At 40.4% G+C, this 134,370-nt stretch overlaps 1 protein-coding gene across 2 annotated transcripts; it reads left to right on the top strand.

Moving 5' to 3' along the window:
• Positions 1–27,583: 27,583 nt before the first annotated feature.
• CCDC50 (coiled-coil domain containing 50) lies at positions 27,584–101,378 on the top strand. 2 transcript variants are annotated; one of them, XM_049880322.1, is made up of 12 exons: positions 27,584–28,052; positions 66,290–66,352; positions 67,496–67,622; positions 70,824–70,914; positions 79,138–79,255; positions 83,749–84,267; positions 89,926–90,041; positions 91,138–91,182; positions 91,290–91,394; positions 93,319–93,398; positions 98,124–98,230; positions 99,827–101,378. In XM_049880322.1, the coding sequence occupies exons 1-12, from the start codon at positions 28,004–28,006 to the stop codon at positions 99,841–99,843; spliced, it is 1,437 nt and encodes a 478-aa protein (XP_049736279.1). In that variant the 5' UTR covers positions 27,584–28,003; the 3' UTR covers positions 99,844–101,378. The 2 variants fall into 2 exon arrangements, with proteins under 2 accessions (XP_049736279.1, XP_049736287.1); XM_049880330.1 differs by lacking the exon at positions 83,749–84,267.
• The last annotated feature ends 32,992 nt before the right edge of the window (positions 101,379–134,370 follow it).

Here is a 134,370-nt window from a genome sequence, read left to right as displayed (position 1 = left end):
TCCCACCCCAACCTCCAGTGCCATCGAGTTGATTCTGACTCATAGCATATGGAGCCCCTTAATGTGTGTGCAGATCAGGTAATAAATTCTGATGATGCTTGTTGTGCTTGGGTAAGAATGTCATTGTCTCCAAGGTAGAATAAGTTAAAGCCAAGAGATGTCAAAAAGAAAACTGGTGGTCCTTCCGCAGATTCGGTTAAAGGCTCCTTCAGGAGTGTGAAAAGCCTTTTTCTATGAGAATCTCTTCAGATGAAGAGCCTTCATATATAACTTCTGTGTCTTTTCTCCGTGTATGTGCCATTTGTACTTGGAGTGTAGACTAATCTAAAGGCTTTGTCCTTTAGAGCTGTCCAACTCTTGAATAATATATCTGTCCTTGACCACTTTCCTAACTTTACTTTTTTAGGACTAAAGTTCTGTTTGCTCTTCCCTGACACAGAATTCAGTTTTCCCCTTTCTCTTAGCCTACCTTGCCTCACTGTGCAGTGGTGATAGGAGAATAGTTTCAAGAGACCACTCCTTTGTTCACACAATTCTAGAGAATTGTCTAGAAAGTTCTTGCTGGTTCAACAGTTAAGCGCTTTGCTGCTAACCAAAGGGTTGGTGGTCTGAACCCACCCAGCAGCTGCATGGAAGAGAGTTCTGGCAATCTGCTGTCATAAAGATTACAACCAAGGAAACCCTATGGGGCAGTTCTACTCTGTCACATGGGGTCGCTATGAGTCGAAAATTGACTCGACAGCGCTAACAAAACAGAAGATTCTTACCCTTAATTCAGTCTATCTGGAAAACTCATTAAAAAGAAAAAAAAAAACAGAGGCCCAAGGTTATATGTCCAATAAGGAATTCTTTCTCCTTTTGGAAGAATTAATTGCTTTTTCCATCATCTTGCAGCAGGGTATAACTTGGGTTGTAGCATTTGTTGCAGTAGATCAGTTACTAATTAAGTCAGTGCTTTGGTCTTCTCCTAAATTCTGACTTGCTTGAGGACAAGAATAGTAATACCTCATTTTTCATTGTGATAATTACCTTTTAGGGTGTTGTAGAGATTAAAGGAGAAAACTGGTAGAAAATATGTAGCATAGTACCTGGTATCGTAGGTAATGTCTAATATTGCTAAACTGAATAATTTTCCATTATTGATTATCCTAATTTAAATACTCTCTATTTAAAATAAAACTAATTTTAAGAAAACATTTTTCATCATGACAATGCACTTAGAAAAATATTTACATTGTCATCTAGCCAGGTTAAATGTTCTCTGGTCATCTATACTGCTTTTTTTTTTAATTAACTCTTTCTGCCTCTACCATAAATCTTGGAATTTCCAAGCTCTGGGTTTCAGTCTCCCACATGTAAGACAATTATAATTATCAGATAATTATAATCTCAGATAATTTTATCTGAGGTTCTTTGCCCTTCTGTACTGCATTCTATGGCAATACTCTTCTGAGCACTTTTTTAGAACATTATGTTGCCTAGTTGTTTCTTGTCTAGTCATTTTTTTTCTTAAAATAAATGGAAATTCAAGATTCTTGTCATACATTTTCACACTTAACACAGTGACTAGCAAAATAGATGCACAGTAGCCTCAAGAAAAACTCATTGATTTAATTACCAAAAAAAAAAAATCTCTGTGTGTATGTGTACACTCTAGTTTATTTTATTACTTCTTCCTCTTTCATTTATAGGAATGACTTACTCTACTACCCACAATAGGTTACCTTGACTCTTCTTCATTAACTAAACTGTTCTCTTCTTCTTTAGACAGATTTGAGCAGTCTTTCTTCACGGCGTGGACAAATAGATTCAAGGTCTTACATAAGCCTTCCTCAGACCAGAAGGTGAATTTGGTTCATTCTAGCTGGTGGGCTAGAAATTTGAATGGAAGAGGCTAAAGTAGATCAAACTTCCTTGGGAATAATTTTCCATTTTACTCAGTCCTAGTTGATTCACAATGCTACCTCACCTTCCACAAATCTCCTTTTTTTTTTCTTCTCATCGCAATGTTTTAAAGCTTTCACTGTGAGAAACTTCCAATGTCTTCAATATATGAGTAAAGATGTAGATCAATACTGAAAAATTTAGGTTAGTTTTATTAACTAAATTTCTTGGTGACATTAATGTATCTATAGAACCCCAATGATTTGGAATGAAGATGCCTTTATCATAATGAGATTTCCTTCTCCGAACAAAACCATTAGGTGGAGTCAACATTTATGAAGATTTTATCTTGTCTTGTGTGATTTGCCTGGGTGTTTTTTTTTAACACTTTAGCTCCTCGTAAACCCATTAACTACTATAACAGGATTAACTCAGATTTACTGGTACTATTGGGATCTTTGCTAAGTAGTTGAGGCTGTGAAGGAAGGATTCTCTGTTGAGGGTCAGCTTAACTCATAACCTTGGTATGAGACATCTCAATAAGGCTTCTCTTAGATCCCTTGAGCAGACACTCCCTCTGGGAACGAAAATTTAAGGTAAGAATTTGGGTAGTAATACATGGGAGCGCATTCCCTTTTAAAAATTGCATAGTCAATTCGCAAATACTTGTGCAGGGTTGCTATGAGTTGGAATCGACTCAGTGGCAATGGGTTTAGTTTTGGTTGCTTTGTTTTGACTCAACTATGTGACCACTGAAGGAGCCCTGGTAGTGCAATGGATAAGCATCCTGCTGCTAACAGAAAGGTCGGGAATTAGAACCCATCAGCTGCTCCACAGGAGAAAAGACTTGGTGATCTGCTCCCGTAAAAATTCCAACCCAGGGAACCTTCTACTCTGTCACATTGAGTCACTATGAGTTGGTATCAATTTGATGGCACACAAGAACATGTGACTATCTGGTGCTATATGATAAGCGCTATGAGGGTAAAAACATTCAAGGAACTGTGAGCTATATTGAAAAAAAAATTCAGTATTAAATTCAATCTGTGCTACACTACTCAAGGATGTTATAATATTTGGTGAGTCCTGATTTCTTTATTTTCTTCCACCTTGTCCAGTATTCTTCCTAGTATTGTAGGCTCACAGTAAGGTAATTAGTTGTCTATGGAATACCATATACATGCTCTCGACTCAGGCCCATACCGTTCAGGGTTATGGTTTTCTATGTGGCCAGACATAGAATGGGATGTGATACATTTTTTATATCCAGCTTAGAACCAGACCCTTCACTGGAGTAGATTATATGAGAGACTAGGCTGATGGCTTTGAAATGAAATCTAGTAGAGCTTCCTGAAGCAGCCTTCAACCAATGACAGACAGGTATTTGGGTAATAAATATGACAGATTCTTTGACCATCATTTGATAACTCTGAAGTGTGTTATTCCTGTCATCCAGAGTTCCCTAGTAGGATTATGCTACAGTTCCCCACGGTGGTAAATTGCTTGGTAACGTACATTATTGGCTTTCTTTCTTTCCTATGCGCACTTGTCCGCTTCTCTTTATTCTCTCCTAGTATTATCTCCCAAATAAACTATTTGCACTTCAATTCTTGTCTGAAGGTGTGCTTCTGCATAACGCAAATTAAGACACCTCTAATACAATGTGAAAAAAATTAACATTGTCAACAATTTCATTCTACCTGAATCAACAATCAACATTCATGGAAGCAGCATGGATGAAAAAATCCAGTGATATATTGCATTGGGCAAATCTGCTGCAAAAGACCACTTTAAAGTTTTAAAAAGCAAAGATGTCACTTTGATGACTAAGGTGTACCTGACCCAAGCCATGATCTTTTCAATTGCCTCATATGTGTGGGAAAACTGGATAATAAAAAAGGAAGACAGGAGAATTGATGAGTTTGAATTATGGTGTTGACAAAGAATATTGAATATGCCGTGGGTTGCCAGAAGAATGAACAAGTTGGTCTTAGAAAAAACAGAACCAGAATGTTCCTTAGAAGCAAGAATGGTAAGATTTTGGCTTGCTTACTTTGGAAATGTCATAGGAAGGACCAATAGCTAAAAAAAGGACATCATGTTTGGTAAAGAAAAGGATCGGCAAAAACAAGGGAAATCCTCAAAGAGATGGATTGACACAATAGCCCCATGATGGACTCAAACATACCAACCATCATCAAGATGGCAAAGGATTGGGCAATGTTTTGGTCTGCTATACATAGGACCATCTTGAATCAGAGCTGATGAGATGGCAACTAACAACAATAAATACAATGTGACTATAATAGTCACATCTCTTTTTTAACCTCAACACTCCAGTGTGCAGAAATTTACTAAACACAGATAACTTTATATTGTTATTCTTTTCCCCAACCCTATATGTAAATAAAAAACTTCTTTACTGAAAGACATAAACAGTGCTAATTAACTTCAGAAATACATTTAGTTACTCCCTGATTTTATCATCTATAAATTAGGCATAAAGATGATGTAACCCTAGCATATTTTACAATTTGCCAATAATCTACCTATCAAGTATTTTATTGATTTGTGTCTATCTTTGTTTTATTCCCCCAAATTTAACCGGGTTGCAACCAGATTACACGCTAGTTTCAGAAATTACCTAAAGCACCTGTCTTAGTTATCCAGTCCTGCTATAACAGAAATACCACAAGTGGATGTCTTTAACAAAGAAAAGTTTATTTTCTCATAGTAAAGTAGGCTAAAGGTCCAAATTTAGGGCATCAACTCCAGGGGAAGACTTTTCTCGCTGTCGGCCTTCTTATTAAAGTTCCCCCAGTCTAGAAGCTTCTTTGAGCAGGGACCCCGGGTCCAAACCATGTGCTCTGCTCCCAGTATTGCTTTCTTAGTGGTATGAGGTCCCCCTATCTCTCTGCTCACTTCTTTCTTTTATATCTCAAGAGATTGCCTTAAGACACAATCCAATCTTGTAGACTGAGTCCTGCCTCACTAACACAACTGCCACCCATCCTCCCTCATTACCATAATAGAGGCAGGATTTACAACATACAGGAAAATCACAGGATACCGGGAATCATGGCCCAGCCAAACTGATACACACATTTTTGGGAGGACATAATACAATCCATGACAGCACCACAGAGACATTGGTAATGGGACAGAAGACTTGCTTTGGAGCTCTTAAGCTGTGTGAGTACTAAACAGTCTCCTCTCGTAAGGAGGGGCAATTTTCATTCTCAAGACACTGTAGCTTTCTCATTAACTAATGCTCTGCAGAAACTTTGGTTCACCTCTGGCAGACCTTTCCTCCCCAGCACATGAAAGATGGGTTACAGGCGGCAAGGAGAGTGCAACCCACATAATTATACAAAAGAAAGATTCATAAGAATTAAGTGAAGAGAAAGAATCCACAATCTTTGCTCCCTGCTTTAATTAGCTAATGAATGCCAGGACAGGCACTGAGTCAGTTTATCCATGCAAGGCCCTATTCCTAGCGCTCCATGTGAATACAGAATCATAGACTCTTGGGATCTGAGCTGATTTGAAACTTTAGCTTGACATTGAAGATCCTCCACAATCTAGGCCCTACCGATCTATATAATCTCCTTGCCTGCCATATTTGCCAGCACACTGTGTCTCAGCCTAAGTCTTTTAGGAAAGAAAGTCTAAGGCAAAATCACATGCTTTATCAGAGAATACAAAGAAGCACAAGTAAGAGAAAAGCGGATAGTAAGGCAAGAAGCAGGGAAAGCAAATACAATGCAATAAGGGTCCCTGCTGACCACGCCTTTCATGAAAACACAGTCAGTTGCTCAGTCCTGCAGGATAAATCTAGACTGTCAACAGGGAACAATGAACCTCAGAACAGTCCATGGTGGATAGGAAAGGGATGAGATACTCTGCTGCGTCCATCTCATCACTTGTATCTTATCAGTCTGCCCCATGAGTGTTAATTCCCTTCCACTTCCCTCCACTTCCAGTCTGTATTATTCCCATCCATGCCCCTAGGCATCCAACTGGGAAGCTAGAACTTAATCAACTTCATTATTCCACCAGTAAGACATTGCATTGATCTCTACTTGTCCTTGAGTACCTTGTGCAGGGACCCTTTCATTTGTGTTAATGGGACACACAGAGACAGTTGGACCTTTATCACCATGGAAATGGCAAAAGCTATTGCTAGAACCACTTGGCTTGGAAGCAAGGTTCGTGCCAGGGGCAGGGATAAAGTTACAGCTGAGACACATGGATATGTCCCAAGTGGCAGGACAGCTTGCATAGCAACAGGGGTCTGCTAGAGAAACCTCTCCTGCACAAGCACATATTCAAAACCTGCAGGCCCTAAGTTGCTCAACAAATGGGCCAAGTTGGCATTACAAGTTATTGTAAATATTACCTCAAAAATTCGAAGAGACCCACAATCACTATACCTCTTCTTGTGGCATAGTGCTTGCAAGAGGCAACATCTTTATTATTTTAGTGTAGAGTTTTTCAGTCTTGGCACTACTGACACTCTGGATTGGATAATTATTTTGGAGGGAGGGAGGGATGTCCTGTGCATTAGAGAAATGTTTAGCAGCTTCCATAGCCTTTGCTCTCTTAATGCCACTGGTGCCCACTCCCTGAGAGGTGAGAACCAAAAATATTTCCAGACGTTTCCAAATGTCCTTTGAGGGCAAAATCATCCCTGATGGAGAATCACTGCTTTAGAAAGAATGACTCAGTATGCCATAGATCACTAGACCCCTAAAACCACTATTGATGGATCTTTACAGGGTTTATTTCCACTTTCTGATATATTTGTATCTTACCAGGGTATCAAGAATACTTGACACTTCCTGCTCACCAGGCAAAATTAGAATGATTTCATCTACAGAATGGACTAGCACAATAGTCTGCAGAATGTGAAAATTATCAACATAGTCAAGATACCTCAGGGCTACATTACAAAAGTGAGTAGGATGGTTATCATGGCAATGTAAAGGCAAACTGCATTTGATTCTTTATACTAAAGGGATCACTCATTCAATAATAGCATACCAAATTCCAGAGGCTAAGTTCAAGTACAGCTAATATATCTGTTATTGGGGTCAATTTTTAATGGGTATACCACATTTCTGCATATCTTGTAAGCAGGGACACTGACTTACTTCATTCTTGACTATCTTTTCAAGGATGTTTTTATAGCAAACATCCTTGGAAGATAGAGATATTGCTTCCTTTTGGAGCAAATGATAGGTTTATTTGCTGTCCAGTACAGGCCTCTAGGAAACCCTCGTGGTGTAGTGGTTAAGAGTTCGGCCACTAACCGAAAGGTTGGCAGTTCAAATCCACCAGGCGCTCCTTGGAAACCATATGGGGCTGCTATACTCTGTCCTCTAGGGTCACTATGAGTCAGATTGACTCAAAGCCAATGGGTTTTTTACAGGCCTCTAAGGAGCCTTGGTTGTGCAGTGGTTAAGTGCTCATCTGTTAACCAAAACATTGGCAGTTTGAGCCTACCAGCTGCTCCATGGGAGGAAGATGGCAGTCTGCTTCGATAAAGATGACAGCCATGGAAACCACATGGGGCAGTTCTACTCTGTATTATAAGGTCACTATGAGTTGGAATCCACTCGACGGTAATGGGGGTTTGGACGGAGTCTCCATGAGTTGGAATAGACTCAAGGGCACACAGCAACACAGTAAAGATAAGGAGTCCCTGGGTGTTTCAAAAAGTTAAGCACTTGACTTTAGCCAAAAGGTTGGTAGTTATAACCCACTGATAGGTGCCTTAAAGGACAGTTCTGGTGACCTGCTTTTGAAGAGTCACAGCCTTGAAAACTCACATATGGGGTCACCATAAGTCAGAATTGACTGGACAGCAACTAAAAACAACACCAACTTAGTAAAGTTAATATCTCCTATCAAACGAAAAGTCAAGCAGGCTTACTACACATTCTAGACGTTTCAGGGTCTCTAAGCTTGTGGTTTCTCTCCAATAACACACTCCATTGTATGTGCAGGAATTTCCTGGCTGTCTTTGTGTCACCATATGAATTGGGGCTTCAGGAACTGGTACAAGTGTTGATATTCCAGCTACTACTATTGCTGTGAATAATACACTGTTCTTTCTTTCTGACCCATGGATCTTGTGTTTTCTGCCAGCATCCATGAAACTGCAGTGAGCTAACTTATTAGCTTGCAAGTAGCAGAAAATCTCAGACCCTTCACAGTTTGTGACAGCTGGCATATCAGCAATTATTAACACTACGATTTGGTTAAGTTACAGCAATCTACCATTACTCCCCATGGTTCAACTGGCTTTTGCAGAGGTCAGACAGATGGTTTGATCAGGTTAATGCTGGTAACTAATTTACCTGCATCTCTTTAAGTCTTTGCTCATGGTTCATATCTCTTCAATTCCTTTGGAATGTGATATTACTCCTTATTTACTATCTTTGGGAGTGAGAGGTACAGTTTCAAGAGCTTCTGGTTGGCACCTTCTTAAGATAATGGATTTTATCCCTAGGTTCAGAGAACGAGTGTGAGCATTCTGTTCGGCTGCCAAGTATATCCATCCTGATTATACAACTATTGACTATGGAAATAGCCATAGGGTAAACCTATAGGCAAGTGGGCCCACTGTGAGACAAACTTGGATCAAAACTCCTTTTAATATCTGGCCTCTATAAGCTCCCACTCTCGATAGAGGTCTCAAATGGTATTTAAGGTCTCTTGATATCAGTCAATTCCTGTTGAGTCGATTCTCGTTCATAATCAGTCAGTTAAGACCTCACATATAATAGTCTTTTAAAAAACACCCAGAGCAAGTTACCTTGTCAAATGCCTAAAGATCTTTGGGGGAGAAAATTTATTGTTTATACTTGCATGGATCCAATCTCCCCTTCAATAGGTCCTAGATCTGTGAACTGACTTAGATATGGAACCTGAAAGAGGGACTGCAATTTTCCTGTGTGGTGTTTGATGTCAGACTTCTGCTTTCCAGCTCTCAGTATATATTTTTTATTACACAGCAATCCGTTTTTTCGCCCCTAGGAAAATCCTGAACTATTAGCAATCGCCATTGTCCCCTGAAGGTCAGTGTTCCTTGATTGTCACTCTAGTTTTTCTACTCATTAACTTGCACTTAACCTGTGCCATTCCAGATTCCATTTTCTTCATACTTACTAGGCAACTTAGTTCTACAGTAGCATCTCAAATTGATGAAGGCAGCTACCACTGAGCTTCTCAGTTACCAGTACCTTCCACACCTGAACATTTGTTATTGCCTTAATAAAGGTAGCATCCTTTGGGCTTTAGGTGATGTTGTTGTATGTCATCGAGTCCTTTCTGATTCACAGCGACCCTGTATGACAAAGTAGAACTGCCACATAGGGTTTCCTAGGCCGGAATCTTTATGGGAGCAATAGTGTTCAGGTATTGCATAATAAATCCATTCTAACATTTCCACTTCTCTAAGCCTCTGGCAAATTCCTCAGTAATATACATGGAAGTCCTGGCATCTCCACGTCCTTTACTGTGGGCCATTTCTATTGCCAGGCTTCAAGAAATCACACCACAAATTCTTAAGTTTGTACTTCCTTACTCATGTTGTACTCAAAACTTATTCTGGGTATCAGCCTTTGGAAGCAATGAGAGAAGGTAGGTATGGATCCTGAGGAGAATCAGGGTCATATAGCAAGTCATCTACTTTGGTAAGTTTATTACGTGATCTTTAGGTTTGAACAGGTTGTTTTCCTCTGGCAAGTGGAAAGGCCTGATGCTGCTGGATATGAGAGCTCACAGAATGTAGGAGGTTTGAGATTCTCAAACTCCCAAATATCTTCATCCCAGGTGTCAGTGGCCCATTCTCTTCCTTTGATACAGAAGACTCATTAAGTTTGAACTTATTTACCCTTTGCAGCTCTTCCAACTTTGTAATTAAAAATGTCTCCATAGTGGTGAAGTGTAACAGCCACGCGATCACCTAATGCCCTTCCTTCTACGTGCACCTCACTCCAGCTAACCAAAGGTGAAAGCTTTGATAATTGTGATTCCCTTATGATGAGGAATTTTTGCCAGTCACTTACCGATAGTAATGAAATGAGTCTCCATGGCTTCCAGGTCGTGGATAATCTAACTCCAAAATCCTGTCCTGCCCCTGACACCAAAAGCATAAGCAACAAAAGAAAAAACAGACATATAGGATTTCATCAAAATTAAAACTTTTGTGCATCAAAGGACTTTATCAAGAAACTGAAGAGAATTCACTAATTAGTAGGTAAGAACTACTTTAGGTGAAGGGAAAGACAGCACACAACACAGGGGAGGTCAGCACAGTTGGACTAAACCAAATGCAAAGAAGTTTCCTGAATAAACTGAATGCTTCAAAGGCCAGTGTAGCAGGGGCAGGGGTGTGGGGACTGTGGTTTCAGGGGACATCTAAGTCAATTGGCATAATAAAAGCTATTAAGAACACATTCTGCATCCCACTTTGAAGATTGGCATCTGGAGTCTTAAACACTAGCAAGCAGCCATCTAAGATGCATCAATTGGCCTCAACCCACCTGGATCAAAGGAGAATGAAGAACACCAAGGACACAAGGCGATTACGAGCCCAAGAGACAGAAAGGGCCACATGAACCAGAGACTACATCAACCTGAGACCAGAAGAACTAGATGGCTACAACTGATGACTGCCATGACAGGGAACACAACAGAGAACCCCTGAGGGAGCAGGAGAGCAGTGGGATGCAGACCCCAAATTCTCATAAAACCAGACTTAATCGTCTGAGACTAGAAGGACCCCGGTGGTCATGGTCCCCAGGCCTTCTGTTAGCCCAAGACAGGAACCATTCCCAAAGCCAACTCTTCAGGCATGGATTGGACTGGACAATGAGTTGGAGAAGGATGTTGGTGAGGAGTGAGCTTCTTGGATCAGGTGGACACTTGAGACTATGTTGGCATCTCCTGCCTGGAGGGGAGATGAGAGGGTGGAGGGGGTTAGAAGCTGGCAAAATGGACATGAAAAGAGAGAGTGGAGGGAGAGAGCGGGCTGTCTCATTAGGGGGAGAGTAATTGGTAGTGTGTAGCAAGGTGTATAGGGGTTTTTGTGTTAGAGACTGACTTGACATGTAAACTTTCACTTAAAGCACAATAAAAATTATTTTAAAAAAAAGAAACTGAAGAGATAATCCACAGAATATGATAAAATATTTGGGAACTGTATATCTGATAACAGTTTCATATCCCAAATATGTACAGCTCAACACCAAAAATACAAGCAGCCCAATAAAAAAGAATGGTCAAAAGGCTTGAATAGACATTTCTCCAAATAAATTATGCAAATGGCCAATAAGCCACAAAAAGATGCTCAACATTACTAGTCATTGTTGAGTCAATGTCAACTAGTCACTGTCAAGTTGGTTCTGACTCCTGGAGACCCTATGTACAACAGAACAGAACATTTTCCAGCCCTGCACCATCCTCAGAGTTGTCGCTATGTTTGAGTCCATGTTTGGGAAATGCAAATCAAACCACAATGAGATACCACCTCACACCAACTAAGATGGCTATCATCAGAAAACCAGAAAAGATCAAGTGTTGGGGAGGAGCGAGGCAATTCAAACCCTCGTTCATTGCTAGTGGGAGTTTATAATGGTACAGCTGCTGTGGAAAACAGTTTGGAAAACTTATCAAGTACAAGAAATTTAACATATAATTACTATATGACCCAGCAGTTCCACTCCTAGGTACATACTCAAAAGACTTAAAAACAGGGACTCAAACAGATATTTGTACACCAATAGCCAAAAAGTGGAAACAACCCATGTGTCCATCAACAGATGAATGGATAAACAGAATGTGATATATCCATAAAATGGAATATTATCCAGTCATGAAGTGAAACGAAGTTCTGATAAATGCTATGACATGGATGAACCTTGAAAACATTATTCTGTATAAAATAAGTCAGGCACGAAAGGAAAAATATTGTATTATTCCACATATAAGAGATATCTAGAATGGGCAAATGCATAGAGACATGTCTACTAGTGGTTAGCAGATGCTGGGAGAAGGATGCTCATGAGGAGTTGCTGCTTAAGGGATGCTCTGTTTCTATTTGGGGTGATGAAAAACATTTGGAGATAGACAGTAGTAATAGTTGTATAACATAGTGAATGTAATTAATTTACTAAATTGTATACTTTAAAATAGTTAAAATGGAAAACTTTTTGTCACATGTATCTTACCACAATAAAAGGAAAAAAAAAAAAAACAGCAATAGAGAAGGGAGGTTGATGTTCCAATTGATAAATGATCTTAAATTATTCTGCAAAGATGCAAGATTAATACTTAAATTATGGAGTTCTGGGGTGATGCAGAGGATTAACTTGCTAACCAAAAGATTGGAGGTTCAACTCCACCCAGTGGCACTGTGGGGAAAAAAAAAAAAAAGTCCATTGTGGATGAGTCGATTCTGACTCATGGCAACCCTATGTGTTACAGAGTGCATCCGCTCCATGGGGTTTTCTTGATTATAATCTTTATGGAAGTAGGTCACCAGGCCTTTCTTCCACGGTGCCACAAGGTGGATTCAAACCACCAACCTTTAGGTTAGTAGCTGAGAGCAAACCGTTCATACTCTCTAGGGACCTAAAACCTGGTGATTTACTTCTGAAAGTCAACCATTGAAAACTCTATGGAGTATAGCTCTACTCTGACACACGTGAGATTACCTGAGTTGGCGTCAATGGCAGCTGTTTTTTGTTTGTTTGTTTGTTTTCTGCTAGTAATTATAAGGAACCCTGGTGGCGAAATGGTTGAGCACTTGGCTGCTAACGGAAGGGTTGGGAGTTGGAACCCACCCAGAGGCTTAGCAGAAGAAAGACCTGGCAATCTGCTTCTGTAAAGATTACTGCCTAGGAAACCCTGTGAAACAGTTCTAGTCTGTCGCATAGCATCACTATGAAATAGAATTGACTTGATGGTGACACCTAACAAGAACAATAGTAAATTATATTGCTCATTTTGTGATTTGAATGAAGCAGTCACGGGGAAATGAAATATGTGAAATTCAAAAACAAAATAAACAAAAAACCAAACCTTTGGCAAAACTTACTACATGCCAGCTCTTTCTTGAGAGGCACAGGGACAGCAGGAGTAAAGAGGAAAGCGATACAAGACAGAAAAGAGTGGACACAAGTACATAGTGGGGTGTTCTTTGCTGACCACGTTTTCACAGGAAGTGCAGGATCCCAGGGTAAGTATACATTTAATGTTACAAGCTATCAGTTTTCTAAAATGAAACGGTTTTAACATTTCACACTCCCAGTAGTAATGTGTGAGAGTTTCAGTTGCCTCCAGTTTTTTGTTTTATTATGGTGAAAAAATACATATAACAAAACATATGCCATTCCAACTATGTGTTGCCTTTGTTTTTTGAAAAGACTATCTTTTCCCCCATTGAGTTACTTTGGCATCTTATTGGAAACATCAATTAATTGTGTGTAAGTTTCTTTCTGTATTCCCTATTCTATTTCACTGAACTATTTCCTATGCCAATACTTGTTGTTAGTTGTCTTCAAGTGGATTCCGACTCATGGTGACCCCATGTGTACAGAGTAGAGCTGCTCCATAGAGTTTTCAGAAGTTGATTGCCAAGCCTGTCTTCCAAGGTGCCTCTGGGTAGGTTCGAACCACCAACCTTTCAGCTAGTAGTCAAATGCTTAACCGTTTTCCCCACCCAGAGATCCCATGCCAATAATGCACTGTCCTTATTACTGTTGGGAAACTTGGTGGAGTAGTGGGTAAGTGCTGCAGCTGATAACCCAAAAGTCGGCAGTTTGAATCCACCAGGCACTTCTTGGAAACTTTATGGGGCAGCTCTACTTTGTCCTACAGGGTGGTTGTGAGTCAGAATTGACTCAGTGGCCACAGGTTTGGTTTTGGTTTTTCATTACTGTCACTTTACAGTAGGACTTGACAATATGTAGTTTAAGCCACCAACTTTTGTTTTAACTATTCTAGTCATTTGCATTTCTACGTAAGATTTAAAATCAATCTGTCAATTTCTACAAAAAAACCTGCTGTAATTTTAAGTGGAATTGCATTGGATATTCAGATCAATTTTAAGAAAATTGGCCTCTTTATTCATTCATTATTTTAATCTGTGGACACAGAATAATTCTCCATTTATTCATATTTTCTTCAATTTTTATGAGCAATACTTTGCAGTGTGCAGAGTAGAACTGTTGCGTGTATTGGTTAAATTTATCCCTAAGAATCTTATATACTTTGATGCTATGGTAAGTAGATTTTAAATTTTTTTATCTCCTAATTGTTGCTAAAGCCCAGTACCTAGTATACAGAAATATAATTAATTTTTATATTGAGCTAGGGAACTCTGTGCTCTAGCTAAATTTATTATTTCTAGGAGTGCTTTGCAGATTCGTTGGGGTTTTTCTACTTAGACAATGATGTCATACAGAAATTAAAGTTTGCTTCTTTGCAATCTATGTGCACGTGGTTTTTGCTTCTTACCACACTGTTGAATGTTGCATAGTAATATACTGAATGAAAGTGGTGAGAGTTGACATCCTTTCCTAGTTTCCAACCTTAGGAGGAAACTCTTGTGGCACAGCGGTTGAGTGCAATGGCTGCTAACTGAAAGTTGGCAGGTCGAATCTACCAGGCGCTCCTGGGAAACTCTATGGGGCAGTTCTACTTTGTCCTATAGGTTCACTATGAGTCAGAATTGACTCAATGGCAGTGGGTTTGGTTTTTGATTTATCCAATATGGCTAGGAGGAAATCATCCAGTATTTCACCATTAAGTATGATGATAGCTGGAAGTTTTTTTTTTTTTTTTTTTTTTTTTAATCATACTGAGGGTTATTTCCTTGAATTCTTGGTCTGCTGAAAGTTTTTCTTTTCTTGTTTTGTTTTCATCCATGAATTGATGTTGCATTTTGTATATAATTCAACATAAAGTGTTTTTGACAGTATCTACTGAGGTGATTAATAAGTTGAATTACACTGATTTTTAAATGCTAAACTAATTTTGCATTCCTCAGACTAACCCCACTTGGTATTTTATGAATTATTCCATTTATATATTACTGAATTCGATTTGCTAATATACTTTTTATATTGTTTTCTTTTTTCTACATTTTTTATCGTGCTTTAAGTGAAAGTTTACAAATCAAGTCAGTCTCTCAAACAAAAATTTATATACACCTTGCTATATACTCGTAGTTGCTCTCTCCCTAATGACACAGCACACTGTATATATATCGCTTTAAATAATAAATTGTCATTTAGGAAATAAAGAGAAGGGGAAACAGAAATTAGTTTAAAAATTATCCTCACCAGTATTTTACCAGACTTCCAGATGTGTGAAAGAGGTCTCTCTACTCTGAAACTTATTGCCATCAAGTCAATTCTGACTTATAACGATCCTATAGGACAAAGTAGAACTGCCCCATAGGGTTTCCAAAACTGTAACCTTTGCTGAAACAGATTGTCACATCTTCCTCCCCTGGAGCAGTTTGTGGGTTCAATTCACCGACCCTTCAGTGAGCAGCCAAGCACTTAACCACTGCACCACTGGACATCCACATGCAGAAAAATGAAGCAAGATCCATACACCACTCCATACATAAAAACTAATTCAAAATGGATCAAGGACCTAACTGTGAATATAAAACCAAAAAGTTCTTGGAAGAAAATATAGGAGCAAAGCTATGGTATCAAACTTTTTTCAGTGATAGATTATCAAACACAACAACGAATACATGAGCAGCCGAAAACAAAATAGATAACTGGGGCCTCATAAAAGTTAAATACTTATCTTTATCAAAATGCTTTATCAAAAGAGTAAAAAGACAACATACAGGCTGGGAAAAAAATTCAGGAACAATATAACTAATAAGGGTCTAACATCTAAAATATGTATAAAATACCTATAACTTAACAATAAGACAAATAATACAATCAAAAATTAGGCAAAGAACATGAACAGACACCTCATCAAAGAGGATAGTCAAATGGCTAACAATACATGAAAAGATGTTCGATGTCATCAGCCATCAGAGAGATGCAAATCAAAACCACAATGAGATACCATTACACTCCCACTAGGATGGCTAAGACAAAAAACAAACAGAAAACAACGAATGTTGGCGAGGATGTGGAGAAATTGGAACCCTAACTCATTGCTTGTGGGAATGCAAAATGATGCAATTGTTGTGGAAAACAGTATGGTTGTTTATCAAAAATCTAAAAATAGAACTACTATATGGCTCAGCAATTCCACTCCTAGGTATATACCGTAAGGATGTAATAGGAGTCACTCGAACAGACATGCACACCTATGTTCATTGGAGCACTATTCATAATGGCAAAAAGATGGAAACAACCTAAGTGCCCATCAACAGATGCATAGACAAGCAAAATATACATACATATGATGAAATACTACTCAGCCGTAAAGAAAAATGAGTTGCCACAACATTGTACAATGTGGATGAACCGGAAGGACATCATGCTGAGCGAAATAAGTCAATTACAAAAAGACAAATATTGTATGATCTCACTTTTGTGAAATGACATGAATAAGTAAATATACATAGACTAACATTCCTTAGTGCTTACAGGGGTGGGGTGGCAGGGAGAAGGGGAAGCATTCCCTAACTAGTATTCGCTTTATATTTAAGGAGATGGGAAAGGTGGCATCTAACGTGGGTGAAGTTTGCACAGCTTGACGAACGTAATTGATGTCAACAATCTGTACACAAGAAAAATGATGAGTTGACAAATGCTATAGGGACGCTATGAGTAGGAATCGACTTGACGGCAATGGGATTTTTATTTTTTGATTTGGTTATTTTATACATAATTTCGCAACAGTAACAACCAAAAAAGAGAGGGGGAAGGGGACTACAGATGCTGATGCTAATTAGACATAGCCAATCACCTCATGGGATTAGTTCTCTTGGTTTGAGGGCTTACAGCCGTAGTCTTGTGAGACAATCTGTAGATTGGCATAATATAGTTCATAAAGTTTATGTTCTACCTCCCAATATGCCTGAGGTCTTAAAAGCTTATGAGCAGCCATTTAAGATACATCTATTGGTCTCTATTTGTCTGAAACAAAATAGAAAGAAGGAAAGCCAAGAATCAGAGAAGGAAGGACTGATTGACTCCATGAACTGCTGTCTCCTCTACCTTGAAACCAGAAGAACTGGATGGGACCCGGCTACCACCACCAAACATTCTGATCAGGGACACAATAGATGGATCCTGATAAAAAGGGGAAAAACATGGAAAAGAATTTCAAATTCTTAAAGAATCTAGATTTACCTAACCTATTGAGCCTGGAAGAGTCCCAGAGGCTATTACCCCCAAGTTATTCTTTAATCCTTGAATCGAAACTATCCCCTGCAGTCCACCTTTAAACTATGTAATAGTTTAACTCAAAAAGTAAAAACGGTTGCCCTTGAGTATTGTGCTCTTTAAAAAAAATTATCTATATAAGACCAAATGGTCAACAGTGATTCTAAAGCATAGGCAAGAAGGTTGAAGGGCAGAGAGTTTAAGCCAATGGGAGTGAAACAACTAGAACAGAAATAACAAGAATGTTGATACAATGTGAAGAATGTAACCAACGTCACTAATCATCATGTCTAGAAACTGTTGAATGGGAATGGATTTTGCTATGTGTATTTTCACCAAAAATAAAATATTATTAAGGAAAAAATTTTTTAAAAACTCCTTCCATCCATAATTTCTTTAGTAACCTTTGTTTTAAAAATATACACACTAATAAAAATTACACTAATCTTAATAATACTTGTAACTCATGTATGTTTATCAACACTGCACTTGTGTTCAGTTAAAAATGATAAATGTGCCTTGTGAGAGATAATTCTTGATATACATATGAATCTGTGGAACTTAACCATAATTACTCCAGCATGAAAGGTGTTTGCAGCCCAGAGGTGGGGAAGTTTTTACCATAGCCCACACTCTGCTGAATCTCATTCTAATCTCTGTTAGCTCATGGTCCTTTTCGTGTTACCTCTTTGGTCTATCAGTCTCTGTGCCAGTATGTTTAACACGCCTGGATGTGAAAACTGTTGACATCCTGCCCTAGTCGCTGTCAAGTCTCTTGGCTGAGACTCCTTTACCCTGGCTCCATGCTTTCGTACCTTCATCATTGTCTTGCCTGCACTCTCATGGATGCATCTCTGATGGCACAGTGGTTGAAGCAATTGAACCATACGAATCGCCAGTGTTTTCAGTCAAAATGGTTCCATATTAACAATTCCATTTCATTAAAACAAACAGATTAAATGAATTCCCTTAAGGAGTAAGAATTGTTATGAAGAAGGAATTGGAGAAATGAAGTGCTGCCTGAGACACCTCAACATTTAAGGTCAGGAAAATGGGGCGGAACCCCTAAAGAAGACTGGGAAAGAGGGTGTGATGTGCTCTGTACTTCCTTCTAATATACTTCAGAATAAACAGTTGCTGTAGAGTTGATTACAACTCAAGGAGACCCCATGTGTATCAGAGTAAAACTGTGTTCCATAGGGTTTTCAATGGCTGATTTTGTGGAAATAAATAACCAGGCCTTTCTTTCAAAGCACCCCAGGGTAGACTCGAACCTCTAACCTTTCAGTTAGCACTTGAGTGAAATAGGGGCGTGTGTGTGTGTGTGCACTTAGGACACATTCTATGAGTGTTTAGTTGCCTAATTAGGAATATAAACTGCAAGGGTTGTAACCTAGAATTTAATGAATACTAGAAATGGGTTTTGCTAGCCAAAATTGGGGGTATTTAAAATATGTGGATTGGTTGAAATATTTTAAAGCAACTTCTCGCTTTTGTTTGAACATGCTGTAAGAACCAAGAATGCCTTTCAGTTTTTACTTTTGGTAATGGTGCCCAAAGTATGATTTCAAAATAATGTCTGTGTTTGCACAAACATTTTATATAGCATGTAGTCAGAGTCCATAAAGGAATGAGGCATTGAAACTATCAGATTTTTAGAGCAGGTTTCATGACTGCATTGTACCTATTTGCTAATAAATGTTATATACATATATACTTGCGTGTATATACATATATATTTGTTTTCAGACTTCCTTTCTTTGTAATGTAGTAGATTTTGGAGATATAGTTGCTTGTTTATAACTATCTCTAATATTTTTTTAATAATTAGCAGATATCAACACTTACTGGAGCCCTGGTAACACAGTGATTAAGAACTCGGCTGCCAACCAAAATGTCAGCGGTCCAAACCCGCTAGCAGCTCCCATAGGAGAAAGATGTGGCAGTCTGCTTGCATAAAGATTATCACCTTGGAAGCCCTATGGGGCAGTTCTATTCTGTTCTAGGGGTGCTATGGGCGAGAATCCACTCAGTGGCAATGGGTTTGGTTTTGGCTTAATACGTATTAAAAAAATAAAAAATAAAAGCCCAAAAGTTGAGCGTTCTTCAGTCATTTTTCAACAATGTGGCCAGTGATGGAGAATTATCCCAAGAAATAAAGCAGATAAGAACAAACAACAACAACAAAAACCCAAAACAAAATAAAAACTAAACAATGCTTCAAAGACAAGGGTAGGATCATTTCTGTCAAAAGTTCCCAGTTAGGAAAATAAGAGAAGGATGGAGAATTCTCTTTCGGATTTGGCAATACGAAGGCCATCATTGACATTAATAAAAGCAGTCTTCTTGGAGTGTTGGGGATAAAAGTATAACCGGAATGGGTTCAAGAAAGAATAGGAGGCTAGGAAGTGGCAATTATAGGAAGAGACACATCTTTTAGGAAGGTTTGCTGTAGACAGGAGCAGAAAAATGTGGTAATCACTGAAAGAGGATTTTAGGTAAAGGAAGTTTCTCCGAAGATGGAGGAATTACAGCATGCTTGTACGCTGTTGTAAAGCCTCTAGTAGAAAGGGAAAAAGTATTGGTGCAGCAGAGAGAGAACGGAAACCCTGGTGGCGTAGTGGTTAAGTGCTACAGCTACTAACCAAAAGGCTGGCAGTTTGAATCTACCAGGTGCTCCTTGGAAACTCTATGGGGCAGTTCTACTCTGTCCTAGAGGGTCGCTATGAGCCAGAATCGACTCAATAGCCACAGGTTTTTAGAGAGAGAGCATTTTGGGAGCAACATACTTCAAAATGTGTAAAGATGGGATCTAATTGGTGCTGATATTCATCAGGTAAGCACTATAACAACCACTGGGATTGTTAAAGTATTAATATACTTGAAGGTTGGTTTGTAAATAGCTGCTGTCCTGAACCCCTGAATGCCTCCACCCCCACCTAGACTATTCCTTCTTTTTCTTGCGACTCCCTGGACTTCCTCACCATCCATAAATGAAAGGGTAACACCTGGAACTCAGGAAACTCTGCAATGTACTCTGGTGCCACGTTTGTGCCCCTTCCATTATGGTTATTAAGTGTTTTGAATGTTACCGAAGGATCCAGTGTACAAGTGAAGGTGTTAGTCTTAGAAGAAATAGACAAGTGGGCTGATCGATCTGGGAAAGGGGAGGTTTTCTCAGTAATCTAACAAGCTAAGACTAAAGGGGGGCAAGGGACTTTAATGGTATGAGAGAAGAAGGTGTGTGATCTGTGTCTCTTGGAATAAGAAAATTAATTAATCAGATTAAGATAGTAGAATTTATGGTAGATTTAACCATGGTTGGATTTTGACAAGCAAGTAGGAAAGAGAAAGACAGAGTCAAGGGAATTGAGAGTATAGAGAAGTGTCTCTGGGTGGTGCAAACAATTTGCCCTTGGCTACTAACCAAAAGGTTGAGGGTTTGAATCTTCCTATTGAAGATCCCATGGAGAGTGACACACATGCATTCGCCAGGAGTCAGAATTGACTCATTGGCAATGGACTTGGTTGTTTATGGTTTAGAAAAGAGAGATTGTAAAAATGAGCCATGGACATTAAACCAAGTAAGAGGAAAGTATAAGGTCAAGTGAGAATCGGAGCCAAAGTGGAAGGGCAAGCAGCTTATAGGTTCCGGTGGGGTTGAAGAATTGTTGGAGTAGAAGTACTAGTAGGAGTGAACTGGAGAGATGGAAGTGGTGGTTAGAGAATGGAGTATTTGAGAATGATGAAGAATCACAGTTTTTAATAATGACAAATTGCAGTAAACGACCCTGGAAGTGTTTGGCTGAAATGGGGTGGAATATAAGATCACTAGAAGTAAGGAGGTCAACGAAAGAGAGGTGAGGATACTAGGAGGATTGCCTATATGGACAATAAAATGACCAAGAGTTGTTAGTAGTAGTTATACAAGGGACACAGTGAGAAAGAAGCTATCATTTCTAAGAAATGAGGACTTACCCAGAGATGGGTAGGTAATTGCCATAAGTAGAAGTAATGGTTAGTAGGTTCAAAGAAGCTAGAAATGTAAGAACAAGGGAATAATATACTCTAAAAGAGACAATAAGATAAAAAGATTTCTAGCACCTCCGAGCCCAGGGGTGTTAAGATATGCAAGAAGATACAGCTATTAATTTAAAGGGCTGCTGGAAAAAGGGCAAAGAAAGGTTCACAAAAGAGAGGGATGACCATGGATTCCACAGTGCAGAGTGAAAGGGCCTGTGCAGCTGAGGAAGATTGAGAACTTAGGTAAGATGGGAACACACATGGGCTATGAGGGGCCAGGTGATAATGCTTTGAGGCCTGGAGTAAAGAGAGATAAACAGTCTTCAGTTCTAATTACAGCCTCCTGTTAGGTAGATTGTGGTGGTGAAGAAGGGAGCACTGGGTACCAAGAGGGAGGAATTTTTCTAGGAGCCTGGGTTACTGGATGTGTCCCCTTTCTTCTTTTGTCAAGATCTAGTGTTGTTTATTAATTTGACCATTTTACTTTTGTTTAGGTTTCCTTTATTATTCTTAAAATAAAAAAAGATTAAAAAATTTTTTTTTTATTATTCTTACTGATCATAAAATTGGATAACAATATCATTTATTTATTCATTTATTCAACAAATATTTATTGAATGCCTATTATGTGCCAAGATCTATTCTAGGTATTAGGGATAAAAGGAAAAACCAAACCCACTGCCACCAAGTCAATTCCAACTCATAGCGATCCTATAGGACAGAGCAGAACTGCCCCCATAAGGTCCCCAAGGCTGTAAATCTTTCCAGAAGCAGACTGCCACATCTTTCTCCCTTGGAGCAGCTGGTGGGTTCAAAGCATTGACCTTTTGGCTAGCAGCTGTGCACTCTAACGGGTGTAATACCAGGGCTCCTTGTATTCAGGATAGTAGTAAATAAAACAGATCAAAATTCCTCCCCTCATGGAACTTGCTTTCTAGTAATACTTGAGGTTATCTCTGTGGAATTTTATAGTTTTCCAACTAAAGTTATTTTGACCAGACTCTCCCCTTCCAACCCAGTTTTTCTTTTCTTTTTTTATCCCCAAATTAACCTTCTTAAAGTAGAAAATGTATTATGTAATTCTGTTTTAAAAGTCCATCTCTGGTTCCGTATTGTCTTCTGCGTAAAATCTTCATTACATTCTGTGGCATTCAAGTTGTGATTTAACACTAAATTACTTGTGGGGGATCTGCCCCAAATTTGGGATTCATACCCTCTCTGAGGTGCCTGCATGGTGCAAATGGTTTGCACACAACTCCTAATGTAAACGTTGGAGGTTCGAACCCATTCAGGGGCATCATGAAAGAAAAGCCTGGCGATCTGGTTCCATAAAGATTTCAAGATTATACCCTAGAAAACCTTGTGGAGCAGTTCTACTCTGTAACACCTGGAGTTGCCATGAATCAGAACTGATTTGATGGCAACCAGTTTGGTTTTTTTTTTTTTGGTTTTGTCCCCTCTTGGAGAATTCTGTCCTTTTTTTTAAATATAAATTGACATTTCAGGACACTGAAAGAAAAAGGGTAGTTGCAGTAATTCACCATGTATTCATTCCCTACTAAATAAATGAAAGTTCCTTAAAAAAAAAAAAAAAAAAACACCAAAACCCAGTGCCGTCGAGTCAATTCCGACTCATAGTGACCCCATAGGGCAGAGTAGAACTGCCCCATAGAGTTTCCAAGGAGGGCCTGGTGGATTCAAACTGCCAACCCCTTGGTTAGCAGCCATAGCTCTTAACCACCGCACCACCAGCGTTCCCATGAAAGTCCCTAAGTGGTATAAATGGTTTACTAGCCTAAAAAAGGATGATGATTCAAACTCACCCAGGGTACCATGGAAGAAAAAGGCCTAGTGACCTGCTTCTGTGACGATTACAGCCAAAATGCCCAACGCAGTTAATGTAATTAATATCACAAAGCTATACACCTGAAACAGGTTGAATTGGAAAATGTCATGTTATATATTTAAAAAAAAAAAGCTTGTATGCTGATACTGCCTATATACGACCTCATAGGATTTTTTTTTTTTTTTCCCTTTTGGTTTGGAGGTTTAGGGTCCTGGTTTCATGGAACATTCCAATTAATTGGCCTAATATTGATTTCAATGCTTCTCTTCTACCTCCTAGTTCATTGTGCAGTGCCTGAGGTCTTAAAAGCTTGCGAGCAGTCATTTGCAGTACAACAATTGATCTCTCTTCACCTGGAGCAGCAAGGGAAAAAGGGTCAGGAATTGGTGTAAGAACTGGAATGTGTGTTTAATCATCTCCATGAAAAACAGCCTTCTTTGCCATGAGACCAGAAGAAGTGGGTGGTGCTGGGTTACCATCACTGAACATTTTGATCCAAGATTTGACAGAAAAATCTTGATCAAAAGAGGTGTAAATATAGAACAAAACCAACTAAACTCAGTGCCGTTGAGTCGGTCCCGACTCATAGCGTCCCTATAGGGCAGAGTAGAACTGCCCCATCGAGTTTCCAAGGAGTGTCTCGCGGATTTGAACTGCCAACCCTTTGGTTGGCAGCTGTAGCACTTAGCTACTACAGTTTCCCAAATATAGAACACAAGCCTTCCCAAATATAGAACACAAGGCTTCCCAAATATAGAACATAATTTCAAAATCTTATGAAATCCAGACTTTCAGGAGCCATTGAGGCCAGATGACCTCCTGGAACGGCTGTCCTTAAACAAGAAGTATCCCCTGAGTCATCTTTAAACCAAACAGTTTAGCTTGATTAGCAAAGAAAGTTTGCCTTGAACATTTTGCTCTTTTAGAGAATTATCTATATGTGATCAGATTGACAACAGGAACTCAGAAGTGTAGGTTAGAAGGTTAGCAGAGCAATGAGTTTGTGTTAATGATGGTGAAATAATATGGGAAAAAATATTGAGAAATGTGGCACGACTTGAAGAATGCAACCGAAGTCAGTGAATTGTAGAGAATATGGAATTGGTATATGTTTTATTGTGAATATTTTCACCAAAAAAAAAAAAAAATTACAGCTAAGAAAGCCCTGTGGAGCAGTGCTAGTCTATAACACATGCGGTCACCATGAGTTGGAATCAACTTGACTGCAACTAATAACAACACAACAACATTAAATAGTCTAGGATATTTAGCTATTACCTATTATCTTAGTTATCTAGTGCTGCTATAACAGAAATACCACAAGATGATGACTTTAACAAACAGAAATTTATTCTCTCACAGCTTAGGAGGCTAGAAGTCCAAATTCAGGGCACCAGCTAGGCGGAAGTCTTACTCTCTCTGTTGTCTCTGGGGGAAGGTCCTTGTCACCAATCTTCCTCTGGCCCTACAAGTTTCTCAGCATAGGGAACCTGGGTGCAAAGGACGTGCTCTGCTCCTGGCTCTTCATTCTTGGTAGTAGAAGGTCTCTTTCCTCTGCTTGATTTTCTCTTTTATATCCTGTAGATTGCCTCCTGCCTCATTAACATAACTGCCTCTAAACCTGCCTCATTAACATCATAGAGGTTAGGATTTACAACACATACGAAAATTACATCAGATCACAAAATGGAAGGCACCCACACATTACTGGGAATCACAGCCCAGCCAAGTTGACACACATTTTGAGGGGATACAATTCAATCCATAATACCTATATTGCTTTCAGTCCTCTACTGGAAGGTGCCTGATTCTGTCACCATGAGCTCCAATTGTTTGCTCAGATTGGAGGCAGGTACAAAGGGGCGGTAGAGTTGGAGAAGGCAAGCGTTACTACGCAGGGGATTTCTAGATCATCTGTTCCAGCAACTGAAAGGTGTCTCCTGGTTCCTCCTTATTATCATTTCTGTTGGTGGCATGGATTTGTATATGTCTTTACTCTTCCCCAAGGTAGGAATGTGAATATCTTTAAGGAACACAATGCAGTGATCTTTTGGCATATCTTACTCTATCTGCCAGAGTCTAGGCAGGAAACAGAAGTCAGACTCAAAATGGTTTAACTGAAAATAATGTATTGAAGGGATTATTTACAGAGGTGTGGGCAGGGTGAAAGGAAGTAGCAGCTGCGGGTAGTCATTATCACTCTAGGCCTGAAGGAGCATTGGACGGAAATGGTATTTGGAGACCCGTAAGAGCTGGAGTCATGGGAAAAATCTGCCAGAAAGGGCTTTTAGTCATAGAGGGACAGGACTATGGCTAGAATTCTGGCCTAGCATAGGGGGAACTGTAATGTATTCCTCTGATCCTCTGCCAGTTCTTCCCATTGGTTATACCCAACGGGAAGCCAGAGGGCAGAAGGCCCTGGTGATTTGTCCATAGATATCAGCCTTCTAGGGCAGAGTATGGCAGAGAAGTGGAGACAATAGATTTGAGGAGGGAAACAGAAAACACTGCTATTTTTAATATTGTCTAGGACCACAGGAAGTTAAAAAAAATCACTAGGTGTCAGGACAGTTAAAAATCCCCGTAAAACTACTTTTCTAATATTACCTTTTTCTATTCACACATTTAACTCACTGAGTGTTCTTTCTGCCTAAGTATAGGTTAGCAATTTTTTTTTTTTTTCTGTAATGAGGGAGTAAATATTTTAGGCTAAAAAAAAAAAATATTTTAGGCTAGAGAGGCAAAATTAAAAATACTATTTTTGTTGTACTTATATAGCCATTTAAAATATAACAATTTAAAAAACGTAAAAAGCAATCATTCAGACTCAATGGGCTGGATTTGGCTAGTGGGCTTTAGTGGGTCAGCTCCTGGTCTAGAATGTCTTCTAAATATTTGCTAGCCTGATGTCTACCTATTTTTCAATGTCAAGTGAAAACCTCGTTGATGTGGTTTTAGGGCTCTGAGCTGTGAGGGACAGAAACTTAACTTTTACTAGCTGAAGCAAAATAGAGGGTACATTGAAAGTGCATTAGGAGAGGATCCCAGAATCCAGCAGGAACCACAGCTGCTCCCAGTGTTCTCCTTTGCTATTGTAGCAACATCAGAAGACAAGCTCTTCAGCCCTCTTTCTCCTCGCTTCTCTCTTCAGGTTGCCTTCCTTGTCTACTAATGAGGGCAGGCTTTTCCCACAGGAACTAGAATACTTACTTTCCCTTCTTTGTGTAATAGTCCCAGGAAACTTTTCTGCTTGACCTAACTTGGTCACACACTCACCCCTTAGAGGAATGTGTGTGGGTGGGAGTGGGGAAAGAAAGTAATTGGGATGAGAGAATCTTCTGTGATTGCTCAAGGTTGGGATAGAAGCCCGCCTCTGAGGAGGGGGAAGGGGCAGAATTCCAAAGGGAGGAGAGATACTGTGGCTAGGAGATGAGGACAGGTGAGGGCTGTCTACTGGGAGACAGAAATGTCACAACCACAGTTCAATGTTTGAGAGGAATGATTTGTCTGACATACGTTTTTATCACCCCGTTAGCGTGGAGGAAACCCTGGTGGCATAGTGGGTAAGAGCTACCGCTGCTAACCAAAAGGCCTGCTAGTTCAAATCCACCAAGCCCTACTTGGGAACCCTATGGGGCAGTTCTGTCCTATAGGGTCGCTATGAGTTGGAATCAACTCGAAGGCAACGGGTTTGGGGTTTTTTTTGGTTTGTTATTACCACGGAGCCCTTGTGGTACAGTGGTTAGAGCTTGGCTGCTAACCAAAAGGTCAGCAGTACCAATCCACCAGTGTTCCTTGGAAACCCTGTGGGGCAGTTCTACTCTGTCCTATAGGGTGCTATGAGTTGGAATGGACTCCGCCGCAACGGGTTTGATTTTTCGTAGCCACGGGAGAAAGACCTGAGGATCTGCTTGTATAAAGATTACAGCAAAGAAAACCCTATGATCCAGTTTTCCTCTGTCACATGTGGTCGCTATAAGTTAGAATCTACTTAAAGGCACCTAAAAACAACAGTACCTAACACTACACTGGGTAGACGTCCGTCATTTTTGATGAATGAATAGCTCAGTTTCCTCAGCAATACGTGATCGTTCTCTCTTCTCTAAGCTGGCCAGGAATTTCATCAGTTACTGTACTAGTCTATATGTTATATTAGAGATTTTTCATGCCCCTATGTTCTCTCTCCTGTAACCCTGGGTGCAAAAAGAGGGTCTGAGACAGGGCTAGACACTGTAAGCATCCTGTGGCCATCTCAGTCCCAGAACTGAAGCACAGGATGCTGACAGTAACGAGTATGTTCTGGGTGACCCGTATGGCCTTTTCGTTGAGGCCTTCAGGACACAAAGCCCCCACCTAAAAGCGCGACCCCACGGTGGGGAGGGAGGCAGGGCCCGGGGGCGGGGGCACAGCAGGGCCCCAGCCTCAGGCGCGTCACTGCGCACAAAGGAGACAGCAGGAGGCGGCAGCTGGAGCTGATCTGGGCTCGCCAGCCGCTCTGGCTTGCGGTTACAGACCTGCAGCTCCACTCTCTTCCCCTCCCTGCCCGGAGGGCCCGCCCACCTTTCTGTCTCCTCTCTCCCGCCGTACCGGACCGCCCGGGCCCATTTCCGGGCTCCGGATATTTGGTATCGGTCCGGGCCGGGGGCGCGGGAGCAGGTGGCTGCGGCGGGGCAGCTGGGGCGCCAGGCTGGTGCGCCGGGGGCTGGCTCCGCCGCCTTTGTCGCCGGCCGGCCCACTCCCTCCTCCGGGCCCGCGCGCGCTGTCGCCTGGACTTTGCGCCGCGGCGGGCGCTGCTGCTGCGCGCGGAGCCCCGGGCGCCGGCGGCGGCGGGGAAGCGGGCGTTGCCGGGCAGCCAGGACCCCGGCCCAACATGGCTGAAGTCAGCATCGACCAGTCCAAGCTGCCCGGAGTCAAGGAAGGTAGGGGCCGGGCGGCGAGGCGCGCGGGGTGTTCGGTGGCCCCGGGCCGGTTCTCTCCGGGCAGGGGCGTCGTCGCGTCAGTCCCCACAGCCCGCGCGCGGTGCCCGCCTTGTGCCGGCCTGGCTGGGGAACTGAATGTCGGCTGTGCGCTGGAACCTTGGGCGAGTCACTTGGGTTCCGAGCCTGGTTCTGCCCGTGTGAAGGAGGGGAGGATAGCACCCCCCTCAGCAAGTGGTTGTGCAAATGCTCCGCAGAGTAAAGGGCAGAGCGCTCAGAGGACGCTGAAGCGATGGGCCAAAGCGGCCGGTTATTGTTCTTTAAATCAAGGCCCAGCCTCGCTGGCTTGAAGGGCTGGGAAGTGCGAAGGGGTTGACGTTCAGTTCCGTGTGGAGCCTTTGTTTTGAAACATGACTCTTTCCCTGCTCTCCTAACGCGGCGGCTGGCTGGCTGACTTCCCCACCATACTCAAGGTTGAAAAGTTTAGTCTTGGCACTGCCCTGAGCGGGGTCAACAGGAGGGCACCGTAAGCATTAAGAAGCACAGAACGAGGGGAGGGGGACACTGGTGATCTTGGTTTTTAATGGTTCCCCGTACTGATGTCCAGGGAAATAAAGATTGATTAGTACTGGCCTGGCTTGGCCAACAGCACGTGGCCCTTTGATTTCCCTTCCCTAGTCTTCATCAGCTGTCCCAGCATCCCGTGTTTTTATTTTTTGAGCCCTTGGGTGCTGGATCGCTGTAAACTTTCCTTATCTTTGGCCCTAGGAAGCATAGCAGTCCCAGCGCGCTGCCTGGACTTGGAAAGGCTGCTGTTGCTGTGGGTGTCATTTCTTTCAACTGAGTAATACGGTCTGAGGTGTCTTGGGAATGTGGAGTTGAAAATAAGAATCGTTGCTTTCTTTGAACTGTGTGCTTCCTTGTCAACTTGATTTGACTCAGACTGCCTTGTGGGGTGCGCTGGCTAATGCAAAAATCCCACAAAAATTAGTGTCTGCTTGACTGTTTTCTTTCCTGGAGTTCCAAACACTAGGAGACCAAGTTAGTGACTTTACTTAGAATCTTTAGCGGAGCTAGGTCTGTCTTCTTGTTCCTGAAGGGTGTTAGAGTTGAAGCCTGTGATCTTAGCTATGCTAGTTTTCCAACCTTTCTGTTCTTGACTTGGATTTGGTGAAGACTCATGCATCCACATGTAAATATAGTTTTCATAGCACCGTCTAGACTAAGAATTCTGAAAACCAAACCAAAAACCAGACTCATTGCCATTGACTCGGTTTCTTCCCATAGGAACTTTATAGGACAGAAAGAACTGCCCCGGAGGCTTTCCAAGGCTGTGATCTTTACAGAAGCAGACTGCGCATCTTTCTCCTGTGGAGTAACTGGTGGGTTCGAACCACCAACCTTTCAGATAGTAGCCCAGCAAAACAAATCCCCACTTTGAGTGTCCTAGTCTTAGAGATGATCTGTGTGTCCCTTGCCTTTGGGTGTGAGTTTTTTGTGTGTTGTGTGTGTCTACAGAGAATATGTGACACCTGTGTAGTGTGTAGTGCTTTCTTGGAGTGGGTGGTGAGTAGAATGAAAAAGGGAATTCCAATAAAAACTTGTGTGTGAAGTATTTATCACGTAGTGCTGTGATTTTACCCAGTCCCCCATCCGTGTCAGTAGCCTGGAACGTCTTAAAACTCGCTTTTTGTGTACATATGCATTTGTATTACCCTTAACTCATCCTTACTAAGACATGGTTTATTCTAGCATATTCTTTCTCCAGGAGTTCTACAAAAACATCCCATCTAAAAATGCAAGATTTTTCCATTCCTGAACTTAGACAAACATTTGAATTGGCTCTCATTCTGCATAATGTGTTTGGCAATCAAGCTTGCATAATCTGGTAAAGTGGTAAGGAGATTTAGTGTGGCTCTTTGATGTACCTTCATTAAGTCAGAATTACATAAATATTCATTGATTTTGAAGGTTGTCAGATATGGCCTAGAATATCATTGTAAGCATTTGACTTTTTTAGTTCCAAGATTTTCAGTGGAAACAATGCCTTGTGCTAGGAACCTACTCATGGTGGTGAAGTTTTTGATCTGGGAAGTATTAACGTCTAACAAACTGCATCTCCTCTAATATAACTCTTAGTTATGGTCCAGTTACTTCCTAACAATCTCTTTGGACCCTACTTAAAAAGAATAAAGGTTGTTGCCCATAACTTGGGTAAAATATGCACAAACATTGAGACTGTCCTTAATTTTGAAAGTTCAACTGAGTTTGAGAAAAAGGTTTAGTAATTCATTTAATATTCTGGCACAGATTTTTAAACTCCATTTAAAAAAATCTCTGTCTTCATCTCTTTTTAATTTATATCTTTGGTAGGTTTATATATAACTTCTGTTTGGGATTATGGGGTAGATTCCAATAGAGATTAAGAACGCAGTGACTGCTCCTTCCCCCTGCCGTTTCTTTAAGAGATGGGGAACTTCATGACCTTTATTGTGAACGTACCAACAAAGGTCATGGGTAGCACCTGACATCAGGGAAAGGGGATATTTGAAATCTTTCCTAGGTTAAAATCCAATGCTTGCTTACTTAGTTATAAGGAGGTCAAAGACATTCATCATTTGGACAGACTTTGTTTTTTTGGACCATGACCCATTGAGAAATCTGTCTTAAAATGGACAAAGAGAAAGTTTTGTGTCCATATGTAGGTGAAAAGAATTAGGTCAACTAAATGAAATGTCAACCTACATCATTATTTCTGGTTTAAAAGCATATTTGGAACATCTGCATACTTTTTGTCATGGAAAATACTGTTGCCAGTGTTTAGGAAAAACTTCATTCTTCCGAAACTTTTAAGGTCCTATGTAAATCATCGCCAGCCATTTTTATCAATAGATACGTAACTGAAATGCAACATGCAAATCGTGACTGTTAGGCAAAGGAACTGCCGGTTCTAACGATACTCTGGAAGTTCTTAGAGTTGAGAGCTTGGAAGCCATGTTTCTAAAAATGAGCACTTTTAATCAGTTAACCTATCTTAGAATTTTGGTCAATTTTACATTCTTTGCTGAATCTTCTTTCTGACATAGCAGTCAGAATTTCCCACTTTTCTTTTTGCTGTCTCCAGTTTCTGTCCTATATCAGTACTTCATTTGAAGTAACCCCTTATCACCGTAAGCTTGCCCTGTTTTCCCGTCTAACACAGGTTTCACATGGTTTTGATCACATTTTCACTAAGTTTTGATCTGACAACATTACCCTGTTCATCAAAGTCATTTCTAGCCCATTTTTAACTGTATGAACACCGCTACAGTTTCTTCAGCATTAGGGTTTTCCACTTTCAGCTGTTTAGACTAGTCCAGCCCTCCCATTTTCTCCCAGTACCCACCCCCCTTCTTTCTTTCTTTCGTTATAGCAGCTCCCCAGATCTCGTTTTTCATCATGTTTTCCTAGGGTCCTTCAGACGGTCTACCCTCTCCAAAAAGTTGAGTAGCTTTGTGTGTGTGTTTAATGTCTGAAATCAGTACCCCTAGGTGTGGCTTACTTCTTGAAGTACAGATAGCTAGCTAATCTGAGAACCATCTTTTTTCTTTAGTGATAGATAAAATTTAGTATGTTTTCAAAAATGTCTACAAGGGGAAATAAACCTAGAAAGCATTGATCCGTTTTTGGTCCGTGACACCCCACCGTTGACTTAATGGTATTCAGAACTTTAAGGGGAAGATAGACATTATGACTGGTGCAGCAATAAATAAGCAGTCTCAGAGAACTAAAACTTAGCACATGCGCATTGAGTATCTGATGTGATTGCCATGTTTGTGAGATGTACAGTATCTGGCTCCAGGGGCAAACCCACTTTCCCTTTTCTTCAGATTCCACAGTAGTTGGTTGTTGTTTTAATAAGATGATGGCTGAATCCTCTCGAACAGGAAGGCTTGTGTCTTATTTATCTTTCTTTACCCTAATCTAGTTTCATGTATTTTACAGCAAATATTCAGTAAATGGAAACCTTGGTGGTGTAGTGGTTAAGTGCTATGGCTGCTAACCAAAGGGTCAGCAGTTCGAATCCACTAGGCGCTCCCTGGAAACTCTATGTGGCAGTTCTACTTGGTCCTATAGGGTCGCTATGAGTCGGAATCGACTTGACAGCACTGGGTTTTTTGTGTGTGTGTGTTCAGTAAATATTTGAATGCAGGAGTGATGAAGATGTCATTAGATGTTATGTTGGTTTGGAAATCCTGTCTCTGGCGTAATTCATAATCCTTCTCAGAATATGGGAAATGCTGGTAACGCAATGGTTAAGGTTTCAGCTTCTAACCAAAAGGTCAACAGTTCAAATCCAACAGCCACTCCTTGGAAGCCCTATGGGGCAGTTCTACTCTGTTCTGTAAGTTTGTTGTGAGTCGGAATCGACTGGACAGCAACATCATCTTTTTTCCTTCAGAGTATAAACTCTTAAAGGGCTGAGATAATACCTTTTAACTGTGTGTCCCACATATCATAATACCAGCATGAAGTTTATAAAAATTTTTAATCTCTTTGGTTTTTTTCCTAATGTTCACTTTTTCATGGACACCTCTTGTAAATAGAATGCACCCAACATATGTGTGTACAAACATTGAATGTAAAAAAAATAATTCTGTGCCCTCTCTTCTGGCCTTGGAGAGACTCATTATTAAGAATTTTAGTAAAAACATTTTTTGAAATGCCATTTTGTGGGTGTGACTTTTATTGAGTAATAGGTTTAATTTTTTTATTAAGAGAAAACAAAATCACATAATTTGGGAGCTGGAGGGATTCTTAGATGCAGAGGTAAAGAATTGTTTCTTTGCTGGCTGTTGTGTCTTGCATGAGGGTAGTTCCCTGGTAAAGGCTGTTCTGTAGCGTGTAGAATGGTCTGCACTGTGATGGAGAGGCAGTCATGCGTGGGGCAGATTTACATGTGGTCTATGGCCATGTGGTGTGATTCACACACACACCCAAAATGCCTCTCACATAAGGGAAAAAAAAATCTCTCTGTTTTTTGCTGCGTAGAGCTTTACAGTGATTTCTTAAATGAATAGAACTTTTTGTTTCCAAATGGACGTAGCTGTTCTTTGTAAAATAAAAATTCTATTAAAAAATTTCTGAAATCATTCAACTTTTTTTTTTTTAAACTAACAGGTACTTATAGAACAATTTCTCCCATGTAGGAAAGTGGAATTAGTCGATATTTTAAAAAGGGGTCTCATAATAGAAAACACGGATCTAGGTCAACTTCCTCGTTTTCCAGCTGAAAATCTGGGGGCCAGAGAGGAGTGAGTGATACCAAGCTACTGAGGCTAAGTAGTTGGGAGTTGGCACATTGGGGCTTAAAAAAAACCCTATTGCCATTGAGTCAACTCCAACTCAAAGCGACCCTATAGGACAGAGTAGAACTGCCCCGTAGGGTTTCTAAGGAGTAGCTGGTGGATTCCTCTTGGTTAGCAGCTGAGCTCTTAACCACTGTGCCACCAGCGCTCCATATTGGGGCTTAGAAGTAAAAAAAAATTAGAACTTTGAATATTCACACAGTTGAGTCTTCTCTCTTTCCTTCACTCACCTTCCCCTTCTTCCTGTCCCCTCTGCCCCGTTCTCCTCTTTCCTTTAAATGTTTCTGTGGGTGTGTGAGGTCTGTTCCTCGTAAGGCTCCTTAATGCTGCCCTGTGCTTAAAGCAGTAGAATAACAATAATGAATGGCAGAACAGTCTCAGAGGTTTCTGAATTTAGTCGTTCTAGTGATAATGTTTGATGTGGATGCTAGTGATGAACATAGGTTTTATCTTAGTTTTTAAATTAAAAGCAAGTTTTAGCTCTTATTTTTGATCTCATAGATGAATTAATGGATGAGCTATAGGAAGTCACACTCCTGCTTTAGTATCACTGCCTGAAAATCATACAGAAAAAAACCACGTTTCTTCTGTGGTGTACTCAGAGCCTGAAAGGGCTAGTGTTTGAAAGCTTGGACGTTTTAAGCTGAAACGTGTTGGGGAAATACACTCAGAGAAAGCATAGGCCATGGCCTTTCGTCAGCTTCTAGCAAGGATGGAGTCTTTAATTGAGATAAATGAATTTTACCTCACTCGCTCACTCACTTTGTTGTTGTGGCCTGGTGCCAACGCATAGCGACCCTATAGGACAGAGTGGAACTGCCCCGTAGGGTTTCCTTGGTGAACGCTGGTTGCACGATGGTTAAGCACTCGACTACTAACCAAAAGGTCATGGATTCGAACCCACCAGCGGCTCTGCAGGAGAAAAGACCTGGCAATGTGCTCTTGTAAAGAATTACAGCCTAAGAAGTCCGATGAGGCATTTTTACTCTGTCCCACAGAGTCTTTGTGAGTCACAATCGACTCGGCGGCACACGACAGTAACAATAACGACAATCTTCATGGGAGCAGATCACCATACACTACTTGAAATCCCACTTCTCTTAAGCACAAGAGCCAATTTTAAAATGAACCACCCCGCACCATGGGACTCTTACTACAGCTGTGTTTGCAAATTTCAGAAGTACCCACTGTAAGTGCCATTATTAATGCCTTTGACTGATGACCCATTTAAAGGGGCACTAGACTTCAAGGATGTAAAATTAGGATACCCTAGATCTTGGCTGAGACCTACAAAGGATAATTAATTTTTATATCCAGAAGGACCTTGGGAATTATTTAGACCATTGATTCCCAGATGTTTGAATTTAGAAACCACTGCAGCTTCAAAGACCCAAAACCACAGGGGGAAGATATGGGTTATTGAATAAAGAGTTCTCAGATATGACTTTAAAAGTAAGGGCATGACAAACACACGGACACAAAGATAAGAACTAATTTCCTTTTGCCATCATTTCATAAAAAAGAGCCCATTAACATTTGCATGCGCAGAGGAGAGCTAGTTCGCCCATCATCTTGTGACAGAAGACAGTGAAAACTTCAATAAGCTAGAAGCTGTTCTACTCCAGCACGCGTGGGGGCGCCATGAGTAGGAGTCCTCTCCGCGGCAACTGGTTTTTGGAGCCCCTGGGTAGTTCATATGGCCAAGCACTTGACTAGTAGCTGAAAGGGTGGTTCAGACCTACCTTAGAGGTGCCTCAAAAGACAGGCCTGGCTATCTGCTGCTGAAAATGCTACGGAGCAGTTTTGCTCTGCACACATGGGGTTGCCATGAGTTGGAATCAGCTGGGTGGCAGATCACCAGGCCTGTCTTCTGACGTGCCACTGGGTGGGTTTGAACTGCCAAATCTTTGGACTAGCAGTCAAGCACTTAACCGTCTACGGCACCCAAGGACTCTTTCTTCTAAGATAGGGAACTGCAGACTATGGCCCAGGGGCCAGTGGGGCCCACCCAGCATCTGTTTTTGTACAACAGGTGAGTTAAGAATGGTTTTTAAAATTTTTAAGTGTTGAAAAAAAAAAAAAAACATTTTGTGACACATGAAAATATTATAGTCTGCCCTCCTTATCTGTGGGTTCCGCACCTGCAGATTCAACCAACCGTGGATCAAAAATATTTGGGAGGTGGGGTGGGAATGTTACCTTGTTGCTGATGTGTACTATGTAGTTAGGCCTAGGGTGGTTGCATTTGTACTGAACAGGTACAAACTTTTTTTTCTCATCGTTGTTCCCTCAGCAATACAGTATAACAACTGTTTACATAGTGTTTACATTGTACTAGGTATTATAAGTAACCTAGAGATGATTTTTTAGAGATGATTTAAAGTATACAGGAGGGTGAATATCATTTTATTTAAGGGACTTGAGGATCCTTGGGTTTGGTAAGGGGGACGTCTTGGAACCAATCCCCCGAGGATACTAAGGGACAACTGTATATGAAATTCAGATTTCAGTGTCCATAAGTAAAGCTTTATTGGAGCATAGCCGTATTCATTCACTTACATTTTAGCTGTAGCTGCATTTGTGCTATGAAGGCAGAGACAAGTAACCGTGACAGAGACCATATGGCCCGCAAAGCATAAAATTTTACTCTCTGGCTTTTTACAGAACAAGTTTGCTGACTCCCACTCAAAGACCAAAACTATTGGAGCTATTTTGGATAAAACTCTTTTTAAATTAACCCCCCCCTTTTTTTTTTTTTTTAGTTATTTCAGTCATCAGCATGAACATCAATTATACCTTTGCTTAAATGGTTCCCTCAGAGACTGTTGTTGATTTAACTCTTAATCTAAATGGCAGCATGTTTTATTACTTTTTAATGATTTAAAAATACAGAACTTTTATTCTGAGTTTTTCTTTCTTCCTTTTTTTAATAAGAAGAAACAATTTATACTCCATATAAATTTCTAGTGATTCAAAATTAGCTATCCGTGGAGGCAGAGAAGGCCTGGTGGTGTGGTGGTGAAGAGCAGTGGCCGCTAACCAAAGGCATCAGCAGTTCACATCCACCAGCTGCACCTTGGAAAGCCTTTGGGGCAGCTCTGCTCTGTCCTGTAGGGTCACTGTGAGGTGGAATCAACTGGATGGCAACAGGTTTGCTTTTTTTTTTTCTTTTTTAATGGAGGTAGAAATTTTCTATAAAGTAAGAGTATGTCATATGCCAGTTCTGAATCTCAGGGACTTTCTTGAGTAAAGTGTGTGGGTATCCAAACAATTCAACTTTGTAAAAAGTTTGCTTTTTTTTTTTTTTTTAAATTACTGGTTCTTTTCAAAACTTGTTGCTGACAAGTACATGAATGAAGTGTTACTTTGTCTTCTTTGAAGTATCACTTTGTCTCCTTTGAAGTGTCACTTTGTCTTCTTGGAAACTTGTGTCAGAAAAACTTAGGCTAATTTACCAACCTAACTCTCAAGGCTTGCTATGTGATTACCGTTTCCAGTCCTGAAATGTCTCTTCAGTGTCCTAATACCAGGGGAGTCTCCACTGGACTTTTTTGTTTTTCTAATGAGTCATAAAGGCTGAGTCACTTTCCATTAGCTTGACACTCGGACTTTTAACTGCATGTTGTCAAAGTGTAAATAGCTTGTAAGGTTATCTTTTCTGTCTTCACTGCCTCCTTATCAACAATAAAATCTGTTTTGTTTGTTGCCTGTAAACCAAAAACCAAACCCACTGCTCTGGAGTCAATTTCCACTCACAGCGACCCTCTCTGGGGCTTCCAAGGCTGTAATCTTTACGGAAGCAGATTGCCACATCTTTTTCCTGAGGAGCAGCTGGTGGGTTTGAGCTGCTGACCTTTTGGTTAGCAGCTGAGTGCTTAACCAGTGTGCCACCAGGGCTCCTTTGTTGGTTATAGAGGGATCCATAATTTACATTTATTAAGCATTGCATTCACTAATTTTTGAGTTCCATTTTTTGGCAGTATTTTTTTTTTTAATTTTTACTGTGCTTTAAGTGGAAGTTTACAAATCAAGTCCGTCTCTCACACAAAAACCCATATACACCTTGCTACACACTCCCAATTATTCTCCCCCTAATGAGACTTTTTTTTTTTAACGAGACAGCCTGCTCTCTCCCTCCGTTCTCTCCTTTCGCGTCCTTTTCTTGGCAGTATTTTAAATGCTTCAAAATATTAGCCTTTTCTTTCGACTTATAAGATTCTGTATAACTGTAGAACGACGTTGTTAGCTGCCGGCAGGTAGGCCCCGACTCGTGGTGACCCCGTGCACAATGGAATGAAATCTTGCCTAATCTTATGCCATCCCCATAATCAGTTGGGGATCAGACCCTTGTGATCCATAGGGTTTTTACTCACTGATGTTTGGAGGTAAATTGTTTGGCCTTTCTACCTAGCCTTAGCCTGGAAGCTTTGCTGAAACCTACTGAGCCTCACAGCAACACGCGAGCCTCCACCAACAGACAGGCGGTGGCTGCACGTGAGGTACGTTGGCCAGGAATACAGCCTGCGCCTCCCGCGTGGAAGGTGAGAGTTCTACCACTGTTGGCAAATACCGTCAAAAACTCCTTGTCTACATGGGAAACCTGAAGGAGAAAGAAAGAAAGACGGGATTCAGTTGAGAACCATATTCCTAGACTGTGTTCTGCCCATCTCGCATCCTGAGTTTGGCCTAACATCTGGGCCAGCAGCTCTTTTGGAAAGTGCTGTTCACACTCGATGTCTGTATTTACTAATCACTTTCTGTTTTTGCCTAGAAGAGTTTTCCTGTCTTGTCCGTGATTGCTGGGTCCCAGCGTGCTGTGTCTGCTTCTGTTCTTTTCCTAGGTTTCCATGGTCAGATGTCATTTTTTCAAGTTGGGCTTTTGTGTATCCACAAACCATGTCTTCTTTTCTTTAGTTTTTATGCTTACCCTCATTAAAGCTCCACAGAGCTAATCTTGAATGATCATTTTGGCTGTATGTGTATGTTGGAGGGGACAGACTGGAGGTGGAGAAAATAATTAGGGCACTATTGACAGACTCCAGTTTACTGTGCCTTTAACCTGCCTGGACGCCAGGAACTTCGTTTCAATGACGCTCAAGTGCCCTGTACTAGAATAACTCCTGGGGCTTAAAGCAGGGTCACCAGTTAATTTACAGGCCAAACTCGGAAACTTCATGAATAAGAAGGGGTGTTACTTACAATTTCACTGGAAAACAGGCATATACTAGTGACCAGCCAACTGAGGAGACATTGCTGAAGTACCTTAGGAAGTTTGAATAGGATGACTGAGCTAAGTCCTCATTACCAAACCCTTTCTGATTATGTAAATGTAAAATTTTCAATGGCATTTAAAACCCGAAGGATAACCGCCTGCCGCAGACTGTCCTGATGTTCTTGAGTCTTGAGTCTCCCAGCCTGTTAAAACAAAAAAAAAAACCCAAACCCGTTGCCGTCGAGTTGATTCCGACTCACAGCGACCCTGTAGGACAGAGTAGAACTGCCTCATAGAGTTTCCAAGGAGCGCCTGGTGGATTCAAACCGCCAACCTTTTGTTTAGCAGCTTTAGCACTTAACCGCTATGACACCAGGGTTTCCCCCAGCCTGTTGGGTGAGGTGAAATACTAAAACTAGAACATGGACTTGTTGGATCTATTTTTTAACTTAATTCCTTAAAACTGACCCCTCTCTCTGTTTTTGTTTTGCTTGGTTTTCAAATTCCAACTTAGCCCTTGGCTATCAGTTGGCCTTACAAAGGCGTTAGCAGCGGAAGGCTTGGAGCCCCTGTCCCTCCCAAACACAGAAAACGGTTACAAGGCATTCAGGAGGATGGCAAACCCAATGTGGGGTTGAGGGAGAAGCCTTAGTCTGGTTTTTGTAAACTGGCCCTCTCCAGTAGTGACTAAGAGGAGGGGGAGAGGGTGGTAGAGACTAACTTAATTGCATCTAATCCTGAAACTCCCTTTCATTTCCTTCCCTCCCCTCCACTTGCTGTATCCCCAGAGCTGGCTGGCCAAGAGGGTAAGGTGAGTGTTAAGGCCCTCAGATAATTTGTTTTTTATTTCATAATTGGCTACTAAATGAAACCTGAAATCTACTTATAGAATAAAGGAGAAATCATTGAAGTTTCATTTGGTTACTTATATTTGGGTTTATCGAAACTTAGTTTTCTGTTCCAGTTTGTGGGTTCCCCCATGAATTCCCCCAGAGTGTGAGAAACAGATGTTGAGTAGATTCATGCAATTGAAGTGTTTTATAATATAACATTTTCTTCCTGTTAAATAGGACCACCACCACTGACAAATACTTCAGATTAACTCAAGGCCTAATTAGAAGTGTAAGAGGCTACCTTTTTTTTTTTTTTCAATTAACTTTTATTGAGCTTCAAGTGAATGTTTACAAATCAAGTCAAACTGTCACATATAAGTTTATATACACCTTACTCCGTACTCCCACTTGCTCTCCCCCTAATGAGTCAGCCCTTCCAGTCTCTCGTGACAGTTTTGCCAGCTTCCAACTCTCTCTATCCTCCCATCCCCGTTCCAGACAGGAGATGCCAACACAGTCTCAAGTGTCCACCTGATACAGATAGCTCACTCTTCATCAGCATCTCTCTCCTACCCACTGTCCAGTCCCTTTCATGTCTGATGAGTTGTCTTCGGGAATGGTTCCTGTCCTGGACCGACAGAAGGTTTGGGGACCATGACCGCCGGAATTCCTCTAGTCTCAGTCAGACCATTAAGTATGGTCTTTTTATGAGAATTTGGGGTCTGCATCCCACTGATCTCCTGCTCCAAGAGGCTACCTTTTGACCCCATACATTTTTACTATTCATCTTTTCAGTGAGTGGGCTTCTGCTAGAATTAGTTTCCGCAGTATTTGCTGTACTTCAGTGATACATTAAATGTCATCCAAATTGGCATCTAGTTTGAGTTATGTTAATTATGTAAAACTCTGTTAATGTTTATCCATTTTCCAGGAATATAACGTGGTGTCATTTTGTTGTGGTTAATAGAGGATCCAGTTAGTTTCCTAGCTTGGTGTTGGATTCCATTCAGAATTTTTACGTGTCCTATTTTCTCCTTTAGATTTGTTTTTAAATAAAGGGAAGGAGGGACTTATAAAGTTTTAATTGAACAGGTCAAAAAATTTTTTTCTTTAAGCTCTCGGGTATAAGGAGAGATAACTGAAGATTCTGAAAGTTTTGGGTTGGAAACTGAAAGAATGAGCGTAGGGACAGCAAACATGGAATGGTTTATGATGAAAAAGGGGGAAAAATAAGAGCCAGAGAGTCAGCACAAGAGCTTTTGCTTTGGGGTTGGATGGAAATTGTTTCTTAAATAAGAATATAAATTCAGTAGCCATCATTTATAGAACGTTTCTTGTTGGCTATTCAGGGTAAGTTTAGTGTTGGCTGTATACATTACTGTATTTCAGTGCCTAGTACAGCACATTTAAGTGCCCAAACATTTGTGTTGAAAGATCAAATTTATTAGATTCAGTCTTCTTAAGGACTGTATAATTCGCCAAATAAAAATAATTTATTGTTCTCACCCAGTGCAACTTTTTCTTTGGGTTTAATTCCTAGTTATTTTAGAATAACTTTCTAAATTCGGGGACTCGAGTATCTTTCAGTTTCGTGTGATGTATTAACACTGCTTTTAAAGCATGTAATGCTGGTTCGAACCCACCAGCCGTCTGTGAGACAAAGATGTGGCAGTCTGCTTCCATAAAGATTTACAACCTTGAAAACCCTAAGGGACAACCCTACTCTGTCCTGTGGGGCTGCTGTGAGTCGAAATCATCTCAGCGGTGATGAATGTGGGCTTTTGGTTGGTATGTGGATATTATTTTTTTAAACGACTAAAATAATTTTTGGCTCTTTGAAAAGCAACAGATGTTAGTGAATCCTCTAGAGCAGAAAGGTTTGGACAGCTTGTCTTCCTGTGCACAGGTGCAGTTTGCCTCGGATTTTCTTTCACTTCCTCTGCAGGGGAACTGCATGATAACCAAACGTGCTGTAGAGTGTCCTGAAGCCAGTTTCCATAGTAATGCATTGAGAAGGTGGACATTTGGAACACACTCTGGTTGAACCTAAACACTTGGTGATTCTTCAGGGAGCCTTCTGAACATGGGAGGTCTTCTCTTTTCCAGACTGTACTCTGATCCTCTGGCCCCCGGGGAAGCCTTTCAGTAAATGGCACAACCCACAGTTGTATTCATTGAACAGTTAGTAACTGATAATATGGTCTCATTTTACATCGATACTGAGGGTTCTGTGAGATCTGCTAGTTGAAACAGGAAGAGCCTACCTTTTTATAGGACACCAGATTGAATGAAAGGTTATTTTAAGATTTACTGGTGGTTAAAGCTACCACCCAGATGGATAAAAGCAGATGTTTGCCATTTTGTGTGGTCGAAATAGCGAAACCAGCAGCAACAACAAAGAAAGCAGTATTTGGTGCAGGAAAAAATTAACATATCAGTCATTCCGTATGGATAGGGTTCATTCATACAGCCTGTGGTTGTCACAGTTTTAGATGAGGTGCTGTCTCCAGGAGGCAAACGTATATCACATACACTGAATCAACTACATGTTATACAACTCTTAATGTCTAAATTGGATGGATTCTTAAGGGTAGATTAGACTGTCTCCTCATAGGTCAGGGCATTTAAGCTCTGATTTGGAAAGTAACTTGTCAGAGGTCTCTTGGTGAGCTGCTGGCAGAGCCGGCACTAAAGTGCCGACATGTCTGAACCTCAGAACAGGGCTGTTTGTACCTGAACTTGTTTCACCTTGTATGCAGCAAGAAAGCCTTTATATTAATCTAAGTTGGTCAAGAAATACCTGCATTGCCTACAGTAAAGATGCCAAAATGTCTTTTGGATTTGGCAAAAAAAATTTAATGTAGCAACTCAAAGTACAGAAATTGGAAAATCCATCTAGTTTTAGCCTTATCAAAAAATTACAACTTACATGCTAATATGTTGGTTGAATTTTGACTAGGTCCCTGGGTGGTGCAATTTTACTAACCTAAAGGTTGGTGGTTTGAACCTATCCATTGGCACCTCGGAATTAGGGCCTGGCAATCTGCTTCCATAAAGATTACAGCCAAGAAAGCCCTGTGGAGCTCAGTTCGACCCTGCCACACATGGGGTAACCATGAGTCAAAATTGACGTGACTGCAACAGCTTTGGTTTGGTTTTTGGCATAAGTACTTAACTTTCGCATAGAATTCTACTTTGCTTTCTAACTGGACGTTCAGCTGAAAGAAGTCTGAAGTAGTAGAGCTTATTAAATATCATGTAGATACTGGTTTCCGTTTAACTCAGACCCTCAATGTATGTAGGAAATACCTTCTCCCCCAGTTGGCCATATGAAGTTAGGAAAAAGCAGTATAGAAATGCAATAAACTGTTGATTATGTTGGAATTCCTTGCCAGCAAACATTGCACATGTTCTTAAGAGGAAGTAGTGCATGCATGCCCCGGTATAGATTCTCTACTGGAAAAGTAACTACCTCTGTGTTAATCAGTGACTTAGTGGGAACTGATTGCGAGAAATGCTTAGGAAAAGATAACGAAGTGTAAGAATTCATTGGCTCTCATGGTGCTGATAATGATGTTGTTAGTTGCAGTTGAGCTGGCGACCTTAGGTATGACAGACTGAAACATTGCCTGGTCCTGAACCATCTTCATGATTGCTGATGATAATAAGTTCCATATACTGAGTTCCTTCTTATTGAATGGCAGACTTTTTTTCTTTTTTAGCAGGGGAAGGGGCTCTTCATATACCTTATATCATTTAGTCCTCGAACATTTATCCTCATTTCATAGATGAGGAACCTAAAACAATAAGAGATTAAATAACTTGCCCAAGGTCTTTTAGGTGCTCCCAAGTTGATGTTTTTCTTCTTCTCTGAAACACTCCTTAAACACTGGGCAGAATCCAAAACAGCCATGTTGCCGCTTTACATACTTGGCTTAGTTTTTGTATTTTTAAAGCGTTGTTAAGCAATCTCAGCATTCTTCTTACTGGAGTTTACCACTGTGGTTGTCAGCTTCAGTTTTTGCTTCTCTCTTCCCATAGTACTAGTGGATTTCCAGCTTTCTTGGGAAATAAAGAAGGGAATAACCATCAGAAATTCACAGCTAAGGTGACTACAAATTTCTGCCTTAAAAAAAAAAAAAATCCTCTGATGTACTACCTAGGGGGAGAAGTGATTGACAATCATTTCTTAAAATCTGTGCTTAGTGTTACCTGTGTAGGAATTTTCTGGACCAACTTGGAGACAGAGTTTGGATTCTTCTTCCAGTTTACTGTTGGGTCACCTCCTTATTCAGAAGAGGCTGTGTTCTTAGGAGATGAATCCTGATTTGAATGGAAGCCTACTGGTATTGTAATTAGGAAAGTAAATCTCCGGATCTTCTGGGGACAGGTAGCATTTAAATTATTCTTCCCCCACGTTAGAGTAAAATGCTAAGTTGATTCTAGGAATGATCGCAAAATATCTTTTAGAAAACCGGGTTTCTACTCAGTGAGCATGACCAATTACTGAATACAGCAACACATCAGAGTAGAATTCCAGAAATCTGTTAAGATTTGCCCTTTTGTTTTCTGTCCATACTTTTTGATTTACATAATCCAAGATTACTGAAAATGTGTATAGCGTGGAAACCCTGGTGGCTTAGTGGTTAAGTGCTATGGCTGCTAACCAAAAAGGTCAGCAGTTCAAATCCATTAGGCGCTCCTTGGAAACTCTCTGGGGTAGTTCTACTCTGTCCTGTAGGGTCGCTATGAGTCAGGTTGACTTGACGGCAGCGGGTTTGGTTTTTTTTTTTTTTTTTTTTGGTGTATATAGTGCTGACAAAAGATTTTGGAATGGAATTGTGAGTGTTGTAATTTGCTTTAAGGGCACAAGTTTCCAAGAGGATAGTTCTGCCATGGCTACTTATCCCATGACCTCTATTACTAAAATGAAGTTGTTGGGGAATTTTGGGAATTCTCAAAATTTTTAAAAATTGAAGTGAATTTACTATTCTAATGGGGGGAGAAAAAAGCACTAGCTTTTTTTTTTTTTTAAAGTATCCACTTGCAGAAGAGAAATAGAAAATGGAAATACCTGAGTCAAGGAAAAATAGAACTCCCAGTGGCTAGTACTTAAGGAAACTCTCTTGACATACAAAGCCAATAAACCAAAATGGTTTTTCTTCTGTTGGTGTAAGCTTGTACTTAAGTTGGGCTGGATGTGGTCGTTTGGGTTTTAATGGGCATGACTGGGTTTATCCAACAGTGGTTTAAGGAGATGGGTGGCTTTTCTTTCTAGGCTAAGGCAAACAGAGAACGGGCTGCCAAACCATTTGAGGGCTTGCTTAAATGCCAGGAAAAGTGCCATTCAAATAGTGGAACAACTGAAGGCTGGAGTTTCTTTAGGGATACAAGGAATAAAAATGAAAGAAATACATTGTTATTATCTGGATATTCTTAGTGAAAAATTGCTTTGAAAAAAATTCTCACTATTATGGCTTATGTAATAGTATTCACCCTTTTAAGGATGTCTTGTATGGTTAAGAGCTACGGCTGCTAACCAAAAGATTGGCAGTTTGAATCCACCAGGTGCTCCTTGGAAACCCTATGGAGCAGTTCTCCTCTGTCCTATAGGGTCCTGTAAGTTGGAATCTACTCGATGGCAATGGGTTTGGTTTATTTTGATTTTGTGGTTGTCACGGGTCTATTGTCTATTTTCTGCACAGAAGGGTTTGACCATCTCCATCAGAATTATTTGTGAGCCCTTTAAAAAATAGACTCCTTGCAATGGTCAAATACTTAACATTTATTATTACTCTCATTTTACAGGAGAGCAAACATAAGTGGTACTAAATAGTTGGTTGAAGATCATTTACCTAGTAAGTGGTAGAGCCAGGTTTAGATTCCTACATTTCCCGGACTCCAAAGTAAGAGCACTCTTGCTTATACCGTACTGCTTCCTTGTGTAGTGAGAAGTCACCTGAGTATCCTGGAACCCGTGCTCTGTGCAGTGTACTATAGAATTAGAGTTTCCTCTTCTTTTAAGCATAATTTTGGTAGCCATCTCTTTAATTATGAAATTTTATAAATCCATTAAAAAATAAATGGACTCATTTTAAAACAGCAAGATTGCTTCCGTTTTAATCATTTTTATGGTATTGAGAGAAGTTACTTATTTAACTGCTGTGTAAGTTCATATATTCCTGAATTGCTCTACAGTGGAGCACCCATGTAAAATTTAAGCGTTCTTTAAAAAAGGCACTGAAGACAGTGAATTTAGAATATTCCTAATTGTGATGCGTTTATTTTTGAAGGCCAGTTGAAGTTCACAAATCTACATACACACTCATACACATTACTAATCAGAAAGGTTCTTCAGTACGTGTTTGATTGGTAAAGTATTAGAGATCAGCAGAGTTTATTTAATAGCATTTATATTTCCCAGAATTGAATTCCTTTGCAATGTTGAGCTCCTGGTTCACTATCTTTACGGAGGGGTGTTTGTTCACTTGTCTCTGTAGCTGTTATCTGCATAGTACTTGCTTGATAAATGTAGAACAACTCTTCACCTTTTCACCCTGCTGAGTTCAGCAACACTACCATCACTTTGTTGTTGTTAGTTGCCGTCCAGGTGGGCTCCAACTCACGGTGACCCCATGCACAATGGAACATGGCCTCATCCTGTACCATCTTCATGATCGTTAGGTTGATAGAGTCCATGGTTGTGGCCACTGTGTATTTTGAGTGTCTTCTAGCCTAGTGAGATCATCTTCCAGCACTATATTGGACAGTATTCTGTTGTGATCCATAGGGATTTCATTGGCTAATTTTCAGAAGTAGATCAGCAGACACATCTTCTAGTCTGTCTTAGTCTGGAAGCTCCGCTGAAACCTGCCTAGCATGGGCGACCCTACTGGTAGTGAAATACCAGTGGCATAGCATCCAGCATCATAGCAACTCCCAAGCAACCATAGTATGACAAACTAATAGGTGGGTGGTAGACCATCATTTTAAGGCTGAGGAAAAAGGAACATGGGAGGAATGTCTATATGCAAGCACTTTGAAGATAAAACACTGACTAATGTAAAACCAATAATATGTTCAAAATCCTTGGCTGTCCACACTAACAAAGTGAGTTATCTCTGTTGGTTAAAAGGTAAGTGTGTATGTATGCACACAGATGGTTAAAATGGTTTTAAGTGCTGCTGAGTCTGAGTTCAGGTTTAGTCAGTGGTCCACGTGGTCTAAATTAGCCCTGTCTTACCTATCACGCTGATTATTGTCTAGAGCAGTGCTGTGCAACAGAGCTTCTGTGATGATGGAAATTTTCTGTATTCACACTATCCAAAATGGCAGCCACTAGCCCTATGTGGCAGTTAGGCACTTGAAATGTGGATAGTGAGACTGAGCAACTGAATTTTTAAGTTTTAATTAATTTAAATAGCTACCATTTTGGACAACAAAGATATCTAGTGTTCATTAAGCTGAATTTACTCTTTACTCTTTGTATCAGCCTTCTCCAGAGAAACAGAATACACACACACACACATAATATATATGTCTATATATACACATTATATGTGTTTGTGTATGTGTGTGTGTATATGTGCATATATACGTACATACATGCATATCATTAGGTGCCATTGAGTCAGTTTTGACTCGTAGTGACACTGTGTACAACAGAACTAAATACTGCCTGGTCTTGTACCATCCTCACAATCGTTGATATGTTTGAGCCCATTGTTGCAGCCACTATGGCATTTCATCTTGTAGAAGGTCTTCCTCTTTTTCGTTGACCCTCTATCAAGCATGATGTCTTTCTTCAGGGACTGGTCTCTCCTGATAACATGTCCAAAGTACGTGAAATGAAGTCTTGCCATCTTTGCTTCTAAGGAGCATTCTGGCTGTACTGCTTCCAAGACAGACTTGTTCATTCTTCTCATAGTCCATGGTATATTCAGTATTCTTTACCAACTCAATAATTCAAATGCGTCAGTTCTTCTTTGGTCTTCCTAATTCATTGTCCAGCTTCTGTATGTGTATGAGGTGATTGAAAAAACCATGGCTTGGGTCAGGCGCACCTTAGTCCTCAGAGTAACATCTTTGCTTTTGAACACTTTAAAGAGGTCTTTTGCAGCAGATTTGCCCAACACAATGCATCCTTTAATTTCTTGGCTGCTGCTTCCATGGGTGTTGATTGTGGATCCAAGTCATAGGAAAGCCTCGACAACTTAATTTCTCCGTTTATCATGATGTTGCTTATTGACGCAGTCATGAGAATTTTTGTTTCCTTTATGTTGAGGGATAATTAAAACTGAAGGCTGTAGTCTTTGATCTTCATCAGTTAAGTGCTGCAAGTCCTCTTTGCTTTTGGCAAATAAGGTTGTATCATCTGCATATCGAAGGTTGTTATTGTGTCTTCCTCCAGTCCTGATGCCCCCGTTATTCATATAGTCCAGCTTCTTAGATCATTTCCTCAGCATACAGATTGAATAAGTATGGTGAAAGGATACAACCCTGACACATACGTCTTATGATTTTAAATCATACAATATCCCCTTTTTCTGTTTGAATGACTGCCTCTTGGTCTATGTACAGGTTCTGCATGAGCACAATTAAGCGTCGTGGGATTCCCATTGTTCGTAATGTTATCCATAATTTGTGACGATCCACACTGTCAAATGCCTTTGCATAGTCTATAAAACGCAGGTAAACATCTTTCTGATATTCTCTGCATTCAGCCAGGGTCCGTCTGACATCAGCAATGATTTCTTTCTTTCTATGACCTCTTCTGAACCTGGCTTGAGTTCCTGGCAGTTTCCTGTTTATGTACTACTGATGCAACTATTTTTGAATGATCTTCAGCAAAATTTTACTTGTATGTGATATTAATGATATTGTTCACTTATTTTCACGTTCTATTGAATTATCTTTCTTTGAAATAGCTACAAATATGGCTCTTTTCACAGTTGATTGGCCAGGTCGCTATCTTCCGGATTTCTTGGCATAGATGAGTGAGTGCTTCCAGTGCTGCAGCCGTTTGTTGAAACACCTCCTTTGATATTCTGTCAATTCCTGGAGCCTTGTTTTCCGCCAGTGTCTTCAGTGCAGCTTGAACTCCTTCATTCAGTACCATCAGTTCTTGATCATACGCTACCTCCTAAAATGGCTGAACGTCAGCCAGTTCTTTTTGGTACAGTCACTCTGTGTGTTCCTTCCATCTTCTTTTGATGCTTCCTGTGTCGTTCAATTTTTTGCCCATAGAATCCTTCAAAATTGCAACTCAAGCCTTGAATATTTTCTTCAGTTCTTTTGGCTTGAGAAATGCCAAGCATATTCTTCTCTTTTGGTTTTCTAACTCTAGGTCTTTGCCCGTATCATTATGATATTTTACTTTGTCTTCTCCAGCCCCCACCATGAAGTCTTCTGTTCAGCTCTTTTACTGCATCATTTCTTCCGTTCGCTTTAGCTACTCTACGTTCGAGAGCAAGTTTCAGAGTTTCTTCTGACATCTATTTTGGTCTTTTCATTCTTCTTGTCTTTTTAATGACCTTTTGCTTTCTTTATGTATGATGTCCTTGGTGTTATCCTACAACATGTTTGGTCTTTGGTCATTAGTGTTCAGTGCATCAAATGTATTCTTGAGATGGTCTCTAAATTCAAGGTTGTACTTTACCTCTTGTGGACTTGTTTTAATTTTCTTCGGCTTCAGCTTGAACTTGCATATAAGCAATTGATGATCAGTTCCACAGTCGGCCCCAGACGTTGTTGTTCTCACTCGTGATATTGAGCTTCTCTGTGGTCTCCTTCCACAGATGTAGTCAATTTGATGCCTGTGTCCTGTGTATTCCATCTGATGACGAATATGTGTGTGTGTGTGTATATATATGTGTGTGCATATATATGTGCTGTTTCTCTGGAGACGAATATGTATATATGATGGCAATGGGTTTGGTTTTAGGATTTTAGTGGAAAATATTTGACTTTTCCTTCTCTGTCAGGTTTCTACCTGACACAAGTTCCAGCTTTTGCAGATTTTACTGTATACACACACACACACACACACACACAAATCAAGCTCAACCCATTGCCATCGATTTGATTCTGACTCATAGTGACCCTATAGGATACAGTAGAACTGCCCCATAGGGTTTCCAAGGAGTGGCTGCTGGATTTGAACTGCTGACCTTTTGGTTAGCAGCTGAGCTCTTAACCACTATGCCACTAGATCTCCACATATTCATACGTACATACATATATATGTATTCTTTACGTAAGGTCGATTGATTTAGATGTTAATCACATGTAAATACTTTCAGAGTAACACCTAGGCTAGTGTTTGACCAAACAATTGTACACCATACCTTAGCCAAGTTTACACATTAAATTAACTATCATAGTCTTCATATATAGTGTGAGTGTGTGGTGGGGAGGTAGAAAAACAAAATTTCTTTGTGACCCTAGAGGACAGAATCATGATGGATTGATAGAACATACAGATTTTGTTGCAGTTTAAGGGAAGATGTTCTAATGTCTGTTCCATCCAATAGTGGACCATGTTGGATGCTTAGCAGTTGCATTTCTGAAGAGAACTTTAGTGACCACTTCGTGGGAATGTAAAGACAGAACCCAAGCTTCAATTTGATGGAAACTCAACCTATCTGACCTCCAGGTTGAGCTCATTTTGACATTATGGGATGTTTTGGGGAAGAAAGAAAGCTCAACCTTAGTGATTTGTGTTAATATCTGCATCTGCATTTTCTGAGAATAGACAAGGCCAGAGTTGCAACTTTTCTTAGGCAGCTTTTGTTTTGTTACTGCCAGCATAATGAGGTTTTGGCTTCAAAGAATCAATCCACAGAGTTGATGCCAGCAGCACAGGAAGCTTGTCATGTTGTTTGTGGGTATTTTCTTTGTTTTTTTTTTTTTTTTTTTGTCATTTGGGATAGCTAGAGTAAGATACTTCCTCATGGAAATTCTTATCTCTGTCTGACAGTTCTACCAGTATGAGTAAAAATTGCTGTTTCCACCTTGCTGCCTCCTTCCAGCCCTCCCCCACCTCTTTTTTTCACTGTTCCCTCATCCCTAATCGTTTACCCTGTGAAAATGGAAATTTCTGACTCAGCCATTTTCTCTTTTCCAATAAGTTACCAGTTACTCTGCGGTCTCTGGTAATGATGTAGATGGTTTGTGATATTAAAATAGTACTTCTGATTTGAGAACTTATAATGTCTCAGCATTTTCAAAACCCACTTGCCGGGAATTTGGTGTGTCTGTGGTTAGCTGTACATATCTACTTGCCAAACAAGTGGTTTGGGTCCCTGGGTTTTCATTTAATTTTGAATTTGGTGGATTAGGAAACAAATAAACAAAACTCAGGAATCTACTTTGATAAGTTGCATCAGAGTGAATGTTGGGATTAAAGCAATTGTTTTGCTTTTAAAAATAGATGATGTCTTTACTCAGTTTCAGGTGTTTGTTGGAAGTGTGTGTGAGTGCACATTTAAGATTCATAATTCCCTTTTCTGTAAAACTGTTGATGACATCCGTTACAAAGTTTAATTCTTCCTATTTTAGTTCCAACATGATAGTTGAACTAACTTTAACATCTAGTACCAAAAAAACCCATGGCCATTGAGTAGATTCTGACTCATAGTGACCCCATAGGAGAGAGCAGGGTTTCCAGGAAGCAGCTGGTGGATTCAAACTGCCGACCTCTTTATTTGTGGCTGGGCTCTTAACCACTGTGCCATCATTCCAGTGAAGAACTGCCATTATTTCTCCTTTCTGATAATGAGAACTGAACAACTTTTCATATTTCCCTTCTTGCTTTGGTTCTCAGGGAGATCTGATTTAAATTTGGGGCCTTGTTTTGTCAGCCTAAGTTTTTCCTTCTTAAAACGACGATTAAAAAAAGACTTTATTCCTGTAACCTTTTGTTACGCTTTCTTCTGTCATAAAGAGCCAGTATAAATAGAGCCAGTAAAGCATTGTATTGTGACCCATGTTTTTCATAGTAAATATTTGCTTCAGTGTTTAGATGATTAGATTAAAAATATATATCTATTTTTTATTATAAAATATTAAGACAAAAATTATAAATAGTAAGATTCCCCTTAATGGTAGATAAATTAGAACACATACAGATGTTTAAAAAGGAAAATAAATTATAATGTAATCCTAGGGCATGCACTCAATATTAGGTTTTTGATCTTTATCCTTTGTAGTATTTTAAAAAATAAATTGAAATTGTAAAGTCAGGTGTTTCGATTACAGACAGTGCACTGTAGACAAGCACGCAGTCAGCCCTGAGCACTGCCCAAATGATGAAGGTAACTTTAGGACATGGCCTGTGCTTTAGCCATGAGGATGTACTGCATAGATGAACATTTAAGGGTATGGGAAACAGCTGACTTCAGAGTGCAGTGGTTGATAGAAAACACCCATGTATACTCTAGAGAATGTGAAAAGCCCGAGCCTGGAACTAAGACTAATAGATAGTATAGTTTGCAGGTTTTGTCTTCTGAAAACCATTTTACCTATGTTGTTGTTGTTAGGTGCCGTCAGGTTGGTTCCCACTCATAGTGACCTTATACACAACAGAACGGAACGCTGTCCAGTCCTGCACCATCCTCACAGTCCTTATGTTTGATCCCATTGTTGCAGCCACTGTGTCAGTCCATCTTGTTGAGGGTCTTCCTCTTGTTTTGCTCACCCCCTACTTTACCAAGCATGATGTCCTTCTCTAGGGACTACTCATCTGAAAGGGGGGCTGTATTGAAAGGAAGTTCGCCTTTTGGGTTTGAAATATTTAAAAGGAGTCCAGATGATTGCTTGGACAGGATAAGGGCTGGACTAGACAACTACTAAGACCCTTTCTGATAATCAGCATGTATAATTTTAAGAAAGTGATGGATCAGTTAGTATCTTTTGTGATCAGTGACTAAAATTTAGAAATATTTGAAGACACTTGGGAAATCAACCCATCAGCTAGGGCCTTTATTATTCTTGGTGGTATTTCCTTGGGATTAAAGGATCGTGATAGTAGTAGTCCTCGATTCACGGCGTATTTGAGTTCGGTCAGGTTGCTTCGGCGTGTCTTACCGTTAGTTACATGTGCCGCATGCAGCTTTGCAGTACATAATTTACTGATGTCATCATTCTCATGCCAACCCCCAATGACAAAGATTGCATTTATAAAGATACTGATAATAAAAGGCAATAATAATGAAAACTAAAAAAAAAAAATGAGGTGCTCAATTTACGTCAGAACCCGTTGATGGTGGAGTCGTTGGGACAGAACCCTGTCGTAATTCGGAGACTGCCTGCACTCTAAGACAGTTTGGTCCTCGGAGATGGCGATCTTAGCGGATTTGGAAGGACTTTACAGAGGATGCTGAGTTACGCTATTCTGGTCCTTGTAGAGCTTTTTTTTGTCAAAAAGGTAGCTTTTTATTTTTCTTCAATGTTTAGGGCAGAATATTTAATCTGAAAAGGCCGGGAGCCCTGGGGGCACAGTGGTTAAAGAGCTTGGTGGCTAACCAAAAGATTGGCAGCTCGAATCCACCAGCTGCTCCTTGGAAATGCTTTGGAGCAGTTTTGTTCTGTCCTGTGGGCTTGCTGTGAGTTGGAACCAACTCAACGGCAGTGGGTTTATTTAATACCAGGATTTCTCAAGATTTTTCTCTCTTTTCTTTTTTAAATTCTGTAGATCTTGATGTGTTTTTCTGTCCATCTTATACTTAATTTATTAGCATTTTCTAATTTTCAGGACTATTCTTAAGGTAGCCTGCAAGTATGGAGGGCTTGTGAGGACATGGGCAGTTTCCTCAAACAAATGATTTGGGAGACTAGCTCCAGAGTCTGCGTCCCCGCCGGCACACGTTACATTCTCTGCTTTGAGGTACCACATACAGCTTAAGCACCCTAGGTGGTGGCTTAGCTTAACAAACATGCCTTTATGTGGGCATGGCATTTTTCATAGTCTGGGCTGCAGTCTTGGCTGTGCCACTTACTTAGCTATGTGATCCTGGTCATGTTACTCTGACTCTCAGAGCCATCTACTGTTGTCGTTTGCAGGCACCGTCAATTGACCACCTGTATTCCGCCAGGCGCTCCTTGGAAACTCTATGGGGCAGTTCTACTCTGTCCTATAGGGTTGCTATGAGTCGGAATCAACTCGACGGCACTGGGTATACTGTACTTCTAGAAACCCCAGTGGCATAGTGGTTAAGGGCCATGGCCGCTAACCAAAAGGTTGGCAGTTTGAGTCTACCAGGCGCTCCTTGGAAACCCTATGGGGCTGTTCTTCTCTGTCTTGTAGGGTCGCTATGAGTTGGAATTGACTCGATGGCAATGGGTTTGGCCTTTTTTTTGGTTTATACTACACTTCGAGGCATTTCAGGATTCTGCCTGGCAATTAACCTGTCTGGTGTAATACATCTGAAATTTAAGTATAAATTAAATTTATAGGGAAGCAGAAACTCTGCCCTTCAGCTGTCACTTGAGAGTGTTAGTAGACATGCAGCTCTTTCCCTTGCTTCAGGTGAGGTGGAGGGAGTGGATGGCTCATACCTGTGAAACGGGCACTGTTTTATGGCATGCTAGTTACTGGTTTTCAGGATCCCTCCTTTGCATAAATATTTGTTTAAAAACCAGTAGCCCTCATGGCACAGTGGTTAAATGCTCGGCTGCTAACCAGAAGGTCGACAGTTTGAGCCCACCAGCTGCTCTGTGGGAAAAAGATGTGGCAATCTGCTTCTAAAGATTTACAGCCTTGGAATCCCTATGGGGCAGTTCTGCTCTGTCCTGTAGATCTCTCTGAGTCGGAATCGACTTGATGATGACGGGTTTGGTTTTTGGGTATCTCAGGCTGTGATGAATGTTGTAGACAAAATGGTTTGTACAAATTTATGCTGCGAAAACATGAGTAAAATTAATTATAATGTGATTAGTGCTATCATATTTATTACATGCCATGTGATTACTGAGAAGAACAGGTAAATCTGGATGTGGGTGAGTGAGTCAGTTGTGGTGGCTTTGTTGGTATATTGTATAGGATTGGATGTATAGAGAAGGTGACATTTGAATGGGGGTCTTGAAGGTTTATTATGAATTTTCTAGATGGCAGAGGGGGTAGAAGGGGTCCTTCAGGCAGAGAAAACAGCCCAACTTCAATAATGGTGATTACTTATGCTTCCTTTAGACCCCCAAGCCTCTCCCATTCCCTGCCATCCATACCCACACCAGCCAACCAGCTAAAACATAGACTAAAACCAGCAACCATAAAAATCTGGAAATAGTTGAAACAGTGGTAAAAGATATGTGATCTGCAGTTTATCATTATTTAATCATTAATTAATCATTTGCCAAACACTTGTTTGCCTTTCACAAAGGAATTACAGAAACCTGTGTGTACCTTGTGGGGGGTTTAGTAAAGGGGAGTAAGCATACCAAGGGTAACAAGCACCAGAAGGTGGACCTGATTTAATTATATTATAATGGACCTCTACTTAGGAGGTTCATCTATCTCCCAGACAGATGGAGTAACCGTGGTATAGTGGAAAGAACAGAGGATTTGGAGACTTGATCAGAAAATAGCCCTGCCATTGACTGTTTGATGAGGAACCAACTAAATGAGAAGGAAACACCTCTGCTATTTACCTGTTTAGTGTCAGCCAAAATTAGATGCTACTGCTCTTGGATTTTGTTAATTCTAATGAGATGGAAATTTTAGAACACTGAAAGACAGAGAAGGATCATGGTTTTGTTTATCTTCTATTCCCTGGTAAATTAATTGCTCACATGTTGTTGTTAGGTGCCGTCGAGTCGGTTGCGACTCATAGCAACCCTATGCACAACAGAATGAAACACTGCCTGGTCATGAGCCATCCTTACAATTGTTGTTATGCTTGAGCTCATTGTTGCAGCCACTGTGTCAATCCACCTTGTTGAGGGTCTTCCTCTTTTCCACTGACCCTGTACTCTGCCAAGCATGATGTCCTTCCCCAGGGACTGATCCCTCCTGACAACATGTCCAAAGTATGTAAGACGCAGTATCGCCATCCTTGCCTCTAGGGAGCATTCTGGCCACACTTCTTCCAAGACAGATTTGTTCGTTCTTCTGGCAGTCCATGGTATATTCAATATTCTTTACCAACACCACAATTCAAAGGCTTCAGTTCTTCTTCGGTCTTCCTTATTCATTGTCCAGCTTTCACATGCATATGATGCAACTGAAAATACCATGGCTTGGGTCAGGTGCACCTTAGTCTCCAGGGTGACATCTTTGCTCTTCAACCCTTTGAAGAGGTCCTTTGCAGCAGATTTACCCAATGCAATGCGTCTTTTGATTTCCTGACTGCTGCTTCCATGGCTGTTGATTGTGGATCCAAGTAAAATGAAATCCTTGACAACTTCAATCTTTTCTCTGTTTATCATGATGTTGCTCATTGCTCCAGTTGTGAGGATTTTTGTTTTCTTTATGTTGAGGCGCAGTCCATACTGAAGGCTGTGGTCTTTGATCTTCATTAGTAAGTGCTTCAAGTCTTCCTCACTTTCAGCAAGCAAGGTTGTGTCATCTGCATAATGCAGGTTGTTAATGAGTCTTCCTCCAATCCTGATGCCCTGTTCTTCTTCATGTAGTCCAGCTTCTTGTATTATTTGTTCAGCATACAGATTGAATAGGTATGGTGAAAGACTACAACCCTGACGCACACCTTTCCTGACTTTAAACCAATCAGTATCCCCTCATTCTGCCAGAACAACTGCCTCTTGATCTATGTAAAGGTTCCTCATGAGCGCAATTAAGTGTTCTGGGATTCCCATTCTTCATAATGTTATCCATAGTTTGTTATGATCCACACAGTCGAATGCCTTTGCATACGCAATAAAACACAGGTAAATATCCTCTGGTATTCTCTGTTTTCAGCCAGGATCCACCTGACATCAGTGATGATATCCCTGGTTCCACGTCCTCTTCTGAAACCGGCCTGAATTTCTGGCAGTTCCCTATCGATACACTGCTGCAGCCGTTTTTGAATGATCTTCAGCAGAATCTTGCTTGTGTGTGATATTAATATTGTTCTATAATTTCCACGTTTGGTTGGATCACCTTTCTTGGGAATAGGCATAAATATGGATCTCTTCCAGTCAGTTGGCCAGGAAGCTGTCTTCCATATTTCTTGGCATAGATGAGTGAGCACCTCCAGCACTGCATCTGTTTGTTGAAACATCTCAATTGATATTCCATCAATTCCTGGAGCCTTGTTTTTCACCAGTGCCTTCAGAGCAGCTTGGACTTTTCCTTCAGTACCACCGGCTCACACGTTACGTAGTGATTATTCTTGTTTTGAACCTTCTGCCTGAAAGTGGGGAATTTCAACACCTCAGAGCTGGCTGTGTTTGCTTACTTGCGGGCCATGATCAGGGCAGGAGAGTGTCTGCAGTTTATAGCTGAACGTCTCCGAGAAGCTCCTTGGCTGCTGCTCTGTCCACTGGTGGTGGGGTGGGTGGGTGGCTGGGCAAGGGGGCTGGTGTCAGCATCAGCATCACTCTTCTTGGTCCTCATGTATAAACTCGTTGCTGTGCCTGAGAAGGTAGAGGATTTGGTATTAGGGTAAGATCTACTCACATAGAGTTACCCCATTTCTTTTTTACAGAGGCAATTTTATTAGAACTTTAAACAGAGCAAAGGAGCTTTTTAAATAGAGGTGTAGTCTCATTGGGTTGCTACAAGTCGGAATTGACTCAGTGGGAATTGGTTCTTTTGGGCTTTAAGAGAGATATTCCTTCTGTAGGACAGCAGAGGCATGGGGGTTTACATCTGTCACTCGTCCTTAGTTCAGATTATCTTCAGTATCTCAGCCAAGAACACATTATTCTTAAATTTATTAATACCCTCTTGTCCCTAAGGCGGAGTCCTGGTGGCACAGTGGTTAAAGCACACTGCTGCTAACCAAAAAGCCGAGGGTTCGAAGCTACCAGCCGCTCCATGGGAGAAAGTTGTGGTAGTCTGCTTCCACAAAGATTACAGCCTTGGGAACCCAACGGGGAAGTTTTATACTGTCCTATAGGGTTGCTATGAGTCAGAATCAACTTGGCAACGGTGGGTTTGTTTCTTGGTGGGTTGTCCCTAAGGGAGGAAAACTGATTGAATTATGTTGTTGGTGGGAGAGGGGAAGTGGTTAGGTCCTAAGGGGGATATTTTCATTGGAATTTCCCTCAGTACTCACAACCTCATAGGGTTTTCCCCATAGATCAAATGGGATAATGAATATGTATACAGTTTGTCACCTAGGAAAATCATGTAAATAAAGGGAACTTTTTATTGCCCCTGTTTCTCAGGAGTGAACACAGGCTGATTGGGATTACTAGAAGTTTGGGAGATAATGACACAGAATAAACTATGTCCCATCTTTACTGCTCTACTTTTGGACCTGGAACCCACCTTCTGAACACATGTACCATCCTTAGCTAAATTTCTTCCTTGGTTTCAAAGAACCCAGTGCATATTTGTCATATCTTAATTAGTATGTAATGATTCCAGCCTTTTCTGGCGTCCTAGAACACATAATCTCTTTCTTCCAGGAGCTCTTTGAGCAGAAGTATTTGGGACCTGAGGAGCTGGGCTTTGTTTCCAGTTCACTACTTCTTGGAACCTTAGTGTTTCTTTACGAATAAAATGAGGATGTTGATAAAACCTCTGCAGTAACTGTGGAAGGAATACACGTGAAGGTGCTGTGTAAGTGTCAGCTATGGCTACCTGTCATTACCAAACATTCTCAAAACAAAATGTGTCTCTGGGACATCTTCCTTGCTCCTAGAGGGTATTGTTTTCATGTGTATAGAACAAAAGAAAGCCAGCGTAATCCCAGCTCCCAAAGCAATGAACGTGTGTCTCATCTGGTCCTAATAGCATTTACACAAAAACAGAACAATTCACAAAATTCCATCAGTACCTAAATGACAATCAGACACACAGTTGAAGGAAATGGCCTCTAGTGAATGTATGATTAATCCAGGCATGTTTTTGTGGGTGGAAGTTTATAAAGATTGAGTCACAGGAATTGTTTTTTTTTCAGGAAGGGTTGGTCTGTGGATAAAAGAACAGCAGAAGGGGATAAGTTCTTCACTTCTCTTCTAGTTTTTAAACAGTTACCGGGGAAAGATTTGAGAATATGCTGCTGTTTGGATAATGTATGAGAGTGGCATGCTGCAGTATCTTGGGGCTTCAGAAAATTCTGGATTTGGTTGTAATGGGGTTGATTAGATAGGTGATGGATACTCATTGTGCATACTTGGAATGCAGAAAGGAGTTCTCGTTAACAAGTTTGTTGTGTACCGTAGAGTTGACTCATACCCATTGCCATTGAGTTGATTCCCACCCATAGCAACCCTATGGGACAGAGTAGAACTGCCCCAGAGGCTTTCTTAGGCTGTAATCTTTATGAAGCAAATCGCCAGATCTTTTCTCCCTCGGAGCCGCTGGTAGGTTTGAACTGCTGACCTTTTGATTAGCAGACCAACCAGCTAAAACCAAACCCAGTGGCATGGAGTTGATTCCAACTCATAGTAACCCTATAGAACAGAGTAGAACTGCCCCATAGGGTTTCCAAGGCTGTAAATCTTTAAGGAAGAAAACCGCCACATCTTTCTCCCAGCGGCTGGTGGTTCTACTGCCAGCCTTTTTTGGTTAGCAGCCAAACGCTTTAACCACTGCATCACCAGGGCCAAGGACTTAACCACTGCGTCACTAGCAAGAGCACAATTTAATTCTTGTTTGTTCTTGTTAGTTTAGGATTTTAAAACTCTTGAACTGAATTAGTTTAATAAAATTTTCCCCCACTAAGTGTTCTCACCAACCCTGCCAATATAAATACAGGTTAAGTTCTTGATTAGTGGTTAAAATTTGAGAATATGTTCATTTAGTGGAAGAATAAACAAGTCCTGCTGTCCTGAAGGTTTTTTTTTTGTTTTTGTTTTGTGGGGAGGGGGAGCTCTGGGAGAGCACTCAGATTTTTCTGTGAAAGGAAGGGACTAGATCCATGGGTAGTTTCTCACCCCATTGCTTCCAAGCCTGAATCGCTGCTCAGAAAGGAGTTAAAAAGCATAGATTTAAAGAAGGTGTTTTGATGCTGAGTGAGAAAGACTGGATTTAAAATGAACTTTCTGAAACAGTAGTCTTGAACATGTTTTACATAAAATAGTCATTTACTTTTTCTTTTATTTATTGGTGGAAAGCTGACGAGATCTTAATCTAGCTAAGAAAACATTCTTTGAAATACTATTTTAGAACTCCAAATTTGTTACACTGGGCTAGAATTCTAGGGGACATTCAAATGAGTGATGTTCAGTTTTCTCTTTTCCTTTGTTGGTTATGGAGATTTAGCTTCTATTTTCATAGCAGTTGCCAAAGGCAGGGCAGGTGAAGGTGTTATCTCTGAAAAGGCAAGAAATAGTTCTACAACTAAAGTATATGGAAAACCCTAGAGTTACTGTTAGGGAGAAGGGAGGAGTGGGATGTGTCTGGAACTGGAGGAATAAAGTCGGTAAGGAGATGTACTTGAAAAAGAGGTGAATGAGGAGAAATGAGAACGCAGAAAGGAGGGAGATGTGGGGAGCAAAATGCAAGAAGAGGGGGAAGCAGTATGATGGTTCATCCTCCGCTTTTCTGGGCTTTGTGACTATTCTGCTTCTGTGTGCTGATGTTCTGCTGTGGCTGAAGGGGTGGCTCAGATACGGGATTAGCACGCGGGGATTCTCTGGGGACATAGCTGTCACTCTGGTCATCTTGCTTTTTTCTTTTTATTCCTTGACTTTTTCTTGTGTTACTTTACTGAAGGGCTAGGGGGAAATATTTGATTATATATAATAGTAGCTATAACTCTTTAATTAGCATTTGGCACTGGGGCCGGACCTAGGGGATTTTATTTTAACTTTCCCGGCAGAGGTTACCGTCACATAAGCAAAAGGAATATGAAATCTTTAGGACTTCATTTTATCTATGTCTTAAAGACTAATGGTGGATTCTGATTTAGGAGAAGTAGGTTCCAGCAGTACTAACTGTCCCACTATTTCTCTTAAAGTCTGAGATTGCTTTACAGTAAAATGAGGACCTTAAAACAGACATTCTTTGAGATCCTTCTCAGTTTAATAATGATGATGATAATAATATAAAACTGCTAGTAGCATAATAATTACTACTATTTTGTGAATGTAGACTTTTGAATGTCCTGTTTTGTAGAATAGAGTTTTTCTCATTTATAAGAGGTGGCTTTTGGTCGGCTTGAGGTGGAGCAGGTGGGAATTGCCAGGCCTTTGGTGCATGTCACATAAGCTGTGCAGCAGGAATGCCTGTGGAGTTTAGAACCAGAGCTCAGTGTGGTGCACAGGACCTTTCCTGTCTTATCTCTTGTTACCATTCCCTCATGGGCTCTGCACTTCCGGCCCACAGAACTCCAGGGCAGTTTATGCAGTCCTTTTGTCTTAATCATTGTGTTTTTTTCCATAATTTTTCCCCCTGTCCAGAATGCTTCCCACCTCTACCCAAAGGAATTTTAACCTTTGCTTTGAGATCTGTTTCATGTTATCTACTCCTAAGGTTTCCTAATACTCTGCCCACAATGTCCCCGTTCATTACCCCTGCCCTCAATTCGTGGGAAACAACCCTCCAAAAAAAATTGGCTTCGAGTCAATTCCAACTCATGACAACACTATGTGTGTCAAGTGTAGAACTCCATAGGGTTTTCTGTGGCTGATTTTTTGGATGAGACCACCAGAAGTGCCTCTGGGTGGACTTGAACCTCTAACCTCTGCAAAACATTAAATGTCCTCAAGGAACTTTTTGTAGGTCTTTACTGTAACATTTATTAACTTATATATAGCATGCTTATTTATCTTCGTGTCACCTCCACCCCCTTAATGGCTTGGAAATAACTTATTCATCCTAAAACAGCTCAGTAAATGTTTGTTGAATAAATATTTTCTAGGTGTATACTGGAAACCCTGGTGGTGTAGTGGTTAAGAGCTATGGCTGCTAACCAAAAGGTCGGCAGTTTGAATCCAGCAGGCGCTCCTTGGAGACCCTGTGGGGCAGTTCTACTCTGTCCTTTAGGTTCGCTGTGAGTCACAATTGACATGACGGCAGTGGGTTTGTTGTTATTGGTTTTATTTTAGGTGTATATTATGCCATTTGTTTATTTAGGGATCTGTAGCTGGGTGAGAATCATCCTTCTCTTTAAGGAAAATGGATTAGCAATATAAATCCTCCCTCCCCATTTCTGAGCCTGGCTTATTATTAGCAAGTAAACTAATGTATATTTATTCACTGTATACTTACATATACATACCTGGATAAAAAAATCATTCAAATGTTGTTTGACAAATTTTACAAGTTGCTGTGATGCTTTCAGAAGGGCAGAGCTTTTATTCATAACAATGTTTTCTTCCTTTGTCTTTGGAACCATTATTGTTCTTTGACTTTGCTGACCGGTTTTTCTCCTTTTTTTTTTTTAATCATATCCTGAATTCTGTGTGCTAGCTACATCCAGGGCTGTTTATGTGGAAGGTGCAGAGTTTAGTCATAAGGTCCTGTCCCGAAGAGTTTATAATTGGATAAAGAGGCACCTGTGTGCACAAGTTGAAGGACAAGTGAGTTGCTTTCTGTTAATGCTCTTCTAAGGAAGGAGGCCAAGTCACGTGGTTATTAGTGCCAAAAGATACTTAGCCACCATGCCCTAACTTTGGAGGAAATGGGACAGAGGGAAGAGGCAACAGGATCATTGAGGTCTGGGTGGGAATGAAGAACATTTATGCACCTGACTATGGTGAGGCCTTTGAATTGTGGTGTTGGAGAAGAATACTGAGTATACCATGGACTGCCAAAAGAACAAACGAATCTGCCTTGGAAGAAGTACAACCAGAATGCTCTTAGAAGCAAGCATGGTGAGACTACGTCTCACATACTTCGGACATGTTACCAGGAGGGATCAGTCCCTGGAGAAGGACATTATGCTTGGTAAAGTGGAGGGTCATTGAAAAAGAGGAAGACCCTCAATGAGATAGATTGTCACAGTGGCTGCAACAGTGGGCTCAAGCATAACAATGATTGTGAGGCTGGTGCAGGACCAGGCAGTGTTTCGTTCTGTTGTACATAGGGTCACTATGGGTCAGAACCAACTTGACGGCACTTAACAAAAACAACAACGTGGTGAGGGAGCTAGTTTTAGTACTGGACCGGGAAGAGTAGAAGGCAGCGGTAGGGTTGACTAAATGGTAAAAAAGAAATCAGCCTGACGATTGGGCTGAGTGAAAGCAAACATGGGAGGGAAAAAGTTTGAGAACTGGGAGGATGAAAACCTTGGTCCAATGCTTCATCTTAAATATGCCTGCAGGGGAAGGTGGTGAGATGCATTTATACTGGAGGGGTCATACTCAGTATACTCAGGAGTATACTGGAGAAGGACATCATGCTTCGTAAAGTAGAGGGTCACCGGAAAAAAAAGGAAGACCCTCGACGAGGTTGATTGACATGGTGGGCTACAACAGTGGGCTGAAACATAACGACGATTGTGAAGATGGCTCAGGATCAGGCAGTGTTTCGTTCCATTGTACATAGGGTGAGTTGGAACTGACTTGACGGCACCTAAGGAGAAGAACGACATACTCCGTATACAGTTTATACTGTTTATGTCAAAGTGAAGTGGTTTAGAGAAGGAACAAAGATCCAAGCTCTGCATTTGGCCTGGCCATGCAGTGTTTTCTGGATACTAATTTAAAACTTAATGAATCAGTACCAAAGACATGATTTTGGCTTTACTTTTAAATGGGAAATACAAACTAATGAAGAATGCCAGTATTGGAAAGCCAGTTAGTAACACGTTGTTGCTGTCATGATAATTGCTGAACGTGAACTGTCTTTTCGAGGAAGAAATGAAGTGTTTGGTGTCTTTTCGAGAAAGAAATGAAGTGTTTGGTTCCCACAAAATGGAAGTTTTGGGAGTTTACTTGAACTCGTTACTCAGTTTGGTCCATTTTTAGCAGGTCACACCTCAAAATTCGGTAACACAGGAAAGGGCAACACGTTGTGTATGTCTAAAACAGTGAGTGAAGAATTCATAAACATAGTAAGTGATAGAGTTCGATCAACTATTTTCAGTGAAAAAACTATAGTTTGGTGTTTTAGTTTGTGTGCAGATTCCACTCCTGATCTTTCATGTATACATGAGCTAAGTACTGTTCTAAGATGCCCATCTCCGACAGGTGGAAAACTTCTCATGGGATTTATCACATATACTAGCTCAAAAAGTCATACTGGTGAGGAAATTGCAAATCAAGTAGTTTGCTATTTAGGTGAAGTTTACAAAATTGTGTTTTCTAACTGCAGAGGCCAGACCTATGACAATGCTGCCACACGTCAGGGGTTACAAAGGCATGCAAAGGAAAATTTTAGAAGTAACGAATATGCCATTTTCTTACCATGTGCTGTGCATTTAATCTTGTAGGACATAGCACAGTAGATTGTTGTCTGGAAGCAGTTGATTTTTGTTTTTATTTTTGCACTGTTTAGTTACTCTACACATTTTTTGCTGCCTCTAGTCACCAATGGGCAGTTCTTTAAACATATTTGGGCAACGGTCAAGTACTACAGTGCCTTTCTAATACATGTTGGGAAGCACATGCTCTAGCAGTGAGTGTAACCCTGGCACCGTACTCTCAGATTCTAGATGCCTTAGAAAATATTGCTGAAGACCAGACACAAAAAGGAGATACCAGAAGAGAAGCTGAAAGCATTGCCAACAATATGCAAAAACTGGAGTATGTATTTATGCTGGTTATGTAGAACATATTGCAGCATTTTCATCAGAGGAGTCAAACTCTCCAAGATTTAGAAGTAAACTTAAAGACATGCACGGACCGTTACCAGTCATTGTGAGTCCGTATTATATATGAAGGTAGATATTGTTCAGAAGCTAAATTGTGATGAAATCATTGAATTTTTAAGAGCAAAGAATAAAAAGAAGTGTTTTTAATTAAAACATGTTAAGAGATGAAAGTTTTATCTAAAAATATAGTGATTTGTTATAATATTTGTTTTCTGATCATTAATTTTTATAACATCTCATTTGTTCATTTACAATTATAGCATTTATTATGAAAAATATTAAAATTGAAGTATGAGCCATTTATAGCAAAATTGGTAAAATTCAATTTTTCTTCGTAGGTCAACAGAATTTTACATTGGTTGTTGAAACAACTAAGTTCGCTGACTCATTTTCTTTATTGTAGGATATTCTTTTTGTAGAAAAAATGGTGTATAGTAGAAATCTCAGTACCCCCCATCTACTAAAAATTTTATAATCCAGTTCACCTCTTTCCACTAAAATGGCACATGCCACTTTTGTGTTCAATCGCTAATATTATGGTTGCATTTAAAAAGAAGTTACATGATGGATAGCTAAGACACACACACACACATATATTCAAATTCATGAGCAAGCAGAGGAAGGGGCACCATAGATTATCAGTGTTTAGGGCCCTCACATGTCTTAATCCAGCTCTGTGTGGAGTCTATTTCAACTCATAACAGCCCTATAGAATAGAGTAGAACTGCCTCCATAGGGTTTCCAAGATTATAATCTTTATGGAAGCAAACTGCCACATCTTTGTCCGGTGCAGTGGCTAGTGGGTTCGAATTGCAGACCTTTCAGTTAGCAGCTCAGCACTTAACCACTGTGCCATCAGGGCTCCTTCTGAGAATGGCAAGGGAATATTTATTCAGTCACCTTGAATGTCCTCATAAGCAAATTCAAAGCTTCAGAAAGAAATCTGTAACCTCTGATAAGCCCTAAGGGACATTTTTTTTTTTTTTTTAAATACTACACATCAAAGTAGTCTGAGACTTTTGGGAGTTTTCCTTTTATAATGTGAGTTACCTGTTTGGAAGAGAGGGAGACCATATCCCCTAAACTCCAAGTCCTTAAAACAAATGAATAGACAGTACTTTTTATGATAGCAGTCATTCATGTTTTGTTTTGTTTGTATATTTGATTTAAGAAGCAGGGGTTTAAATTGCAGTCTGGGGTAGAATAATCGACCTTGGGGACCATCTCCTCCCATTTTGCTTCCTAGAAAACAGGCCGTAAATGCTCTTCCCCAGGTCTCTGGGTGGAGGCAGAGTTAGGAGCAGATTCTCTGACTTATTTTCAATTCGTAGATTATTTTCAGGGAGGTCTAGATTTAGAGAAAAATCTAGATACCCAGTTCTAACTCAGGTCACAGTGTGGACTCAGTAAAGAATGTGGTTATCCTTAACATGGAGATCTCCTACCTGAAGAGCTAAGGAAAGCATGTATGTCCTTAAAGCCCCCAGGATAGATGCAGGTCTCTGGGAAGTGATCCTGTAAACCACAGATGGCTGAGGCATAGACTTGAGTTCTTTTATCTCCTCTGACAAAGCGAGAACCCAGCCATCTCTTAGTAGCAAGATGAAAAGTGCTATTATTGACTCTTGTATTATTTCAGCAGTACTATCCTACCTCGTGGTATAGAAGTGCATTGGAATTTAATTTCTGGAGCTCTGGGTTCTGATTCTGTGGTTAATGTCCCCCTCACAGGTCAGGGACCAGAGCTAATCGTTATTTTGCGACCCCTATGTTTTTTATGCTTGGCACCGAGTAGGTTCTATGTGGATTATTGTGAATGAAGACTTAGTTCTGACTAGTTACTATTTTGTGTATTGCGATTTGTAAAGTTGACCATCCTGAAATATTAGAATTGACTTTTGAAGTGAACAAATCGTTTTCTGTTTGTGTTAAAACAGTGCTAATGAGCTGTCCTCTGCCCTTCCTCCCTTGCCCTCTGCAGTCTGCCGAGATTTTGCTGTCTTGGAGGACCACACCCTGGCCCACAGCCTGCAGGAACAGGAGAGTGAGTAATCAGCCCTTTTTATTCATGCACCTTGGGTTTTCCCTTTTTAGTAGTAGCTTGAGGCTGGTTTCTTAGGGTGAGGCAGAAAGAGAACACAGCAGGCTACAACATCCTTCATCCTTGAGGGATTTGTCCGGGCAAATGACTGCCTGGATGAAGACTGCAGTTCTGAGGGCTTTGAAGTAAGACAGCTGCCAGGGATTAGAAAACTGCTGGGCCTGTAGAATGGAGGAAAAGAGGAAGTTGATCCTTTCCCTAACCTCAGTGTTGTAGGATGGAGACAGTGGTTGTAGATGGATCTCGGGTTTCCAGAAGACGGTCCCAGGGATCTAGTCCTCCTTCCAGAACAGAGGCCCGAACATCTTGTCCAGATGTCTAGCTTAGGTCACCTTGTGGATTTTTTTCAGTATCTTTGTAAACCTAAGTTACATGTGTTATGTAAAAGTACATATTAGCTTATCTACCATTATGAATGGAAGCCTGAGTGGCACAAGGTAGGTTTAAAGGTTGGGAGTTTGAGCCTCCTACCCAGCTGCTCTGTGGAAGAAAAGCCTGGCAATCTGCCTCTGTAAAGATTACAGCCAGGAAAACCCTATGGAGCAAGCAGTTCTACTCTGTAACAAATGGGGTTTCCATGAATTGGGGATCAACTTGATGGCGGCTAACAGCCACCACCACCATTATGACTAATTTTGATTTTTGAATCATTAATTCATGTGTCAGTATAAAAATTGAATATTGAAAAGTGCAGTTAATAAAGAGAGTGGTAACATGTGGTAGCAGGAAGAGCACTGTTCTTGGTTTCAGAATATTTGTGTATAAGTTCTGGCACTGCCTCTTTTTGCCGTGTGATCAAAGTCGAATCATTTACCCTTTCAGATCCACTTTTTACTTAATGCAGAGGTGGGAGTAATTCCTGTATTATTATACAGCAGCGTTGAAAACGTAACATGAAGTGATAGATGTGAAGCTCTTTTTAATGGTAAAAAAAAAAACCAAACCAAACATGAAAATCATTTTTTTACCATTAAAATAATAATAAAAAAAAGATTTTAATGGTAAAGCTCTCATAAATTTATTACGAAGTTTATTATTAACAAGCCAGAGCACGGTCATTTTTCACATCTCAATCTTTCTGTCCAGTTGAGCATCATTTGGCGTCGAACGTTCAGCGAAACCGTTTGGTCCAGCATGACCTCCAGGTGGCTAAGCAGCTGCAGGAGGAAGATCTGAAAGCCCAGGCTCAGCTCCAGCAGCGCTACAAAGACCTGTGAGGATTTGGGGAGCGGGAGGGGGGGACGACGGGGCCGGCCTTCTCTGTGGATCAAGCGGCCAGGCCGGGAGGGAAGGGGAGTGGCTTCCTGTCCTTCCGGTTCTTTTCACTGTTAGACCTCAGATCCTACAATGGCTATTCAGTAGTTTTCTTTGATTTGAAAAATTTTCTTCGTTGTTAGGAGCGCTTGACTAGGTTTTGGGACATATGGGTTCTGGTGTGACCTCTGAACACTTTCTAGCTGTGTGACTTTGAGCCAATTGGTCCGCCTTTCTGAGTCTGTTTTCTGGTTTATTATTTATGGAGAGGACTTGACTTACCATTTTGTTTATCTTTCTTATTTTGTAAATAAATACTTTCATTGACTTTTGCTACACCTGGCACCATGGTAGGCCCTGGAGACCACAGATATGAGCAAGATATAGCTTTTTCCTTTAAGGACCTCAGGAACAAAACTCTGGAGTGTTGTATATCTAGAGATATATGCACAAGGCACAGAGAATAGAGTAGTAAGTTTCATGCTACAAAGAGAAGACGACACTAGAAAAGCTTTACAAGACAGGTGATATATTTAGCCTGAACCTTGATTATTGGTTAGGAATTTATAGTGATAATTGGGGAAAACCGTTCCAGCCAGAGGGAGTAGCGCACATAAAGGTAGGAAGTAGCTGCAAAAAATTCAGTATTGCTGGGGTGTGGAGAGTATGGTTAGGGGCATATGTTAGCCATGAGGCCAGAAGAGTAGTCAGGAGCTGGACCAATGATCACATTAGTTATGCTGAGGAATTTAGATTTTCATAGATTCCATATGATAAGGGATAAAGAATCACTGAAGGAGTTTGAGATTTTCATTCTGGAGCGTACTCTGGGGGCTGGATGGGTAAAGGATTGGAGGAGGCAAGATTGAAGGCAGCTATCGAGCGATGTTCAAATTAAGAGCTGATGAGACCTGAGTTGGGTGAGATGGTGATAGAGATGCAGAGAAGAGGGAGGTGGTAAGTTGAGGGTAAGGGTAGCGGAGATACAGAGAGGAAGAGACAGAGTCCAGATGTACTGAGGCTCATGGCACAGGTGGAGCTTGAGTGAGAACCAGGGTTAGAGTGTTCCAGAGTTCTAAGTTATTGCCCTTTCCATTGCTCACAGTGCTGTCTTAGGAAGGCCAGTTCTGAGGCTGGAGCAGAAATGCCCATTTAAGGTCTAAGATCCTGAGTCAGAGTAATAATAGTCAATACTAGCAAGATAAATATAAACCAGAATTTTGAGATTGATGACTTATGTGTCCCAAATGAGAAAAGAGCAAAGTATTTTGGCTGTAACTTACATATATTTCTCTCTGGAACTTAAGAGTTATGGAATTGGCTGAAGTGAGCATGTTAGCAAGGAAGTTTTCCAGTTTCGCTCCTCTGGCAATATTGACAGGCGGACGTCACAGGAAGAAGGGAGTGCTGCAGATTTTAGCCGGCTAGACCTTTCACCCAGTCTTGATTCCTGGGGCTTCTGTCTGAAGTCAGGCTTGCTGGTTGCTGTTTACTCCTTTCTCACTTGGCTTTCTCATGATTCTGTATAGCTCGCTGGCTGAACCAGAGGTGGTCCTTCTTGTAAATATGGTTTAGAACCATTAAGCTTAGCTGAAACTTCACATCTTTGTTTTCTGTACCAGGAGATATATGTTCAGTGTCACTTGTGACCTTTAAGACTTCATGTAGATTTGCCTTCTGTGCTCTGCTTCTGTTTGCTTCCCTTATATTGTCACCTTGCATGTAGTTAGTCACTTATTCCTGTACAGATTTTTGTGTTAATTTGGCAGGTCCATGTAATATTGCTTCTTCCTACCCTCCAAACTCTTACAGCTGCAAAAGACTACCTACCATTAAACATGGGGTATACAATGAGGGTGGAGGCTCACCGAGTATTTTAAGTTCATTTGGCAGCGAGGGAATAAGAAGATGTATCTGTTAAGTAAATGAAATGCAGAAGTAGATGACAATTATTTTATTCCAGCATCTTTTTAGATAGTAGACTCTAAGGTTGTTTGTGTTCATCTTTGCTAGCTAACAGTTTTGTGTAAAAATGGGCTCTCTAGAACTACCTATCACATTCTAGAGTTTTAAATTGCCCCTTGACTTTTCTGGAAACCTGAAACCAAAAGACTTGAGCAATCGAGGGCAAACTTTGTAGCCATCTCTGAGAGAACTGAACTCTATTTTCTATGCAAAACATTGTTTTAAAGGTGCTATTTTAAAGGACATGTTTGTCACACCAAAACATATTGTGAGTTTCTGAGGGCATGATGAAAGTTTATTCCTTTTTGTATCCTCCTGGAGCTCTGGTGGCGCAGTGCTTACAAGCTAGGGCTGCTAACCGAGAGATCTACAGTTTGAATCCACCAGGTGCTCCTTGGAAGCCCTCTGGGCCAGTCCTACTCTGTCTTATAGGATTGCGATGAGTTGGAATCGACCTGACAGCAACGGGTTTTTTTTTTTTTTTGGATCCATAGCAGGTGTTGTTTGAATCTTTGTTGAATGCACAAATGCCAGAAGAAACTGTGGGAGCAGCAGTGTTACAGTGTTTGGTTTCCTTAGTGGACAGAGTGGTAAGAAAATTGGCATCCACCAGAGAAGCTTCTACTGTGGGAACAAAAGCTGGGGAATACAGTTTTTCTTTTCTTTCTTTTTGGGTATAATTTTTAAGTGTTCATGTTAAACCTTAAAAAATGCAGCTCATTAAGAATATTATAAAAATGATTTTAAAGCCACACACCTCTTGGTGACCACAGTATTACTGACATTCTGGTGAACTTGCTCCCCAACTTTTTCTCTGTACTTAATGTATATCTGACTGTTTGTTGACATGACCTCATAGTCCAGATCTCTTGCAGAATCTCCAGAAAACATGCCTTTCTTTCTGTAGAGTGGCCCCAGTGAAGTCGGGTGATAAGGAAGAGTAGGAAAATCATGGCGCTTTCCATTGTAGCGTCCGGGATTCCAATTCCAGCTCTGCCCCTGATTTTCTCTGTGATCTTGGGGAAATAGTTTAACTTCTCTGGGTCTCAGTTTTCTCATCTGTAAGATGTGACAATGTGAACTTCTTTAAAAAATATGTACTGGCTCACCGGGAATATTCAGTGGTGCTTATTATTTTTAGGAAGAATCATTCCTTATTTTCTTTACTTTTGTTATTTTCACCATTTTTTTTTAGTGAACAACAAGACTGTGAAATTGCTCAGGAAATCCAGGAGAAGCTGGCGATTGAGGCGGAGAGACGACGCATTCAGGAGAAGAAAGATGAGGTACAACTTAGTTAAAATGCTTTCACCGGTGAAGAAAGGGTGCTTAGCCCTAGAGCAAGTACTTTCTCTCCTCATGGGCTCCATGTGGGCTGCTGGGTGGGCTGCAGAACTCAGCGCATTTCAGGTGGGACAGTCTAAACAGTGCTCTCCGTGGATCCCTGTTTATTGCCTCTTGATCAGTTGTGTAAGTGGTGAAGTCTTAAGAGATGATAATAGGTAACTTGACATAAGTGTCTGTCTGCCCATGGCCATTCCTGGCAACTTTAGAGAGAGCTGACCTTGAGCATGGCTTGAACAGGAGTTGGGAATGGTCTTTGTGAGAGGCTGCCCATGGCTGTCTTCTTTTCTTAATAGTTCACTCTTCATGATATGCTAGCTCCAAGAACCAAGATGTTTCCTTCTGGATTGTTTTTTTTTAAGTGGCATTGTTTTCAAAGCTGGAAATGACTGAAATTAGCAATAGTGTTTACATTTTTAAGAAGACTTGAATTTGCAGTTAACTGTTGTATTTCCTTTTGTGCTATGTTTTTTGGCACTTCCTACAAACAGTTTCATTTCAGTTTGCGTTTATTTTGTTTGCATTCTTTCATACCTACTGTCCTGTTCTTGGAAGCCCTGGTGGCGTAGTGGTTAAGTGCTATGGCTGCTAACCAAGAGGTCAGCAGTACAAATCCACCAAGTACTCCTTGGAAACTCTTATGGGGCAGTTCTACTCTGTCCTATAGGGTCGGTATGAGTCAGAATTGACTGCGGCAGTGGATTTTTTTTTTGTTTGTTTGTCCTGTTCTTGGTCACTGTCTTTCTTTGCAATAGCGAGGAGAATGATCTGTAATTTTTAATAGTAGGGTGGTCATATGATTTATTATTTATATAGACACATTTTTGAGGCTTAAAGGGACACTATTAATAAGCCTGGTCAGGAGGAGCCCTGGTGACAAAGGGTTAAAAGCTCAGGCTGCTAACCAAAAGGTCAGCAGTTTGAATCCACCAGGCGCTCCTTGGAAACCCTATGGGGCAGTTCTGCTCTGTCTTTTAGATCCGCTTTGAGTCAGAATCAACTCAACAGGAGCAGGTTTGGTTGTTTTTGCTTTTGGTTTATTAATAACTGTATAAACTGGGGACTGTCCTGGGCAAACCAGCACACACAATCACCCTGCTAAATAGAGATGATTAGGGCCATCAGAGCCTGTATACCCTGCCGCTCCCACTGAACCCCCTTGTTCCCATAGGGCTTATTTTTTAATGCCAGATGAGTGTAAGACACCTGGTCTGAGTGTACTTAGTTATTTCTTCAAGAATCAAACAGTGGTTCTGTGATAATCAGCACTGAGTGTAAGAATTAGGAATTATACTTGATGCTTCCTGTTATCAACACAGGGGGCTCTTCTTACCACAGGAAGTGTTGCTTTTCTATAGTCAAGTCTGCTTTGAGGATGAAACTGGGAGCTAAAAGAAGGGATTGTATTTTGTAGACAGGAAAGCTTCTGTGTTAAAAACGTCAGAGTAATGAAGTTGGCATCTTCTAAATGCTGCATGTATCCTTTGATTCTTTTTGTCCCCCATTCAGGGAAAAACAGGATAGAAAGAGAAACCAAAATACTTTGTTTTAGGCCAGTATTATGCTTTCATGGAGAATTGAAATAAAAATCACAGTAAGTAATCTAGTGGTACTACTCTATAAAGTAAGCAGTGTTAGCGATTAACTCCATTTTTCTGATGAAGGAACTAAGTTGCGAAGAATTAAGTGACTGGTCCCAAGCTATAATAAGATGCCAGGGAAGTGTCAGTGACTGAATAGCACTCTAACGTAAAACGTGTGAACTTTGCAGTTAGGGGCACCTTGCTTTGAATCTCAGGTCCTTTAATTTTATTATAGGGTTTAACAAGATCCCAAATGAGATTAGTCATGAAACTTGTACATACCCTGGAGGGTTGTTGTGAGGTTTAAAAGAGATAATGTGTGTAGGTCCTCTGGTATATATTAAGTTAATTGTGCTTTCTTTCCAAGTGTTTTCCCCACCATTCTAACTGCCCCTTGAAACAACCCTAATCTCTTCTTTATAGACAGACACAAGCAAAATTAGAAAGGGAAAAAAATAAACAGGCCAAGTCGTTTCGTATATGGTATGATTTGAGGGATCTTTGAAGAGTTTGGAAACCCTGGTGGTGTAATGGTTAAGTGCTGTGGCTGCTAACCAAAAGGTCGGCAGTTGAAATCCACCAAGCACTCCTTGGAAACCCTGTGGGGCATTTCTACTCTGTCCTCTAGGGTTGCTAGGAGTTGGAATTGACTCAATGGTAACAAGTTTGGTTTTTTGATTTTTGCGAAGAGTTTACTTGCCTTATAGGCCTCCCGGAGCCTTGGTCTTGCAGTGGTTAAGAGCTCAGGCTGCCAACCAAAAAGTTGGCAGTTTGAATCCACCAGCCACTCCTTGGAAACCCTACGGGGGGGGGGGGGCAGTTCTACTGTGTCCTTTAGGGTCTTTGTGAGTCAGAATTGACTCGATGGCAGGGGGTACAGGCCTCCCACTAGCATGCTGTCCACTTCTGTTTGACCTACTGGCATGTTCTCCCTTCCCCTGTACACAGGAGAGGTTGAGTGAGAATTCCAGTTATGGAGACTTAGTGAGACTAACAAACCTTTAAAAACTCCTTCAGACGTGTTGCCTTCATTAGAAGATGGCTACTGTGCCAAAATAATCTTTATCGTAGAAAAATGTGACTCTCAGCCGACAAGTGCGTTATTATTAAACGAGCAAAATTTGCATTAATAAAGTTTGTTTTTGAAGGATGTGTTGTTTGTTTGCTAAGTGCTTATTTATTTATTTTTGTCCATTGGAAGACAGGGTGCCTCGTAGTCAGAGGAGTCTGAGACCAAGAAAGTAATGCTCATTTTCTTGCCAACTGTTGAAAAACATGGCCTGTAACTCTTGAACTGCCCTAATTCTGTTTTTGTTTTTGTTTTTTTCCTGTGTTCTCCTTCCCTTTGGTGTCTGCTCAGTTAATAAATTCTTATTCACTGTCAGGGCTGTGGAAGATTTCTCTCTGGGTTTTCACCCAAAGCTCGCTAAGAGATTTCTGGGGCACCTCTCCTCAGGGAGTTCAGGGCTGTTGTATACCGTTTGCCTCCCCCATCCAAAACAGCAGCACTGGGGTGCAGAGGCTGAGGCCTCTCTCCTCTGGCATGGAGATTTTTGTGAACAACATGCCTGAGAAGTAGTGAAGTTACACAGCTTTGTGTGGGTGAATTAGCATTTCTGACTTTCTTGTGGTATCATTTTATTGTGTTTTTTAACAGAGCACAGATGTAAGGAAAATAGCATTTCCATGCATGGAGACAGATGTGGCGAAGTTAAAAAAAAAAAAAAAAGAATAAAAATCTTTTTTTCTTTTTGTCTTTTACTACCATTGTAGCTTCTGTCTCTCCTCTCTTTCTTTGTGTCTCTGTCTCTTTGATTTTTTAAACTCTTGTATACAGTGCCTTGAACATATTAAAAAAAAACCCACTGCCGTCGAGTCGATTCCGACTTATAGCGACCCTATAGGACAGGGTAGAACTGCTCCATAGAGTTTCCAAGGAGCGCCTGGTGGGATTTGAACTGCTGACCTCTTGGTAAGCAGCCATAGCACTTAACCACTATGCCACCAGGATTTCCTCTTGAACGTATTAGTTGGATTTTTTGCTAGGCGCCCTGTTGAAGAGGCTTGTATTCGAGCTATATTGTAGAAGTTTGTAATTAGTAACTGTATAAATTCCACGGGGTTCCTTCTTTCAGTCACAGCATAAACATGTCTCAGTGCTATTTAATAAAGCCAAGGAATGTATGTTTAGCAGACTTAATTTAGTTATTCTCAGATAGAACTCTAATTTTGTATGTGTGTGTGCATGCATGAATCCCTTTAGATATACATGTATGTGTGAATTCAAGTCCAAGTATATGTGGATGTGGAAATATTTTTTGGAATTTTTTTTTTTTTCCTAATTAGGCATTAGTATGGCCAATATTAGTATGGTTATGAAAAGCTTGTGGCACTAGGCCAACAATTTGAAGCCATAATGAACTGTTCAAGGATAAACTTAGTAACTAGTTTACATTAAAAACTATGTAATATCAACTGTGATACTTTTTCATGCTATACAAGAATATATAAGTTGGTAGTATTTAGAGAATCAGCTCAAATAGCAATGTATCTTAGCTTATTTAAAAAATTCCCAGGTGTTTTGATACTTTAAAAATAAGTTTATACATATATAGCCAGAGAGGGGAGTGGGAGAGAGGCTTCTGGTTGAGAAAATTCTTTCTCTCTCTAATCCTAGTTATACTGATGTTTTTACATCCATAAAATGGTATCATCCTTTGTTCCTGCTCTTGGAGAGTAGTCCTTTAGGATTTTACCTGCCCTGAATTCCCTACTGAGATGTTAATTGGTGGTTCATAAAAGAAGCATGGCAATCTAATGGAATGGCTTTCCTTTCCGCCCCCCGCCCCTTCCCCCAATCATTTGACAATCACATTTTCAGATCTCCCTTGGGTTTGTTTTTATACCCAAGATACCCTCTTTTTAGGATAGAGGTAAAAAATTGAAGAGAGAAGTAGGCCTGGTATAAATCACATAAACAATAATAATACCATAAGGAACTCAACTACCCAACTCCGTGTTTCAGTAGTTTGTCAACTACTTAGGAAAGATATACTGGGCTCCCCGGAGTTCCACTGCACCCTGCCTGTCTCAAAATCCCTCTTAGAGGACTTATCTCTGTGTATCTTACATTATGCTAGTTGTTCTGCCTCTAACACTTGATAGATAAGAGCTTGGAGGATATTGACCTTAGAGGATATATACTCTCTTTGCACACTACCCAGAACCCAGTGCCGTCCACACTGGTACCAGCGTAATGCTTGCCCCTTTGAAAGAGGATCACTAAACACGTGTTTTCATTAAAATGGCTTTTCTCCAGCATTCTGGAGATCTTTACTTGTGCTCTCTTCTAATGTTCAGAGTTTCAGATGGTCCAGAGTTGGGTGAGCTTGGATAACAGAAAAGGGAGAAGTGAAATACAGTGATAATACCCTATTTCAATAAATGTAGTTACTAGGAATTGTTTTATATATAGTAGGGCTATTTCTGCATATTAGCCCCACAGTTTGTCTACCCGATTAATTTGGTTAATTAAAAAAATAATTGAAAATGACTTTAAAAGACCGTAAGAGTTCTTTTAGAGATTTCTCTTGCCCCAGGTTGTGTTTTGTAGAACACTAATTCTAGGTAAAGGAGCTGTGGTGGTGCAACAGTTAAGCAGTTTGAATGCACCAAGCAACGCTGCGGGAGAAAGACCTTGCGATCTGCTTCTGTAAAGATCACAGCCTAGAAAACCCTGTGGGGCAGATGTACTCTGTCACATGAGGTCGCTATGAGTTGAAAATTGACTCGAGGGCACCTAACAACAGCAACAATTCTATGTAAGGCTTGTTTTTTTCATGTGGCAGAAGAGACTTCTGTCATCAAAGAAATTTGGAAAATATTGGGTTAGAGGAAGACAATGTTTTTTTTTTCTTCCTTTTATCAAGGTTTTTAATATGTCAATGTACATTTCGAAGAGTTAGATATGATAAACACACTTTCCACTGACCGCTTTGTGTTTGGAGAATCTCTTGAGACCAGTGTTGTGGGGGACGCAGCAGCTTGGGAAATGCTGTTCTAGAGTAACCTCCAATCGGAAGGAAGTTGAGGAGTGTGCAAGTTGTTTTTGCCAAAGGTGACTAAGCTCGTTAGCCATATCCAAGCTTTGTGACTAGTAGTTGCCATCTTGAGCTTGATTCCGGGGAAATTATATTGAAATCACCTGAGTGAGCTCATTGCACAGTAACATGGAAAGAAGGGAGAGGTACGGACTTGGACTACACCCCAGCGGTAATCCAGCAGCAGTTTTCATTTGGATTTTCTACCGCTTCCCCTCTCTTTAAGCCTAGCAGACCCCTTCTCACCCAGACAGAAGTTTACTCAGAAATGAGCTGAGGGCTTAGAAGAGCTGGGAGGTTTGGATGCTGAGGTGCAGGACCCATTATGATGGTGATGATGATTCTACCGGATGAAAAATACTTGGTTTGACTGGCTAAAGCATTACAGAGAGGAGGTGTCCTTGTTTCCTCCTGGTTCCTCACCCTGGGAGTGTGGCTTGTTACTATGCATGTTCCTTAAAACCAAATTCAGTAGCAGGAGAGCAACTATCAGATTCCTGGATGGTAGTTTAATCATTTCTGCTGGCATTTGGACCTAGCCATCTTTCTTGTGTTTTTTTCCTTCAGCTATAGCAGGGGAAAATTTTTGTTTTCTATCAAGTAAACCACTTAGCAAAATGTAACATTGGGTGCTTAGTAAGCATGACAACTCAGGGAAGCATTTGAATTTTCTTTCTACCTCTGTAAGAAGCATAGAGATTTGGAAAACTTTACTATATGGATGATAGTTTGATGGGAACTGGTTATCGGTCTGTCCCTCATCTCTCTTCCTAATGGATTGATGTATCAGTTTGCATGACATCAAAGATAATGAAGCTGGCACAGGGCCTGGCACCTGGTATACACTCAGAGATTTCTTAAAATAATGCATAAGGACAGAAAAGACAGTGGAACCAGAAGAGCCCTTTAAGACTGAGTAGTTTAGTTCAAAGTCTTTGTTTATTGGTCTATTCTTTACTTGGACTTATTTAGAAAATTGGAAGAGAAAGCATAGGAATTCATGCTTCAAATTTGTATTATTAACATCTAAACAGCCCTTGCATCCTTTATTTATAAATATCAAAAAGTATCATTTTTACCATTTGCACTGGTTAATATTGTTGCTGTATTTGCATGAGCCATTAAGAATCTGGCCGCAGCCACGAACCTTCTCTCTGGAAACATGCATGTGAGCATAAAGGTGCCTGTACTGTATCATTGGGCTTTGGCCTCTGTAGAGATAATCTTCAGATTCAGAACACTGAATTGAACTTGTCTGTCTTTAGTTAAGAATCTTTAGTAATTCTTCACCCTCCAGGTAATAGATTCCAGACTTCGTAAGATTGTTTATAAGGAGCTCTTGTGACCCGGCCTCCAACAGTTTCCAGCCTCACCTTTTCCTCCAGCATATCACACCCTGTGTTCTGGTAAAACTCTTGGCCGTACCCTACGTTGATGCCTGTTAAGATGTCCATACCCGTGCTGATGTTGTTCTCTCTCCCCGTTTTGTTTACTGGAATTTAGTTCTTTGTTCAAAACCTAATACGGAATAATAATAATAAAAAAAAACCTAATACAGATGCAAAGCCTTTTACCCATTCCTTTAAGCAACAGTATTGCCTCTTCTGTACTCCCATGTTTTAACCCTCTTTGTGGCATTTATAAGTTAATTGTATGATAGTTACTTGTTTTTTACCTTTGTTTTCATGGGGAGTGTTAACCTTTTGGGGAGCAGAGTCAGCTTGTTACTCATCACTCTGTATTCACAGTGCCTTGCACATAAACAACCCATTGGCGTCGAGTCAGCTCCGACTCACAGGGACCCTGTAGGGCAGAGCAGAACTGCCCCATGAGGCTTCCAAGGAGCGGCTGGTAGATTCGAACTGCTGACCTCTTGGTTAGCAGCTGAGTTCTCCACCACTGTGTTACATAGTAACTGCTAAAAACTTGCCCCGGGGTGAAGCAGGCGGGGAGACAGGAGCCTGCTCTCTGATGTCAGTCTGCTGATGACTGTTTTCTCTTTTTCAGTTAAGACAATTATGTTCTAATGAAAAGCTAAATCAGCACCGCTGAAAGAACATTTTAAAAAAATGTTTAATTAAATTATAAATGTAATTTAGAAGTTGTTGTAGATTCCTGGGCCCTTCCCCCGCCAAACTTACTGAACTTGGAGATAGGGCCCACCCATACTATTCTGCAGGTGCCCAAGGTGATGACTGTGCATAACCGTATATAGGAAAGGCTAAGTTTGAATTTTCTCAGGTTTAGTTTGACTTAAATTTCAATTAAAAAAAGAAAGTCTTTTCACTCATTTGGATCATGTGCCACTCCTGCAGAGTGATCACCTGTGGTGTTTGGATAGCACGACCTTAATTCCAGAAAGTCTGGTGAGCCATGGCAGAGCCTGTAAGAGTGTGGCAGTGGACCCTTGACCTGTAGGGTCACAGTGTGGGGTTCGTTCATTCTCTCCTGATACTTATTTCCGTTCTCTCTGTATTTGTAGGACATAGCTCGCATTTTGCAAGAAAAAGAGTTACAGGAAGAAAAAAGGCGAAAGAAACACTTTCCAGAGCCCTCTGGACCCAGTGCTTATGGAGATAGTTACTATTATGAAGATAGAGGTAATAATGCCCACATCATAACCTACTTCATCCTTAGACTCAACTGCAAGACGCCCCATTTAAGTTTGTCCATACAGTGGCCTTATGTACCTGGTTTCTCCTGTCCACAGGCACTGGGTTCATTTAGATTGATGACTAAATTCTGTCTGAATCTAATGAATTCATCTGTTCCTTGGATGCATAGAGCCACTTTTTATGGCTGTTAAAACTTGAATATAGTTTTGTAACACATGGCATGCACTCTTGTGTGCCGTAGCCACTCCGAATGCTGTGTTACATTCTAAGCACATAGAGAGGGGTGTGCAAAATGGCGGATGGGACTTTGGGCTTGATTTTTCTCAGGGAAATCTGGGCAGTTCTGTTTGAAGCAGCAGAGTGTCATGAATAAAGAAGGTATACCATGCATCAGTTACTGGGTGACAAAGCTTTCTTCCATGCTTCTCTTTTTAATCTATGCCAAACAAAATGAAATTTAAGATGTCCTGTTCAGTCTTTGCTGTTGATGCTGTTTTGCTATTTGATTACAATGTAGAGTAATTTCTAACTGAGGAGAGCCGTCCTTTTAAAGCTTGGCTTCTCTAGTGCCTGCTTCTGCAGAGTGGTGACGGTGATGGCGTGGTGGCGGCAGGTGTGTTATTTGTGATTCTTTACCTTAAAAGTGTGTTGGGAAAGGAGTATTGTTCAGTCCTTTTCAAAGATCTCACAAAGGAAACACATTTCTCTAGTTACTAGTGTCAGTATTTACTGAAGAACAGACTTAGGATAAGTGAGTAAAACCTAAAGGCAACTTCTAGAGAGTTAAGTATTTTAAGGTCAAGATTCCAAAGCCCTTTACAGACCAATTATCAATCACTTCTCTATAATCTGACCCCCGGTGGCACAGTGGTTAAGAGCTTGGCTGCTAACCGAAAGGTCGGCAGTTGGAACGCACCAGCCACTCCTTGGAGACCCTCTGGGGCAATTCTGCTCTGTCCTGTAGGGTCACTATGAGTCGGAATCGACTCAGTGGCAGCAGGTTTGATTTGGATCTTCTCTATAATTCCATTATGAAAAGGTAAGTTAAGTGTCCCTCTCATGTGAGAAAAATGAAAGATGGTAGAATTATCATCGTTCTTGGCCGGTCATGTTGTACTAAATTTATCTCCAATCAGTAGAGCTCAGCTATATGACTGAGTTAGTAAGTGGGTTGACTCTCCTTTATTGCTTGATATGTTCTTCCTTCACAAGTAAGATGACCAGCTCTTTTGATAGCTGTCTTCCTTTTGCTGGTTTTTCCAGTGAAATCATGCATTACATTATGTAAAAAGATAAATTATTGCCATATTTTGCTGTACTCGAGACCAGAAGATAAAGAGTTACTCTTCAACCTCAGTTAAAGTATTAGAAATGTAGTTTGGTGTTTTTTGTTCATTTTTATTTTTAATTCTGCTTTGGAGGCATATTCACTGCAAATAAAGTAACTTTTAAACCTACTTTTAAAGCACTAGGATGGCAAGTAATTCCATATACTAAACTATTAATTTTAGCCTTCTGTATTAAAAACTATATTAATTTGTTGACTGGGACGCAAACCTTGTTATTTTGACCAGTGTACTGTCTACCTCATTCATTTTTCTAGGGCAGGGACTATGTTAAAAATTCAGTGGTTTTTCAAGGGCTCCTAACAGTTACAAAAAATCTTTCCAGTGTTCATTTTACTTACTTTTGTAAACTTGTAGAGCGTGGCATGTTTGCTTGGGAAGATTGGGGAACAGGAGGTGTAATGATCTCCCTAAGCGTGTACACGTGAGAACTCCTCTGGCCTCAGGTTTGTTGCTGTTGGGAGATTGTGTATCGCTAAACATGCAGTCCTCTTGTAGATGCTTTCGAGGGAGACGGGATTGAATTCCACAGAAACCACAGTACAGCTCAGCTCGTATTACAGAGCCATCCTTAGATTCCTTGCCGTGGTCCTTTCCCAACACATCTGGGATATTCTTTGATTGTGCTTCTCTGTCTTGATGTGTAATATGATTTTGCTTTACTTACGTAATGATGAACGAATTATCATTACAGAAATGGCCTTATTTTAAGCTTTTATTTCACTGAATCGTTCATAATTTAAACTTTAAAAAATGATCATACATAGATTTTCTACAAATTTGGAATGATCTAGACCATCTGTCAAATGTGTATCAACTGTGAGATTCTATGGCCATTCATTTGTGTGTCCATGTTTTTCTTTCAAAGCCACTTACCTGTATTGCAGATATATAGCTGTATATGTGTGTGTGTATGTATATATACATGTATATATATTTTTTAAGTCACGGTCTGTGGAGCCGTAAGACCTAGGTTCACATTTTATCCTGTCCTTAAGACAAGTGTAATTTTAAGACAGCTTTCTACTGTAATCTCTCTAAGCCTATTTTTCCATGTATAAAGTGGAGATTCTAGAGAGATATCCTTTACATAGATGTTGAGGAGATCAAATAATGCGATTTGGGTGAAAGAGAAACTATAAAATACTATTTTTTATACATATATTAATAGGGTGTATGTATATATTTTGTATATCTAAACAAAAAATAATTTCCTTTTGAAAGACAAACATGGAGGCACACATATAAAATATATTTTTTGGTTTTGAGGGGTGTTGATTATATTTGCCAAATAACTTGATCTCAGGAAACATGCGAGTCTCAATTCTCAACTAGAATGGGTAAGTTTTAGAGGATTCTAATAGATTCCCTCCACTCCAGTCCTATTTGTCTTTCACAGGTTTAGAAACACCCCATTAGGTGAACTAGGCAATAAAAGTTTTTTTCTAGTCAGCCCTGAAAATGTGGTGACAGCTCTTCTCTGATTTTTATAACACATTTCCTTAAAGTAAAACTACTCATATTGTTAATTGTTTAGAAGGAATAAAAAAAGAAAACACATAGTGTCACACATCCATGTTGAAAACAAACCCTTCTTGTTTCTTTCGGGTTTGGAGAAGAGCTGTGCTCACGTAGCTTTCTATGTGCTTGTTGGTATTAACTCTGTAAACCGTTGTTCCCTGGATGTGGCCACTCGTTTAAGTAACCCATCAATATCATATTTATTCACAGCAGTAGTTAGTTGATTCTTTCTCAGCTGTCAAGATACACTTCAAATAATAAAAAAAAAACCTTCAAATAATAGTTTGGCTAAAAGAGCAGGTACTTATCTCAGAGAGTAATTGTTCTCTTTCACTTTTGCTTTTATGTAAAACCATAAATTATAGTTTACAGACTATTTAGAAGAAAGATTTTAATTTACATCTTATCTTTCTGAAAAACTGCCCTTATGAAGAGCTCAGGAGGAAACAATTTGAGGTTTTGAGTGGAAGCTTTATGGCATCAGTGATGCAGTCAGCCCGTATCTCCCTCTTGCTCTATTTCTTTATCAGATTAAAAATAAAGAAAATCCAGAAAACTAAGAAATTGTTTAGACCTCTATCTTCTCTACATCTGGTGGTTGTTTCAAATACAAAATGTGGTTCTAGTCTTAAAAAATACGAAAATAAATATACTCTTGCAAAGTGCATATTGTTTTGCTTCCTTTGTTCTCACGGTAGGCATGTGTCTAAAGGAGACCTGACAAAAGCACCCATCTATGTGCTGTATTTGAAGTTTCTTTTAAACTTGAGAACTTGTATACTTCTCATATAATACAGCCTGCCTTTTATATAAAGTATTCAATATCATAAAGTTTTTTGAACTGTATTTAGTAAATGACCCCATCTCCCCCTTTTTTCCCCAATATGTCGTCCCTTTATAATTTTTCTTCTGCCAAGTTGCAATTAAGATTAGGAGCAGAATTACCTAAAGATCGTAGGATCATTTGCCTCTTTAAAATCTTCCTCCACTTCATCCCATTCCATATTGAACTGTAATACAGGGCTATCTATTCTTTGAAGTAAGTGGCAGTGTTTGCTTTGGCCACCTAGTGGGGAGGATAGAAGACCCTGTGGGTTATTTTTCTGAACTAAACAGAAATTAGCAACATTCTGAAAAGTATAATAAAGCTTTATCGTCACTTCCAGTAAGAATACTTGGAAAGCTTGTGACTGAAATCATAAAGCTTAATTTTCTTTCATTTGACAAGGCTCCTTCAACCCCCAGTTTCCCCCCTTTACCATTTCTAAATTGGTTTTATAGGTAGAATTGAACATTCGGTGGCTATCATTATTGTTACTGGCAAATATTAAAATACTCTGTAACTCTACCTAATCATGGTCATTTCAGATTTACGCTCTTTCACTTAATTTTATTTTGATTTTTTATCTTTTTGGCTTTGCACCCAGATTCCTTCACATGTGCATGGACCATTCCAGTGAATGCCCATCCCCTCTTCTGTTCGTTAACTTAAAAAGCAGTTTTCTCTGTTTTCAAATATATTAAACATGGGCCCTGTCTCTCCCCTCTCTAGTGAGGTCATACTCATTTAACCTGCGTTTCTATTTTTTACATCCCTCCATCTCCACTCAGACCAGCCAAGGTCAAGGAGGGCCAGGGAATTGGGTTCTGAATTCTCAAGGCCTCGTAGACTCAAAAATGATGGAAAGCCTGTGAAGCGGAGGAAGGAGAAACCAAAAGCTCCGCTGGATAACTCGGAAGACCTGGAAGAGCATTGGTCACCAGAGCGATCCTCTCACTGGGGCAAAGTGAGGGACAACCCCCAGATCAACAGTGAGCACCATGAAAGGAAGCAGTGTGGTCGTGAGAGACTCCCGAAACCTCCCCTTCCCAAGATCGGTGGAGAGGTGTTTCTGAGCACTGGATCTGATGACTGGGAGGCTGACAGTAGCCATCGAACTCCGAGCTGGAGGAAACAGTCCCGACACCAGGAGGGACTTTCACCAAAGTCCCCACGGAAAGCCGGGCTTCACTGCAAGGAAGTTGTATATGGGAGGGACCATGGGCAGGGTGAGCACAGAGAAAGGAGACACAGGCCAAGGACTCCTCCCTTTTCAGAGAGTGAGGAGCAGCTCCACCTCAGTGACACAGGTAATGAAGGACAGTCTCATTGGAAGCCCTCGTAGAGACCAACGTGTTTAATGAGCATCTTAGGCAACCTGTTGTTCTTTTGTTTATGTTCATGGCTTTGAAATAAATCCTGGAGCCAGATGTTACAAAAGGTATTAACCTCAGGTCTGTAGGAGGAAGGAAAACTTTTGTGTCTTTTCCCTTCTGCCTTCTGAGAGAATACACTGACTCCTTGAAAGGGTTTTCTAACCCCGGGGAGTGCAGTGAAGGTGCCGGTTCTTCATTGTGAAGACCGTGCATCAGAGATTCTGATACCAAATCAAAACACTTGAATTTCTGGTTTTACTTCAGTGAACCCAGAACATCCCGTAGTGTTTGCCTAACTAGAAGGCCAAGCAGGGCTGGAAATACTAGATTTACTTGGCCTCATTTTTCCCATCTGTAAAAGCACGGGTTTGGGGGGGGGGCGGGGCTTAGATAGCCAGTCCTTAAAGATAGCTTGTCTTAAATTGTGGGCGTCAGCCTGTTTTCATCAAAGCCAGCTCGGGTCTTACCCGTATTGAGTGAATTCTCGCCTCTGGAGTGGGGCCTGGATACCTGGGCATGTTTCAGATCTGGGGGTGATTCCTAGGTTCTTTAAAGTCTGGAGTTGCCTTAAGTTAATTTTCATGCTCTTTCTCCAACCTGAACTCTACAGTTGGTGCTCTGAAGCGCCAGTACCAGGTAAGTTCTTGGTACCTAGAGAGGAATGAGGCGAATATTAGAGTTAAGCCTCAAATGCCTGGCATCTCAGAGATTTAATTCTGAAGTCTATCGTGGACACACTAATGGCGCTCTCTCTTGTCTGACAACTACTATAGTGATGTTTTCTGTGGAGTGATGGTGGCGTAGTGTGGTTAAGAGCTCACCTGCTAACCAAAAAGTCAGCAGTTGGAATGCACAAGCTTCTCCTTGGAAACCCTACGGGGCAGTTCTGTTCTGTCCTATAGGGTTGCTATGAGTCAGAATCGACTCGACGATAACTGTTTTTTGTTTTTAATTGTACTAGAAGTCATAGTACAGACTGTGTAGTATTTTAATCAGACCATCCTTCATCTTGTTATAGTTCCATTTTATTCCTGTTGAGATTTTATAGAGGTGGAAGGATTCCTGCTAAAGGAGGACCAAGAAAAAAAGTAGAAGGATTACTGCTAAAAGAGGACCAAGAGGCACGTTGTTATTTTCTTCCTCACCTTTGCCCAAACTGCTTCTGATCTGGAAACTGGTTTCTAGTTTACAGATTCCGGTTGAATTCACTTCGTTCTTTCTCACTTTTTCTCTTATTAAAGGACTTGGTTATAAAGAAAATGAAAATTCAGCGGAAGAAGCCATATCGAGTATCTACTGTAAATATTCTTGCTTCAGGCTTTATGCCTGGATCTGAACCTCAGAGGGTTAATAGTCAAGCCAAACCGACTGCTTTGTAAACAAACAATTGCAAATCAGATACGCTGTTAGTGAGACCTGAACAGAGAGCTATGGAGAATAGAGAAGGGAGTGATAAAATGTGTCTGGAGTGGACTTCCTGAGGAGGTTACACTAGATGCAGGTTTAGAAGGACAAGCTGGAGTTCCATAAGTGTGGGGAAGTGGGGACGGAGTGGTGATCACCTTGAACTCTGCTTTTTATCCTGTGGATCTGAACTTACAAGTGTGCTCTGAGGACTGGCTGACCTTTATGGCTCTAGAAGCTTGAAAGTCACACGGATTCACAGGCCCTAGATTAGGGTCACAGGCAAGTACTTTGTCTCTCGTATTTCGCCAGTAGGAGGGCTATGTAGGTAAAACGGCTACATCGTAAATTGCTTAGTGCCTGTCATTTTACACTCAGCTGGCTTTGCAAATTTCACTTCCCCATATACTGTAGGCATTTGATTTTAAGAGAAGTAAGTTGAATTATAATTCCTGGGTATCAGTATCAATTCTTGCTATTGTGAAAGCACAGTTCTTAAAGTTGCTTATCACAGGCCAACCTTCTGTTTAACTCAGTGATGAAGAAACTAGCAGGACGACGAAGACCTGGTTCCAAGCAAGAGTATTTGTGGAACAGGCTTTGTAGAGTCAGTTGAAAGAGGAATGCAAAACAAAATTCCTAGATTAAATACAAGATTGGTTAACTTTCTACATGGCATCAAAACTACCGCCTTTGAGGGTACTTCTCTGTTGGGCTATAAAATCATAGCAGCTTAATATTTTCTGCAGGTCAACTTCTAACCTCTCAGGGTCATAAAAAACTTGCATTTTTCAGCTGTGAATTGTTAGTAAATATACTGTGATATTTCCCAAGAACGTCAGATTGGCTTATTACAAAATGCTCTTGCATGATATCAAAGAATCTGTCAGTCATTATTTTACATTTTGCCTTTTTCCAAGCTTAGGGTAAATATTTCTTGAATGCCAGTATTTTTTAAAAATTTATCTTATTCTGTTAGAAAGTATTTACGGGGGAAAGCTTCATTTGTGTTCATTAGAGAGGTTCTTGTGTTCTCAAACCGAGAATGATGAAGCAGCGGCAGACAAGAAAGATTTAGAATAGGAAATGAATGTGGAACTGTTGAAAATACGGCTCACCTGATTGTTTGAAAACCAATTTCCAGATTTTGTTCAGGCTACCAAGAGGGCAGCCATTCTGTTGACTTCCTTCGGTTAACTTCTTTTTTTTTAAGCATCTTCTGTTTTCTTTAATGACAGCCTTACATTGCTATCTGCAGTTTCTTCTTAAATATTTATAAAAGCTCCTGTCACTTCTGCTACAGAGAAAACTATAATGAGTGGGGAGTCTTACCAGTTTTAGAAGTCCAGTATCCCAGGCTATGGTGATTTTCTTTGATAGAATTTAAGACAGAATATTTTCTCAGATAATTCTGAGGCATAGAGTAGGAGGCCTAATAGTGGAGAAAGTTGGTGTCTTAAAATCTAAGCACATTTCACTCTATATACTGGATAACAAAATGGAAGGAGCTACACGCAAGTGTGGTCTCTGCCGTCGTCATCCTCAGCTAATCTCTGGGCAAATCACTGCAGCGTGATTTTGCTGTAGATAGGACTGTGGTCCAGCAGCCTAAGATACCCACTCGGCTCAGCTAACACTGATTTCTTAATTTCATTTATTTTCCCTGAAATCTTCCTTTCTAGTGCTGACCAAGCTAATCATAACTCAGGAAGGCTTATATTCCATTAAACTGTGGTCCACTCTTGGGAGTTCACCGCTGTTGTCAGGATTTCCCCAGACCGCTCAGGAATCTGCGTTGAAACTAGCTCAGCCCAGCATAAACTTCAGTAGCTTTCGAGGTGATTTGAAGTCAGTTCTGTGTTCTGGGCAGTCAGAATATCTGCTTATCTGCATATAGACCTGAAGATAAGCAGGCCGGGTTTAAAACCCTTTTTTGTGGGAAAGACACATGTAAGAGTCTGTGGCTTTTGGATTTGCCATAAAGCTAGGTTGGAAGCTCTGCAAAAATAGGTTTCACAAAACATAACTTGAACTGTCTTTGCCCATTGTTCATTTGTATTTCCCTTTTCTTTCTTCTTTTTTGTTTGTTTTTTTACTAGTGAGTGAACCAAACATGGCAAAGCATCTAGATACAAATATTTTAACCTTGATGGATAAAAATAATACACTAAACTAGTGATTCCAGCCCTAAACCTCCGAATAAGAATCAGCTGGAAAGACTTTAAACAAACAAAACAAAAACTACCAAAGACTGGGGCTTACCCAGGCTCCTTAAATTAAAATTTCTCAGAGTTGGGTCAAATATTTTTATATTTATTTAAAGCACCCCAAGCGATTCTAATATGTAGGCATGGTTAAAAACCACTAGCCTGAAAAACTAGCCAGTAACGAATAGATTTTCTTTGTCCCCTCGGTAATCCATTTACTGAAAGGCACTGCCCTAGATGGCTAATTCTTGTTCACAGCATTGAAAATGTTTATTGTTTCTAGATACACAGTAATACATTCACACTGAAAAATAATTGCACTTTATTAAAGGGTACAAAGAGGGAAATACATTCCACAATTTTGAAATAACCATTAGCATTTCCCACTTAAAAGTACTAAAAGGAATATATGCTGCTTATAAATTTTCAAATTAAAAAGCCTGAATTTCCCACCAATTCTCGGTGCTCCCTCTCCACGGAGGAACAGAAGTATAAGGTCATTGTTTCTTTGCTATTTTCCTTATGTTATTAAAAAAAAAAAAAAACCCACCCATTGCCGTCGAGTTGTTTCTGACTCATGGTGACCCTGTAGGACAGATTATAATTGCCCCATTTGGAAACCCTGGTGGCATAGTGGTTAAAGTGCTACGGCTGCTAACCAAATGGTCAGCAGTTTGAATCCGCCGGGCAATCCTTGGAAACTCTATGGGACAGTTCTACTCTATCCTATAGGGCTGCTATGAGTCGGAATCAACTCAACAGCACTGCGTTTTTTTTTTTTTAAATACGGTTTCCAAGGAGCAGCTGTTGGATTTGAACTGCTAATCTTTTGGTTAGCGGTGAAACTCAACCCAGGACCCCCTAAAATTTAGCAAGGACATGAAACTGATCAAAGCTATATGAGGAAAGATCTAAAGGAAGTGAATTTGTTTGCCCTTAGAGCAGAAGCCGGGGCAGGGTCACTGGCTGGCTAACAGGGACTCGTGTGGGCTCTGCTGGCTAAGGTATTTCAGTCAGATCTGTCTTTCACTTCCTCCTTCCCTTCCTTCCTCTTTCCTCCCATTCTTCCTTATTAATACTGTCCTTTTTTGAGCAAAAAGGTATTAGTTCAGATTGAAAAGAGAGTCTGTTTAGAATGAAAGAAAGAAACCTCCCTATACCCTTTGCATTTACCTACAAATGGAATGACCTGCTGAAGGTACTTAAGATGGTTGACTTAGATTTGAAATATTCATTACAGTACAAATTTGTATCTTCAGTGCACATTTAGAAATACGGTAATCTATTAGCTCTTACTAGACCGTTCCTCTGTGTTTGAAGCACATTTCTTCACCTGTGTCGGGGTCCCATACCTCACAGGGTGGTGCTGCTTCTGTTCCCCTGAAGTGAGGTGGGTAAGACTGAATTGAATAGAAGGGAAGAAGCCTCTCATTGCCTCAAGACTTAACAGCTGAGCTGCTTTAAAACTCAGACTTCGTAGCTTTTCTTGAAGTTCTTTCTACTTCAGTGACTGATCGAGCCCTAGTGGCACAGTGGTTAAGAGCTTGGCCGCTAACGAAAAGGTTGGCAGTTCAAATCCACCAGCCACTCCTTGGAAGCCCCATGGGACAGTCCTGCTCTCTCCTAAAGGGTTGCTATGAGTCAGAATCAACTCAACGGCAGCAGTTTTTTTTGTTTCTTATTTTGCGAAGGCATCTCTTGCAGGTCCTTGCGTGACTTTTGCCTTTGAAGAAGCTGTGTGAGAGGGGAATTTTCACCAGGCAGGTTTGGGTAACTTTACGTAAAGGCATGGATTATCTGCATTGCCATCTTTGTGACTGGGGCAGAGAAATATTTCAAGTGCACCCCACACTGAAATCATAATTCTGAAGTGGAGGAAGTATTGCCAGTGTTAGACACTAAAGAAAAATCTATTTATCTCAAATTTTGCAGCTTCCCAGAAAACCACCTCAGTTGCCTCATTACATTGAGTTTTTTCCAGGAATGAAACCAAGAGGGGTGAGAGAAGCCCTCTCCACTCCATCGCGAGTGACCCACAGGGATCAGGAGTGGTATGATGCTGAAATCGCCAGAAAACTGCAAGAAGAAGAACTTTTGGTGAGCACGTTTTCAGACAAAAGTTCAAGTGAATCAGTAGGTTTTTTAATGCATTGAATCAACCTTGAGACTATAGGCATTATGGACGCTATTAGTTGAGAAACTGAGGTGTTTTTTTTTCTTCTTCTTCTTTTTTTTTTAACTTTGTTGTAGAGAATATACACAGCCAAACATACACCAGTTCAGCAGTTTCTACGTGTACAGTGTAATGATACTGATTATGTTCTTCGAGTTGTGCAACCATTCTCACCCTCTTTTCTGAGTTGTTCCCTCCTCATTAACGTAAACTCACCGCCCCCTCTGGTTCCTGTCTAGTCTTTTGAGTAGCTGTTGTTCAGTTTGATCCCATATAGATAGTACTTAAAAGAGCGTAATACTCAAGGCAGACCTTTTTTGCTAGTTAAGCTAAACTATTAGCTGGTTTTAAGAAGACTTCAGGGGATATTTTTGGTTTAAGGTTTAAAGATTATCTCCGGGCAGCAGTTAAAGGATTCGTCTACCCTCCATGGCTCCAGAAAGTCTGGAGTCCATGAGAATTTGAAATTCTTTTCTGTATTTTCCTCCTTTTGATCCGGACTCTTCTGTGGTATTCTTGATCAAAATGTTCAGTAATGGTAGCCGGGCATCAACCATCCAGTTCTTCTGGTCTCATGGCAAGATGGGTGGAAAAATCAAGACAAAGGGAGTAGAGAGAGTGTTCAGTTTTACTTCCTGAAGAAGAATTAGCAACAAAACTGTAGTTCTCTATCCACTATTTATTCCAGTACTCTGAGAACCTGCAGTAGAGTTTGGTAAAAATGGACCCTGCTGTGGCTGGTGAAAGCACATCAGATTCAGGGTTGAGAGCTGTGGGTGCTAACCAAAGGGCCAGCAGTTCGAATCCACCAGCTGCTCCTTGGAAAACATAAGAGGCAGTTCTACTCTGTCCTGTAGGGTCGCTATGAGTCAGAATCAGTTTGATAGCAGTGGGTTTGGTTTTGGTTTTTTGGAGTCAAAGCTAGTTTCAAGTACCAGTTTATTTTTATATTGGACTTTTTTTTTTTTTTAAATATGGATTCCACTTAAATTTCTCTTGGTTGCCTTTTCTCTGCCCTAGGCTACCCAGGTGGACATGAGAGCAGCTCAGGTGGCCCAGGATGGGGTGAGTTCATGTTCCGCTCAGGCGTTTAACCAGCATTCTTGGTAAATACCTCGGTAATTTTCTTGCCACAACTCTGTGATTAATGCTGTTGACTGGATGTCGTTCAGGAAATTGCTCGACTGCTGATGGCTGAAGAGAAGAAAGCTTACAAAAAAGCCAAGGAACGGGAAAAATCATCTTTGGACAAAAGGAAGCATGACACCGAGTGGAAGGTAGGGGGCGTATGTGCATTGTTTTTTCCTTTCACTTAGAAATAAAACCAGAAATGAAACGGAGACCCTGCTTTTAGGGTAAGTTCAGCACGTGCAAATGTATGTAGGCTGTAAAAATAGCTGTAATGCATATGCAAAGCCTGACTTCTATAACGGTTTCATTATGAAAAGTAATACTGAAGTCTTACACCTATAAAAGAAATTACTGCTGAGATCGAAAAAGTCATTCCATTAATTTTAAGACCAACTGAGATACCGAGCCTCTGGTTGTGAGCTGCTTCAGCTTGGCTATACTTACAGTCCAGGCAAATGTAGTATTTTCACATGCCTTCAAATTGCCGGTGGCCTTGTCTCCCTCTTTCTACATTCACTCTGTGTTTACGATGTAACCCACACACCCGCACACCCATTGCTGTCGAGTCGATTCTGCCTCATAATGACCCTATAGGACAGAGTAGAACTGCCCCATAGGGTTTCCAAGGAGCACCTGGTAGATTTGAACTGCTGACCTTTTGGTTAGCCGCCGTAGCTCTTAACCACTACGCCACTAGGGTTTCCATACCACCTGTTTCTTTTTCCTCTGATATAACTTGCTTCATGGTAGACTGACAGATACACTTATCACCAACCATCATGGCTTACATGAGAGTGCAAGAGCTATCTAGCATGAGCTTTGATTGCTATCTTCCCCTCCTTTATCAGAAATAGTTGACAAAACAGGCAATGACTGCAATTCATTCTGCTGTAATCTGATTTTGTTTGTGGGGGTTGCAAGTTCAGCTTCACAGACTACTCATCAGTTACTGTGTGCAAGGTACCACTGTAGACTCGAGAAAGACAAAGGTATGTTCTCCTGATGATAGTGTATAATGGACGGAGGAAGACAAGCTGTCTTCAGGGTCAGACAGCTAACAAATACAAGGTCACTCTGGGTGAGCACTGTGGAAGAAGAGCAGAGGAGGAGGAGGGAGAGAAGTCTTACACTAAAGCTTTTTTAGGGAAGAAGTTTGCACTAGGCCCAGAAGGATGCAGCCAGGCGTGTATTCATGATACAGTTGATGTTTAGAACTGTTCCCTCCCTCGGATAATATTCTTCCCTCGGGTTTCTGGCCCTATCTCATGGTCTCTTGCAGTGGTAGTGAGAAAAAAGAAGACACAAACTATGATGATAGTATTTCTGTACTATTTCCTATTGTTTAATTCCACAGTTGTCAGTCTCCAAACTAATTAAAGTATTATTTTGCTGTTAATTATGTGTATTTAGCCACTTATCCTTTACCCTCTTAGAAATTCAGGATTTTTCTGGACATATTTTAGTACAATTCTCAAGTGCTTCCACTACCTAAATTTATTGCCCAGGAGTCACTCATGTCCTTATCAGATTCTACTAGAAAAGGTTAGGCATTATAAAGATGACAAATCAGGAAGGTTAGAGTGGTAAGGCCATGCTTCTGGCAAATATCAGGACTTCTGCGTTTTCCAGATTCTAGAACTGGTATTGGTAGTCATCTTCTGCTGGAACAGTTGACTTGAGCCTCAGTTTCCCAGCTTGAGGATCATCACGCCTAAGTCAGGTGTTGAGAAATAAGTTGGAGAGCACAGAGCTAGACTTCATAGTTTGTGGAATCCACCAATTCTTGTCATCTCCCATGCAGCTGTACTGTTAATAATGGGGAGCCACGCACACCCGCACAGCTTCCTTCTCTGGCTGCACTGACAGGCTCTAGCGTGCCTTGGGGGCTGTGTTTTTTACTCTGAGTAGTGGTATTTAAAAATATCTTATATTGCTTCACTGGATGTAAGGTACCTGAAATTACTAAAGGAGAATTTGACATGATTTATGTATTTTCTAAATCTAATCTTACTCTTTGTATGTTTGCTGTTTCAATATGCGTGTGTTTTTATTTGTTGTTTCTGTCCATAGCCCAAAACAGCAAAATCAGCACACCCAAAGTCAAAAGAGAGCAATGAACCCCACCGTTCTAAGAATGACAGGTCCGCACGGTAAGCTGACACCTGGAAAGGAGAGTGAGGAACTTGACTCTGGGATGAGTTGAGATTCTGTTGCCTGAGGAGAGTGTTCATTTTCTGAAGAGGAGATACAGAATCCTGCAATTGTGAGGTGGTATCAAGTCTGGAAAGTTTATTCTGAAACGTTTCCAGCCTTAAATTAGGTGCACAAGTCAAATCAGGACGGTGTGGGGGATTTTACAGAAGCTGGATTTAATAGGGAAGGGTGTGCTTTTTGTTAGGAGGAATCTTTGCCTCTGGGTTCATTGAATTGATGCTCTCAGCTAAGAAGGGATGAAATGAACCATTTTCCTAAGTAAAATGTTAAGTTTTACTTAAATTTCTCCTGGGTTTCATGGTCAAACTTGTGTGTGTCTGGCTTCATGCATGCTCAGGTTCGTTTTGGTCCGAGTCTCAGTGTCTTGGGCAAATACTCCCTTGAGTCATCGCAGACTGTTAAGTCCCACTGGGTCCAATAGCTGTGCCTATGGTATGTGGACTTCTTGACTTCTCTCAAGCAGTCTTGAATCACAGTTATAGAGCAGTTGCTGTCTTTCTACCTTAGGTTGCCAACATTTAAATCTCTAGGGAGGCAACCTTTTTTTTTTTTTTCCAATTGCTTTCTATTGCCTTTCAAGAGAAAATACAATTGGAATAGGAGAGAACACACTAAATAGAAAAAGAGAGAAGTTATGTTGAATCTAACAATTATGAAAACCAAATTATTAAAACCTCGAATTTCAGTCCTGATTATTAATAAAAGATTTATTAATTCTTAAAATGGAAGTTTTATTTCAAATAATACACCCCATCATTGCTACTGATTGTCCACACTGAAGCTACTAGACTTGTTTCCTTAATAGGAATATTTTTAGCATCTTTAAAAACTCATCCTCTCTTAAACTTAGGAGTTTTCAGAAGGCAGAGAAATCCTATTCAGAAAATTACATCAGGTTTGGATTGCTTTGCAGACAACAATATAGTGTTCCTAGTTACAGAAAATTTATCCCTCTTGTAGCTGTTTGTTAAGCACATGGCACATATTTTTAAAAGCAGAACTTAGAACTATATAGTTTGTTACATTCTTACAGTATCCAAATAAAATAAGAAGCAACTAATCTCCTCAGTAGGTGAATCAGTGGGTTATTGTGCTTTTTTTAGGAAATGAATTCAGATAATCTTTAGGGTTATTTTGTAATCGTCAAAGTTCTTGGGCTCTTTAGACCACTCACAACTTTGACAGCAGATATTATAGGACAGTCTGGGATGGCCATTTAAAAAGACTTCTTAAAGTTGAAAAAAAGTTTCTGAGATGTTGTAAAACCAAACCGACTGCCGTCGAGTCGATTCCGACTCATAGCAACCCTATAGGACAGAGTAGCAGAGTAGAACTGCCACATAGAGTTTCCAAGGAGCGCCTGGCGGATTTGAACTGCCGACCTCTTGGTTAGCAGCTGTAGCACTTAACCACTATGCCACCAGGGTTTCCTGGAATGTCATAGGTGCGGGCATATTGAAAGAATGAATAATCAAATGATCCTGTGTTAAAAATGGCTGTTACAAACGTGACTGACTTACGGCTGGTCAAACTGAAGTTGTTTTTGGCTTGAGAGGAACGCTTGTCTTTAAACAGTATTTACAGAGAAATTGTATATATGATAAAAGTGAATACAATTTTTATGGATCATTTTCACAGTTAAAAATTAAAGCCTATGAACTTATAGATATCCTTAGTAACTGATGTCAGTCAGCAGGTATGCTTTCTGGTTAGAATCTATGATTTCCTTTTTCACAGTTAACCATGGTGTGGAAATTCAGTTAGCCATCTGCAGAGAGATGGTTTTAAGGACTGAGAAATGTGGAGATCAGGATGTTGGTTCACTTTACTTCAGGGTCATGGAGGGGAAACAGATTCTCCTGTAGAGCTTATAGCATTCGTAGTCAGAAATCCAGCTTCTTCATTTATATTTTCTATTTCTTAGGAAATAGAGAACTAGTTGGCAATTTGAATTAATTCTAAATGTTTGCAATTGAAAAACTTTCAGCCTGAGTTCTAAATTCTTGTACCTATAGGATTATATATATATATATACACACACATACATATATATATATACTGATACTTTCATTTTTCTTTTAGAAAAATATTTACAAATGTCATTTAGTTCCTACAGCAGTCTTAAGAATATGAAACACATTTTTCTCCACTTATTCTTTCATGAGATACTCACTGAGCACCCTACTAAGCACCCAGAAGTGGGATAAACAGCAGTCAGCAAGAAAGAACTGCCTACTGCTCTCGTAAAGTTTATAATCTAAGCAAATAATTATACGAATAACTATAATGATGGTGTTAAGTGCTGTGGATGAAAAGTACAGGTGCTGTAAGAACGTAAGCTGACGCTTAGCCTAGTCTGGGTGTCTTGGGAAGGCTTTTTGAAGAAGTGACCTTCTAATTGAATTCTGAAGGGTATTTGGCTGTATCATCAACATAAAGATGTGTTTCATTTCACAAGAACAGTAAGGATCAAGTAATTCTAAAACCTCAGAACTATTAAACAACTATTGGTCAACAAGACTTTTTTCATCTTTGGATATAAATACCCTTATTTTGAAACAACCATCTTCACTGCAACAGAATAATTTGGTGGGACCTGTAGAAGCAATTAAGCCAAGATTTATTCTCTGAATTACGGGAAAGTAAACAGAATAGCACACCAAGAGAACTGAGAGCATTCCAGATTGATAGTTTATCCCTATGTGGAGATACTGGAGAATGTGATGGCACTCCGTGTTCTCTTTTGCACCTTGGACTCCCTTTTCCTTGAGAATGAGTTGGTGGGGAAACAATCCTGGAATTTTTTGAGTCCCGCTCAGCTTTCGTCTTTCTAGTTTTTGATGTATTAGAATTATCTGATTCTTACTGTACTTATGAAATGATACCATCTCTATGTTGATCGTGTCACCAGATACTCTTCAGAATTCAATTAGAAAGTCACTTCTTCAAAAAGCCCTCCCCAAACACGCAAATTAGGCCATGTGTCTACCTAATGCTCTTGTAAAGAGCTTTTCTCTGTCTGCGTTTTGATCGCCTGATGAAGCCGGGGAAGAGCAGGGAATAGACACTGCTACCCAGGTTACCAGCCCTGTTTCCTTAGACCCAAGTCAGTTCTTCAGGTGCCTGTTTGTTGAAGGCTAAGGTTCTTAATTATGGAATCAGATGGTTTTGTTTACAACTCTCCTACCAGTCTTTGTTACTTTTTAAGATAAAAGTTAAAAAATGCCAGTTAATAACTAAAGGAAAACACTGTATTTATTTAATTTCTAATAATTTGTAGCAAATGTTCCAAGAGGAAAACAGGAAAAATGCCACACTGTTTGTTATGCTCACGTTAATTATGTGTGTATAACGTGGAAATGTAACAATACCTGCCCAAATACCATGTGGAAGTAGCAGCGTATGTAATGTATATGTATATATTTGTATAAATATGTATGTACACATACATACACACAGATATATAGGGTGCAGATTCTGTAGCAGAGCATAGTACAGTAGCAGAGACCGTTGGACTTGCTGTCCAGTGGAGTTCAAGCTCCGACTCTGCCACTTAGCAACTGTGTGATCCTGGATAGATGACTTACCTCATATCACCTAAGCAAACCCTAAGATAAACTTCTGAGAGCAGCTGTGCAGACTTGTCTTGAAAGTTAAATGAGATAATCTGCGTGGAACCCACAGCGCAGTCCTCAAGCTCTGTCTATGTTTACATTCCATTCTGACCGCTCCTAGATGCTGAATACCCAGGGAGGGACTTCACTGTTCTGGGCAAACAAAAGATTGAGAAATTGGAAAACATTTGCCTTTATTCTTTTATGACAGAGCCCGTGTTACCAAGTTGACCATAACTTGCCAGACCTCAGAATACCTACGCCTTCTAGATGGTATATATAATTACACCGAGTCTTCTACGACAAGCTCTTGTATTTGACGAAATCTCCTTAACCTCGTCTGCTCCCACACTTCCATGCTAACTTTGAGAACACCTTTGGGAAACAGCAACAGCAAAGAGTGAAGCACTTGAGAGCTTTTGTTTTTCATCTTCATCAAGGCCAAATGTTTACAGAGCTCTGTTTTTAAGTAATTAAAACAACACAAAGTTTGGAGTAGTAAAATTTTTCCATTGTTTTTTACTTTTCCATCTGCTTTTTACATGAAAAATTGCACATGTATCTCTGCTCTTTCTGTCTCTGAAGATCTGCTTTGCCACCTAGTGGCTGAAGCACTTTGCTCACAGAACGCACATGGTGACCAAAGTCCTCTCTCCCTTTCTCCCTCGCTCCCACCCTCCCTCCCTTCCTTCCTTCCTACTTTTGTTTTGGTTACCTTCTTTCTTTTCTTTCTTTTTTTTTTTTTCTGGTAAAACCTACTAAAACAAAGCAAATTTCTGATTGATTTCCTTAATCTTTCTCCATACCTTGGCACAATGCCTGATACATATTAGATATCCAGAAAAATTTTTTTTGTTGAATTACATCAAAACAAAAGACTGGAGGGATACAATAATTTATCAAAGGGCACGCAGCTGGCTAGAAAGAAACTCTAAAGCATCCTGGCTTTGTATTTCTGCAGAAAATGTTTTTACCATGTGTCCCAGTGAGAGACAGTTGTAGTCGCGGTCTCTTAGAATATCTCTTGGGATTCTGGCTTTTCTCCAGGCTTCCACCCCCTGCCGTGACCGATGCTCAGGACTTGGATCATGCCCGTTTTACAAACCAGCATCATTCAACACGTCAGTTCACAAAAGCGGAACCCTCTCAGAAAGGTAAGAAGAGCAGCAATAGTCACGTTTCAGGATCTTCATAACCTTCATGCTACTGTGAAGAAGACCAAATGCTTTCTTATAAATCACTAGAGTGGAAAAATAGGTTGTTCTGCCTTTCAGTAGTGGAAACCCTGGTGGCATAGTGGTTAACAGCTACAGCTGCTAACCAAGAGGTCGGCAGTTCAAATCCGCCAGGTGCTCCTTGGAAACTCTAGGGGGCAGTTCTACTGTGTCCTATAGGGTCGCTATGAGTCGGAATCGACTCGACAGCAGTGGGTTTTGCCTTTCAACACATACTTACTCATTTCCCAAAAAAAAAAAAAAATTCCAAAAAACAAAATAAAGCAGAACAAAACAGTTTAAACTGAATGCAAGGTTGTCTACGTATTTGCATTCTACTCTGGAGAGAGTTCACAGATTTCATCAGAGTCTTACAGGGAAACCATGACCTACACCCGTACCCCGACCCCCGCAAAATGTTTAGAATCACTGGGTCACTTTCTGTTACTGGCTCCTGTTTCCCATCTGCTCATGACTCTGTTCATTAGATTAAAACACACACGTGTACACACACACTACAGAAAACTTTTATATAAAATATAAACAAGACAAAGAAAATAAGGAAGATATGGAGATCTAATTGGACCCAATCTTTAATATGGAAGGGACAGTCAGTTGGCCAGTAGTTGCTTTTCCAAGGATAGGCCTTCACCCTGTGTGTTTTGTGACGGTCATAAAGTGAGAGAATGAAAAGCTAGCTGCTTACACTAATTTTGCAATATAAGTGGAGATGATGCAAATAATAAGTATCAGGGTTGTTAGGGTTACGTAAGATAAAATATGTGAAAGTGGCTTCCAGATTGCAGTGGACTCACAGATACTAAACAGATACTAAAAAAAACAAAACAAAAAAAAAAACAGATACTAGGTTGTATTAATTGACGAAGTTTGTTTGGTCTGGATTTTGAAGATTCCTTAGGTGAAATATTTCATGATCCTTTTCCAAAGCTAATGATAAGCTTTCCCAAACGTCTTTAAATTTCCTTTTCTGCCATTATTAAAAAATTTTAATGCTCAGGTGTCACCCTAAACCAGGTACATCAGAATCTTTGAGTGGGTAGTGCTAGGCATTAGTATTTTCAAAAAAGCTCCCCTCCCGCCCTCATGTCTTCCTTCTGTGTTTCTGAAGTTCACCAATGTTAAGAATAAGCACAGACATTATTTAAAACGTGGGATTAATTGGATGTTACTGATGGTGTTGCCACAACAACGCACCCATCACGGTTTCCATCTGTTGGTAGCATTGTCCGCATCTTGATTTAACTGAAAGTAGCTCATGTTTTACTTTCTCAGACTCTGCGTGCATCACTTCATGGTAGGTGCTTGACATATGTTTGAGACATAATGTTACTAAAATAAAATGCTGATTCTGTATATACATATCTGACAGTCGAGAACAAGGAAATCAGCAACTGCTTGAAAAGCACAGAAATAAAGAGAAATTACTTAGCCTGCCCAGGGAGAAAACCTGTCTGAGAAACTTTCCAAGATTTTACCTTAATTGTGTTTTCTTGCTTTTTTTCCTTTCTTCCCCAGGTTTCCACAAGCATTAAAAATCTAGGATTCTGCCTTGAAATGGACTCACTGTAGCATGTATTACCGGATGATACAGAATGCATTCTACGTTTATTTTTTCCTCATATATTTGCATTCCTGGGATTTATCCTCAAGTTTTTTCTGGCCATGAATACTTTAATGCATTTCAAATGTTTTGGTTATTCCTGATCACGTGGGCAGCACAAGAAAATCTAGCTTCTGAATATTGGCCACTTGTGTGCCTCACATGCTTCCTGGGATTACAGTAGCAAAGAGCTCTATAAAATGCCATTTTTGTTAGGGTTAGAGTATTGGTATTTAGGGACTAGGCTTTATACAGCAGTTAGAATTTTATGAAGATGATCAAAATAAAGTGTAATGTTTGGATGCAATGCAGAATAAAGAATAAAAGAAATAATTTTTTTTTCTTTTTTTGGTGCATTAGTGTATATTGAAAGACAGAACCTTTTGGTTTTTGAACTCTTCAGGAAAAGGAAAAAAAAAATCACAACCATGAAGTATTAAAAAACAAAAAACACGTGGAGCAGTTGAACTATGTTATTCTGACTACGTGAACTGGAGAGGTTTTACATATCCTTCTAATTGACCTAGATATCATTCTATGCTGTTACTTCCTGAATAGCAGGCGTTCTGATGCCTCTGGGCATTGGGCCTTTTATTTGGCTTATATTGCCAAAAATTTACCTCTGGAATTTTAAATCATGTCTGTATGCAAAATCGGCTGAAGGTGAAAATCGTTTTATTCCTTCTCTTGTTTTACACTCACTTGTAGAGCCAAGGGAAATGGAATTGAAGATGACCGTGTAAGTCATGATGGCATCATGCTCACTGGCTGCAGACTGACATTTTCCCCTTGCTTAAAAGAGATGCTGTACTCGTTGGCCACCTTTCAGTGATGTTTCACTCGCTTGTAACTAATTCAACAAGAAGTTACAGTTGATAAAGTGGTTCTTTACCCAAGTGTTCGGTTCCGTACATTTGTTAATGATACATGGGCATTAAATTTCTTTGTATAAGACCTTTAAGACTGCCCTTTTATCAGAAAATTAGGGTCTTTGTTTAGTTGCTGACCTCATGGGAATGCTTATTTTCCCATGCTAATTTAACGTAAGTGGCACTCAAGCTGTGATACAAAATATATCCCTTCCGCTTGATTTCCTTTCAGCTTTTGTTGTATGACTCGGACTTTTTTGGCATTTCAGGAGGGTGTCCTTGTAGGAAGGTGTCGCAGGTGACTAGAGAAAAACCATTCTGTCCCTACTGGAAAGCTATTTAGAATAGTTTCTCTGAGTATATTTGGACCTCTCACTTTGGAGAAAGATCTTTAGTTTCATCGTTTTTTGAATCCTGTGAACTTGGGTAAAAGACATCCAAAAGTTAAATTTTGGAAACATGCTAATCTAGAACCAAGACCCTAAAACTAATAGGACTTTGAAAGGCTCCAGTGAAACTGATGAAGAAAATCTGTATCTAAATTGGAAAAAAAAAAAGGGGGAGACAAAATGGAGGCTGGAGGCCACAGCATTAAATCACATTCCAGAGGGCGATCTCAGTGCCCAGAGCTTAGGCCACGTTGACTTACAGTAATGCTATATTTTCCTTTGTCTGCCCTGTGATTTTGCTTCATGTTTTTAACAGTTTTTATGGTAGTTATAAAGACAAAAAAAAAAAAAGTGTATTTTTATTTGATAATTAGGCAAATGGACATCATTTGCAATATTTTTATTTTGTCAATGTTTATTTTTCTATCTTACAGAGTGATCAGTTTTACTTAAAAACTTCAGCATCCCTCTTGCCTGTCATGTGCTTCGTCCTATCATATTTATTATTGTGAAATGTTACGTGGAGATACTTTATCCCAGAATCATCAGGCCGCTCAGTACTTAACCAGGAAGAAGGTAGCGTTTCCGCTGTCTTAGTGAGTTTCTGACCAAAGGTGGTTATTTCCCTTGCGGCATCCAATTCAACATTTGTGTTGAACATTTGTTGGCTTGTTTTTAGGATTTTAAAAGATAAGTTTTTAATTTTTTTTTTTAAGCAAACACTTTTTTAAAGAGTATCAGAGCAATTCTTTCCCTATGAATAAGGAGTTAAAGAATCAAACTCAGCCAATTAAATCTTCGTATTCTTTCTCATTTATATAATGCTGTCATTATCTTTGAGGCTGTGGAAGTAACTAACACATGTATTTTAATGAACTGCTAAGCAGTCTTCACTGTTCTGTTTGCTTCTCAGTTTGTCATGTTTATGTGAATATCAAGGTGTTTGCTTGGTTACCCTCTGCTGGAACACTGCAGTTGATTTTTTAGGCCCACAGTGTTTTTTATGCCTTCTTGTGATGGAAACCAGTGTGCCGGGCTTCTGAAATAATTTCCGTTTCTATACCTCTTTTCTGTGGAGGCCAGGCTTCATTAACACCTTATATTCCTGAATGAGCACAATGTGTTACACTGCCTTAAGGTAAGGCTACTTGACCTGGACACCCGCCCTTCTCCTCCTTAAAACTTGTGTAAGTTACTGCCCAGAAGGAAGGTTAGATAAGGTCAGATGAAATGTTCTTACTTGAAAAAAAAAAGCATGATTTTATTGAGTGACTAGACAGTTGCTACACTTGCTTTAAAGAACATGGAGATTTTTAGAAAATAACTTTGTGTGCCATCGAGTTACAACCAGCAGCATGCTAATGAACTGCGGGGGTGGGGGTGGGGACAATCTATATGGTTTTTGATCATAAGAGAAGTATCTAAATTAGAAAATATATACAGTAATGTGACGCTTAACGTCCACAATACTTTCTGTGAAATAAAACTTTATGTGATTTGTACGTTGTGTGAGTATCATATAAGGCAGTCCCCGGTCTGACGTACAGCCTGTAGTTAGGAACCAACCCCATAAAGCCTGTTATATTAAAAATTTGAGATACATACAGTGGTTCCCAATAACCAACAGGCACTACCTTGCAGTGCACATCAAAACAGTATTGTTATTACAGTATTATTATGTTAAAGATGTTTTACCGTATCTATGGCCCATTCTCCTATCGAGATTTCTGGACTTAAGGGACCACAGACATAGATGCGGCTGGACATTGTCCAAATGGAGTCGATGTGGCGCATGACTGGGTGTATAAGAATAAATGTTTCCAGGAGGAATACCCTTTTCAGAATGGCAGTGACCACTTGGATTTAGATGAACATACTCTAAAATGCATGACCTTGGGCCTTGTGTTCCACTGAACTCACTCTAGAAAATTCTAACCGTGACCTACTTCCCTTGCTGTGGCCTACAGCCGAGCTGTGTGATGAGTAAATTCATTGCAGGCAGTTGGCTGTCCCTTTCCCTCAATGTAAGAGTAACTTAATGTAAATAGTTAGTTTTTAACTGAGAATTATGTGTCTTTAATACTGTCAGAATCTTCTCTGAATTTTGTCTTGTGTCGAATTGTTCTTTAGAAACACCTGCTGTAATATGGTGCATTCAGTTTACCACGTAAGTGGCTGACTTTTTAAGGCCTTGATATTTAATGAGCATTGCCTTCATATAAAAATCTCTTTGGGAAATACCAAGAATATTCATTTATTCAGTGATGTTTTTCTTGAAAGATGTCTGTGGTGATTTGCTGTAAGATCTTGAGTGTAATCATAGAGCGAGATCCCTGTGTAAACAACTTTCTGAAGGACAGAGAACAGAGTTTTTTTTCCCCTTCTGGGAAAACAGTGTTTGTGTAGGGAACATTAATATCAAAAAGGAATGGTCTTCAAAGAGGTTTCACTGTACATACGGTGCCATATTCTGATAACCTAGACTTTCTAGAAATAATCATAAAAAATTAAAACCTGATGTTCCAGCAAAAAGGAAAAAAAAAATTTTTTTTTAAAGTACTTTTTCCCTAACTTATTGGTCATAGTCAGAAAAGTGATGGTATAAAATGGTCCCATTTTCTTCTCGTATCTGGTGGTGCCTGCGAGTCTTAAAGCCATATCTGCTTATGTTACTATTGATATATATATATATTTTTTCCTCTTAGCCCAAAATAGGCAATATGGGCAAACTGGAGACTGTTCTGATAATGCTGCAAGGGACACAATGTCATCCAGATTCTTGGTAGAGGAATCTCTTATCCCTGATGATACATGAGACTAAAACGTCAGAAGCTGTTGTTGCTCCTGGCGTTTAATAACGGCCGTTAGAAATGCTGAAATTTAACTCTAGAGAAGTCAAGACGGAAAGGGTAAACTGGGAAGATGTCACATCTTAGAGTCATTTTCTGACAAGCCCTGCACTTTATGTTGGCAGTGTCTTTGAGTAGCAGTATTGCCTTAAGTTAGTCTGACTCCAACCAAGGTCAGTGTACTGTACTTTCTGTATGTGAATGCCAGCCAACTCTCCATTGAGACACAGAATTCACAGATGACCCCTAAGCATCCTTGTCATCAGGAGCCTTGGACCTCCTCTCCTACTGAGTGATGACTAACCTATAACATCGATAGATGTATTATTTCAAGTTGCCTGATCAACGGATCAAGGAGCCCTGGTGCGTGCAGTGGTTAAGTACTCAGCTGCTAACCAGAAGGAGGGCACTTTGAACCCGCCAGTCGCTTCATGGAGGAAAGATGTGGCAGTCTGCTCCTATAAAGACTTACAGCCTTGCACAGCCTGTGGGGCAGTTCTACTCTTCTGCAGGATCACTGTGAGTCAGAATCGACTTGATGGTGTTGGGTTTGGGATCAGCCCGTAAGTGAGCAGTGGCATGACTACAAAGGCAGATAGAAGGAGAGGGAGAATTAGCTTCACAATAAGTGATCATTTCCCGAATCGTTGTGAGGTGACTGTCCTCCTTGTCTATGGTGACTATGTAGAAAATATTTCCAAAGTTTGTGTAGTGCAGTGAAGACACTCAGATTCATTGTTTTGTAAGTTTCACCAACACTCTTGTGTATTGAAATGCTTAATATTAACAAGAAAGAAAAGAAAACCAAACGAAACAGAGATATTTACTTGAAATGGAAGAATTGTTGATGTGAAGAGTGTTTCTATTTTATTACTTTGGCTGTGGGTAGGGAAGACACCACACTGGTTTCTTAAGGTTCTATTTGGTGCCACATTCGAATGCAATCATGTTAGCCTTCAAGTTGACTTGTGGAAATATCTGTCCCTAAAAACCACTCTTCCCTTGTATATATGTGAACACTGCTTAGTTCCACGTTCCTGATAGGTGTAATATGCTTTTGTTTACTCTGTTAGCAATCTAGAAAATGTTTTTATCTTTTTGAATGAATCTTCATAGCATAGGGAGCCAAGCTGTATGCTGGTTTCACCATTTCAGATGAGGGCAAAATTAATTGTATAACTTAGTGCCCCCTTATTCATTGCTGAGGGTCATATATAAAATACAGAAGAGTTGAAAGACAGGGTTTGAATGGCATTCCCTCCATAAAAGAACAGGTATTAAGAACAGCAGAAAGAAGACTGTTGAGAGAGTGTGATTCTGTTATAACACAACTTCTGCTTAGGTTTTTGTTGCACTGAATTTCAGACCATCGTTAGTAAGTAGTTCCCAGTTGTTAAATGGAATGAGAGGGGTTTTGATGTCAAGATTTTTGTATTTTTGATTGAATTAGCCTTTGAAAACCCTCTAGGCTATAACTTCAGATCTTGTTGTCAACTGAAAGCCAAATACCTGTTCTCAGAAATAGCTAGATTTTTCACTTGCCTCCCAAAGGTGACCCAATGTTCATTTCATGTAGTAAATAATGAGGAGCCCTGGTGGTGCAAGGGTTAAACACTTGGCTGCTAGCCTCACAAGTTTGGTGGTTCAAACCCATCCAGGGGCTCCACAGGAGAAAGACCTGGTGCCATAAAGATTACAGCTTAGGAAACCCTATGGGGTAGTTCTACTCTGTCACATGGGATCGCCATGAGTTGGAATCAACTCGACGGTGCCTAACAACAACATATTGTGCATATAGCCTTTAAAATGATGTTCCAAATTGGGAATTGCCTCTAATAGGGTTTCTTCTAAAAGGAATTCACCCCAGCACAATATTATATTTTGAAAAGGTGCCAAATTAAAAAGTACAGGAGTATGCTACTTGTCAGTCCAGTTGCTCAGGAAATTTAAGGTGGTGCTCTCATTTGTCTTATAATTGGGAGAAGTGCTCTATTAAGAGATAATAAATAGGCAGTGCTCAGGCACTTTCAGATTCTTTGATTAGAGTCCTTTGACATTTGGAATGTGGGTATGTTTTAAGAACTGGTGAGATGTTATCCCAAGTGCTCATCAATTTATAGCCAAGTGAGAAAGGCAGCCTCGAAATAGCTAATGGGACTGAACAGAACCTTGATGGGATACATCTGCCTATCTGAGGACAGAAGCAAAGAGGCTTCCTCAGACCACATGCCTATCTAGAGATTCAGTGAAACTGTGAGGGACACGTGAATGCCTTAAAGGTGACCATTGTTGGGTACTGGTGGGTCTGTTACGTACCTATCTGGACCAGGCTGATGGGAACAGTCTTTTTCGCCTTCACACAGCACAAGTTGTTCCTGCTCATGACCTCCCTCACTGAGGAGACTGAGAAACATGGTGCTGGTGACTTTGTTGCAACGTGGGAGCTTGAGGTGGACACATCCTTAGGCACCCTTCAGTGCTCAAGCCGCTCTTAAATACCAATTACACGTCTACATTAATTCATCTATGCAAGCTTGTGTTTTGTTTTGTTTTTACACCTTATGCCCTATTTGGTTCTTTAAACATCAGGTTTAACACTGACAGTATGAATAATTTTTAAACCAAAGTATTGTGCAAGTCTGTTTGTTTCTCTGGATGGTTTGAGGCAAACGCCAATCTTGTCCTCCTCTCAATAAAGTCATGTATTTGTTAAGTCAATTGTCTCTGTCTCATGTTTGCTTCACTGCCTTCACGGACTGGAATTATTGAGTATTATTAGTGTTTGCCTTTTTTTTTTTCCTTCTTTACAAATTAAGCCTAGTATGTCATGGTTTAATAACAGTAAAATTTTCTCTTGTTTAACGTCCGTTCACTTTCTGTAAATGTGTATAAGGTGGTACTGATGTCTGTACACTGAAATTCTCAACAAAGACCCCCATGTTTAAATCGCTTAGAGAAGTTGCTTCAATGCGTGTGTGGCGGTTGGTGTGTTGGTTGCTGTATTTGGGAGAACAGCAGGTCAGTGGATGTATTCACACAGTAATTCTGATGACTGGAGACTCCATGAGTGCCACAACCCAGGCTGCACTGTATGCCTGACACTTTGTAGAGACATGTATTTTGAAGAAATGGATATAAATAATAACCACCATTTAGGTAACATTTTACCTTTATAAGACTTGTTCCTTTATCTTGTTTGGGGGCTTATTTTGCTCTTTTTCTAGGTCCTCAAGGTAAGAACTTAGATGATCGATTTAAGGCTTTTCCTCTTTTGTATTAGAAGCATTCGCTGCCCTATATTTTCCTCTTTTCACTTCTTGAGCTGTACCCCCCAAATATTGATATGGTGTATTTTTATTTTCATTCAGTTCTTTTTTCTTTTTTTTAATTTTAACTCAAGACTTTCCCTTTGACCCATGGATTATTTAGAATTATTTTGTTTAGTTTCCAAGTGTTTGGAGATTTTTCTGACATCTTTCTGTTATTGATTTCTAGAACGATTTCCTTGTCAATGCACACACACGACATTATTTTAATTCTGTTAAATTTTTTGACGTTTCTTTTATGGCCCAGAATATAGTATAGCTTGGTGTATATGTTCCTTGAGCACTTGAAAAGAATGTGTATTTTGCTATTTGTTGGGTAGAGTGTTCTGTAAGTGTTGATTAGATCCTATTGGTTGATGGTGTTCTTTACTGATTATATAGTTGTTCTATCAGTTGTTGAAACAGGAGTGTTAATGTTTCCAACTATAGTTGTGGATTTGTTTATTTCTCCTTTCAATTCTGTCATTTTTTGCTTCACATATTTTGCAGTTCTGTTGCGTACACATTTAAGATTGCTGTATCTTGTTGTATTGACTCTTTTAACATTATGTAATGCCCCTTTCTGTCTTGACTTTTGAAGTGTTCTTTGATATTACTATAGCACTCCTGCTTTCTACTACTATTTGCATGATATAACTTTTTCTATCTTTTAATTTCATCTGTGTGTATCATTGTATTTGAACTGAATTTTATATAGAACACACACAGTCGAATCATATTTCTAAATCTACCTTGCCATCTCTACTTTTAGTTGGTGTATGTAGACTATTTGCATTTAATGTAATTATCGATCTGATAGGGTTTAAGTCTGCCGTTTTTTTCCTATTTTCTGTTTTTCTTGTGTTCCAGAAGATTACTCAAAAAATGTTTAGAATTCCACTTTGATTTATTTATAGTGATTTTAAGTGTATCTTTTTGTGTAGATTTTTTTAATGGTTGCGTTAGGTATTACATTATATATACATAACTTATCATAGCTTACTGGTCTCGTTGTTTTACCAGTTCAAGCGAAGTATAGGAACCTTACCATCCTTATGCCCTGTTCCTCATTTATAATTGTTTTAAATATTTACATACATTTAGAACCACATCAGCTGTTTTATATATATGTATATATATACCAACGGTTATATATATATATTATTATTTTTTTTCTTTTTTAACTTCAACCATCAAATAATTTAGGAAACTCAGGAGAAGGGAAATATATTGTATTTACTCATATTTTTACTCATTCCATTGCTCTTTCTTCCTTCAGGGTATTACAAGACATTTTTATCACTTTCTCTGATTCTGGGCTGACGTTTCCTTAGTAATTGCGAAATGTTATGCCCCTTACTTTTGATCTCAGTAATTGGTGATGAGAGTTCTGCTGATCTTTAAATCCCCCTCCCTGCATGAAGATGTCATCTGTCTGTTGTTTGTCTTTAGTTTTCAGAAGTTGCTCCATGGCAGATTACTTTGGGTTTATCGTGTTTGAAGTTTGCTTAGCTTCTTGAATTTGTAGGTTTATGTCTTTTATCAAATTTGGGAAATTTTCAGTAGTATTTATTCCAGTATTTTTTTTAGCCCTACTCTCTTATCCTCTTTCTCTGTTCTTTCTGGGACTCCAGTGACACAAGTGTTAGATCATAAGGCTGTGTTTTTTGGCCGTTTTTTTTTTTTTTTTGGTCTGTCATCTCTCTGTTGTTTAGGTAATTTCTGTTATCTGTCTTCAAGATCACAGAGTCTTCTGTCCGCTCCATTCTGCTGTTGAGCCAATCCATTGAGTTTTCTATTTCAGTTATTGAATTTTTCAATTCTGCAATTTCTGTTTGGTTCTTTATGTCTTGTGTCTTTCCTGAGATTGTTTTTTCATTTGTTTCACGTGTGTACATTATTATTTGTTGAAGCATTTATTTGATCATTGCTTTAAAATATTAGGTAATTCTACAACCTCTCATCTTAGTGTTGGTTGCCTTTTTTCATTCAGTTTATGATTTCCTGGACTCTTACTGTGGCATGTGATTTTCTGTTCTCACTTTACTCTTCTTCTTTTTCTGGCTTCCTCTGACTGCTTCAGCAGGTGAGGATGGAGAGGGGGAATCATTACTGTCAGCTGGTAGTATAAGTCTGGGTTTGTCACTCAAAGCCTCCATTGACTTTTCCCAAGATAGGGAATCTTCATTATGTTGGGGGAGGGTATTGGATTTCTGGTTCTCTACTAGGTCTCCACTGATACCTCCTTAGCTGGGAGGAGTATGACTGCTTCATTATGGCTCTCCGTGTGGCTCCAATGACTTCATGGGGGATAAAGAGGTGGGAGTAGGGTAGTGGCCTTCTCAGCATTGTATGATGAAAATCGTGACTCTCTTCCACTAAGCCTCTCTTACATGGTTCCAGTGGGAAAGGGAAAGATGTCTCATTACTTCTGGGTTGAGATGGAGATCCAGTCACCTCATATAGTCTCCACTGAAAGTGAGGGGGTGAACGGTGCCTTATTACTGCAGTGGACTGTCCTAGGTCCTTACTCTGGCTTCTCTGACACTGCTGTGATGGGGTAGATGGGGTCGGGCTCCTCGTTTCAGTCCACAGAGGTGGAATTCTAGGCTCCTTATATGACCTTTACTGGCATTGGAGGGTATGGGACCATAGTTTTGTTTGCTTGTTTTTTCCCCATGGTGTTTTGCTGGAGTAGAGCAGTTACTGTCTAAAATTTTTGTCACACTAGACCGCCCCTTTCCCAGTCCTTTGGCTTGCATGCAGCCTTTGTTGGGACTCTTTTTTTTTTTTTTCTTTCTGCACCTATCGATATTTTTAGGTTGTCAGCTTCCTCCTCTTGATTCCCAAGTAGTATATATATGAAGCAAAAAGAAAATCCATGTTTTTCCTTGAATCCAAAAGTCCTTCACTGGTCTACCTTCTCTCCATTTTTCATAATCATCTTGTGTTTTATACACAATGCCCAGGGTTTTTAGTTACATTTAGTGGCAGCTTAGGAAAAATTATGTCTACTCCATTTTCCCAAAAGTGTAAATCCCTAAAATTCGCTTATATTTTTATCTAGCACTTTATTATTTTTTAGGTTTTGATTTTTGTCCACCTGTAATTAATTTTGATCTAATTATATTTTCTTAGTTTATTGATCATTTGTCTCTAAGCTGTTTATTAAATAATCTACTAATTTTGTATGGGTTAGAAATGCTAGCCCTAATTCTGTACTTTCTCTTTTTTCTCATTTCCTAGTCTAGTACCACATTTTAAGTTATTGACATAATATCTAGTAAGATATGCTCCTTTTATTACTCTTTCAAAAAATATTCTTTCATGTATATTCCTTCAGGGGAAACTTAAAAGTCATTTTGGCAATTTTTTAAAAAAGGGCAATGAGTCATCTTTATAATTGTTAGAAAAATTGATCTTATATTTTTCGTAAATTGTGGGAGTGCTAAACTATGGAGTACTATTTAGTGGTCAGAAAGAATGAGGATGAACGCAGCCATGGAGCGATCTACAGGATGTATTTCTAAATGAGAAAAGCAAGGTATACATTTTTGCTTATACGAAGTTGAAAAAAAAAATTGCATAAAAATTTTAATGAGTTAGCTATAGGGAGGGAATAAGTGTGTGGGGAGAGATAATAGAAACTAAATTTATCCAAATTGACCTTATTTTATAGATTTGATGTTAGAGCCAGCACTTGCTTTAAATAAGTATAAAACAAAATTTTATAAATAAAAACCTTAAAAGCCAAACTAAAATGAACTTAACTGCATCAACTTGGTGCACAATCACAAACAAGGGAACTGTTTCAAGTGACTATCTTTCTACAGACACGCACATTTTAAAAAAAAAAAAAATTTTTTTTCTGTAGCGCTGTCCACTGAAAAGGCCTGGAAACATTGAGCAACCCAATAGCAATGAACAGCCTTAATGCTCGGATTGTGGTTCTGAAATACTAATCTCCGTAGAGAAAATGGCAGCTTTCAGGTCTAAGGCTTAAATGTACAAGATGAATCTGGAATATTTTCTATGACCGGATAGCGAAGAAGCTATCAAACAGTACTAGGGTCATGTCAAATGCCTTAGGATTCAGTTTGAAGGGGCTCCTGTCAATCAAAGACTGGACAATTTGTGCATCAATAGGATAATAACTGCAATGAAGAGAAACAGCTAATGTTTAAACCCATGAGTTTATAATGATCCTTGTACCCCAGTATAATCCTTACTCTGCTCTCCTATGGAAGATGCTATGGGCCAATTCCTTATTTTGAAAACAGGTAAATAGGGAATGATGGAGTAATAGCCTGCTGGTTATTTTATATATTTTTAATAATACCTTATAGTAACCAAAGAAATAGTTACTTTGGAGGAACTAATAAGACAAAAGTGATAGAACACGATTATGGTCATTTTGCAACGCTCCAATTAATGGATCAAGGCAATGATCATCAGTGGTTGATATTATTGAAGGAGAGACATTATATGGCTCCTAATGTCAGCTAAAGAACCCCTGGTAGCAGAGTGGTTAAGTGCCTGGCTGCTAACCAGAAGGGTGGTGATTCAAACCCACCAGCCGCTCCATGGGAGAAAGATGTGGCAGTTAGCTTGCTTAAAGAGGACAGCCTAGGGCAGTTCTACTCTGTCCAATAGGGTCGCTGTGAGTCAGAATTGACTCGACGGCAACAGATGTCAGTTGAGACTGATCAAGTCTCTACATTTACCTACCAATTTATAGGAAGTGCCCACCAAACCCACTGCTGTCAAGTCGATTCTGACTATTAGTGACCCACGGAGCAGCTGGTAGGTTCAAACTGCTGACCTTTCCGTTAACAGCCAAGTGCTTAACCACTGTACTACCAGGGCTGGTATAGGAAGTACGGGAACTGTAAAGATGGTGTGGTGCGGATGTCTGACCTCTTCTGCCTTTACAAAAGGGAGAGAGAATCACCGTCAGCATGAGCCAAAGTCTAATCCCTATGAGAGGGAGGTCAGACATACCTCTCGCCAACCATCTTACCAATTCTGACACCAGCCATCCTCCCGTGGCACTCTGTACTTCTTTGCTGGGTTCGATAATTCATCACAAAAATGGCCACACAGAATTCACAGACCACGCTCACAGTTATGGCGTTTACAGGGAAGTAACAGTTTAAAATTCAACATCAGGCATGATTCAGGTTACAGTTCTTAGGACAGCTTCTCAGCCATGCCCGCAGGCAGGCCTCTTTCTGGCCATCAGCCTCTTGGCCTTGGACTCTTGGCCTCTATGGCCAGCCGGACCTCTGCCCTGCTGGGGCAAATGCTACGAATCTCTTTGGCTCCACCAATAAGTGCCCAGAGCTCACACTCTGCCAGTAAGCCTCAGGCCAGAAGGTACTCAGATCTTTTGCTCTGTGGGTGGGTCAGCATGCCCACTGTAGCCGTCTTGTTCCATGGGCTGGGAAGCCCATCATGCCATATTGTGCTGGTCTCCTGTTTTGGCTGCTGTTCTTACTCTGCTGCCACTTCTCACTGTCTTGCACCATCTATGGTGCTATAGCTCTGTCCTTCTGTCCCCTGGGTCTGGAAGTTTCTCAGTGCAGGGCCTGTGGTCCAAAGGACACGCTCCACTCCTGGATCTACTTTTGGGCAAATCTGCTGCAAAAGAACTGTTTAAAGTGTTAAGATGTCACATTGAAAACTAGGGTATGCCTGACCCAAGCCATGGTACTTTGAATTGCCTCATATGCATGCGAAAGCTGGACAATGAATAAGGAAGGTGGAAGAATTGGTGCCTTTGAATTATGGTATTGGAGAAGAATATTGAACATATCATGGATTGCCACAAAAACCAACAAATCTGTCTTGGAAGAAGTACAGCCAAAATTCTTAGAAGCGAGGATGGCGAGACATCATCTCATGTACTTTGGGCATGTTATCAGGAGGGACTGGTCCCTGGAGAAGGACGTCACGCTTCGTAAAGTAGAGGGTCAGTGAAAAAGAGGAACACCCTCAAGGAGATGGATTGACACCGTGGCTGCAACAGTGGGCTTAGGCATAACAACAATTGTGAGGATGGCCCAGAACAAGGCAGTATTTCGTTCTGTTGTATATAGGGTCTCCATTAGAACTATACAGCACCTAACAACAATACAGGGTACTAAGGAACATTTTAAATAGCAACATAACATTGCAGTCTGCAAAATCCAGACTATGGTTGACTATAAACGACTATATTTCCTCAGTGGCAAGAGAGACTTGTGAGAAAAAAGAGAATGAAATGGAGAAACAAAAGGTGTGAATGGTGCTTCAACTAATTGCAAACAAACTGAAACAATACAACAAAACTAAATCCATAAGGTGATTGGGAAGATGTGAGCACTGACTGGGTATTTGATGACTCTAAGGGATTGTTGATTTTTTTAGTTGTGAGTATAGTACTGGGATTAGGTTGCAAACAAAAAGTTCTTATATTTCAGAGATAAATACTGAAATAGTCACATATGAAATGATAGGATATCAGGGGAAAGAGAATGAATGAGGTATAGAAAAGATTGGCTATATATCAATAATTGGTGATAGGTAAATCATTCATTATATTATTCTATATGTTTGAAAATTTCCATAATAAAAATTTTTAAATGGCAGGGAAATAAATTTGCAGACAAAACTATGCAAAGCCACACTAAATATGTGTATATGTTCTTCAGGCAGAAAGAAAACGATTTTGGATGGGAGGTCAGAAATACAGAAAGGTGTAGTGGTTAAGAGCTACAGCTGCTAACCAAAAGGTCATCAGTTCGAATCCACCAGGCACTCCTTGGAAACCCTATGGGGCAGTTCTACTGTGTCCTATAGGGTCACTATGAGTCGGAATCGACTCTATGGCAATGGGATAAATACAAATGAAAAAGTTTATATCTGTTGGTAAATAGAAATGAATGTTGACTGTCAAATGATAGAAGATCTTGTGGGTTTGATTATAAAATACATGAAAACGGTATATAAATTATGAAAGTAAATGGAATTGATAATATTCTAATGCAGTTTTTTTTTTTTTTTTTTAAATTAATGTAGTGTTTCTCCAACTTCTTTTTATATCAAATCATCTGAGGATCTTGTTAAAGTGTAGATTCTGATCAGAATGTCTGGGGTGGGCCTGGAGAGTTTACATTTTTAACAAAATCCCAGATTGTTTTTATGCTGCTGGTCTAAGGAGTGCAAGCTGAGTAGCAGAGTTCCTTGAATAGCTTCCAAAAGCCAAAAAATACGAAACCCATTGGTGGCCAGTCAATTGTGACTCATTGCGACCCTATAGAACAGTGTAGAACTGCCCCATAGGGTTTCCAAGGAGCAGCAGTTGGGTTTGAACTGCTGATCTTTTGGTTAGCAGCTGAGTCCTTAACCATTGTGCCACCAGAGCTCCTTCAACAGCTTAGAAGAGGTAAAAATACTAACTTTTATTAGACTTTGAGATGTGAAGTATGCTTGTTGTTATCTTCAATTACAAAGAGATTAATAAAGGAGTAGTAAAATGTGAAACTACCAGGTTAATAACGGGGAACATGGAATAATCAACCTGAAATGAACATAGAAAAAGTGGAATAGAAAGCCAATGATAATATGGTAGATGAAGACCCAAATATATCAATAATTATGTTCAGTGTTAGTGGACTTAGTGCTCCAATTGGAAGATAAAAGATTGTCATATTAATAAATAACAGACCCAACTGTATGTTGCTTATAGGAGAAATATTTAAAATATATGATACAATAAAATTGAAAGTAAAATGATGATAAAAGATGTTTTCTGCAAACACTGACCAAAAGAAAGTTTTGATTAAAAAAAAAAAAATTACTAGAGCAAAAGACGGACATTTTGTAAAATGAAAGCTTCACCTCACGAGGACGATTTTGACAAAGTGGACAAATGAATGTTTCTAACAGCCAAAGCTGTTGAGATTGGGCTACCTCAGGAAGTAGCAAATCACTCACTCCATATTATGATCCAACCATTCTGAACTCACTTTCTCGCAACACATGGGCTGTGTTATAATCTCTGAGTAGATAATAAAGAAAATCTTTCTAATATGAGGATTATCTCAAACTGGGGTGTCTACACTGGAAGATGGGATCTTTCTCCAAAAACAGCTTTGGCCAAGACTACATCTTACCCTTTTATCCCTGTTGTCTAGCACGGTGCCTGACACATAGAAGGAGCTCATAACTTTGATGTTCTTGGAATTCCCACTAATTGTATTAAGCTGAGTCTTACTCAAGATCTGATGAATGAATTATTAGGAAGGGGAAGGGATTAGCATAAGGATCAGAGAAGTTCACCTGGCAATAGCTAGTTGATTTAACCTATCAATTGTTTATATCTGCAGGAATGAGCATTTCAAGTGCGTGCCATGCATCTCAAGCTCAGAGATTTGTGAACAAGGTCTCTTTATTTTCCTTTGTACTTTTTGCCAAGGCAGGAACTGAAGAAGAGCTGACCGACTCATAAATGATGTGAGTGTCACATGGCAGATAGTGACATTCCCTCCTTGCCCTTGCTGGGTTCAGAGAAGGGCAGCAAGACCAGTGAGAGAATGAACATTGGACAGGGAGTTAGAGGTGTGCAACCCACGTGTGACTCCATGGGACACTGGGAAGTTCACCTGCTGTTTTTGGGCATCAGCTCTTAGAAGACTTTAAACTACATACTATCAAAATTTTCTTCAACTTTTAAATAATCCTCTATCTTAATATCATTGCTCATCAGTTTTCTCATAATGGGGACAGTGACACGTCCATCATGGCATTGCACAATGTAGTGAGGATAAAGCAGTAGGTACATGCCCTGGGTAGTCATAGGAATCTAGAGATAACCCTAGATCCACCTAGCATTTTATTCTTGAGAACTTAACCTTTTCAAATCTAAGTTTCCTTATCTGTAAGGTGGAAATAATAATAGTACCTACTCATAAATTTGCCATAAGAATAAAATGAGACTGTGCCTATCAAGTGATTAGCACAGTTTTGGACATCTAGTAAAACCACCAATAAATATTGGTGTGATCATCACATTGAACGGCATGATAAACAAGATGTAATCATAAAACGATTTTATTTTGTCTACTGCTATCACTTCATTTGCTGATGTTGCATGACTCAAGATGAGAAGAAAACAGCTGTAAACATCCATTAATATTTGGAACATGGAATGTACAAAATATGAATCTAGGAAAATTAGAAGTCATCAGAAATCAAATGGAACACATAAAGATCCATATCCTAGGCATTAGTGAGCTGAAATGGACTGATATTGGCCATTTTGAATTGAACTATCATATGGTCTACTATGCTGGGAATGATAAAGGGGAATGACATTGCATTCATGGTCAAAAAGAACATTTCAAGTTTTATCCTAAAGTACAACACTGTCAGTGATAAGTTATACCCATACATCTCCAAGGAACACCAGTTAATTAAAAAAAAAAAGTTAAAAAAAAAAAAGTTAATACAACTATTCAAATTTACTCACCAACTACTAAGGCCAAAGATGAAGAAGTTAAAGATTTTTACAAACTTCTGCAGTCTAATTGTTCAAACAGGCAATCAAGATGCATTGATAATTACTGGCGATTGGAACGGGAAAGTTGGAAACAAGAAGGATCAAGAGTTGAAAAATGTGGCCTTCGTGGTAGAAACACAGGAAGTATCAAAAGAAGATGGAAGGAATCCAGTCACTGTACCAAAAAGAATTGGTTGACGTTCAGCCATTTCAGGAAGTAGCATATGATCAAGAACCAATGGTACTGAAGGAAGAAGTCCAAGCTGTACTGAAGACATTGATGGAAAACAAGGCCCCAGGAATTGATGGAATACCAGTTGAGATGTTTCAACAAATGGATGCAGCTCTGCAAGTGCTCACTCATCTGTGCCAAGAAATTTGGAAGACAGCTACCTGGCCAACTGACTGGAAGAGAGCTATATTTGTGCCCATTCCAAAGAAAGGTGATCCAACTGAATGCGGAAATTATCAAACAATATCATTAATATCACATGCAAGTAAAATTTTGCTGAAGATCACTCAAAAGTGGCTGCAGCAGTACATCAACAGAAATTCAAGCCGGATTCAGAAGAGGACGTGGAAGGAGGGATATCATTGCTGATGTCAAATGGATCTTGGCTGAAAGCAGAGAATACCAGCAACATGTTTACCTGTGTTTTATTGACTATGCAAAGATATTTGACTGTGTGGATCATTACAAATTATGGAAAATATTGCAAAGAATGGTAATTCCAGAACACTTAATTGTGCTCATGAGGAACCCGTACATAGACCAAGAGGCAGTCACTTAAACAGAACGAGGGGATACCACGTGGTTTAAAATCAGGAAAGGCGTGCATCAAGGTTGTATCCTTTTGAAACAGGCTTCTCAGCCATATCTTGAACAGAACTTGTGCCATTTTTCCATTCCCTAGCCTGCCTCTGCCTCCAAGTATGATTTTGCTGTTAACTCCCCTAAAAGTTAAATGTTAACTAATGTTTCCCCTAGGCCTGTGGAAAACAAGTGATATCAATCTAAGTCTGTCAAACAGGACGAAGGATGGCGCCAGCCACCCCCTGGGCTATGGAATAATGGCAAGAAAAGATCAACATGCTTGAAATACAACCACTGAAACCAAACAGAAAGAGAACGCACATTCCGTAAGTTCCTAAAACCTATGGCCCCTTTTCCCTTTAAAACTCTAGCAGGCCTGCAGTTCCTGGAGACAGACAGCTTTAAGAGGAGATCATTCCCCTCTGTCTCCGTATACCGGTATATATAATAAAGCTCTTGCTACCCACCTCACCCATCTCAAGAATTGGCTGTGGCAGGCGGCTCTAACTTGCGAAATTGCGGTAACAGTTTCTCCATACTTATTCAATCTGTATGGTAAGCAAATAATCCAAGAAGCTAGACTATGTGAAGAATGTGGCATCAGGATTGGTGGAAGACTCAATAGCAATCTGCAATATTCACATAACACAACATTGATGAAAGTGAAGAGGACTTGAAGCACTTACTGATGAAGATCAAATACTACAGCCTTCAGTGTGGATTACACCTCAACATAAAACAAAAATCCTCACAACTGGACCAATGAGCAACATCCTGATAAGCAGAGAAAATATTTGAAGTGGTCACGGCTTTCATTTTACTTGGATCCACGATCAACATCCACGGAAGCAGCAGTCAAGAAATCAAATGACGTATTGCATTGGGCAAATCTGCCGCAAAAGACCCCTTTAAAGTGTTAAAAAGCAAAGATGTTGCTCTGAGGACTAAGGTGCATCTGACCCAAGCCATGATATTTTCAAAAGCCTCACATGCATGTGAAAACTGGACAATGAATAAGGAAGACCAAAGAATAATAAATGCCTTTGAATTATGGTGTTGGCGAAGGATACCATGGACTGCCAGAAGAATGAACAAGCCTGTCTTGGAAGAAGTACAGCCAGAATGCTCCTTAGAAGCAAGGATGGCAACACTTTTTCTCATATACTTTGGACATGTTATTAGGAGAGACCAGTCCCTAGAGAAGGACATCAAGCTTGGTAAGGTAGAGGGTCAGCAAAGAAGAGGAAGACTCGATGAGATGGATTGGCACAGTGGCTGTAACAATGGGCTGAAATATAGCAATGATTGTGAGGATGGTGCAGGACCCGGCAGTGTTTTGTTCTGTTGCACATAGGGTCCCTATGAGTTGGAACTGACTCGAACGCACCTAACAACAACCACTGTCACCTTTAATTATTTAATGGGGGACCAGTTCTTTCTCTACCCCTTGCTAAAGACCTGGTCAGACTCCATGACTGCTTTAGACACTTTTAGATATGTTGTAAAGCATTAGTTTAATAATGAGAATGTTCTCTACTGTAAAATCAAAACTATTGATTTAAAACTGAGATTTCTCCCTCTTCCTCCACTCAAGTCTGTTGCAGGCTGGAAACTGAAGTTGGGGAAGGAGATGTGAGCAGCTTCTTATTTTTTTTTCCTCTATCTTGCCCTCTACTCTTCTTCCCTCAACTCCTCTAGGGTTGGAGCAAAGGGATCGGGGTGGCGGGGGGAGGGGGAGGATGCGGGGCATAGAGGGCCTGTTTAATTGATCTTGTTGGAAAATGACTTTGTGTCCTGTGGACTTAGTAGATGCTTAAGTTAAGTCTTGTACAAGTGATGTTATGGGTTCTTCTGAGTCCATCTGCTCCCTCCTCCCCTCCACCTCCATCACTGGAGATTGTTCATCTTGAATTCTCATCAATCTTTGGCATTCTCAGGCAATTTTCTTCTACTGTTATCCCATCACCCTTCAGATGGTCCCCTTGGAGAGGCTCTAAAACCGTACCAGGCTGGCTCTCACACGTGTAGCCTACACCTAGTTTAGGGGAGAAAGGCATTCTTTCATCCTTCACCCTGACAAAGGTTACCTCTCTAATCACATCTTTCTAATTCTGCTTCCATGGGCCTCCTGGCAAGCTCTCTGTGTGGTCCCATGGATGCCTCTCTCAATGGGCTTGCAGTGAGGCACAGGTACTTCCCACCCTCTGCCAGTGTGAGGAGGGAAGGTGGTGGTTCTTGGTATTTGGCACATCAAGGACTCTCTCCAAAACCAATCAAATCCTTCTCCAGTGTTTACTTCATCAGTCTTTTTATATCTTTAATATAGGTGAGGGTTTTAAGAGTCACCTAGCCATTTTTTAACCCTCCGCTTTGACACTTCTGCATGGTGGTATCACTTTAGAATGTAGCCTCTACAGCATGTTGTTATGGATTGAATTGTTTCTCCCCAAAATATGTGTTGCAAATCCTGACCTCTATGCTTGTAGTTACAATCCCATTTGGGAGTGGGTTGTTTTCGTTGTGTTAATGAGATAGTTTTAGTGTGAAAAAAAAAAATTGCCTTTGAGGATTAGTGTAGGTGTGTCTTAAATCAATCTCTTTTGGAATATAAAAAGATTAAACAAGCAAGTGAGATAAGCGGGGTGGGGGGCGGGGGGGCCGGGGTGGGGAGATACCAAGCCATGTGAAGATCACCCAGGAGCAGAAGCTTAACGAGACAATGACCTTCCTCTGAGCCGACAGAGAAAGAAAGCCTTCCCCTGGAGCCAGTACCCTGAATTCAGACTTCCAGCCTCCTAAAATGTGAGAAAATAAACTTCTGTTTGTTAAAGCCACCCACTTGAGGTATTTCTGTTATAACAGCACTAGATAACTAAGACACATGTTGCAAAGTAGAAATAGAAGTGTAAGCCACATGTGTAATTTTAAGTGCTCTCATTGTTGCTGATTGCCATTGATGTTGCTAATTGCCATTGAGTCCTTTTCATCTTATGGCAACCTTATGTATAACAGCAAAAGGTTGCCTGGTCCTGTGCCATCCATGATCTTTGATATGTTTGAGCCCAATTGACCTTATTGAGGTTTTTCTCATTTTCACTGACCCTCTACCAAACAAGATGGCCTTTTTTTCAGCAGTTGGTCTTTCCTGACAACATGTCCAAATTAAGGATGACAAAGTTATGCCATTCTTATTTGTAAAGAACGTTCCAATTGGAGTTCTTCTGTTGTAGGGAAAAAAATCACAAAGTTTAGCGAAGAAAGTTTTATTCAGTATATATTCAAAAAAGGCAAAAGTGGAAAGAGGACAAGCCTGCTGCCAGAGCCACGTCTACTTGAGTTCAGAGAATATTACAGAAGAGGCAAAGTGGGAAACGGACAAGCATGCTGCCACAGCCACGTCTGCCTGAGTCTAAGGAACATTATGGAGTCATCAGTATATATTAATATTACAGAATAGGTAGGATCGTTGAAACCCTCACCTTTTCACAGATTGGGTAGAAATTGTGATCTTACATTTTGAATCATCTTAACAATCACTGGTACAGGTTTCAGTAAGGACAGTCAAGAGGGTCTTCATTGGTCCAACAAACCCTATTCACTAAACCCTAATAGAAAAAGATAAGAGTGGAAAGTCTTCTGTGTTCTGTTTGATTGGCTTTATGTGAAAATTTCCCTAAAAATTATTTTTCTTCCCTAAAAGATAATTTCCAAGATTGTTCCACCTATTGTCTTTATCTCAGGGCCCAGTTGACGTGTCCTCGTGAGTCCTTGTGAGCCGTTGTGAGCACAGCTCTAGCTGGGTCACATTCTCTGTGCTCAGGGACAGGGAATAATGATTCCAATATTATTTTCTAAATCACTCCTAAGATGTCTTTGTTCTAGTACCAAAATCAAACCAAATCCACTGCCATGGAGTCTGTTTCCACTCATAGTGACCCTGTAGGACAGAGTAGAACTGCCCCCATAGGGTTTCCAAGGCTGTAAATCTTCTGTGGAAGCAGACTGCCACATCTTTCTTCTGGGGAGCAGCTAGTGGATTTGAACCTCTGACCTTTCAGTTAGCAGCCAAGGGCTCCTTTTGTTCTAAACCAAACCCTTTGTGGTCCAGTGGATTCCGACTCATAGCGACCCTTTTGTTCCAGTAAACCAAAAAACCAAATCTTGCTGTCAAGTCAGTTCTGACTCAGAGACCCTGTAGGACAGAGAATAACTGCCCCATAGGCTTTCTGAGAAGCGGCTGGTGGTTTCCAACTGCCAACCTTTTGGTTAGCAGCCGAGCTGTTCACCACTGTGCCACCAGGGCACCTTTGTTCTAGTAGCCATGTTAAAAACAATAAAAGAGAAAAAGGTCAATTAATTTTAATAAGATATTTTATGTAACCCGATACATCTAAAATATTATCACCTCAGCATGTCATCAGTGTAGACATTTTGAACTGGATACGTTTTTCATACTAACTCTTGAAATCCGGTGAGTAGACTATACTGGCAGCCCTCTAAGTTAGAGCTAGAGACATTTTAAGTGCTCAGTAGTGGCTACCGTGTTGGGCAGCACAGATCTGTTATCTCCGCCAGGTGAAATGGCGACATGGGGGGCCCTTTTTAACGTATTCACTAGCTGTTATGCAATAATGAAAGCGAAAGCTTTTTATAAACTATAAAGTGATTGATAAATACAAAGTGGTGTTTTTTCAGCTCCGCCAGGCTGTCAACCTCCGGAGTGCAGGGACCATGTTTTGATGACTCTCCAGTACTGCGCACAGTGCTGGCACATATGAAACGCTCTTTTTTTGACTGAATGACTAAGTGTAGGAGATGTAAATGAGGTTTTTAAAGGTAGAATTCGCTATCAAACAAACAAACCCATGGCTGTGGAGTTGATTCCAAGTCATTATCACTCACCAGTAATGCCATAAGAAAGCCTGGTGGTGCAACTGTTCAGCGCTCAGCTGCTAACCAAAAGGTTGTCGGTTCAAACCCTCCCAAGCAGCTCCTCGGGAGAAAGACCTGGTGATCTGCGCCCATAAATATCACAGCTTGGAAAACCCTATGAGGCAGTTCCACTCTGTCACACCGGGGCTCTGTGGGTGCCCCCAGCAGCAGCAACAGGAATATACGGAGAAATAGTTTCTTAATTCTGCTTTTAAAAAATGCTCAGAATTAAAGACTTCCTCTTTTTGTAGAAAATAAACAGTGTTATGTGCTTTGTATAATAACATGTTTAAGGCTGGACTAAAGAATTCTGCCCCTGTGTTTAATTCCAATTCAACAAAGACAGAATTCAGCATTTTTAACAATTTTAATCATCCACCCGTTTCTTTGCATGTTGTACCGCATGACGCCAGCAGAGGGCGCCCGGGGCTGACGAAACAGCGTCAATCTCAGCGATGGGGCACTCTCAACTGGGGTGGCTGGATGAAAAAACCTGCAGATCACTTTTATAGCAATACACTGGTTTAGTTAAGAGTAAATGAATAACTCAAAGCACACGCATTTATCGAAACAATACCTTTTTCTACAAAAGTAGCATATGTGAATTATAGAACATTTGAGAATATTGACAAGCAGAATTTAATCAATACGTGGCCCACAGTTCCACCCAAATACAATCACACCTTTTACTATATTTTGTCCCAGGGACTTTTCTGTGTACAGGATTTAATTCCATGTAGTTGTAATCACACAAAGAAAAAAGTGTGGTTGGGGAGACACGAGCTTATTCAAAAGCTGATGGGGATGATTAACTAGGAAGAGGAAGCATGAAGAAGAAAGTGCATTATTAATAGAATAAAGTTCCTGAGAAAGAGGATCCGGGGACTCATGGCCATGTACGTTATATTTGTATAACATAGACATCCGTAGATGGAGACAGATGTGTATAGGCTAGGTCATATATAATATCAAAGCAGGGGGAAAGAAGACTGCAGGGACACATAGATTTGGAGGTAGGAAGTAGAAGGACTTTCTAATTTCTTTTTTCTGTTTCCTACGTAGTATAAGAGATTGTTGTGTGCTGAGAAGGAAGGGGCAAGGTGGAAAGTTTGAGGGGTGGGAATAAGAAGCAAAATTATATTTTAAAACAGAAAAGTGGAGCTCAGAAGCTTGTGGAGAATCGTGACAGTTTGGAAAAATGGCTGAGGGACATGACAGAGGGGACTACCCAGGAATTGCTGAGCACTGTAGATTGAGGGGAAACCCTGGTGGTGTAGTGGTTAAGTGCTACTGCTGCTAACCAAAAGTTTGGCAGTTCAAATCCACCAGGTGCTTATTGGAAACTCTATGGGACAGTTCTACTCTGTCCTGTAGGGTTTGGTTTGGTTTTTTTTGGTAGATTGAGGGAGCGCTGAGATTGGGTTCTATATTATTATGACATGTGCAAAGAGCTGGAGATGGAAAACCAAAAGGGAAGAACACACTCGGCGTTTCTTAAGCTGAAAGAACTGAAGAAAAAATTCAAGGCTTGAGTTGCAATAGTGAAGGATTTATGGGGGAAAATATTAAATGACTCAGGAAGCACCAAAACAAGATGCAAGGAATACACAGAGTCATAATACCAAAAAGAATTAGTCGATGTTCAATCACTTCAAGAGGTAGCATATGATCAGGAACCGATGGTACTGAGGGAAGAAGCCCAAGCTGCTCTGTAGGCATTGGAGAAAAACAAGGCTCCAGGAATTGACAGAATATCAATTGAGATGTTTCAACTAACAGATGCAGCACTGGAGGTGCTCACTTGTCTATGCCAAGAAATATAGAAGACAGCTTCCTGGCCAGCCGACTGGAAAAGATCCATATTTATGCCTATTCCCAAGAAAGGTGATCCAACTGAATGTGGAAATTATAGAACAATATCATTAATATCACACGCAAGCAAAATTTTGCTGAAGATCATTCAAAAACGGCTGCAGCAGTATATGGACAGGGAACTGCCAGAAATTCAGGCTGGTTTCAGAAGAGGATGTGGAACCAGGGATATCATTGCTGATGTCAGATGGATCCTGGCTAAAAGCAGAGAATACCAGAAGGATGTTTACCTGTGTTTTATTGACTATTCGAAGGCATTCGACTGTGTGGATCATAACAAATTATGGATAACATTGTGAAGAATGGGAATTCCAGAACGCTTAACTGTGCTCATAAGGAACCTTATGTAGATCAAGAGGCAGTTGTTCAGACAGAACAAGGGAATACTGATTGGTTTAAAGTCAGGAAAGGTGTGTGTCAGGGTTGTATTCTTTCACCATACCTATTCAATCTGTATGCTGAGCAAATAATCCAAGAAGCTGGACTGTATGAAGAAGAACAGGGCATCCGGATTGGAGGAAGACTGATTAACAACCTGCGTTATGCAGATGACACAACCTTGTTTGCTGAAAGTGAAGAGGACTTGAAGCACTTACTAATGAAGATCAAAGACCACAGCCTTCAGTTTGGATTGCACCTCAGCGTAAAGAAAACAAAAATCCTCACAGCTGGACCAATGAGCAACATCATGATAAATGGAGAAAAGATCGAAGTTGTCAAGGATTTCATTTTACTTGGATCCACAATCAACAGCCATGGAAGCAGCAGTCAAGAAATCAGAAGACGCATTACATTGGGTAAATCTGCTGCAAAGGACTTCTTGAAAGTGTTGAAGAGCAAAGATGTCACCTTGAAGACTAAGATGCGCCTGACCCAAGCCGTGGTATTTTCAATCTCATTATATGCATGTGAAAGCTGGACAATGAATAAGGAAGATGGAAGAAGAGTTGACACCTTTGAATTGTGGTGTTGGCAAAGAATATTGAATATACCATGGACTGCCAAAAGAATGAACAAGTCTGTCTTGGAAGAAGTATAACCAGAATGCTCCTTAGAAGCAAGGATAGTGAGACTGCGTCTTACATACTTTGGACTTGTTGTCAGGAGGGATCAGTCCCTGGAAAAGGACAGCATGCTTGGCAGGGTACAGGATCAGCAGAAAAGAGGAAGACATTCAACGAGGTGGATTGACACAGTGGCTGCAACAATGAGCTCAAGCATAACAACGGTTGTAGGGATGGCTCAGGACCAGGCAGTGTTTCGTTCTGTTGTACATAGGGTTGCTATGAGTCAGAACTGACTCGACGGCACCTAACAACAACAACAACATCAATCTTCATGGCTGCTTGGTTTTCAGAAACCCATACGTAGAAGCAGAAGACATGAATGTTGAGGTTTAGACAGGAATGTATAGCAGGGAGTCCAGGGGACCAGAAAGAAAGAGGTTGAGGGTGAGGTTTCGTGTGACCATGGGATGAGGCCAAGCTGGGAGGGAGGTAACAATCTTGCAGAACAGGGAATAGCTCTCCAGAGACCACAGTCAGATCAGAGTGCAGTTGTCACAAAACAAGGGAGTGAGGGTTAAGGAGGAAATGTTACAGTGAGTAGGAAATACTGTAGATATGGAATGGGTCCTGAGTCCAAAGAGTAATTGAACCAAAAAGCAAACTCATTGCCTTGGAGTCAATTCCAACTCATAGCATCCTATAGGACAGTAGAACTGGCCCATAGGATTTCCAAGGCTGTAATCTTCACGGAAGCAGACTGTCACAACTTTCTCCCCCACAGCTGCTTTTGGGTTCGAACTGATGACCTTTCGACTAGCAGCTGAGTGCTTAACCACTGTGCCACCAGGGCTCCCAAATGACTGAAGTGGAGTGCAAATAAAGACGACTGTAGCTAAGGGGTCAAGGAAATGTAACCTTGAGATGTCTAAAGCACCAGTTACGTCGGCATAGGGTCCCCTGACGTGAAAGGAGATGTTACTGTGGAGGCCTGCATTAATATCAAGAAATCAGACCTGGGAAGGGCAGCAAGTTCAGATGCTGATTTCAAAGCAATCTTTGGGCAAAATTTCTAGGCCTAGGCCTTGGCAGTGAAACAGATGGTGTAGAAGTGTATCAGACAGATTTGGGGTAGAATTAAGTCTTTGACTCTTGCTAGCTGTGTGGCTAAGGAGCCCTGGTGGTGCAGTGGTTAAGTGCTTGGCTGCTAAACAAAAGATTGGTGGTTCAAATCCACCAGCTGCCCCACGGGAGAAAGATGTACTGATCTGCTCCAGTAAAGATGACAGCCCTTGGAAGCCCTATGGGGGTAGTTCTACTCTGTCCTGTAGGGTCGCTACGAGTCAGAATCAACTCTGTGGCAATGAGATGGGAACTGTGTGGCTTGGGCAAACTGCATACCAACTCTAAACTCAGTTTTCCTCTTTGTAAAATGGGGATAATAACATAACCTCGTTCAAACATTTACAGTACATTTTTCATAGAAAATACTCAATAATGATACCTGCCATAATCGAAGCTAATGTAAAAAAAAGGAAAAAAGGCCCAGGCCTGTTTATTGATAGAAGTCAGAGCAATCTGGAACATGAGTTCATTGAATGCAGTAGCTTCAACTATGGGCAAAACAAAAGTGAGAAAGAAGCCAGGAGATGGTCAAGGTTATACCAGTAGGAATAGTAGCATCTCTAGCACCTATTGAGCTTCTACAGCACAAGTTCTTTGTGTTAGACTATTTGGCCTAGCTCCTTCGGAGTGTGGGCATTCCTTACAAAAGAACCTTTATCTGGCTTCTCTTTGAACACACCCCAGTGCAGGCAGCTCACCACTGCTCAGGACAGCTCCTTTTTTTTTTTTTTTGGTAGCTGTAAAAGTTGAGAGTTTTTCCCTTATGCAGCATGAATCTGTCTTCCAAGCATTTGACCTTCTTGTGCCCCCTGGCAGTTTTATTTTCTCTTCCACTTGACAGCTCTTCAGACACTGGAAGACAGGGACTGTGTCTCTCCTGACTTCCGCCTTCTCTGAGACAAACTTCCCTGCGGTTGTCAGTATCTTTTATGACATAGCCCAGGCCCTTTGCACCTCTGATTGCCTTCTTTGATCTGTTTCAGTCTGTCTCTGTCTCTAGTGGAACCCCATCTCAGGCAGGCTCCGAATTCCTCAAGACTGAATCAGGCCATCACTGTACTGAGTCTGGACACAATTCTTGTAGCTGAAGCCCACGCTGATCTTTTGTTAAGCTTTCCCTTTGTTTTCTTATACACTTCCCTGATGGGCTTCCCCAGAAGTACAGGTGGCTTTTGCAACAAAGGGCAGGGCTTGCTCTTTTTCCAGGTTATCTTTCATTTTGTTAGATTTTGTTTATGGCTCCAACTTTGATGAATTGTTTTTGGATCCTGATTGTGGCAAATTGAATTTATGTGCAGATTTGAGGAACGCTGGCTAAGGCTCCAGTGATTGGCAGCTTCTTCATTTAGATCCCTGAAACTTGTCTCCTCAGTCAAAGCCCCTAAGCCCTGCCTCTCCTTGGCACATGTGGGAAAGTGGGAGGAAAAAGGGTCTCCTACTTTTTTTTTTTTTTACACGCTCTGGCAGTACCCTTCCAGGTTGAGGGAGATGAGATAGACACCAGTGACTTTTAAACTCCAATGTTTATACTGATACTAGTTGCTGAAAATGAAAAGGACTTGAAGCACTTACTGATGAAGATCAAAGACCACAGCCTTCAGTATGGATTACACCTCAACATAAAGAAAACAAAAATCCTCACAACTGAACCAATAAGCAACATGATGATAAACAGAAAGATTGAAGTTGTCAAGGATTTCATTTTACTTGGATCCACAATCAATGTCCATGGAAGCAGCAGTCAAATCGAACAATGTATTGCATTGGGCAAATCTGCTGCAAAAGACCTCTTTAAAGTGTTGAAACGCAAAGATGTCACTTTGAGGACTAAGATAAGCCTGACCCAAGCCATGGTATTTTCAATCTCCTCATACGCATGTGAAAGCTGGACAATTAATAAGGAAGATGGAAGAAGAATTGATGCCTTTGAATTGTGGTGTTGGCAAAGAATATTGAATATACCGTGGACTGCCAAAAGAATGAACAAGTCTGTCTTGGAAGAAATACAATCAGAATGCTCCTTAGAAGCAAGGATGGCGAGACTATGTCTCACATACTTTGGACATGTTATCAGGAGGGATCCATTGCTGGAGAAGGACATCATGCTTGGCAGAGTACAGGGTCAGTGGAAAAGAGGGAGACCCTAAGTGAGGTGGATCAACACAGTGGCTGCAACAATGAGCTCAAGCATAACAACGATTATAAGGATGGTGCAGGACCGGGCAGTGTTTCATTCTGTTGTGCATAGGGTTACTATGAGTCAGAACCGACTCAATGGCACCTAACAACAACAATAATATTTTGAATTGAGGTATTCTTTTGTTTATAAAATAGATGTGCTAGTAAATGGAATTTTAGTTTTTTATTAGCTTACTTGCAAAAATAAAGTTTGGCAAACTATCAATATACCAAATTAAAATAAACAACTAATTAAAATCCCAAAGTTTTATAGACCACTTGTGTCTAGCTTCATTTATTTAAACATATTAAATAAATTGAGTGACCTATAAATGTTCTAATTCCTCTGAATATAAGTTTCCACTAAAGTAATAAAAAACCAAGCCAAATCCCTTGCCGTCGAGTTGATTCCAATTCATAGTGACCCCATAGGACAGAGTAGAACTGCCCCATAGGGTTCCCAAGGAGCAGCTGATTGATGGATTCTAGCTGCTGACCTTTTGGTTAGCAGCTGAACTCTTAACCACTGCACCACAAGGGCTCCAAAGGAATAGCTGATAGTAATTTTACAGAATTTACTGGGTGCCAGGACTAGAGAGCTTTACCAATACTAATAACCTTACTGCTCACAGCAACTCCATGAGGCAGATTCTGCTATGAATTCCCACTTTAGAAAGGAGGAAGACAGTGGCAGGGCCAGTGTTGGCGTAGTAGGTTTGGTTTTTAACCACCATATGTAATTGCCCCTCTAGGTCTTAGGTCAGGTTCTTGAATTCCCCCAGCATAGTGCACATGCAGTGCAATGGATGGACACATCAAACAGAAAGCATGGTAGCAAGTACAGCTTCTGTCTACCCTTGCATGAGGCAGTTCAATCTTCTGGGCCTCAGCCTACTCATCTGTGAGAGTCTATTTAGTGAATCTGACTTCTAGGTTTAAACATTAGTTTTTAGCCGTGCAAAAAGAACACAGAAATAATAGGAATAATGCCATTATTTTACTAGTTGCTTACCAGTAGGTTCCTACTCATGGTGACCTTATGTATAACAGAACAAAATGTTACCCAGTCCTGTGTGGTCTTTATAATCATTGGTATATTTGAGTCCATTGTTGTGACTGTTAATAGGAATAATAGATGAATAAAAAGATATGAGGTTGCATGCTCCTATGCGTGTATGGGATAAGGGTTTGGGGGGCTTCATCTCTAATGGAACTATGAGGTAGCCAGGTAGACTTTTGCTAAAGAAGGGAGTGTATTACAGGGAAAAGTCAGTAAGAGTAAGGGCAAATAGAATGGACACTGGAATTGGCTGCTGTGTTCATGGTGTTGGTTGGGAATATACCAGTTGTTGCTGAGTCTATTCTAACTTGTGACGACCCCATGTGTGTCGGAGTAAACTGTACCCCATAGGGTTTTCATGGCCATGACCTTTCAGAAGCAGATCATGAAGCCTTATCTACCAAGGTGCCTCTGTATGGACTTCAGCCTCTCACTTTTTGGTTAGTAGCCCAGCACTTAACCCTTTATGCCACCCAGGAACTCCAATGGGGAAACTAACTTGTTGCCATGAGTTGATTCTGACTCAACAGCGACCCTGTAGGACAGAGTAGAACTGCTCCATAGAGTTTCCAAGGAGCAGCTGGTGGATCTGAACTGCTGACCTTTTGGTTAGCAGCCTGAGCTCTTAACCACTGCACCACCAGAGCTCCTTGGAGGAAACTACTGGCCCATTAATCAGGTAGGTCCATGAAGTCTAAAGAAAGCCATCAGCCCAGCAGGAAATGGGTTATCTCGGTAAATCCCAGCTCTTTCCTATCTTCTTTGCCCTCTCCCACTCTATTTTAATTGACACGTTCAGCACTTTTTGATCTACAGCAATTAAGAGGCAGCTTCTGCTGATGGAAGCTGGTAGGGCCTTTGAATCTGACATCGTGACCAGAGGGAGAGCTACATCTGCAGTGGGAGCCTGAGCTGTCAGGAGATGACAGCAGGCCTGCCCTTCCGAGAGAAGATCGCCCTTAAGTAAGTGCTTTCACCCAGAGGCAGCCCTGCAAGTTAGAAGAGAGCAGTTGTGCACCAAGCTAGCAGACTTGCAGAGGAGCGAGCTGGCAAAAAGAATCCCATCACATCTGCCAGATAAAGTGATCAAAAGCAACAGCACTCAGGCAGATGGCCAAAGGTGACCCCTGGATACCCGGCTGCTTCAAACACACCGCTGATCCCGAAGATTGTGAGAAAGCGAGTGGCTGTGTTCACGATAAGGTTCTGCCACGTTAAATCCTCTCTCTCTCTTGCATTAACGTTCTTAAAAATTCATCCTTCCTAGCTTATCATTACAGATTATTAAGAAATCATTTTTATACAATTATACAGCTCTTTCCTATCCTGCTTTGCCCTCTCCCACTCTATTTTGATCAACACGTTCAGCACTTTTTGCTCTATGGCAATTAGGAGGAATTGGGATGTTCCAAATGGACTCCGTTTATTTCTTGAGTGAATCTGCAACTACTAGTCCCAGAGCTTCTTCAGGCAAGAGACCACATACCCATTCGTTCAGAGCCAGATGTTGAAGTGAAATGAAAAGAACTGCTTTATTCCAGATTCCAAAAGACTATACTAAAAAGAGCCAGGCTTGAGGCAGAAAGTAGTGCCATCATTTCTGTGTGAGAAGGGAGAGTTTTTACCCCCTGATTCACGCTTCTTTGGCCACATTCTTTGTTTACTGTTTCGCTCAGCCTAGAACTTGATAAAGAGAAGTCACATTCTCCTGGAGCTAATTCAGTTTTCCATTTTCTTTGCAATCAGATGGTAACTATTTAGAATGCACTCTCAGCAGGAATGCTAGAGGTATAGTGGTTAAGAGCTATGGCTGCTAACTATAAGGTCAGCAGTTCGAATCCACCAGGTTCTCCTTGGAAACTATATGGGGCAGTGCTACTCTGCTTTATAGGGTCACTGTGAGTTGAAATGGACTTGACAGCAACGGGCTTTTTTCGGCTCAGCAGAAAAACGTGAACATAATATCCATTCTCTAGAAAGAGAATACTGTAGGCTCGATATTGTCAAGACATTGCCCAAGTTGGGGTCAAGTCCCAAGCAGAGAATCCAACAAAAATCATGGATTAGAGAACAGCCCTTATTTATGGATACTCAGCAGTCTGGGCTGGAGATATAGGTTTGGGAGCCATCAGTGTAGAGATGGCTTTTAATGCCACAGAACTGGAATGAGATTACTAGAAAGTGGTTGTTCATAGAGAAAACAAAAGACGTAAGGTTGAACTCTGGAACGCCCCAAAGTTCGAAGCTTGAGGATACGAGAAGGAACCAGAAACAAGACTGAGCTTGAGCGACCCTTGATAAAGGAAGAACATCAGGAGAGTACAATGTCCTGGCAGCCAAGTGAAGAAAGTGTTTCAAAGAGGAGAGTCTGATTTGTTACGTTTACTGATATCAGTACGTAAGGTGAGAACTGGGATTTGACTATTGAATTAAGCAATGACTTCAGCAAGAGCAGTTTCCGTGGAGCGGTGGGGGCAGAGCCTTTTGGAGATGATGAAAGAATGAAGGTGAGGAGACAGGGATTATAGCTAACACTTCTGAATAATTTTGCCATAAAGAAGATCACAGAAATGGGGCGATAGCGGAATGGGAATAGGAGAATCAAGATGTTTTCTTTCTGTCTTTTTTTATTTTTAAAGATCAAATAAATAATAATGTATTTGTATGAAGATAGAATTAATATTTATAGAAGGAAACTGATTATGCAAAAGATAGGAGGAGTAGACAAGAAGGATGGGATTCAGCATCAAGAGGAGGTTTTAGCCTTATAGAAGAGTATAGAGCTTTCTTTTGTCCTTAGTAACCAGAGAGAAAGTAGAGTACACAGACATAGGTGCTGGTAGGAGGGTTGCGGGGAAGTCTTCCATGATTGCTCAAGTCCTTAATGAAAAAGAAAACAAAGTTATTAGCTGAGAACTAGGGTGGAAAAGAGAAGTTGGACATTATATGCCCAGGAATGATTACTGCAGCACTGATTTTAAAAGAGAAAAACAAACAAAAAACTGGAAACACCCTGAATATTCCAAAATAAAGAGGTAATAATAAAACATGGGGTGGCTATCTACCCTCTAAAATATGCAGCTATTAAAATAATATTTAGAATGATATTAATAAAAATATATGTGTGTATGCATGTAAACATATACACACACACTTATTTGTAGTGGCTTAGAAAGTTGGCCACTATATATTTTACATGGTAAAAGCACATTGAAGATTTGTGTGTGTGTGTGTGTGTGTGTGTATACACATAAAACATGGCATCATTTGTGTAAAAATCTTAAAATCCTATATATGAGTTATATATATATAACTATATATGGAAACCCTGGTGCTATAGTGGTTAAGAGTTCAGCTGTTAACCAAAAGGTCAGCAGTTCAAATCCACCAGGGACGTTCCTTGAAATCCCTGCGGGGCAGTTCTACTCTGTCCTATAGGGTCACTATAAGTCAGAATTAACTCAACAGCAATGGTATTTTTTTTAAATATATATAAAATAATAATATGAAATATATAATTTTTAAGGTTTGTTGTTGTTAGGCGCCATCGAGTCGATTTTGACTCACAGCAACCATATATAATAGAGTAGAACTGCCCCATAGGCTTTCCTTGGCTGTAATCTTTATGGAAGCAGATTGCCAGATCTTTCTCCCATGGGGTGGCTGGGTGGGTCCGAACTGCCAACCATTCAGTTAGCAGCTGAGTGCTTAACCGTATGTGGCACCAGGGCTATATAGAGAGAGAGAGAGGGAGGGAGGGAGGGAGAGAGCCTGAATAAGTATGTACCAGATCACCCAGAGAAAGGTGAGAGGTGGGAATGAAGGAATACTGTTTTACTTTATGAAGTACTGTATTATTATTTGATTGCTATAACAAACATGTGTTAGTGTGAGTTTCATAATAAAGAAACAAGAATTGCCTTGGGGAACTTTGTTAAGGAACTGTGTCAGCTAATGCTGACTTTGACCCAAAAATAATAATCTGTGTAAAACTGACCACATTATGGTTCAGCAGACTCCCAGGTTCTTAAGGACATTTGGGTCTTACTAAATGAAGGCCCTTGGGACTGTTGAAGCGTTGCTGTCCCTTACAGAACGCCTTTTTCTATGGATGGCCCACTACAGGGAGAATGGAGCTTTCCAGTAACTCAGACTACCCCAGGGAGCTAGGCACCTGAATACTTGGATTAGTTTTTTTTTTTTTTGGTAGTAAAATGCTCTAACACCAGGCTCTTGGGGCTGAGACAGATAATCAGTTATATCATGTCTCTTCATATAAAGTCGACATTCCCGAGGAATGTGATCAAAGTTCACTTAGAAGGCTTTCTTGGTCCAGTGTTAACTACCTGACCAATCCTTGAAGTTGGTATACCAAAACAAAAACAAAACAAACCCATTGAGTTGATTCCAACTCATAGTTACCCTATAGGACAGAGTAGAACTATCCCTTGGGGCTCCAAGGAGTGGCTGCTAAATTTGAACTGTGGATCTTTGGTTAGCAGCAGGGCTCTTGGGGTTGGT

Source organism: Elephas maximus, chromosome 1, assembly GCF_024166365.1.
Source record: "Elephas maximus indicus isolate mEleMax1 chromosome 1, mEleMax1 primary haplotype, whole genome shotgun sequence".
Lineage (NCBI taxonomy): Eukaryota > Metazoa > Chordata > Mammalia > Proboscidea > Elephantidae > Elephas > Elephas maximus.
Note: the sequence above shows the minus strand (reverse complement) of the source record. Positions and strands in the feature narration are given on the sequence as shown.

Excerpts from the sequence above, each read along its gene's own strand:
- CCDC50 (XM_049880322.1), top strand. The coding sequence starts at position 28,004 with ATGGCTGAAGTCAGCATCGACCAGTCCAAGCTGCCCGGAGTCAAGGAA. Across the intron at positions 67,623-70,823 it reads CAGCAGCGCTACAAAGACCT|TGAACAACAAGACTGTGAAA; the intron begins GTGAGGATTTGG and ends ATTTTTTTTTAG. Across the intron at positions 70,915-79,137 it reads TTCAGGAGAAGAAAGATGAG|GACATAGCTCGCATTTTGCA; the intron begins GTACAACTTAGT and ends CTGTATTTGTAG.